Genomic DNA, 135,978 nt, shown 5'->3' with positions numbered 1-135,978 from the left:
ATTCCATGATTGGGGTCTAATTAACGAAGCTTTTGTAAAGAACAGTCATGATTTTCTGAATAGGAATTATTTGACCTTGTGGGTAAAGGAAGACCACTTTACATAATCTATTTAGATTTCCAGAAAGCCTTTTAACAAGATCACTGTTAGCAAGTTTATGAAGGAAGGGAGTTGTAATGAGATGTTTTATTCATAACAGAATAGATCAAAATCTGGACAGGAGATGTGGAGAAGAACAAAACAACAACAACAAAAAAAAACCCTGAGAAGAAAGACTTTGTCGCTTTTCATCTTTGCATCTCTGACAACAGTGTGCCTGTAACCTTTTCCTGATCATTAAACATCAGGAAATAGGGGAAGGAAAATAAAATGTGAAGTGGAGCTAAATTATTTAATTTAGTCAAATCTAGAGGGGATTTGTAAGGAGTATGAGATGAAAGCATGTTACAGGCAAGGCAATGAAAAAGAAGGGGGTTATATGGTGAGATAAGGTACAGTCCTCCTACTGTTTCCTGAAGCAGGGTGGGGTTGGGACCTGGATGTCACTGTCACAGGTCAGTAGTGATATTTGGGTGGGGATCTGGTGCATTTGGAACAACCAGGTGATGCCAACGTGCAAAAGCAAAGCAAGCAGAATAATGCCACGTGTACAAAGAGTTTGCCTTCGTTGAGAAGGCGTGCAGAGCTGGCTACGTGCTCTCATTAAAGCGACTGCAGAGGCAGGGAGGGATTCAGAAGTAGGTCATGAAAGTGAGCAGCCTGGCAGAACATGTAGGAGGAGGGACTGCAAATTTTAGACATTTTTTTCAGGAAGAAAAAAAGACACCTCGTGACAAAATATGTAGTACAGCAAGGGATCTAGGGAAAAGCAATGATGTTTTTCACTCTTTACAGCAGAAGAGCCTTAGCATATTCTGTGAAGTAGAAAATCTGTGGCAGATTCAAAACGGGTCACTGATAATGTATTCTCCTGTGCAGGAGCTGGATGCTGTAGGGAATCCTCAGGAACAGAAACATGAAATTCAGAGTGAAATCAGAAATGCCCATGGATGCTCCTATCTGTGATTTGCTGGTGTGAACACTGAGCTTGCCATAGTCTCCACTTTTGTGACCCTGCGTGTTGTTACACTCTGGTTTTTGTTTTCTGATCATTGACAGTGCAGGAGTTATAATCACCTGACTGCTTGGCTTCTGTTGTAAGATTTTGGTATAAGATCAAAGGAACAAAATAACTTTGTTATTTTATGCTTCAAAATTACCAGCAGTGGCAACAGAGGTTAATAGCAGGTTGGTGCTCACCTGGTTGAGGAGTTCAGTTTAGTGGCAGAGAGTTACAGGGCTGTGGTGCTTGGCAAGCGGTTTTGAACCTCAAATTAAAGCTCATCTCACTGGTGTTGAAAGTGTTTGCTGTGAGGAGGGTGCTCTTTCTCTTGCAAAGCCTTTGCTCACTGCTTGGAAATATTCGATGCTCCGTGTCCTTGGAGGCAGGAATTGTGGCCTTCTGACTGGATCTGTGCTTTGTTTGAATGAACTTCAGAGATCAAGGATGCGTCAGGGAAAACCTTTGCAGGTTAACAAAAGATGACTTTGAAGTCTCTCATTTAAATAACCAGAACTAATGAAAAGCATGACTAATTCAGGAAAGCGGTGTTCTGTGCCAGCTGAGAACTGAGTCTCACTGAATTTGCCACTTAAGTTTTCTGTAGGTCAAGACAAGAATGAGAACAGTAAATTTAAAGCTATTTACATAAGTAGGACAGAGCTGGAGAAATTTTCCGTGATGGAAATACTGTCGCTGCCTTATGTGAGGAGTTCAGATGGTTCTTCTGTATATGTGATACTTGCCACTCCGGGGAGGTGGGCTGGCAGACCCTCGCAAAGGTTGAGTTTGTTTTACTGTAATATTACTTGTACATGTGTTCTGTTGATGTCTGCTCAGCAAGTAGATATGAGACGATACAGCTGCAGGCTTGATTTGCACTCCAGCTACACTCAGTGCATGAGTGGTGGATCCGTTACAGTTACTTGCACAGTTTAACATGATGGAATTTAGTATTTTCATCTTTTATTTTTCCTTCTAGTCCCTGGAGGATAGTAGATGACTGCGGAGGTGCTTTCACAATGGGAGCAATAGGAGGTGGCATTTTCCAAGCTATCAAGGGGTTCAGAAATTCCCCAGTGGTAAGTAAAATCATCTGAGAGTGTGTTCAGAGTGCAGTCCTGCTTCCTCTGTCCATCAACAGTGCATCTGGCCAGCCGAGGGTAAAGGAGGAGTAGTCCCTGTGCAGTGTGTGGGACTGATTAATGGCCTGCATGTCATTAATCCAAACCAGGAGGGTACAATGTTTAGTGAATGGTTCAGGCTCCACAGGGGCCCTTCCTCTTTTCAGTAGGAGTGCTGCTTCCCCCTGTTTGATCAGATGGCAGCAGTGGGATGCTGGCAGCTGGCTGCCCTCCCTTGCTGAGGGACATTTCCCTCAGGATGGGGAAGTGGAGGGCGCAGCAGAATGTGTCCGTCTCAGCGGATCTGCCTTTGCTTTTGTCGGCATGTAAAGATGTGAAGCCTGGGCTGTTCTTCCTCTTCTGGTCTTCCCCTCTCCCTTTCTTTTAAGAAATGGAAAGACTCAAAGGAAGAATCTTTTTCTCCTTCAGATTTATATTAGAGGTTATTTGTTTCTTTAATTAATCTCTTACTTATTTATTAACAGGTTTTATTAACTGAATTTTCTTGATAGGTTTTGTTTAAATGCAGAAGTGTGCGTAAACATGAAAGTTGAAGTTTAGCTGATGCGAGTCGGTTTTCACTTTCAGGATTTCTGCTGCAAAATGTAGACTATAAACCTGTTGTAGAGACATTTGCAAAAATAAGATACAATTTCTACTTGAGTATTTGCTTTAAAACGTTTCTCTGGCTTCATATAAAAGGGGGTTTTATTGAGTAATATTTGATGTCACTATGTGACGCTTAATAAGCCATCAGTTTGAGGTAAGGTTTGTAAATAAATATCTGTTTCCAAACTAGTGAGGTCCTGGACAGTTGAGTTGGAGAGGATTATATGCTTAACTACATTCTTAATTTTGCTTAAGACTTATTAAATAAACCTGTCCACACTTCTGAGTGCTTGTATCAAAAATAAAACTTGGGTGTATATTCTTTAAATCTTCTTAAAGTGTGGGAAAATACGTAGCTGTGATCCTGTGGGGTCCTGGGTGGCAGGTTTAGTGTTAGACTCTGGAAGGCTCAGCACCACATTCAGAAGCTGAATTGCTTGCTTCTCTTAGCTACTGAGGCTGAGCTGATGGGACAAGGACTAAATACTCCACCTGACCAGCAGGAATGACTGAATTTGGGACAACTAGTGAGATTGGTGCTGCCAGCTCACTGCTCCTGGTCTGTGGGCATCTGCAGTAGGGGTGAGGTGGTTAGTAAACCAGATGAAGTACTGGTGGAAATGGGATAAGCATGCAGGGTTCCTCTAATGCAGCCCAGTGGCACTCTTCCTCTGGGTGGTTTTCCCTTTCTCCATGGACAGAGTCTCCTCCTTGTGGTTACCTGCACCTGCTGCTGCTCTTTGCTCCGCTGGTGTCCTGTGTGCAAACTGTGCCAAGGGCCTGGGCATCAGATAGGAACAAAGAAACGATACATGTGGAAAATAAATATGCTGATCTGGCTAGAAGAATTCCTTTAAATGACTCGTTCAATCCCCGCTAGGCCACTCAAACAAACTTTGAACTCAAATTAATGCCTGATGGCTGTAATTCGTTTCTGTAGTTGACAGATATAACGTAAGGGAGTGATTAATGTGTAAAATGCAATTTCTGCTGGTTGATCACAGCTGCTGAGAGTGCATAGAAATACATTGGGCCGGTGGCAAGTTATGCTATATACAGTCAGATTGGCTGCAAGACCTGACTCTGTTATTTTTAATGGTCATATCTCTTTTATTGTAGGGTGTAAACCACCGGCTGCGGGGAAGTTTGACAGCTATTAAAACAAGAGCTCCACAACTGGGAGGTAATTAATTTTGTGGTGGTGTTGCAGTCAGTTGGCTGTTGGTAGATAACTGAGTTTGGGAATATAACGAGGTACAGGTGCAGTGACACCCGAGCTGTGGGCCAGCTGTGTTACAGTGGTGTTTGTTAGTCCGAGCAATGAGTAAATATGGTCCTAATGCATCCAGAGTCAGCGTAGTGTGGAGGAAACATGCTTGCGTTCATGGAGTGATAAGCCAGGTTTAATAATTGTGTCATATTTTAACCAGCTCAGTGCAGAGCTGCCTGGGAGCCTGTGCATTGTCTGCAGGGTTTTAAAATAAACAAAATGGACTCATTAAAAGAAATGATCAACCTTGGAGAAAAAATGAAAAGGATGGGTGGGTCTGGGTAGGATTTCACATTGTTCCCCTGGGGTCAGCCAGGTGAATTTCAGTCATGTTTGTGAACTGAATTTTGCACATAAAAGTCTAAAAATCGCAACCCTGCAGTTTGATTCAAAGTGACGTTATGACCTCTTAAAGGTCATGCTGTGGTCGCGCATTGCTCTCTGCCTTTGTGCCATTCTGAGGGGCAGATTGAGTTAATACATGACGGAAGGAGAAAATGGGAGAGTGGTGTGGAGCACGGAAACATCAGCTGCAGCAGAACTGCTTAAAGAAATTGGGGCCATGGGCTGAAGAGGCTCTGTGGCTGCAGCCTGTGGGGACTGTGCGGAGAGAAGAATCCCACCTCCTGGTTTTTACTGGTTCTTAAACTGGTATAAGGCAGTAAGACACCTCAAATTAGGGAGGGGTGAACTTACTCTAAATACTTTTCCCCAAATGAGTCTGGAGATCAGTATTTCTTTTAATTTATAATACACCTTGTTGTTAAAAGACTTCAGTGTTTGCATTCTGCAAACTGTTGCATTCTCGTTGCATCTGCCGTACAGTACTGACTGGTGCTGGGAGCAGCACTAGGATAAGGTGTGAAATTACTCTGCATCATTCTTTGTGAGGAAATACGTTTAAAAAGTGAAAAATGTGAAAGTTCCCTGAGCTAATCTGGCTTTATTAGGGTAGAAGTTCTATTATAATCACTGTTTGATTTCTGTCATTAAATATAAATTAGTGAGTTTATATATAGAATGTGTGTATGTGTAATATATGTGTCATCTGGCAAGCTGGGAATTTTTCTTAATATTGATTTTAACTGATGTTTGGGAGTTTGCATATGCTTCCATGTCTGAAAGCAAGTGCACTAATACTACATCATCTCTGATTATATAGCTGCAGCGTTGCGGGCTTGTCTGCTTTCTGTAAGCTGTTTTTTGTTTATTTTTGAACAGGTAGCTTTGCTGTCTGGGGGGGTCTCTTCTCCATGATTGACTGCAGTATGGTCAGAATGAGAGGGAAGGAAGATCCATGGAATTCAATCACAAGCGGAGCCCTAACTGGAGCCATTTTAGCTGCAAGAAGTAAGAAACTGAGGATAACAGTTAAGAAACTTCTGTGCTCTAAATGTACAGTTCTCACCATGATAGTGAAGGAAGTCTGTGATACCCAAATTGGAATTTACTTTTTCAGAGAAACTGAAAGATAATCTGAAACTTTTGTCCTGTGCTTATGAAAGTAATAAGATGGAGGTCCTTCAGGCTGCTGTCTCAGTGGCAATAGTGGGTAGAAATCCTTGTGGCAGCAAAGACACGAGGGTTATTGATGTGTTAGGAGCCATGGAAAGGTTTCTGAGAGTGGTCACGTAGGAATTACAGCTTCTCCCCACAAAAAGGTGGCAGGATCAATAGCCCAGCTGAAGTCCCATTACCCCGTTCCCCACAGCACGGGCACCAGACTGGAGGAGCTGGAAGCCCTTGTGTAGCAGGAAAGCTCTGGCACAGTTGCTGTCACAGAAACGTGGTGGGATAACTCTGGAGTGCCGCAGTGGGTGGCTGTAAACTCTTCAGAAGGGATGGGCAGGGAAGGAGAGGCGGTGGTGTAGCTCTGTGTGTCGGGGAGTGTGTTGATTGTCTACAGCTTGACGATGGTGCTTGGGTTGAGTGTTCATGGGTAAGAGTCAGAAGGAAGGCCACCAAGGCAGATGTCATGGTGAGAGTCTGTTACAGACCACCCAGCCAGGGTGAAGAGGCAGATGATAATATTCTGGCAACAACTGGGAGAAGTCTCACAATTGCTAGCCCTTGTTCTCCTGGAGGACTTCAGCTTAGCAGGTGTCTGCTGGAAATACAGTACAGCAGAGAGGAAACAGTCCAGGAAGATCCTGGAGCGTGTGGAAGATAACTTTGGGCCCCTCTTCAAGAGGGATGTAGAGATGCTGGAGCATGTCCAGAGCCGGGCAGCGGGGCTGGGGCAGGGGCTGGGGCACAAGCGCTCTGAGGAGCGGCTGGGGGAACTGGGGGGGTTCAGCCTGGAGAGGAGGCGGCTCGGGGGGGCCCTCATGGCTCCCTACAGCTGCCGGCCGGGAGGCTGTAGCGAGGTGGGTATCCATCTCTTCTCCCAAGGAACAAGTGATAGGACGAGAGGAAACGGCCTCAAGTTGCACCAGGGGAGGTTTAGGTTGGATATTAGGAAAAATTTCTTCACTGAAAGGGTGGTCAAGCACAGCAACAGGCTGCTCAGGGAGGCGGTGGGGTTACCATCCCTGGAGGGATTTAAAAGACGAGCAGATACGGTGCTTAGGGACATGGTTTAGTGATGCGCTCGGCAGTGCTGGGTTGGTGGTTGGCCTGATGATCGTAAAGGTCTTTTCCAACCTGAATGATTCTATGATTCTGTGTTCTCAAACATTACCGGTGTGCCTTTGTTTCTCAGGGGGGCAGGGAGTTGCCCACTAATTATCTTTTTATTGATGATGCTGATGAGGCTTAATGGATGCAAAATCACTGCTGCTGAGCCTTCTTATGGGAGAGATTATGACTAAGGAGAGCTATATGCAAAGTCATGCACCAGAGAAGTAAAAAGTGTTTTGTGCTTTTTATTTTTAGATGGACCTGTTGCCATGGTCGGATCTGCTGCGATGGGAGGAATTCTCCTAGCTTTAATTGAAGGAGCTGGTATTCTGTTAACAAGATTTGCCTCCACACAGTTTCCAAACGGTAAAGGAACCATCAGGCTGTGGCATTGCAAGGCTTTTTTAATGTGGTCTTTACTAATGCACCTCTTCCAGTCAGCACCCCTACAACAGAGTAAATCCGCTCTGCCAGTTGCCAGCTTCTAAGGCTGAGAAAGTCAAGGAGGAGCCGCACGTTGCTGGTGACACAAGAGTATCATCAGCTCCTTCCCACTGGGTGACTGGAGGCTGCCTGGCTGCAAGCAGGGGTGTCCCTGCTGTCCATGTCTTCTGTCCCCTGAGGCGGCCACGCAACCGGTCAGGTGGTGGCAACAGTATTTTAGTCAGTGGTGGGTGACACAACAGGTCTGAGGGAATAGCAAGCAGCTAGCTGTGGGGCAGGAAGGATGGTTCTGGCGGGCTGGCTGTGGTCTGCCTGCAAGTGTGTGGGTAACCCTGGTTTAAATGAAGTGATAAAAGATCAGCAGGCTGATACAGATAAAAGATTTCCAAGAGTAATGTTTTGTTTTTTCTAAATGTTTTTTTTTTTTTCTAAACTGCTTCAAAAACTAAATCCCTTTTTTTTTTCCTAAGTGAAACACAAGTTGAGGTGTCAGTTAGCTGAGCTGGTAATCATCTGTGTAAATACTTGCCTGTGTAAAATACTTAATACCTCTGTCTCCCCACCCTGTTTTGGGAGGAATACAGATAAAACCACATTGTTGAAAGGATTAGTAGCAAGCCACAAATTCCTGAGAGGCTTCCTCTCTCAGGCTTGTTCACTGATGTTCTTTGTTGGGTCTAAATTATAACAATTTCTGTCCTTAATACAAAGACATTTTAAAATTAATCTGCTTTAGAGGAGGAGTATCATCTGTCCGTTACAATTTATCCTCTCTAAAATTGGCATGCAGGAAGCGTATTGCTTCCCTCCAGTAGAACGTCAGTAAGAGAAGCTGACTCCACAGTGATCCGTTCCGTTTCACTGCCTCGCTTTATTGTCAGGCAAGTTACCGCGGGTAAACCTTTACCGAGTGGCCAGGTTCAGCTGGAGGGCAGTAAGGCACAGGTCTCCGCTCCTTTAGGTGACTGAGAAGGTTTCCATCTCGCTGCTCTGATTCATTTCCCCCTTAGTAAAGGAGATAAAAATACGGTCCTTGTTGGGCTAAGGTTCTTGTCAATGCATAAAGCTCTTGAACTTTTTTCAATGAAAACAAATTAAATGTAAAGTCTTGTTAGTGGCTTCCTTAGTTTTAAAAGGGTTTTATATAAACAAAACAGCTGTGAATGTGTTTCGTGCTGTTAGTAGGAGGAATCTCTTGCCTTTTGGTATTTACTATTTGCCTGTTTTCTCTTGCCTTGTTTGCAGGCCCTCAGATATCAGAAGACCCCTCGCAGCTGCAGCCCTCTCCGTTTGGCGACTACAGGCAATACCAGTGATTATCCTCATTCTCCTAGTTCACACTGTACCTGAGCTGTAATTTAAAATGCTGGAGGACCAAGGTGCGGTATGTCTTTACACCAGTGGTAGTCTCTTACCCAAACCATGCCAAGAGGACCTTCAGCACTTTTCAGTGTAAAGCTGTGCAGGAGAACTTTTAGAAGATGACAAATCTATTTATTCATGATAGATTCCATTGCTGTAACGTTAATACATGTCTGATAGAATACACGGAGGTTTTAGACAAGGACTAAATGGAGTCTTGTCATCCTTTGGACATGGACTGAAGCGAAAGTCTGTGGAGTCTTCTCTGGGATGTGCCATTGACCATCCACAGTGAGCGCAGCTGGAGTTTAGCCTCTTACCCATCGGATTTAGGTTACTACTCTTATTTCAGCTTAAGGAAAAAAGAGTTCATCTACATGCAGTTTTACATTCCTAAAGTGAATGTTATTGGGAGAATGTGCAAACCAGTGAGAACTACTTCCAGCAATACGTATTTCCATGCCCTGCTTTGTTTTCTGTGCTACTGCCATGCAGCCTAAGTTCTTTGGTTAAAGCAGAATTGGCCTTTTGTGGATCCGGAGGCTGCAGCGTGCCTCTGCCTTCCCCTTAACCCGCAAGGCTTTGGGCCCCTTTTAGCAAGAGGTGGCAGCAAACGAATTCTTCACTTCTGCTGGCGCTTGCCGCGGCTTTTGCAGCGCCTCCAAAGGGGATACTGCAGGGAGTTTCCCCTTCTAGGACTGTGCAGGGAGACATGTAGGAGCCCCGAACAGAAAACATGTAGGGCTGTGGGGCTGGAGGGTGAAGCATTGCACCTGCATGCGTGCTGCCAGCACAGCCTGCTGCCTTGTCACCTCGGATCCAGTCCTAAGCGCGATTAAAACATCTGCTCCATGTTTTTGTTCTTAAACTCCAGTTGTGGAGGCTGTATTTGCTAGGTGTTAAAAAAAACATACCCAGTGAGGTTTTCTGTTGTTACTACTATTGCTTGCTGGCAATTCCTGATGGAATATCCATATTCAAAAAGACTTGAGTAACATTTAGTCATCTGAGCAGCTTCATGGCTTTCCCTCTGCCCGGGAAGGAGCTTGATCTCTGCACTCTGTCAGGAAACTCGGTCAGACCCATGTGGCAGGAGGAGGATGAGAATAACACAGAAGTGGTCCCAGTAGTGGTTGGCAGAGGCGTGAATTAGGGTTGTACAAAGCATGCATGCAAGTGCAAGATCCTGACCATCTCCTACGTCCTGTCATCCGGTTTTCACTCCCTGCCTGTCCTAGAACTGCTCCAGGACTGCTGGGGCTTGCGTCTCTGGTACCTTACTGTTTCATATAGTTGCTGCTGGTATGTAATTTTCAAAAACCTTAGGCACAAAAGCTGTGTGCGTGAAGGCTTGTCTTGCTTTGCCGCTTACTTGGTTCCTCGGGCGAATTTTAAAGATAATTTTCTTGATTTGTGTCACTCAGCTTGTGCTTTCGTCTGTTCTGAGTTGACACCCCAACTGCAGAGTAGATGAGTCTGGTCTTTGAGGGACAATTACACTTGGGGAACTGTGGAGCCTCCCCTGTGCATCCAAATCTGCGTGTTAAAGCACCAGATGTTTTCCTGTAGGATTAGAGCACTGGCATTGTTCAGAGGTGCGTGCAGCTCCAGGGTTTTGTTCTTCCACCACCGAACTGTCCTTAGGGGCTTGCTGTGGGGGGAGATGACTCAGCCGAGCCACTGGCCCATGTTCAAGCAGCAGCCTGGAACATGGGGTGACCTCTCCCGCCAGCGCTTCGCCTGGGAGCGGGGCACGGGGTGTGCAGGAGCTGCTGTAGGTTGATCTGCCACAGAAGAACCTGCTGCCCCCACCCTGGGGGCTCCATCCAGGCCCTGCCTTCGTGGTCCCCAGAGCTGGGCCACATCCAAGCAGCTCAGACAGACCACCACACGAGCCTTCCCGCAGCAGCAGCCGCTCCCCACCTGCCAGGCGTCACAGGGACATGTGCCCCTGGTGACAAGCTCTGGCACAGGGGCTGTGGTGGCCCTGCCAGGCGCTCCCCCCTCAGGGAGGTAACAGGCTTCAGCTGCCCGAGGGGGGGCTTTACTCAGCTCAGCTTCTGCCACCTAATCCCCCTTGCCTGTCTGTACTGGTCACTCTCACGTGCTTCTCCATGAGGAGAAGCCTCCGATTTAGGGCATCATGCCTCCCTCCCCGCACACCAGCCAGGCTGTAGTGTTTTTTGACCAGCGGTGTCGATCCCAGGAGGGAAGGCAGCAGGTCCCGCTGCCCCGCGGCGTATCGCCCAGCCAGGGAAGGGTTTCCTGCCCCGTCATCGCTGCAACACCCAAGAGTTTCCTGTGTTTTATTTCAGCTGTTGGGGCTGTCCAGGCTCGCTGCCTGGTCACACTGCCCTGCATGGGTGCTGCTGCTGCTGCTCAGCTTTGAGGGAACGCGCTCCTGGGGGGTGCTCAGAGCCCCCACCCTGAGCAGCTGTTTCTCTATGCCCACCCCAAAAAATGAGACAGACACCACCAGCACGACACTGAACTATTGACCTTTTTATTTCAATCAGCTACAGCAGCTCTACATTCCCCTAAAACACTGTCCTTCCTCACTACCACAGACAGCGAGGGAGCCGAGTACACTGCGGTGGCAGCAAGTCTTTTTAAAGCTTAGTATTAAATATTAAATATTCTCTCATTTATGTTTACATTACTTTGTCAAGGAAAACAACAAAACAAACAAAAAAAGACAATTAAAACTTAAGTTACGTGAATCTGTGCCTGTGCCCTGGGCAGCAGCACCGGGGGCTGCGGAGCTCCCCCCAGCAAGGCAGCTCTGTCCCAAGGGATACGCAAAATTCTCTGGCCCTGGGCCTGGTAGTGCGTGACTCTGCTTGCTCCGGTGAGCTCGGGAAGGGGGTGTGCTCAGCTGTGCCGGGAGCGGGGTACCCGCACCCATTGCTTTCGGCATGCCTGGGGAGGCTGGATGACCCCAGTGCGGCTAAAACACTGTCTGGAGGAGGCGGGAGCGTGGCAGGGCAGGCTGCCATGGCCCGAGCTGCCTCCCCTCAGCCCCAGCAAAGTGCGTGGGGAAGGGGGTGAGGATTTGGTCGGTAACTTTGCTAAAGAATTTTTCTGTTTTTTTTTTTTCTTTAAAAAAAAAAACAAACCAAAAACCAAACAACAAACCACAAAACCAACAACCCCAAACAGTTTTGAGTCTTCCTTTGATTTTAGCAAAGACAAGAGTTTAAAAAGCACTTAGGAAGCTTGTACTAAAATCAGGTGCTCTCAGAGGAGAGAGTCGTCTGTGCACCCCCCTTCGAGTCCGTAGCGAAACTCCTGCAGGTTTGACACCCCGTAGAAGTGGACAAAGGCCGCGGCCACCACGAGCACGTGGAAGATCTGATGCGACTGAAACTGCGGGGAAACAAAAACACCTTTTAGGCCAGACCAAACAACACCAGAAACGCCTCTGCCTCTCCTTGCTGCCTCTGCACCGCCCCAGGACTGTCCTCTGAGCTCTGCTGTTTTCCTTCTCCTTGCTCCCAGGCAGCGGTTTCCACCCCGTACTTTAGCCTGCCCCACCTGCCCGCAGCAGCTGCTCAAGGTCTGGCTGCCAGCACAGGCACTGAGGCACACCAGGACACCCCCAGCCACCTTCTCCTCATCTCAGAGCTCAGCACCCTCCATCCCCGCTCCCCAAACTCACAACTGCTCCCTCCCCCAAGCGTCCTGCTCACCGCCTCACCCCTGCACTCACCCAGATGTCAAACTTGCCCGGGAAGAAGCGCTCGGGGATGCGGGCAGCGTACAGCCCCGCGCCCGTGATGTACATCACGGCCATGAGGAAGAACCAGCCCATCTGGCCAACGGTGGTGGCTTTCACAAACCCTTCGGCGATGGTGAAGTGCATGGTGGGCACCACGCCGCTCAGCCCCAGCCCCAGAAAGACGCCTGCGGCAGAGAGGAGCAAATGGCAGCGCGGGGCGGCCGGGGCGCTGCTGCTCCCTGCCAGCTGCCCTCGCAGCCTCGTCCTGCCCAAAGGGAAGCTGGAGGCACCAGCAGCTTTTCCTCACTCAGTCCTGGATTATCCAATCCTCATGGCATTTATCCTTCTCAAAACGAGGGATCTAAGCTCATGTCCTAGTCAGAAGCAGCGCTAACCCCCAGCACGCACCGGGCTGAGCTCACCCAGCGTTCTCCATACAGCTCCCACTCCCAGCTACCGGAACAGCCCTTTCGGAAGGCGCCAGCCCTTCGAAGGTACCGAAGCCTCACACAGCACGAGGGACGCAGCTGCCTCAGCCAGGCCTTCGAGGAGGGGCTTCGCTGGTCATTTGTTCAGTGAAGCTGCTTAGAGCTCAAGAGGAAGGTGCTAATGAGCAGCGCTGAAATTTTCAGCTCTGGCATCTAATTAGTTTGGCAGGGAACAAACGGCACTGCAGGGAGACAGCAGCTCGGAGCAGCTACGGCTTGTACTCGCCGCAGGAGCTTGCCTCGCACCAGGGGCACAGCAGCCCTCCCCAGGAGGTGCCATCTCCACCAGCGCTGCCGTGGGGGAGCAGTGGGCTGGGAGTCCTGCCCTGTCCCCTGCCCGATTCTGAGGGGGGGCTCTCATGGGTCATGTGCCAGCAGCGCTGCCCGGCCTCCAGCTCAGCGTCACCCCTCCTCACGTAGCTGGGATGCTGCTGCCAGAGCTATTTTGCTGCAGGAGCCCCAGTGGAGGCGAGGGCGGGCAGAGGCATTTCTCTGTGCTCACCGAGGCTGATCGCGTCTGCAGAGGCTGCAGCGGGGGCAGGACGGGCTGCGAGTGCAGAGTGGCCGGAGGCAGCCTCACCCTGCAGCCTCCAGGAAGGCAGGGACGTGCCAGCACGTAACGGGCAGGGGACAGATGAGGGGATCTCTTCCTCCTCTGCCCAAGCTGCAGGTTCATGCTGCCAAACTGCTTCCCGGCGAAGGCAGCTTGCTTCACGTGGCACAGCCCCAGGCCACCCAGCCGCTGCTTACAGGGCTATTTTTAAATGTGTCTCTCGGCTCCAAACCTCAGGCTTGCCGAATGCCAGGCAGAGCTCGGGCCCTGCTCTGCAGGGAATCTAAAACCCCAGCACAGCAAGAGGAGGAAGGAGACCTCTCCCTGCCAGGAGCTGCTGCAAGGGCAGTGTGGTGCTCTGGGGGGATCAATTCTGCAGATGCTGAGAGCTCTTCCCGGAAGGAAAGCCATCCCACGATGGGATCTCCCCAAAGTGCCTCCCTGAAGCCCCCCCGAACTCCCTCCCGAGGTGAGGAGGGAGAACTCCTACCTGCTCTTGTCTGCCTGTGCTTGGGGGTGGCAAACCGGTCCCACTGAGCAACGATGATGGCAGAGATGCCCAAGACACAGACGATGGAGAGGTAGATGAGTCTTGGCTGTGGGGAGCAGTAGAACGAGTAGTAGAGCCACGGGACAAAGCTCCCCATGATCAGCAGTGCAATTCCTGAATAATCCAACCTGCAGCCAGGGTGCAATGACAGAGTCACACATGAGCCCCAAAACCCACCCTGCTCCTCGTGTCCTCTTGGTTATGTGCGAGTGACCTCCAGCCCACCTGCACCCGAACGGAGCCACCACGGCCAGGCAGGTGGCCACAGCCCCACGGGTGAAGCAGGGTGCCCAGAGAGGGGAGGAGGGGCGTGCTCAGGTCTCATTGATGTGATGTGGGACAGGAGAAAGGGCCCTGGCATGTACGCGGCTGCAGGGCATGCCAGAGCTCGGCAGGAGTGCAGAGGTGAACAGGAGCTGGCTCGATGTGAGAGGGGCCGCGCACTCAACCCACCATGACAGGATGTGGCGGGCGCGAGCCCTCGTGCGTATGGATTTAACTGTTCTCCTCCACCGCAAAGTACTTTCGATCTATCGATCCAGGAACCATTTCACCACCAAAATGCAGCAGCTTGCGCTACCCCCCACCGGCGCCGCGGCAAGCGCCTTCCCCGGTACACAAGGACATCTTTGTCGAGGGCATGGCAGTGCAGTTTGTTTGGGAGACACACGATCCTGCAGCATCTCTGGGGTGTGTGCAAAGCAGCTCGGCAGGATTTCTCAGCAAGCAGCACCCAAGTAAATGCCTTTGACTTGCAAGAGGAAGATCTTACTTAAAGCCTCACTGCTGCTCTGCCTGCGCCACGAAGGCTGATATGAGCTGAACTCTAAGAGCAGCCTGTGCACCAGCCCTGGGGAGAGGCACTGGCCACTGCCCAGCCTTTCCACTTTGCCGGGAATCCTGTTTTGGTTTTTTTTTCAATTTGGTTTCAGTCCAAATTGGATCCAAACCAGGTTTTTGAAAGCATTCAGTAAACTGGGAACTGCCAAACTGCCGTGTCCCACAGCTGCCCAGTGAGACAGAGACCCCCCTCCTCAGTTCACTGCTGCGAGGGCACAAAGGCTGCTCCCTTGGGAGCTGCAGGTTCCCAGGGCTGGTGCCTCGATCATCCACCTGAGCCGGCAGATTTAAGGTGCTCAGACACAGGGCAGAGCCCTCCAGGACCCAGGTGTGGTTCCCACTTAGCTCCACGCTGGACTCTGTGAACACTCCCCCCAAGGATAAAGCACGTGGGAACAAAGCGCTGTGAGAGCTCAAAACCTCCTGAGACCACACAACCGCGCTTGTGCTGACTCACTTTGAAAAAGTCCGTGAGACCTTCTCCGAGTGACAGTAGACCGTGTGGAAAAGCCAGGAGAAGCTGAGGCACAGCACCGCTCCCAGGAAGAACATCCCGAACACCACCTTCTCCTGGAGAGGAGCCATGAAATACATGTTGGGCCGCAGCATGGTCAGGATCCCCAAGCAGAGGAACAAAACAAAACCTGCAGGGAACACACCAAACAGGCAGTCAGGCAGGAGAGTGAAAGAATTCAGCAAAGAGCCAAGAGAAACACAGCCCTAGCTATGCTCTGCAAGCAGACCCTGGACGTATCCTGCTCACAGCGCACCTGGAGGTGCTGAGCTGCACCTGGGGCTGGCCTGGCAGTAGACTGTTAGCTGAGGCTCTTACTGCAGATGAGTGGTGCTGGAGCAAGGGCTGAAGAGCCACTGGGCTCCAGAGAAAAAAAAGCTCCGAGGCGTTCCTGTTTTGCCCAGGACTCATTCCTCACACCCCGCTCTTGCGGAGCATCGGCAAAGCCACAACCAGCGGCCGAGCCCGGCCCCAAGGCCCCGCCGCGAGGAAGCGCCCTGTCCTCCCCTCACCCAAGGAACTCCGGCAGCTCTCGGGCCCTCCAGCACCAAGCAAGTCCCAGCTGTGAAAAGCCCCCAAGCCCACCTTCAGCCCCAGGGTGGCCAACCCGCCCCCCCCCCCCCCATCACCTAGCAAGTGCGTCCAGATGTTGCCCGTCTCTGTGTGTATTCGGAAGATGCTCTTGAAGCAGGCTCGGAAGGACGGCATGGGAGGCCTGTGTCCGTGCAGGAGGTAATCGTTGTCCTTCAGCCAGTCAGGCAGCACGTCATAAGGGATCACGCGCCAGCGCCCTTCCCACACCTGCAACAGGCCAAGCTGTGCTGGTGGCCCCCAGAGCGTTGAGCCAGCCCAAAGGCTCACGTTTACTCACCCTGGGAGCCTGACGTCACACATGAAACAAGCTCAAGGGCTGAAAATGCCCTGGAACGCTCCTCGGGGAGAGGAAGTTCAGCTTTTACATCATCAGGCACCCAGACCCCTTAAACCACCCACATCCTGCTTAGCGCTCCCCACACATCTCCCCAGGGAGTCAGAGGTGATTTGTGCCCTCAGGCTTAACCCTTCCACACCTGAAGCAACTGCTCCCTGCAGTGGGGGACTCCCATTTTCGTCAGGCAAGAGGGAGCCCCAGCTGCAACAGAGTCAGGCCAGCCCTCAGTGGATGCCACCTCTTACCAAGTGTCCGTGAGCACAGGCACCAGGTGAAACCAGCAATGGTGCATACTGCTCCCGGCCCCCGTCCAAGGGCTGCAGAGAAACTGGGCCTGCTCCCCAGCTCACTGCTGGTCTGACACGGCCCGGTACAACCCTCACCCCCACGGGCACTTCCCAGCTGCCACCATCCCCTTCCTGCACTGCTCCTGGGAGCAGGCCCAGGCAAGCTGAGCAGACTGCTGGCAGAGCTGCACGGAACCTCGGGAGCTTCATCCAGACAGAGCAATGCATCCCAGCCCCTGCCCAGCACCTTCAGCCCTGGGTTTGGGGTGTCTGGGCCTTGTTAACACTCTAAAATTGGGACTGGGGGATTGCCATAGGCTCCTGTACCTTATACACAAACTCTTCCATCTTCTCCATGGCATGATGAGCCTGCAGAGGCAGAGTCAGCACACGGACCACCTCCTCCTCTTCCTCACGGGCCGCTGGGCATGGCGGGTCTTCAGCCTAGAGGGAGAAAGGCCGAGAGGAAATCATTCCTGCCCATGAGAAGAGGAACAGTGTGCAGGGAGCAACAATTCCCTTCCGAGAGCACCTGGGGCTTCATCCCTTCCTGAGGGGACAGGCAGGACCCACCGGTCACCGCCACTTATGCAACATGCTACTGTCTTAACCATCTCGGGCAGGCTAATCCCAGATTTATCCTTGCTGAAAGGTGGGATTACGATGGGGGATTTTCACCCCTACAGCCAAGGCTGGAACAGCCACCTGGCCCAGCCAGGAAAGCCGTCCCTCTGCCCCAGCCATGAGACCAAGGCCGAGCAGAGGCAGCAGCTCCCCAGCACCCCCCCGGGCTGGGCATGCTCTTCCAGCCCAGCTCTCTCCAGCCTCCCTTGCCATCAGTGGGTTTGGGAAGGTCATTTCCAGCTCCAGGGGCCTTGGAACAGCTGGGTGACCAGCAGCACCCCCGTCACTCCCAGCACAGCCTCTCGGTTGCCCTCACTGCACGAGGGGCTACCACGGAGCCGTGCCTACGCACCAGGCCCAGCTTTGGGGCCAGCTGCGAGCACAGAGCGTCCAGCCCCCACCGCTCGAGTATCGAGGCACCCCACAGCCTCTCGGCGGTGACATAAAGTGATGACTAGCCTCGGGGCTCTGCGAAACACAGCCGGCCAGCGGCATCCTTCAGGCTGTAACGGGATAACGGGCAAATTCCAGGGTTAATCCGCCGGGCCGGCGCGGAGAGCCTAAGCCGGGAAGAGCGGGCCCAGCCGCGGCCCCCCCACCCGCCCGCCCCCGGGGAAGGGGGCTTACGCTGGCTGGGCCGGCGGCGCCTTGGTCCCCCTTCTCCTCCAGCAGCGGCCCCAGCTCGGCCAGCTCCAGGTGGGCCCTCTCCCGGCCGGCAGCGGCCAGCCCGTTGCCCTGCCCGGCGGCGGAGGCCTTGCGGGACGCCATGGGGCGGCGCGGTCGGTGCCGGTGGCCGGGGCAGGTCCCTCCGCGTCCTTGTGCCGCCGCGCTGGGGAGGGAGGAGAAAGAACAGAGTCACCGGGACCCCACGGCCGTGCACCCCGCCCCAGGCCGTGCCCTCCCCGCCGGCCGGAACCGACGGGCCCGGGTCCCCTCCGGGGCACCGGCGGGGCTGGGCCGGGCGCTGTCTCCCCACCCACCAGCGGGGCTGAGCCAGGGGCCGGGCGCTGCCCCCCTCCCGCCGCCGGCGGCCACGGCCCCCCCCACCCGCACTCACCGGCCGCTACATCCCGCGCAGGGCGGCGGCGGCGGCGGCACCGGAAGCGACGCTAAGGGAACGAGCCGCTTCCGGTCGCCAGGTCCCGCCCCACGCGGCATCGTCGCCCCCGGAGCGGAACGGCGTGTCCCGCCTTCTAATTGGCGGAAGCAGCTGTCTGTCGGTGCCTCGCCCCGCCCATCTCCCGCTGCGAGTGGGCGAGCGCCAGCGGGAGGCGCTCTAGCCCGGCCGGGCGTCTCTCTGGCCGCGCCCTCGGCTGCCCCCTGGGGGCGGGGAGCGGCCTTGCGCCGGCAGTGCCAGCTCCGGGAGTCCCGTGATGGCGGCGGACGGGCCTGGGGGGGAACCGCAGGGGAGCGGGGGGGGGGGAACCGGGAGGGCTTCTGCGCCCCAGGGCCGTCCCAGGAGGCGGGTGCAGGCCCCGCGGGGCGAGAGGCCTGTGCCACCCTTAGGGTGACACCGCAGCCCTGCTGCCCCGCAGGGTGCCCAGGCTGGGGCGGGGGACGCAGGGCCTCGCCCGCCTCACCGGGCCCTCCGTCCCCAGCAGCCACCGGCCCCCCGGCACCGACCCCACGGGAGGCTGTCGAGGGCTTCCCCAGCCGCTGCCAGCCCGCAGAGCACGTGTCTGCAGCAATAATTGATGGCCGAGGTCACCCTCGGCCTGTCGGGTCCGGCTCCTCTTTCCGTCTCCGGAGGTTTAATTACCTCCGGTAACGGCAGCCGGGGCTGGAGGCTCCCGCCGCCGCCGCCGCCACCCGGCACAATGGTGGATCCAGTTCCCCATCAATCATTCATGGCCCCGCCGCTGGCAGGGGTCTCTGGGGGGCGGCGAGGCTGGGGGGAGGGCTGGCCTGCGCCTGGGGTTTTCCAGCCTTCCCGGTGTTAAATAGGCGCTGCCGGTGCCGGTCGTAGGCACCCGGTCACCCGTGGGGTGAGTTCAGAGGGGACACGGGGCTCTGGGCTTTTTGGGGTGAAGCAGGAGGTGACGGGGCAGCCCCGTGTCCCAGTGGAGCCATGGGGTGCGGGAAGGGTCGGGACTGGCTGCAGCCGGGGCTCTGGTATCCCCTCCGCAGGGACGATCGGTGTCCCCACCACGGTGTCCCCACCACGGTGTCCCCACCACGGTGTCCCCACCACGGTGTCCCCATGGGCGTCTTGAGCTGCGTGAAGTATCTGATGTTCATCTTCAACGTGCTGGTGTTTGTGAGTCTGCCCAGGGCTGTCCGGATGGAGGGGACCTGTCCCCAGGGGGGTGACAGTTCCAGCTCAGGGGGTGGGTGACAGCAGGGAGGGGACCCCAGCAGAGGTTAGAGCGTCCCCGGTCCCCATGGGGTGGCTGCGGATGGTCCCCGCACCCCATAACCGCAGCATGTCCCACAGGCTGGGGGGACATGTCTGGCGGGTGTGGGGCTCTGGGTGGCCGTGGACCCGGCTGGTTTCCAGGACATCGTGGCTGCCAAGGCGGTGCTGAGCGCTGGTGCTTACCTGCTGCTGGCCGTGGGCATCGCCCTCTCGCTGCTGGGCTTCCTGGGGTGCTGCGGGGCCCTGCGCCGGAGCCGCCCGCTGCTGCTGGTGGTGAGCGAGGGGAGGCGGGGGGAGGCAGTGGTGGGAGGCAGGGGGCCGGGTGGGCAGGGGGCTGCGGGGTGCAGGAGCTCGTGGGATGCAGGGAGCCTGGAGATGGAGGTTGGTGGGGGGTGCAGGGTGTCCCCAGAGGAGCCAGAAGCTGCATGTTCCCCATCCTGGCTCTGTCAGCTCTCAGTGCACCCCCCGATCCAGCCCCCCACCTTGTGAGTCTTTCAGTTTAGGGCCCAGAGGATTTTATAAAGCCACTGAGTGGAGTCACTTCTCTCTGAAGCCACCGGCTTGTCTTGTCCCATGTGGCATTTCCAAGCTTTTTCCCCCGATGGCGGCAGCTAGAAACCCCTTTCTGAACACCGACACCCCACTTCTTTGGCACCCCTTGACCCGGCAGCCGGTGCTCGTTTTTAACCCTCTGCCTTGCAGCCGCGGTGCTCAGAGTTGTGGCACCCGTCCCCAGGAGCTGTGTGCTCATCCCCTGTGTCCCCCCAGTCTCAGGGGCACAGGGCACAGGCAGGGCTGGCTGCAGAGGAGGGGAGGAACAGGCAGAATGAGCTGCCCATGGGGTCGGGCTGATCTCCAACTCCATCCTGTTGCCTTCCAGTTCTTCATCCTCGTGAGCCTTGTCTTCATCACGCAGCTTGTGGGGGCTGTTCTTTTCCTGGTGCACTGGAAACAGGTACCGTCCCCGCGCCCTGACGCTGTGCCAGCCCCTGTCCTCCCTCTGTCATGCCATGGGTCACAGCCCTGAGACCCCAGGGGACTGGGACTGGTGCAGGGCTGTCCTTTCTCACCCTCACCTTCATCACCAGCACCCTGATGCCAGCCCAGAATTGGGTGGGTGGGTCCCCACTTCCCCTTGAAGAGAACTGGCATCCTGGCCAGCGTGGTGCGGGGCAGGGGTGGGTTAGGGGGACTGCACGGCCCCCACGGCCCCGTCCCTGGTACCGGTTCCCCAGTGCTCATTGATGGCAACAATCTCACAGATCCGGCCGGAACTCTTCCTCTCTGAGCTGCAGAGAAACTACCGTGGGGATGAGAGTGCTGAGGTCTTCTCCACCGCCTGGAACACCCTCATGGTCACGGTGAGCAGCCAGAAGGCTCCTGGGGGGTGTGTGGAGGGTCTGGAGCACTCACAGGACCTGCTGAGGGTGCCCCCGAATGCAGGCAGGGGGCTCGTGGACCCCAGGCAGACACCGAGCTGCGTGCTGGGCTGGTGTTGGGCTGTTCCCCTCCCCCCGACACCTCCTCAAGCAATGCCCCCTCCAATTTGACAGCGTGTTGATGGTGTTTCCCTTCTGTTTTAGTTCTCGTGTTGTGGCGTTTTAGGACCCGAAGACTTTGGGAACGGCTCCCGCTTCCAGGAGCTGCACCCAGGGACGCCCTGGCCGCAGGCGTGCTGCACCCGGGATGGGGTCCTGCAGGCGGGCGAGCTGCTGGGCTGGGAGCAGTGCCAGGAGAGGAGCCCTGGCTACATCCATGAGCAGGTAGGACACGACCCTGCCACGTCCCTGCCCCGTCCCCAGCGCTTCCCAGGCCGCTGGGGCAGCAGCACCCTCTGCCCCAAGCACCGAGGGCAGGAGCCGGGGACACTGCCTGCCTGCGGTTCTGCAGCCCAGTGACTCTCCCAAGTCCCCAGCTCATCCTGCCCCGCCACAGTGCCCCCAACCTCGGCCACCCTCTGAGCTCCTTGCAGCCCTGGGGAGCGCGATGAGCCCCTCCAGCATCTCCCTCCCTCAGGGCTGCTTCGCCACCTTCGCCAGGACCTTGCAGAAGTACATCTCTGTCCCTGGGACTTGCAGCTTGGCTGTGCTGGGCATCGAGGTACGGTGCAGGGCCGAAGGGGACAGCGGGGGCTGCGGGCTCACCTCACGTGGGCTCCCTTTGTGGGTGAAGGGACCACAGACAGGCTCGGGCTGACCCTCCTGTGCCTCCAGCTGTCACTGTCACACCCAGAAAGCGGGTGCACACACTGTGGCTCTGTCTCAGGGTGTGAAGCCAAATCCCCCTGTGGGTGAGTGGGGTTACAGGATGGGGAGGATGTACCCCACTCCTGCGCGCCCTGGAGGGGCGTGCTGCCCAGCACGCGGACCCCAGCACGCTCAGAGGGGCCTCTCTCGCCATCCCGTTCCTGTGCAGCACCAGGACAGCTGGTGTGCAGCCCCTCAGTGGGGCACAGGATCAATGCCTGGCCAGCCCAGGAGCAGAGGACAACCATCCTTTGGGCTTCGGGCTCTGATTTCAGGAAGCAGCCGCAGCAAGGTGCAAGCGTGGCCCTGCAGCAGGGGCTAACCTGCTCCCCGCCTCCTGTCCTTGCAGATCTTCGCCATGTTCTTTGCTTTTTGCCTTTATTACAACTTCGACTGAGTGGGATGAAGCGTGTTGGAGACAAGCCAAGGGCTTTGGAAGCAGCAGCAGGCAAGGACGTTCCCTTTCCTGGCGCCCCTAGTTCAGCGTGCTGCCTTCCCCAGGCAGGCAGGAGCCCTGCTGCGTCCTGTCTCTGCTCCAGCCTGCGCCCAAGGGTGGGCCTAGCTGGTTTTTCTTGGAGCAGGGACGGGGCACAGGTCACATTCTTTGCAGGCAACCAGGCAGAGCAGGGGGCTGAGCCTCAGAGTTGCTCCTGCTGTGATCTGCCATCGGTCTTCACAAAAATCAAAGGGTTCCGGTGACAGTCCTGCCCCTGCACACCTCCCGAGCTGCTGCGGCACCGAAAATCCTCCCGCTCACTCCTCATCTCGGGCTTCTGGCCCCGCTCACCGCCGCCCTGACTCCTGCAGGCTCCCTTTGGGCTTTCCTCCACCCCTCTCGGCTGGCGCGTCTCTGGCCACCTCCTGGCGACGCGACAGAGTGGGGACACAGCCCGTGCCACCGCTGGAATCTAACAGCCCGCTCTAGGGGGCTGGAGCCTCGAGGTCTAACGCCTTAGCCTTTAGCAGCCTTGACCTTACACAGAAAACTAAGCCTTTACGAGAGGATTTCCACAGGCTGGTTGCGATGTGTCTGTTCCGAGGCTGGGGCAGTGAGATCAGAACCCAAAACACTCGGTGCTGTTCCTGCTTCTCCAAGAGAAAGCTGGAAATGGGAAGCTGAATCGGTACTTCTAATTTTCCTTTTCTTCAGAGTATTCCAAAGCTCCACACAACAAACCAGGAAAGTATATATATGAATTAAAGCTTTATATTTTATTTACATAATAGAACTTTTCACAAAAAAGCCCTAGGAAAGGGAAAACCAAAGCCTGCTGCAGCTACACCTGAACAAAAACTGCTCAGGAATCCAGGCAAGATTTCTTCTCCTTCTTGCTGATACTGCTCCCTTTTCTTTTCCGCACAGTGGCTTCATTGGCGAAACTTGTTTCGCTTTGATTCGCTTTCTCTTCCAAAGGCTTGGAGGCCTGTGATAACACAAGAAATAAAAGTAACAGGTGTGAATAATTTAGTTTTACAGCCATCGGCACTGCTGTGCATTGCCAGCTCTGCGTGGGCGCACCTCAGCTCCCAGCACCCCACAAAGATCAGAACTGACTCTGCCTCCAGCTTTTATGCAGCGACCCTTAATTACCCTGCTCCCACCGCTGGAAATTTTAGGAAGGGGGAATGACAGGAGAGCAGGATGACGACTGAGCCTGCAGGTACCACACACATGTACGAGGCAGGTTGCTCTGGGGCTAAGCGTGTTGCTGCAAAGGTCTCTTCACCCTGTGCCCTAACAACCCAGACAATTACCCTGCAAACATGTTCGGAGCTGGATTAGTGAGCACTGCTCGGGGGGCTTCCAGGGAGAAGATGCCCCCCTCTCGGCAAGTACGATGCCTAGATCAGGCGCAGGGAGGGAAAGTTCCCAGGTAAGGGAGAAGGCCCACACACAACTACTTTTTTGGGAACAGGATTTGATCTGCTTAAGTGTGGTTTATTTTTATGTGACTAATCTGTGAGGGAAGGCAGGGTGCAGAACGGTGGCAGGAGAGGCAGGGTGGTGGCAGGGAGGCTGTGCTGCACCAGGGATTAGGGACACCAGTCTGTGAGGGGACGAGCAGGTGGAGAACAGGCATAGCTGAGCATGAGGCGCAGCCACAGCCGAACATGGAGTCTGTAGGAACTGGGCTGAGGACCCTGGGGAAGGGCCTTATCAGGCTTTAGCCTTACTCATCCTTCCTTCCTCTTGGAAAGCACTGCTGTTATTTGTGAATGAGCACATTTATTTGGAAAGAGTGAATCTAATGATCTTGACGTACAACAAAATTAAATACACTTCCGAAACACAGAACAGAAGGGGAGGAAAGAAGGAACGCTGCCAAAGACAGCTGCACAAAGTAATTGCAAAAGGCAAACTGAGACAAGAAAGACGGAGCCACACTCAGCTGAGCAAGCAGAGTGTGTTTCTTACCCTTGTTTGCTGGCTTGCATATTTCTCGGTCCACTCTTTGGCATTTAGCAAGAACAGCTGCTTGTTGTACTTGTACTCCGAGGACTAAATGTAATGAGCAAGACAAAGACAGAGATTTGATTTAATACAAACATCACACCAAAAGGCCAGGACTAAGGTCTGGCTTTAGGACTCCTAGAACCAGACCAACACCACTACAAGCATGCGGCATGAAGCATAAAGTTCATTTTACTTGAATGCACACTGCCGTTTGCACTGGCAGGCTGGAGGACAAGACCTTTACCATCTCTTTTTCACTGCTGGCATAAACCCTGTGCCCCATGCCCCAGCTGCTTCAGCGGAATGCAGGCCAGGTCAAGCCATGCTGCTATGTGACATGCTAGCATGCGAATCCAGAGTGAGTGAAGTGGCAGCGCAGCCTAAATCTAATGCACTGTGCCTTCCTGGTCTGCACCCGTGGCCACAGGAGAGGAAGAGGAGCTCACGTACTATGTCTGCCATGAGAGGGTCATCGGGGTTGGGCTCTGCCATCAGCAGCTGTATGGAGGTCAGCAGTGTGGAGATGTTCAAGGAAGGTCTCCATGCACCCTTCAAGGAAACAAGGTGAAAGAAGCAGTTAAGCAGAAAGAAACCTGCCCACAGGCTGCCTAGAGAAACCTTGGGACTCAGCATTTAAACCCGACCTGCCCAAAAGCTGCTTCAGGGCTTGCAGCACTTAATCCTTCTCGGAAAACACCAGGCCCATTCTCAACACACAGGCTGTGGCCTCTCCAAGGAAGCCAGGCTGGCAGCCACAGGCTGTGTCCTGCACAGCTCTGCTGGGTCAGGTTTGGGGTAGCCCGTTTTCAGAGGGCCACCTAATGCCTTTGACTCCAATCCTTAAAACCTTGGAAACTTATATGGAACAAAGAAGGTCATGTTCTAGTCTCTAAACAAAGGAGATGCCGCTCAAAAACTTTACTCCTGTGCTCCTGTGTAAATAAGTCAGTAGCAAACAGACATTCAATAAGGCTTTTACAAGAAAAGGATAAGGAGTTCATTATCCTCTCCAGGCTCACTTACCCATGCCCAAGTAGCACTATCTTACCTTTGGTGGTAATTTAAGAACATCCAGACAAATCCTTCCAGCGGAGTCAATGTTAGGATGATAGATAGGGGTCAGAAAGCAAATCTTTGGGGGCTCAAATGGGTACCTTTAAGGGATAAGTGTTAAGAAACACAGTTATTTCTATATTTGCATGCCAGTTGCTTCATCACTCGAGCAACACCATCATTTCCTGCTCCTAGCCATTTACTAAGTGATATCCTCCTCCACAGATTTTTGGAGGAGGCATTGCTCTCCCTTTGATGCTTTCAGCTGTGTGCAACTAGCACTCTCCTGGGTAGCTTTTCCCAAAGAAGGAAAAGTGATAGGAAGCTTCCTACTCATGAATGAGCTCCTTTCCAGAAAGCTTTCACACAATGACAAGGTAGAGATATTGTCATGGTGCTTTTAGGTTGTTAATCACACACCTTAGTACATCCTAAGTGTATCAGCCAAAGGAAATAACAATTACATCCTTAAATGAAGGGTCTCGCCTAGCCAACCATGCTCTTTGTTGGGAGGCTAAAGCAAAGACCAAAGCGGTAGCAACTTGGAGCAAATATCTTACATCACTTAACTTGTATTTGAAAGAAGTACTACACCAGCTACTTCGCTAGATGTCGTTGCCCACTTACCTTTCAGGAACAATTATTTCCAGGTTGAATATTCCTTTCTCATATGGTGTGTCTGCAGCTCCTAAAATTTCTTTAAAAGCAAGATTAAAACATAAGCATTACACTCAAAATCACTTGAATTTGTCCAACAGTCTCCACATAACTACTGCAGTTACAGAACTCCTAACACTGCTCAGATCCAGGAATAAAAAACCCAATGTAATCTTATCTGAGACCAGTTCCACCCACAGCAATCAAAACTGTAGGCAGATTGACACACAGGCCAAACTATGCTTAAAGAAAAAAAAACCCTTAAGCGTTTTCATAAAATTCCACACTTCCAGCCAATCTATAAAGCACATGCCACCCAGTGAATCAGACCTAGCAGCAAACTCATCCCTTACTAATAGCAAAGTCCCACCAGAGAAGTACGTACGTGCTCGTAGGTTATCCAGCTGGTTTTCATTTTGCCAGCAGGTGATGCCCGGAGGAGGCTCTGTGGTCAAGAGAGAGAGCTCCCTCTTCAGTCGCGATGCTCTTTGCATTATGCTGAAACTCTAAGAGACTGGATTTTATTGCTGGCAAAAGTGGGTTTTGAAAAATAGCACTTAATACTGAGAATGTTTTTGGCTAAGGAGAATTAACCTGGGTTTCAGGTTGTTATCCTGATGTAATAACCTGAGTTGCAGAGCAGCTGAGCCTGTTCCTGGAGCTGCTCTCACGCCCAGCTGGAGGAGGAGAAGCAAATCCCACCCTTTGCAATCAGTCCCATCCCCTCAATCCCCAGCTGAGTTTAGTAAACCCTCCCAGTCCACCCCCAGGCTCCACATCCTTAACAGGACTGGAACACGCACCCCGAGACAACCCTTGTCCCTTTGGGGTGAAATACTGTCCCTTCACAGACAGGGACACCTGCTGCTCTGCTGGGCCAGGCACCCCCGGGTGCCTCAGACTGGGATACCCCCAGTGCCCTCTCCCTCCAGCAGGCTGGGACCCTTGTCCCACCCCAGCAGCATCCCACTCTCCCTTCCTGGGGAGGGGAAACCTCCGAAGCTGCCCCGGGGCAGGGGGGGGGATACTCCCTGCTACAGGGACACCCCCAAGGCTGGGACCAGCTTTCCTACCTCCTCCTCCTCTGCTGACAGGGACCCCCCTGGGCCTACCCCAAGGGGGACAGCGGGGACCTGGCTCATATACCCCTGCCAGCCCTGCCCACTCACCCCTAAGGGGGGGGAACACCCCCTGCCTTAACTCCCCACCCCCTCCCCCCGACTTAACTCCCCACCCCGACTTAACTACCCCCCACCCCCCCCGGGCACACTTACTACCACCACCACGGCCTGACCCCCCCAAGGGAGTACCTAACCCCTCCCCTCGCCTGACCCCCCCTTCCCAGATGGAGTCCCCCCTCCCAAGGACCCGGCCCGACCCCCCGGCCCGGCCTCTGGGCCCCCCAGGACCTGGCCCGGCCTACCCGCTCCCCCCGCCCCAAGGCGCAACGGCCTCCCAGAGCCCCGCCACGACCAGCCTCCCCCAGCCTCGCTGCTGCCCCCGCGCTAATTACGCCCCCTCAGCGCTAATTACCCGCCGCGGCGCTGCCGAGCCCGGGGCTGAGGCCGCCCCTCGCAGACACGGAGCGGGAGGGGGCGGGACTTCCCCCGGCGCCTAGCAACGGGAGGGGACGCCTCGCGGGCAGCCGGCGCTGATTGGGTGTCGCTCGGCCACGCCCCCTCAGCGCCACCGTTCGAATTCGCCGCGGAGGGGCGCCGCCATTGGCGGAGCCCCGCGGGCGGGAGCGCAAGCCCCACCCCTTCGCCTGAACAGCTGCCATGTGGGCGTGGCTTGTGCCCCCCCGCCCGCCCGCCCCGCCGGGCGGCCCTTGCGTAACCGCGGCGGCCCGGCCCGGCCCCCCGGCCCGGCTGGAGTTGTGTAACGGGGCCCGCGGGGCCGCGCCGCCGGGAGGAGCCGCGGGGGAACGAGGTAAAGGGGGGCCGGCCCGCGCCGCTCGCCCCTCGCGGAGCTGGTGCAGCGGTCGCCTCCGCCGCTCCTGCCCTCGCCCCTTGGCCGCCCGTCCGAGGGTCCCCACGGGCAGAGCCCCCCCCGGACCGACGCCCAGCTCCCCCGAGGCAGGGTCCTCCCGGGCCGTCGTACCCCTCCCCCCCCCCCCCCCCCCCAGACCCTCCCAGCGGGCCGGGTCCCCCTGGGCCGGTCCCCCCCAGCCCCCCCAGGCAGGATCCCCCCCCGGGCCGAGGCCCCCTGCCCCCCGAGGCACTGCAGGGGAGCACCCGGCCAGGCCCCTCAGGCGGGTGGGTTCTGGGGGGCTCCGTGCCTGCTGCAGGTGGCACTGGGGTGCTCTCAGCAGCCGCTGCAGCCTGGCTTGGTGTGCAGGCTGGGTTTATGTAACCAAATTTATGCGAAAAATAAAAATAGGCATCCTTAAATCCCAATTAAGGAATTGTTCTCTAGCCTGTCGAATCAGAACCCCTTCAAACAATGATGTCACGTCAACAGCCCCAACCGCGGTTCCAGAGGGCACCTGCCAGGCTGCCCCTTCCCGCTGGCCGCCGCCTGTTTAAAGCTTTATAATTGTGTTCCTGCCCCTTCAGAAGTGGCCGGGCTGGCGGCTGAGGAGAACGTTTGTGGTTTGATTTAACTGGATGATCCAGAGCTCCCACAGAGGGAATTAAACCGTTCAAGGTGCTCGTTCCCGGTGCTGGGCTGGCTCTGAGGGCTGTGAGCCGCTGCCGTCCTCCTCCTCGGGGTTTACACCACAGCCTGCAGTCGCTTGGCCGTCTTTGGCACGGGATCCACCTCGGTGCATATATTTTTGGTCTTTAGGAGTGTTTAAACCTGGCCACTCCTTTCTCAGTGCTTGCAGGAAGAGGAGCAGCACAGCTGGTTGAGGTGGTGACGCTCTGACTTCTCTCCTCTGGCAGATCCCCCCCTGCAGAGATGCTCGGCGGCGGGACAGTCGGGACCACCGGTTGTGTACCGTCCTCTTTTTGGGGGGACACGTTGTAAAGACCCCAAAGTGTCAGCCAAGCAACTCTTGAGGTAAGACCTGGTTGTCCAATTTGGGGTTTTCCCTGCTTTCTGTCCTGGTGTGCCTCTCCTGGAGCGCGGGGCTGTATCGGGTGCAAGGTGCCTTTTCTGCCTGCACTGGTTGAGTTTTGGGGAACGGGTGTAATCCAGGTGAGAGTTAGAACCATGGCAGTGGACAAACCCCAACCCCAGGTCAATCGACAGGCGATGCCCACCCTGCCTGCCCCCCAGCCCCCCAGGGCTCTCCCCATTCCCCCTGACAGGGCAGGGGTGCCGGAGGGTGCAGGCCCTTGGTGCTGAGCCACCACCGCCTTTCTGACACCACCCGCAGTGCACCAGTGACCCCCCGCTGTCCCTGGCCATCCAGCGTGGGGTCCCAGCTCCCTGCCCGGCCCTGACACCGCTTCGTCTCTGGGTTCACTCCCTCCCCAGTGCACCCCAGCCCCTTTTAGTGGATCCCCTGCTCCCCACCAACTCCAATTTGCCCAGTCCCCTGCACTGGGATCCCCAGAGCTGCCCCTAACCCAGGCCCTGCAGCCCACCCAGGCCCCTTCTAGCTGTGCCCCCCTGCCCTGTGCCCAGTCCCTGCCGTGGTGTGGTCCCACTCCCCACAGCCATGCCCCACTGGTCCCACAGGCGATGCCACCACTGTGAGGGATGGGACGGGCCCCTCCCCACCTCATTGGAGCCCCCCTGGGACACCCTGGGCTCAGGGCTGTTCCATGGGCTGGTGGGACCCCAAGTTTGGTGCTGCCCTGTAGGCTGTATGGGGCACTGGGCTCAGGGTGACCCCCACGGGTATGTGGAGGTGCAGGGCCACGGGCTTGGGCAGCCCCATGGGCTGTGTCCCGACACGGGGGTGTTCCTATAGGCTGCGTGGGGAGGCTCCACGGGCTGCCTGGGGCCAAGGGGCGCTGGGCTTGGGGTGATCCTGTGGGCTTTATGGGGCTTGGGGTGGCCCTGCAGACCATGTGGGGCCACGGGGCTTGGGGTGGGGGGCATTGGAGCCCCCGACTCGGGGCATCCCCTCGGTGAGGCCAGCTGGTGCAGGCTGGTCCCATGCTCAGGGTGCAGGGGACTCTTTGGCACCCTCTGCACGGTTTGCTCCCAGAAGTGCCAGCTGGGCCCTCCCCTGAGCAGTGGGAGAGTCACCTTGTTTTTCCTGTTCTCCTGGGATGCGCGGGCGGTGCCTGAGCTGGGGCGCAGCCCAGAGCACCCCACAAAGCCCAGAGCCCCGTGTTTGGTGCTCGTCAGCCCACAGGCTCGCAGGGCTGGCTTCCTGGGGGTTGAACAGGTTGTGCCACCACCTGGGAGCGCAGCAGGTTTGTCTGGGTGATGCTGCTGAGTGTCTTTGGGGACAGGGTAAGTCACGTTGTCTTCATGAGGCCGGTAAAGCCCTTGGTTGCGGGTTGAGCTGGGCTGAGGCACCTGCTGCAGCTGCCTGGGAGGGTGAGTGGAGCAGCTTGGCTGGAACGAGCTGGAGCTGCTTCGAGGTTGTTGTGTGGTTCTTTGCTGATCACTCATCTCTGTGTGGGAACGCCTGAAAGCAGAAGTCGGTGTGGACCCACCTGGGAGGTGGGCGCTGAGGTTCCCCCTTTCAGGTGGGAGGGAGCGAGCTGGGGAGGTGCTGCCGGCTTTGGCACAGGCACAGGCTGGTGGCTGGGGCTGGTGGTGCCGGGCTGGTGGTGCCTGCCGAGCCCCTCACCCAGCAGAGCAGCGGCGGTAGCGGGGCAGTTGCTCAGACTCTGCCCTGAGCTGCCCCAGGCTGAGCCCAGACACCCCTCCAGCCTGTCCCCGAAACTCAGCTGAAGCAGTTCCAAGGGGAATAAGCATGTGCTGATCCCTACATCAGCCCTCTTTTGGAAAAAGAGTGGTTTTGTGCCATTATCACCACCCAGCTCTGCTACGGAGAGAGGAGGGCTTTTCTCCTGGCACTTGGAAGCACCATGCGGGTGCTAGGAAAGATGGATAAGAGCTATGGCAGATGGGTGATCTGGGATATTACGCTCCTGTATCAGCATTGGTTGGGCTTTGCTTTCCCTTGCTTCACCTTGAAGCCTTAACAGTCTTGTTGGTGAGGAAACTTCTGGGTGTCTGCTCCTGAAATCCAGGAAGCCTTTTCGCTGCCAGAGCGAGTGTTGCATTGGGGCTCAGATGAGACGAGGGCTCCTGCGGAGCTGCTCTCCCTGCAGCCCGTTGTGTACGAATCTTGTCACTGTTGGCTTCCAGAGTGTTTGCTGATGGCCACATCTGTGGGCTTGTAAAATGTTTTTGCAGTAAACGGAGCTCCGGCAACTCTATCTGTTTTGATTCCTTCCTTCTGGTGAGTGCTGTTGGGGTGTAATGTCATTTAGGGATTTAATTTAAGGAATTGAATGACTCATTTAGAGAAAAAGCCATTTTCTCCGGAGCGAGGTTGTGATACTGCTGCTGAATGATGGAACCTGGCTGAGGAGGCAGAGGAGAGTGGTTTGGTCCTGCTTCTGCTTTTCTCTCTCATGAAAACTTATCAAAAAGCAGAAGATACTTGCGATAAAAAGAGCTGAGGGCTGTTTGGAGCTTCGTTCCTAATTGTTAATTGACTTTTTTCTTTATAGGGATCGTGTAACCCAAAAGCCAAGGGTTCCCTTCCTCTTTTACTGGGTCTGAGGAGGACAGCCAGGATGCTGCATCGCACTATTCACCTTTTCCGGAAAGGACTTCGGCTTCATGACAACCCGGCGCTGCTGGCTGCCCTCGAGTCCTCGGAGGCCATCTACCCCGTCTACATCCTGGACAGAAAGTTCATGACATCCGTGATGCACATAGGGGCCCTGCGGTGGCATTTTCTGCTGCAGTCCCTGGAGGATCTCCAGAAAAACTTGTCTCAGCTGGGCTCCTGCTTGCTGGTTATTCAAGGAGAATACGAGTCTGTTCTTAGAGATCACGTCCAGAAGTGGAATATCACGCAAGTGACTCTGGATGCGGAGATGGAACCGTTTTACAAGGAGATGGAGGCCAACATACGACGTCTCGGAGAAGAGCTGGGCTTTGAGGTCCTTTCCCTGGTGGGCCACAGTCTGTACGACACCAAACGGTACGTGGTTGCCCCAAAGAGGTGTCTCCAGGAAGGTTTGTTTTGAATTTAGGAAGTGTCAGGGAGAAAAGGCCAAATATCTTGGTCTTTTTGAATGCTAACACATGCCTCTTGAGCAAGTTGGACTGTCTGAGATGAACGTGGCACTGTTTGCTGGAGAATTTTTGTGTCTTGGTCTGCTGGAACGAAGAGATTTTGCACAGGTATTAGGATGCTGGGCAGTGATTTGTGCTTAGAGTTGGTTAATTTTTTCCTTTTGGGAGTATAATTCACTTATGAACTTATATTAGTTACTTTTAAACGGAGTGGAAGAAATTTGTTAACACATTTAATAGGACTTTTATATAAATCTTTTGTATCAGATTTTTTTTTATATCTTTCTAATCATCTTTTACTGCTGTCTGGATACACTTGGATCCAAGGTGTTATTCACAGGTGAATGACTGAGGATACTGAAATTAGTAATAACAGGAAGGTAATTGCTAATGGCTAAAACAGCCTTAGCACTCCAGTTCTGGATAGACCCTAATTTATGTACGAGTGGATGTATATGACTTGCCATCTGTCTGCACAGGTGGTTGCTCACACAGAGCCGTTATTTACTGCCCTGAACCTGGTTTTTGTGACCTGGCTGCCGGTGGCAGCCCCAGAAGTGCCCTGCACCTCACCCCCTGCCGTCCCAGCCTTGCCGGGCCGTACGGAGCTGCCCGGCTGGAGCTGCGGCTGGCATCCCGCTCCCATCCTGTTGTCTCGGGTCCTGAGTGCCTGCTGTCAGGATGGATGTACCTTCACCCAGGGAACCTTTACTTGTCAAATCTGTAATTTCCACGTTCAGTTGCACGAACTGGGGCTGTTCCAGTCTGTGCTTTTACTGCCCTATTCACTGGCAGCTCCAGCTCCCTTCTTGGTTTATATTATTTATGGTGAAAAGCGATCTTGTTTTATTTAGGATTTTGGACCTAAACGGCGGTTCTCCCCCATTAACATACAAGAGATTCCTTCACATTCTGTCTCTGCTCGGTGACCCCGAGGTGCCTGTCCGAAACATTACAGCTGAAGACTTCCAGTAAGTACCAGCCAGCCAGCTGGGAACTGCAGGTCCTTTTTCTCCGGCTGGAAGAGCCAGGGCCAGAGGAGAATGGGGTGGTTTAGATGTTGCATTGCGTTACTTCTGTGCACGGAGAGTTACTGATTTTTATGTCCAGGGGATGTGACTCTGCTGTTGGGAGGGGAGAGCAGATGAGACGTGGCACAGCTGAAAGACTTCAGCTTTTGCAAGGCACATTGAGAACAGCTTTTGAGACCTGTAAAAGTTTAACGAGGAATGCTTAAGGAATTACACGTCCCCTCCTCAAAGGCATGCTCTAGGTTCCTCTCAAGTCAAGATTTAGGGCAGGAATTGGATGAACCACTATAGCTTGTTTTATGCAGGAAGCTCGGTGGAAAAATCATACTGTTCCCTTCTGGCTTTAAATCTTCTCCCCTCTGCTGTATGGGAAGGAGGGACTGAGCTCATGTCTCCCAGGACTGGAGAAGAAGCTCAGAGTCAAAGATGTCTTATGTTTAGCTCTGCATGAGGGGAGGTCAGTGATCCAAAGGGAGGTAAGACCGGGGAAGGAGAGAGCTGGCCACTGGGGACGGGACTGCGTGTGCTTGGAACTTGTCAGGTGCCTCCTGCGTGGCCTCAGGCCGGTGTTGGTAACTCAGGCTTCCGTCTAGGGGCATCCTGTTAATTCCTGAATGTTGTCCTCAGGTAGTTCGATGACAAGACCCATGTAACTGTTGGGATATATCAGTTCTTGCATTTTTTTTTTCCCTTGTACTTTTTTTTTCCCCCCTTCTTTTTTCCCCGATTAGTTTACTTGTGCTTTTTTAAATTAATGATGATGAGAGATAAGTGGTTCACATGCTTCCCAGCAGGCCTGTGTTATGTCAGTGCTCTGAGAGCCCCACTGACCCCTTCCTCTGTAGGTGTCTGCAACAGAGCTGAGCTCGGTTTTCCCCAGGTAAGCAGAAAGCTCTCTATCGATATCCAAGTTCGTTTGTGGGGTTTGAGCAGTCTGCACACCGCTGCCGTGTCCTTGAACCTCCTCCCCTGTGTTTTACAGGGGGGAAAACCCATACTCTGATGCTCCTCCAGCCTCACGGGCAGAGCCTCGGCAGCTGAGGCTGCAGGGGAGATGGGGGGGTGATGCTCAGAGGTGCAGACACCCCCCCCCCCACACCCCTCCCCCCCCCAGTTAGGAGGTTGCAGCTGGGGAGGTGGCACAGGGAGCCGCTCTGCCTCCTTCCCTGTGGAACCTCTCTCGGAGCCACCGCTCCCCGGGAGCAGCGTTTGGAGGGTCTGGAATTGTGTTTAGAGTCTGAGGGGGCTCTTGGCTCCCTGGCAGGGATGGATGAGACAGCTGGGGGAGGCTGGAGAGAAGGTGCCTCTGAGCCTCCTTTGGCGGGTGGGAGGTGAGGGGGTGTCTGAGCTGTGGGGGCTGCAGCCGACTGCTCTGGGCGCTGGCATCTGGTGGGTCTGTTCCTCTTCCCCCAGCTCAGGCTAGAATTACCCGGAGCGAAGAGGATGAGCTCTCTTCCCCACGGAGAGAGTGCAGCCTGGGCTTTCTGGCTGCGATTTTGTTCCCCCGTGCTCCAGCTGTGCTGTGACAGGAGATCTGGGCTCCCGTTCCCTCTCTGAATGAGGCTTCTCTTTCACGTTAGGAGGTGTAGGGCCCCCGAGCTGTGCCTGGCTGAGTGTTACAGGGTGCCTCTCCCTGTGGATTTGAAGATCCCCCCGGAGAGCCTTTCCCCCTGGAAAGGAGGGGAGACCAAAGGGCTGCAGCGCCTGGAGCAACACTTGACTGACCAGGTCAGCCTCGATTTTACGTGGGTGGGGACAGCGGCCCTGGGTGGGCTGAGGTTGGTGCCCACCTTGCCCCTGTTGTGTGTGGTTGTGTCTGGACCTCTGGCAACTGCTCGGCTGTTCCTGCTTGAGCTGAGTTTTTGCCTGCTGGGGCTCAGCTCTGGGCAGCCAAGCCTGCTTTGGGTGCTGGCTGCGATGCTTTACCCACCCCCAGTTTCATAAAGTGCAAAGGACCTTCAGCATGGTTCTGCGACAGGGAGAGCTGCTCCCCATGTATCAAAATCACCTGGGGAGAGCAGAGCTCCGCAGCACCCAGGGGCCACCAGGCTCCACAACAACGCGAGAGTTGCTCAAAGACTAAATGAGTGGCTGCAACAATGACACACCACTTTATATTTTAACTCAAATAAACAACGTGGCCTTCGTGTTGGCCTTGGAGGAGGCTGATGTATGTGCAGATCTTGGAGGAGGGTGGCAGCCTGGTCTCATTGTCCTTGCTGGTGGCTTTTGTGGGAGGATGGGTGGTGGGAACATCTTCCAGGCGTGATGCTGAACAGGCTTCTGTGATGCAGAAGCCAATTGCCAAACGGTGTTTTTTTTTTCCCCCCTGTGTCATTATCTGGACGTGTCTCACCTTGTGCTGCCTCAACCTGGCTTTCTGTTTTCATTTTAGGGCTGGGTGGCAAGTTTTACTAAACCAAGAACAATCCCAAATTCGCTGCTTCCAAGCACCACGGGCCTGAGCCCGTATTTCAGTATGGGCTGTCTGTCAGTTCGCACCTTTTTTTATAGGTTGTCAAACATTTATGCTCAGGTAAGAAAATAATGGGTTGTAGTTAAGCAAATCCAGCACTCTCACAAATCTCAGTTTGGCATCTGAGGCTAGGATTTAACACTCGGGTCGTCTCGGTAGGCACCTGCTGTACCCAAAAAATACTACTTTGCTAATGTCTTTTCACAGCATCTGATGAAATCTGTGAAGTGGCTTTATGTGTTGTGTGAAACACCCGTGGATGCCTACAGCTTTTCCCAATTAAGTTTTAGAAATATGATAAATAGGGGGTAATGAGTGTGGCGAGGTGCTGGCACAGGCTGCCCAGAGCAGCTGTGGGTGCCCCATCCCTGGGAGGTCAAGGCCAGGCTGGACGGGGCTGGGAGCAGCCTGGGCTGGTGGCAGGTGTCCCCATCTCTGGTGGGGCGGTTGGGACTGGATGGTCTTCAAGGTCCCTTCCAACCCAAACCCTTCTGTGATTCAAGGAGACCTGGAAGCAGCAGGGAAGCCCAGGCAAACCCTCCCAAAATTCAAGGAGTTCAAGACACCTGCCTGGTGTTGAAGTGACGTTTTTGATCAGTTGAGCCTGTTCAAGCAGCTTAGTTTTTAAAATCATCTGTTTTCAGCTTAGACAAGTTTTAACTATAGCATAAGCCAAAACCAGCTTCTGAAAACTTCTTTGATTCTTAAGGAAAAGTGTAGTGGACACCAACACAAGAAAACTAAGGTCTTCCTGAACCTCTTTCTGAAGAGTATCTCTTGAGACATGGCTGAGCCACCTGGATTCAGATAGTCAAGCAGTTAATATGTTAATAAACACAGTTTTGGTTTAAGAAATCCCAGTGTGACACCATTTTGGAAGGTAGGTAGAGAATGTTTGTGGTAACACTGAGCTCTAACAGAATTCAGCTTTGGTGTTGAGCATATAGCATTGCTTCAGATCTTTAATTTCTTTGGCTTGCCTGGTAACGTGCCATGAAGCCGGCAGTGTAGTTAGATTAATCTTTATTTTACAGGCCTGACAGCCACAAAATGAGTGAGAGTGCAACGGTATATGTGAACAGAAGCTTTCACCTCATGTGCCTTTTGCAGGCCAAGCATCACTCTCTGCCCCCAGTGTCACTGCAAGGGCAGCTTTTGTGGAGGGAATTCTTCTATACGGTGGCATCAGCAACACCAAACTTCACCAAAATGGCTGGGAACCCCATCTGCCTTCAGATCAGTTGGGATGAGGACGCAGAGAGGCTCCACAAATGGAAAACGGTAATAAAGATGCATTGCCACAACTACTGCGCTTCAGTTTAGGGTTTTTCTGTCGCCCTGGGGCTGGTCCCAGCTGGCTGGTTGAGGTGGGGCTTCCAGCAGCGTGTGGGACAGGTGGAATGCCACTTTGTGCAGGAGGGCTGGTGTTCCTCTTCTGCTGCAGGCACAGACAGGGTTCCCGTGGATCGATGCGATTATGACCCAGCTGCACCAGGAAGGTTGGATCCATCACCTTGCTCGGCACGCTGTCGCCTGCTTCCTGACACGGGGGGACCTTTGGATCAGCTGGGAAGAGGGCATGAAGGTTTGCTTTGGTTCTTTGGTTTCTCTCTTCTGGCTGACCTTGAGAAACCCCTGCCAGATGTGAGCGTGGCAGCGGGAGGTGGTGCTGCGCTTCCTTACCGAGCCTTGCTAGGAGTCTCATGGTTTATGAAATCTTGTGGTCTGTCATTTGAGCCCTTGACAGGTTGTTCCCATCCCTGAGACCTGATGATTTTTGGGTGTTGAAGATAACTTTGGGCTTCAGGTTGCTCTGTCTTCCTTCTGGCAAACTGGAGAGCCTTCCCTTTGAGAAGGGCAGCCCAAACCAGCAGGGTGCTGTGCTTTTAGCAGTGAGCTTCACCTTCATCTCCCACCCATCAACCCCTCCAAAAAAACCCCAATTTTTTTTTTTTAATTATTTTTTGCAACTTAGCCATTCCAGGGATGCTTCTCTTTCTTTTCCCATCCCTGAACTGCAGGTGTTTGAAGAGCTGCTTCTAGATGCTGACTACAGCATCAACGCAGGGAACTGGATGTGGCTGTCGGCCAGCGCATTCTTCCACCAGTACACCCGGATCTTCTGCCCCGTCCACTTCGGGAGGCGCACGGACCCCGAGGGGCAATACGTCCGGTAGGGCGATGTCGAGCTTCCCCAGCTCCTCGTGCAGCACAAGCTGATGAACTCGTGTCCGTTTGAAACTGATACACTTGTGAAACAGGGGTCCTAGCAATGATTTTATTGAACACATCGGGAAACTGAGGCAGAGACATGCCCATGGTGGCAAGGAGGTGACTGAGCAGGGCACTGTGTTGATTTCTAGCACCTGTCGGCTCCGGGACTGTGTGTGCTCGCCAGGCTGACTCCTTTTTCTAAAGGACTTGAGTAAAACTTCCCCCTGCTCCAGTCTGTGGGGAACCAAGTGCTGTGCTGCTTGGTTTTATAGGTGGTCTGGTTAATTTTAGATACTTAAGTTTTATTTTCTACTCTCAATCCTTTTTGCTTCAGAGTCTCAGTTTCCTTATCTCTCAATAAGGTGCTGATGAGCTTTCTCATAAGTAGAGGGTGATTTTACAGCCGACTGGAGCAGGAGCAGACTGTTGATGTCCCCACATCTCCTCTTCCTCACATCCTATCTAGCTTTGGGTATCATCAAAGAGGAAGCCCATGCTGACATATCTGACAGAGTGGGACAGAAAATTACTTTCCCATTCTGTAAGACTTTAAGATATTTTTTTAAAATTAATTTGGTTTAGAGATTTGTTGAAATTTAGGATGAAATGTCAGTGAAAATGTTAAAAACCAAAATATTTTGGATGAAGTCAAAATGAAGTAGTGTTTAAATCAACCCATTTATTCTATGCTGTAAAGTTAACTTTTGGAAGATATCCCTCTGTGGAGGTTTCCGAACATAAACCCAGTTCTTTTGTGCAGAATTAATCAGAACTTCCCCATGGATTGTAGTATCCATATGATCACCAAGAATTAATATGGCATAGGTTGGTTTACACTTCTCTTAAATGTTTGAGTATTTGTCTGCAGGATTATAAAACCCCATATTATTCCTCTTTTGCAGCAAATACTTGCCTGTACTAAAGAACTTTCCCTCTAAGTACATCTATGAGCCCTGGATGGCATCTGAAGAGGAGCAGAAGCAAGCGGGATGTATCATAGGTAATTCATTCGGATACCTGGCTTAGGGTTTTGCTGCTATTAACTGTCCAAAATAATTACATGTGTGAGATGGAAATGTCACACTTCCAACACAAGTCATGCATTTATTTTCTGAAAATGGATTGATTCAGCCAGCAGTCTACCTTCTGCCAAATCTCCTTTAAGGTTTTTTATTGGAGTCTTAATTTCAGAGTACGTATTTTTGCCTCCAGTTCATGTCCTAAAATTATTGAATCGCTTTAAGTTGTTGCAGTTGCTTTTTTCTGGCTCAGATGCTTGGCTGTCTTTAAAGAGTCTCTGAACATCTTGTGTTTTGCTGCTGCTCTAATGCATCTTTGAAGTCTCTTATAAGCTTATGTCTAAATGGGAGCTCGTACTCTTTGATGGAGAGAAGCAGGCAGCTCTGGAGAGTGGGTCATGTGGTCTATCTGAGATGCCATTTATTTTAAGAAAAGCTGCAAGCATTTGCTGGGGTGCAAATCCAGTGAAATGTCCTTGATTAGTTCTGTAAAGGTCGCTGTCCCCATGTCCCCAGGTCGAGATTACCCCTTCCCGATGGTGAACCACAAAGAAGCCAGTGATCACAACCTACAGCTGATGAAACAGGTCCGCGAGGAGCAGTACGGAACAGCCCAGCTGACGAGAGGTACGAGATGCTGCAGTGCAGGGGCTGTCACCAGGAACAGGCTCTGGGGGTTGGTTTTGTGTTGATTTCCAGGATGCCTTTCCCCTTGGGTACCAGCCCCCTGCGCTGCTCTTCTAGTTACTGTTAAAATGAAGTCCCAAGAGGGAAAAGTAGAAGTTGAGCAGTGTTCTTCCCCTTCTGGCTGCCCTGGCAGCATGGCAGCTTGCTTCTGCCTGCTGGAGGAACGCCTTCCCCAAAGCAGACCTCCTCTGCCTCCCGTCTGCACCGACAGCCTCCGCGGCCTCAGGTTTTTCAGGTGTATCGCCAAGGTGCACAAATCCCTGCAGCTCTGCCCATGCCTCTTGCAAACCAGAGCGTTGTTGCTTGTCCTTTTTGCCATGGTCTACCCTGCCTCGTAGCAGGAATTATTTGAGGTTCCCACCGACCATGAGCAAAAAGCCCTTGAGAGCTGAGTTGCTCTAAGAAATGTACCTTTTGACCTTGTTTCCTAAATAGGTTAAGCATATGCATAACAAACCGGTAGTTACCAGTTAGGGCTGGAACACTCGAACTCTGGGGGACTCTGGATTAATTGGGTATTTCCAGTCACACGGATGTTTCACTTACAGCACCTGTGCTACTAAGATTGAAATCCTAGGGCCTGTGATGAGCTCTCAGCCTCCAGGGACTCCTCTGCAGGAATGTAACGGAAGCGATGGTTTTGTATTTAAGAGCATGCCACAGTAGCCTCTATCATCTATTACACAATCCCAACGTGCAGCAGCTGAGGGGAGACTTTAAGTATTCCTGCCTCATTTGCTGTGGTCAGAAGGAATTAATTGTTCCCAATCCTGCATGTACTGATGTATCCAGGAGGTTGCACATTGGTACCTTCCAGGTGTAAGCGATGTATGCTGACAGTTCTTCCGCAAACCCTGTGGTGTAGAGGAGTAAATGTTGTGATGGCTGTTGGAGATAGGGAAAGGCAAAATCTGAGAATCAGAGTCCCCTGCTCCCGGTGTTACTTTTGTTGCCTGTAAAGAGAAGCATTTTCTGGCGTGCTTTGTAACTTCACTGGCTGTTGTCATTGCTGGGCTATTGCACTGAAGTCAGAGAAAGACTTGCAACCTTTAATTCTTCTTCCCTTCTTCTGTAGATGATACAGATGACCCAATGGAAATGAAGGTAAAACGTGACCACTCTGAAGAAAAAGTTTCAAAAAGAAAAGTGGCCAGGATGACAGAATAAACCAAGTTCCCCTCAGGGATTATCTGTTGGGAACCAAAAAGCGGCAGAAGGGGAGAGCCAGAGGCCAGCTGAACTGGACAAACTGTACTCAGGACTTTGCCCTGCGGATGGTGACTCCTGCTTGTAAACTGGCCTCCAAAAAAAGTGGTGTATCTTCAGGTGTTAGCGCAGTTATCTTGAATGAAATTGTCTGTGAGTGGCTTACAAGCAGCTTGCTGCAGCTGTAGGGTAAATTCAAGAGGTGACTGGTTTTAACAGGACATGATGCTATAGTATTGTTCAAATCCACTTGACGTTCGTGTGTCTGTATAAATAATTGTAGTGATAAGTACTAGTCTTTCCAGCTTATTCCAGCAGATAAATGTTGGTTGAAGAATATATGCACATTAATGTGATCGTGCATTAGTGTTAAAAGCTTGATCTGCCTGTGTTGTAGAGACAGAGGCTTAGGGATTTTCAGATACAGTTTTTAAATTCACAGTGTGTGCTTGCAGTGCCCTGTTTGGGGAGATAAAGCAGAATGCAGCCCCTTGTGGGGTTGCGTGTCGTTCTTATGACCCAAATGGGACTTGTTCTGCATGCTAAGGGCAACATTGCAAAACATCTCACTGAATTAGGGCTGATGTATGACTTTGCCATAACTCACCTTCTTGGCTAATTCCTCTAGAACTGTGGGGTGAATATTATTTCTATCATGTAGCACATGTAAAAAGTTATCCTTTCGTTGAAATGTCTTGTGAAGTTTCACAAGGCTGGATTAGTCAATTATCTTTGTTGTGGTTGGGGTTTTGGTGGGGGGGGGAGTGGAGTGGGTTTTTAATCATTGTAGGTACTATTTTTAGTCTTAAAAGAAGTAAAAATTATTTCTGACGTGAAAAATGTAAGGTCACTAGAGCAATGCATTATCACAGTTGGTATCCATCTATCCTTTTTGGAAGCCTGGCTGCAAGGCAGCTCCGGGACTGTCAGACGGATGCGAGAGGCTGGCAGCGGGCTCATGGAGGTGCTGATGTTACTTGTCATCTCAGCTCTTCAGCAGAACTAGTAATCTGCAGGATGGCAAGGATGAGAGGCAGCTGTGGAACCCTTTGTGAGAGGGAGAAGGTCAGTGCAGTGCTGGTTACTCTGGGGAAGACGGCTGCTGCTCTGGAGCCTCCCGGCATCCATCCCCTTTTTAGTTGGGTTCCTTCCTGTGCTGAAAGGGAGTTGGGGCCTCCGTGCCTGCGGTGCTGTCAGCCGGTGCAGGCGGCCGGAGGAATGCAGAACTGGTTCTTGCCTCGTGTTTTAAGGCACAGTCATTGCCTTCAAGCCCAAAATGGGCTGGACTCTGGTTCCCTCAAACAGTTCTACCTTGGAGTGCTCTGTGTCACCGGAGTTCCGTTGTGAGTCCTGGGAGCCGCCTGGTAGAGCAGCAGACAGGACCGTCAGCAGCTGCCGAGTATCTTTTGCTGTTCAGCATCGCCGCTAATGTTGTGGCACAGGAGATGTGTGGTCTTTTGTTACCAGCTGGGGTTTAACCATGACAAATCCAAATCATCCTCTCAAAGAGAAGACCGGAGTAGCATTTAATGAATAAACAACTTGTCAGTTCTGCACACAAGTATCTGCTTTCATTAGACACGCAGTGAGCTCAAAGTCAAACCCAAATGGTGCTGGATGAACAGGCAGGAAAAGGAGACACAGTTGAGCTGGGCTTCCCCAAACTGCATCAAATTGATGTTTGTGTGAAGTCTGTGGGTCTGTGTTGCAATTTGGGGGAAGCTGAGTTATACCTCACTCAACATGTTTGAATTTAGCGCGAGGAAAAAACTATGAGTATGAAAAAAACTCCGAGAAATATTTAGTTTAGTTTCTTATACATGAAAAAGGCAAAGATGTACCTTTCTGTTAACAGAGGCTGGAGTACTTTGCCAGTTCACCGGGAGCTTGAAAGGCTTGACAAGAATTGCCTAAATCTGAACAAACCTGAGGTCCCCAGAAGCCCAGCTGGCCTCCTCTCGCAATAAAAACTGAATGGTAAATTCTTCTTGGGAACGGAGATCCCGCTGTGGGCAGGATCGTACCACAGAGAAAACAAGCTGCTCGGATCAGCAGCTCCCATCTAACTGAGCAAAGCATCTGCAGGGCACAAGGCTAAGGGATCGACTGGTGAACTTTAAATCACTTTTCAGAGACTAGCTTCCTTTGCTAGTTCGTGTCAGAAGACTAGAAGACTTTAGTTCAGGGCAACTAAAGAATATCAGAGCTAGCAGCAAGATGTAAGCACTGAGGAACAAGCAGAGTTGCTCCCAGAGCCGTAACTGGGAACAAGAGATCCACACACATCAGAGAGATTCCAGTGAGGGAAGAATGTGGGCGGCTGGGTGGGGATGACAGATGGAGCATGTGGGAAGGGAAGGGGAGGGAAGCTGGGGAAGGGGAGGGAAGCTGGGGAAGGGGAGGGAAGCCATGGGATCCGTCTCCTGTGCACAGTGCCACCCTCGGCACGATGCCTACGTGACACGGAGTCGGTGCTGCGTTGCAAGATTTGCTGCCACCGCTGTGTTTGGAGCAGCAATGAGCTGCAGGGGAAAGCCCACCTGGATGCTATCCTGGGGACGGCCACTTTGTGACCTTCCTGTGCCAAAGGAATTGAGGGGAAAATACCCTGGAGCCTGGGCAGCTTAGTTCTGCCTCCACATGACTGTTCACTCCACTCCTGCTCAGGTTTTGGGTAACAGGGCTGATGCTAAGGCTTGACGTATGCTGGGAGCAGCGCTGTTAGGTCAAGGCCAGGGTCCAGGGTGCCATACGGGCAGGCAGGGTGGCCGGGGAGACCTACAGGGCAATTACGCAGTTGCCCTGGTTTAATCCCGGTTGGCTAAGTACCTTAAGTACTAAGTACTTAAATTCTTATTTAACTAAGTACCACTCAGCTGCTTGCTCACCTCCCCCACCGCCTAGGCAGGATGGGGAGAATTGTGAAAAAGGTAAAACTCATGGGTTGAGATAAGAACAAATTAGTAATTGATATAAAATAAACTATAGTAACAATGATAATAACAACTGTAATGAAAAAGGAACAGAAACAGAGAGGAATAAAACCCGAGGGTAAAAAAGCCCAAGTGATGCACGATGCAGTTGGTCACCCACACCGAGCGATGCCCAGCCAGTCCCCCAGCGGCCATTGGTGGCCCCCAGCCAACTCCCCCCAGTTTATATACTGGGTGTGATTCCCACGGTGTGGAATATCCCTTTGGCGAGTTTGGGGCAGGTGTCCCGGCTCTGCTCCCTCCTGGCTCCTTGTGCCCCGCTCGCTGGCAGAGCAGGGGGAGCTGGAAAGTCCTGGATTTAGGGTAAAGTCGTGGTTTAACTGTGGCCGGCAACCGAGCCCCACGCAGCCACTCGCTTGCTCCCACCCAGTGGGATGGCGGAGAGAATCAGAAAGATAAAAGTGAGGAAACTCATGGGTTGAGATAAAGACATTTTAACAGGTAAAGCAAAAGCCACGTGCTCAAGCAAAGCAAAACAAAGAATTCATTCACCACTTCCCACGGCAGGCAGGTGCTCAGCCATCCCCAGGACAGCCGGGCTCCATCACACCCAGTGGGGACTTGGGAAGACAAAACGCTGTAACTCTGAGCATTCCCCTTTCCTCCTTCCCCAGCCTTATATACTGAGCATGACGGTCTATGGTATGGAATATCCTTTGGCCAGTCGGGGTCAGCTGTCCCGGCTGTGTCGCCTCCCAGCTTCTGGTGCCCCCCTAGCCTGCTCACTGGTGGGGTGAGAGGCAGAAAAGGCCTTGGCTCTGTGTAAACATCGCTGTATTGTCATCAGGGTGACTAGCACAAACCCAAAACACAGCCCCATACTAGCTACTATGAAGACAATTAACTGTATCCCAGCCAAAACCAGCACAGCTGCCACTGCCACCTGCAGATCACTGTCTCCTGCCACCATCACCTTTTGTCTGGCAATTTTGCCAGAATCTGCTCGCTCATGGAAACAGCATATCCCAAAGCTCCACGCTGGAAGGTAGAGCAGCACCTTACCCAAAAGGTTTGGAAGCGGAGCCACCACTAGCTGCGTTATCCCAGCTCCAGGTTCTTCACCCGGTGAGCAAGAGTGGCTCTGGGCAGAGCCGAGGTGTTTGCCTCTTGGGTGTCTGTGCAGAGGGGGGTGCTGGGTGGCAACCCACAGAGCTAGCCCACAGCAAAAATTTTATACACTTTGAACAATTGTTTACAATTACATTTAGCCACAGTTAATTCTCACTGGTTCTTACATGCCTCATCTCCATTCAAAGATACGGTGTTTGGGTTTTTTCAACCAAATCTCCTGGTTGAAACTGATGTACTGTTGAATCCGAAGGCAATGGAGCTTTTGATTTACATATTTCTGTAAGGACAATAAGGTTTGTGACACAGATTAAGTATCTCCTTAACATTTCTTCACCTTTAATATGCATTTGGTCCTTTTCTGTGGTTAGGCTATTAACTGGCAATGGTTTCCCATATAAAATTTCAAATGGCTTTACTCTTTACTCCTTCCTTTGTTCTAGGGGCAATCCTAATTCTCATCAGGGCCACAGGTTATACCTCAATCCATTTAATCCGAGTTTCCTGGCACAATTTTGTTTTTTGAGCCTTAATTGTTTGATTGATCCTTTCTATTTTCCCACTGGACTGTGGGCTCCAAGGGGTGCGCAAATCCCATTTAAACTGGAGGAATTTGGACGCTCCTTGGACTATCTCTGTGACAAAATGGGGCCCGTTATTAGAGGAAAATCCTTCTGGAATCTCACATCTAGGAATTATTTCTTTTAATATTACCTTAATGACTTCTCTCACCACACTGGTATAGCAAGGGAAGGCTTCTGGCCATCCTGAGAAGGTATCCACTGGGGCAAGCAAATACTTATACTGATTGGACCTGATATGGGGAAATAGTGTGAAATGGGGACAATGGACATCGATTGTGATTGTATATGTCTGCTCAGGAATGTGGGTATGGTGACTGGTGCGGTGTCTGGTCACATAGCCACACAGCTTTGAGGAGACGCCTACCCTTCTTCCTCTAACAAAGGGGCTATTTAAAAAAGAATGAGAAAAGGATGAGAGATATTCCAACGTTATCTAGAGGGAGGGAGTGCTAAGTCTTCTTGCTGGAGAAGATCAGATGGTCACAAGGACATGAATCACCTACAAACCTGCAAGACCACCACATTCCAGGCAAAGGACTGATAAGCTAATTAACATACGAAGCGAGAGTAAGCCGGTTTAGGTAACGAATATGTATAGGTGTTAATTGAATATTCATTTGTTTTATTGTATAAATGTGAGATGGTTCGTCACTTCGGGCATGCACGCTTGTGGAGGAGCGATCCCCCGTGCATCTGCGCGCAATAAACATACCTACTTTATAACTTTTGAGTTAGAGAGTCTAATTCCGTACGTCAGACCTTGTCAACTCAAAAGATCTAGTTTCCAGTGTTCCCCAGGAGCAGTTCCTCTTTTCACAACTCTGCCAGTGGTTTCTTTTGGATTTTAGGATTACTTGTACAGCATGTCTGGCACTTCTTTACAGTGATGTTCGCAAGGGTCAGCATTTTTGGCCATACTGCATATCTTTTGACACTATCTACTAAGGCTTCTGTTCCCCAGTGGGTTTCATTATGCATTTTCTGCATGAGTTTTTCCATCATTCTCATAGATATTAGTACTTCATGATCACGTCACCCACCATCCTTCAGAATTTTTTTAACATTTTGGTATTTTGGCCAATTTATCTTCCTTTTCTGTATATTCTTGTAACTCCAAACTCATTTTTATTTCAGGTATCAATGCTCCTAGTATTGACCCTTTTATTGCTGTCTTCTGTTGCGGATGGAGTGACGCACTTCACTTGTAAGAGAGCAGTGGCAACACGTTTATTGGTGTAAAACAGATTTAACAAAATTTGATAGTAAATGTGACAACGGCATAACAAGATTCGATGGTAAGGTACACTGATTGTTTACTGCACAGAGGACAAGGTTAGACAAAACTTCCAGGGAGACCCTCCTGTTGAGTCATGAGGTTCAGAAAGGACCCCCTTGCATTCTAAACAACTTCTCAGAGGGGATTTTAGATGTAGCTGAATCCAGACTAATCTCAGAATTGGTCAACGGTTTAGATCTAAAGGATTATATATGCGCAATCAATCCTTTATACCAATAACAAAGACTTGAGTAATTTAGTTAGAACAGAGAAGAAGCCCCCCTTCTTTTGCTGATGTCTCAAGCTCGGGGAAACAAAGAACAGATGGTGAAAAGAACGCTGTTATCTGTGTTATGCAAAGGAAGCTTTCAAGTAAAGAACACTGTTATCTATGGTATGCAAAAGAAGCCTTCAGGTGAGAAAGTTCTGGCCACAAGAGGAGACAAACTGATAAAGTGTTGCAATCCTGTGTGTGAATGACAATTGATTCAAAGAATCTATCACCAATATTCGAGTGAGCGGAGGTTATCTTTATTCGGCAGTGCTGGGTGCATGGGGGATGCTCCACCAAAGTCATGCACCCCAAGGGAACCTTTCAGCCCTCTCTTTAAACAAGTTACTCATGTATATTCATTAACTTTCCGGGAACTCATTAACATATCTTGCACTTGAACAATTAGCACATTCCCATTCAAGGACCTAGTATATCTTCAAGTTAACAACACTAACATATCTTGTGCCTGGACAATTAGCACACTCCCTATGTCACCCATTCAAGGATTTAGTGCATCCTCAAGTCAACAATAAGGGTCTCCTCAGATAAACAAGAGCACACCGTTCTTTAAATAAATCATATCTGGTCCATTATTCACAATGAGTATGCAATGCATATGAATATGCAAATAATCTATTTTATATAATTTATAACCTTGAGTAGCTTGGTGCGCACATTGGGAGGAAAAACCCACCATGCACCCAGCACTGCAATAAACCAATGTCGGCTCTCTAAACTATCATTTGGTTTAGAGAGTTTTCTTGGTTATGATTTTGGCTAACAATACCACTTAGCTAAGATTTCAAAGTTTAGCATGCTATTAATCACTTATCCATTGCAGCAAGGAATCTCTCAACCTCGAGGAGTAACGTAGAGAGGCATCCCTACTCGAGGGAAGATTCTGGCATGCTGCCGTGCAGGGGGGCTTAGTGGGTTCCGAGCTGCCCACTAATTATGAAATAACTGACTCATCATCATATTGCATACTGACTACAGGAGTGAGTTTCATTGACACTTGGCTGGAGTTAGCTTGGCCAGCACTGCTAAGCAGGCAGGTTGTTCACAACAGCCGGTGGTTATTGTGTCCTTATCTGTCCCCCACCAATTCACTCCAGCTGCAGGCAGCAATCGTGACCACCACCGCAGATGGTTATGGCTTGAGCATTGTCAGGGGCACAAAGGGTGGGAGGGGTGGGGGGAGGGGAGCACACCTTCACATCTTTTTTTCCACACCCTCACATCTTTTTTGCTGTTCCATCTGCTTGTCCATTTCCAAAGATCACGTCTCCTTGCCCCTTTTGATGAGCTTTGCAATGCATTACCGCTAACTCCTTGCGTTCTAAGACTGCTTGGAATAGCAGTGGTTTACATCCTTCTAGTCCTCTGACTGCCTTTCCCTGCCAGGTAGGACACTCGCTCTTTCCAACGAAACCTTGTGACTCAAGTGGTGAATAAGTGAATTCACATGATAGAGTAGTCTGGGCAAGGGGGAATGAGCCCTGTTTGTCATGTTTGTGTGTTGTATTTCTTCATGAGCTCATGAAATAAAGTTTAAATCACAGAGTACATTGTCCTGTAAATTTGAGAGATCCAAACAGACTGTGGCTCTTCAGAAAATGTGTTGGCACCCAGCTCAGTATGGATGGTGGGACAGTAATGGCATTTGTGCCTACAGTGTGACAGCTTGCGTTCAGTCCTTTTCGGCATCTTCATTAATGATCTGGATGATGAGGCAGCGTACCTCAGCAAGTGTGCAGATGACAGAAAAGTGGGAGGGGTGGCTGATACACCAGGGGGTCGTGCTGCGACCCAGAGGGATCTTGACAGGCTGGAGAAATAGGTCGTGAAGTTCAACAAAGAGAAGTGCCAAGTCCTGCACCTGGGGAAGAAACCCTGTCCTGCACCAGCATATTCTTGGGGGTCACCCAGCTGGACAGCAGCCTGGCAAAAAAGGACCTGAGGGTCCTAGTGGCACCAGGCTGAACATGAGCCAGCAATGTGCTCTTGCTGCACAGAAGGTGAGTGGTATCCTGGGCTGCACTGGGTAAAATACAGACAGTGGGTCACAGGAGGCCATCTGTCCCCTCAGCTCAGCGCTCGTGAGGCCACACCTGTGATAAGGGAGGAATTTTCCCAGTGTTCTTAACTGTAAATCTTGCAACTTTTTATCCATGACATGGCCGAACTGTACAACACTGTGTTATGTAGTTTAGCGGGCTAGTAGAACGCTGCATTTTACAGTTTAGCTACTAAGTAGGTAAGAACGGGTCCACAACCAAGACATGAGCCAAGAGTGCTGAAACAGGGCCAGAGGAAGAGAAGGTCATGAAAAGGATGAGAAGAAGAGGAGGGAGATGATGAAAAAGAGGATGAAGAAAGGATGAAGATGTTCCAAATGACCACCAGGGGACCCGCAACCCATTAGGCCACACATGTGTAGTAAGAGTGTTGATACAGTTCATGGAACAGTAATGAATATGCTAATAGTTTCTCAGAAAGGTCATGAATATGTATAGACCAGCAATATAAAGATAAGCAGTGAACCAACATCAGCATGCATGTTGGGCGGAACTTAAACCCCATGCATCCAGTGCCGAAAATAAAGAATGCCTGCTTTCTAACACTCCAACCCAGGTATTAGAGAGTTTTGTCTCTGACTTTTCGATATCACCTGGAGTGCTGGGTCCAGTTCTAGACTCCCCAGTACAAGAGTGACACACTGGAAAGTTGAACAAAGACACATGAAGATGATGAAGGGATTGGAGCATCTCTCATATGAGGAAAGACTGAGTGAGCTGGGACTGTTTAGTCTGGAGAAGAGAAAGCTCATGGGAATCTTATTAATGTATGTAAATACCTAGAGAGGGTGAAAAAAGGGCAGTGCCAGGACAAGAGGCAACAGGCACAAACTGAAACACAGGAGGTTCGTTCTGAACATCAGGAAACACTTTTTCACTGTGAGGTTGACGGAACACTGGCACAGGTTGCCCAGGGAGCTTGTGGAGTCTCCATCCTTAGAGGTATTACAGGAACCACCTGGACACAGTCCTGAGAAACTGGCTCTGGGTGGCCCTGCTTGGGCAGGGGTTAGACCAGCGACCTCCAGAGGTCCCTTCCCACCTCAGCCGTTCCCCGATTCTGTGATTGTGTGACTTGGCAGCAGACAACGGCAATGGTCTCACTCGCTGGTTTGGGTTAGAAGAGTCACACAGCAGGGCAGCAGCAATCTGGACAGCACATACATGCAGCACGGGGCTCCGAGGAAGGTGCCACAGGTTGAGGATGAGTCCTGTGAGGTGACGTCCAGTGCTGGCTGCCAGGGCTGAGAGGCGCCTTGGCCATGCGCATGAGGATGGCTGTATGGCTGTGGCAGCTGCGGACTCTGGGGACGTGGCCAGGGCCTTTGTGGGGGCCCCAGTGCTGGGGCTGCTCCTGGCCTGGCCGCTCCGCCCCGCCGGGCGCCAGCGCCCGCAGGGTGACGGCGAGGGGGGGCCGGGCCGGGGGCCGGGCCTGGGGCCGCCCCCTCCCCTGATGGGGGCCATCGCTGGCGCCCAAACCGGCCATTTCCAGCCTCAAAACCGGCCAGGCAGGAAGCAGTCCCGCACCGCCTCCAACTACTTCCGTTATCAGCCGGAAGCGCCGCCGAAAGCCGCTACGCCATTTGCAGCCGCCCGGCGGCGCCGCGCTCCACTTCCGCTCTCTCCCGGAAGTGGCCTGGAGGAAGCGGCCGCCGATTGGCGCGGGCGGCAGGGCGGCGCGCGGGAGCGGCGGGAGCGGCGGGGGCGGGGGGGCGGGGCGGGCGGAAGTGACGTGCTGCCCGCGCCCCAGCCCGCCCCCTTCCGCCACGGCCGTTGTCCGCAGCCGGTGCCGCACTCGTGCCCCCCGCGGCGGGGGCAGCCAGGCCCGGCCCGCTGCCGCGGCGCCATGTACCGCCGCCCGCCGGGGGCCCCGCGGAGCCGAGAGGAGCGGCCGGGCAGCGCCACGCAGTTGTGAGTACCGGGCCCTGGGCGGCGCGGGGCGGCCCCGCCGCTCGCCCCCTCCCGGCGGCGGGCAGAGGTAGGCGGGCAGCGCCGCGCGGACGGGCCGCCGCGGTACCGCCTTTCCCTCGGGCGGCGCCCGACACGGCCGAGACCCGCCAGGTACGGCCCCACCGCCTCCTCCCGCCCCGGCGGGGCCCGGTGGGCTGCGGGGTGGCAGCGGGGAGGGGCCCGGCGGGGCGGGGCGGCCTCCCCGTTCGCGGGTGGAGCCCCCAGCCTCCTCCCGGCCTCGTGCCTGGCACGTGGCGCTGGCCCGGCTCGATGCTGCCGGGCCCCACGGGGCCCGTGGCTCATGCGGAGGGTGAGTGCGGGGGTTTCACCGCCTCCGGCAGCGCATTGGTTTGACGCCAACGTGTGAGTTCAACCGTGGCGTAAACCACGGCCGAAGCCTGGCACCGGCCCGAGGACACCAGCTCCAGCCGTGCCAAGGGAGGCGCCACGGCTACCTGCTGCTCCGTGTGCGCGTTCCCGCTGGCGGCAGAAGGGCTTGGCCGGGCCGGCCGCCGGAGCTGTGGTTCGGTCTGCAGAGCTCTGGGGTTGCCGCGGCTGCAGGTGCAGAGCTGGGGGTTGGCTGCACGGGCTGGCTGTGGCCGCGGGCTGGAGTTTTTGCGCTGCTGACGTTCTCCGCGATTCTGCCGAAGGTTTTACAGCTGGAGGAGGCCCTGGTCGCTGGTTGGTAGAGCTGTGGTTTGTGACAAAGAACAGGGACCGTTTCCTGGCAGTTAGCGCGTCCTAGAATAACTGTCCATACTCCGAGGAATGTTCCACAACGGGTGAAGCTGTTCCCATACAAAATTATTGTCGGGCAGAAAATGTTTCTTCTGCCGTTGTTGAAAGCTTCTGGATTACAGTAAAACCTGAAGCCATTACGAATGGCTTGGACCTGAATTCTGGACATAATTCTGCAGCTTCATTTGCAAACTCAACGTAGATTTCCAGATTTCCTTCAGGTAATAATAACAAAAAATACCTTGTTACCATACTCAGCTAATACGTGGATGGGATACGGCTATATAAAGAAATATGGATTACAGTCAACTAATTTTTGCTCTATTCCTAGTTGTGTGCTTCCAGTTTATAGTAAAAGTTAACTTATTAAAGTTAACTTATTAACTCATTAAAATAAATTAAGTTGGTTCTCTGAACTTTGTAGTTCCTTGTAGTCCCCGTTTGATTTATTCTTATTTATAGAAGATGAAAGTTGTCTCTAAAGTAGTAGCTGGGAGTAAAAGCAGACTAAAAAGTAGCTTGCTTGCGCTGAAAGGGAAATGTTTCTTCTGACAATTTTGAAGTATAATTACAGGTTGAGCAAGTCTTTCTGCCTTTTTTCTTCTCCACCAATTTACTTTTTAGATGGTGCAATCGTGATTTCTGTTGCAGTGATGGGTTGGGATGCCCTTGTGGTTGCAATGGATTTGGCAAATGGTTTTATTTACTGAAAATATTCCGAAGATATTTCTGTTAATGCAAAAATTATGGACAGAAGATTAATTTTTAAATACTCGATATTTCATTATTTGAGCCTGCTGCTTAGTAAAAGTAATGAACGGTATGGAATGAGAATTTTAAATGATGAAGTCATGTAAGTGAAGAAGACAGGAATTCTGTTTCAACTGAGTGAAATGTAGGCTGTTCTTGTACTTTTCTCGCTTAGTATAAATAAGTCTTCCTGTTTCTTCCTGTTATTTCTGCTTGCACAGCTTTCTTAACGCTGTTTCCGTTGTTGACTAGGAAGCTTTCAGTATGGCCATACAGACTATTTACCTAAAGAAATAATGACCCTTTTTGGTCAAGAAAAGTGTTATCTAGTTGATAGTTCCCTCTGTGAATGTGACAGAACTATGTATTTTTTTTTTTTTTTTAAAGAAAGCCGACTACCTGAATTTGATTGTTTCTATGGTGATGTTAGATAAGGTTTCTACCAGCCCACCACTTCTTTTTTCCTTTATTTTTTTTCTTCTATGAACTTAATTCCCTCAAGTTCTGTTTATGAATTTGCCTTGCTAAAGTGTCCTAATGCTTGGAGATACTTCTGTTGTTCATATATGAGATTTAAGGAGGTTTGTATTTGTGGAGTAGGGAAGTGAAGGAGTATGAAGAGAAGAAAGAAAACTACTTTGATAATTGTGGGAAAGGTCCCCATGTACAACTTGGCATGAGTTATGGAATTCCTGTTATTACTTTTTTTAGGAAAAGAAATTAACCTGTTCTTAAATTAAATTAATCTGACACTCTTAAAGAGCGATGCTGATGGAAAGATATTTTCACTCTGCTTAAGGAATCCTTAAAACATATGCTTCAAAGAAACAGTGGCCTGCAGAGTGAATTAATTACTTTCTAGACCCCCTCTTCATCACTCGGGAGCCTATGTGAAAACCAAAAATCCTTTATTTTATTTTGGTAATATGAAACGTCAGCCCTGGTTATTTCTTTGTGTCACCTGGAAGAGTTTTTAGTGATGTGAGTTATGTAGGGTGAAGCTTTTTCAACTTATCTGAAATAGCAAAAGTGTCTAAAAACTTTGGCAATGACATCTTCCCTTCCTCCTCCTTAGATGTTTGAGTAAATACGTGTGAATACAACTTCTCAGTATCTCATCTGAACGTTTCCTTTCCTTCTTTTGTGTCTATCATTTAGATTTTTGTAATTCCACAATCTTGTGAGTACCAGCTATTAGTTTCAAGTAAAAGAATGCTATTTTCCAGAAGAATGTTATTTTGGGGGTTCTTGCTGTTCTTGCATAGAGTGTGACAAGCTACGGTTGTCTTCTGTGATCATGAAAAGCAGAATCATCGGGAGTTCAGGCAAACTGGATTTTTTAAAGAAGGTTTATTCCCCAGCCTACTTAAAAGATCCTATTTGTAGCACAAGGTCAAAACCAGCATTTTTTTGAGTCCATTGAAAGGGAGGTGAACAGTGACTCAAGGTAGAAATGAGAAGAGCGAGGTGAGGACAGGAAACTGGCATTGCAGCTGAAGAAGATATTAGTGGAAATGCATCCTCTGTCTCACCTCTCTTTCTCTGCTTTTCTTGCTTCCTCTCTCTCTGATCTGCTCCCCCTCCTCTTGCCCAACAGTTAGAGGTTTGCCCTTGCTTTGGCAGGTGGAGGAGCGTGCCTCTTTGGAGGTTTCTTCTGCCCTTTGATGCTTATTTGCAGTGCCAATTAGTTTGAGTGGATGTAAGTGCCTGTTGGCTCTGAAGAAGCTGTAGTGTGGAGCTTGCTGAAAATTTCCTTCTGAATTTGCCTTCAGAATATTAATCTGTAAATACAGAAGAAAAACCGAGTTTGTAGATCATGGTGTTATTAAAGAAGCATTGAGAGATTCAGAGCATATGATAGATACAGACGTGAAAAGCTGTCCAGGAGTTCAGTGTTGGTCCTCCTAATTCTGCATTGTCGGTAGTGCTAGGCGGTTTAAAGTGGCTCCAAAAGTGAGTCTTTTTCTTCTTTAATTAAGTCTAAACATATCAATATTTCTAGTTGCTCTTTGTTTAAGCAAAAGTATTTATTTAAGATCTTTACCCTTCAGTGTTAGTCCTTCTCAGCTATCATTTCTGATTCCAAAATATCCAACTTCATTTTACTACTAACACCTCTGATGGCAGCTTCCACTAGGAACCATGTGGTATGTTGCCTGTGTTTTCATTTTTGGTACGTTATTTTAAAAACAAAAGTATTGTGGAATTTCCTGCCTACTGCTGCCACAACTGATAAATCACGTAAACACCTGCATTTTCACGCAGCTTGCATAGAAATGAGGCATTGTGCGAAAATATTGGACGTGGGAGTTAATTCTAAGGTTACAGTGAGGAAAGCTCTGCATGTCTAAAGCATTTATGTTTTAGACAGACAATAGCATGGTTATTTTTGTTGACCATCAAGATGGTAGCAGGAACTGTGCAACTCTGGGAGTGAAGAGCATCCTTGTGACTTCTCACTTGATGGGAAAAGGCAATGTCTTGACTGACTGCTTGAGCAGATACAACGGTGGGATGCATATCTCCTAATCACTTTATTCTGAGCTGAGCTGGAAGCCCAAACTGTAACGCTTCACTGCCAGAAAAAATGCCAGTGTTTCAAAACTACTTGACAGTGAACAGAACACAGTACTGATGTCATCTGGACTGGGAAATAATCTCATGTCTGTGTTCTCGATGCATTTAATTGATGTAGGAAATGAATGGGACAGAGCTAGAATGCTCTTGGTGACTGAAAGTGGAGTTGGTAGCTTCTTTAATCATTGCGGATCTGATGTCAAGACTGTGAAACCTGCTTCCAGTTCATTTGGTCTCTTCTTTACTAGTGAGGGAAACTCTTTTGATCATGTCTGTCTCAATGTGCCCTGTTGCTTCTGCAGTGCTTTGGGCATTAGGTTGTTCTGAGAGTCCAGGAGTTCTTTGGGCAAGGTGCCTACATTTGGGCAAACTCACCTGAAGAGGGAAAGATTCTCTGTCTTGCAAGGGACTTGAAAAATCTTGGCATTTGAAGCAGTCACAGCTTTTGGGTTGACAAGGTCCTAGTTCTCTGCTGTTTTGAGGTCCTACCTTCGCCTGCAAAAATCTGTATTTACTCTTCACATTTCACTGGTGCTGTTTCCATGTGTTCCTCCTCATTTTTGAAGGCTTTTCCTTCCTGGACTTAGACTTCTGTTCTCATAAATGTATATACCTTGATAGCATTTTTTTTTTTTAATCTCTTTGAAGATTAAGACTATACATCTTTGTAGTCTATATCTGCCTAAAGAATGAGTGAGCAGGTGAGATGTAGGTATATGAGCTGGTCACCCTACATCCTATTCCACAAAGTAAATGTATTCTGCATCTTAATTTCTTTTTTGTATATATGTGTCTGAGTAATTTCTGCTTCCATCTTGCCGTGCAACTACTCTGCCTGTATTTTCTTGAAGCCTTCCTGGAATTCGCATTTCATAGCACTAAGTAGGGACATTAATAGTAACAGGGAGATGGGAAAGCAAAAAATATGGCTTCTCTATGAAATCTGGAGATAATGTTTTCCTTTTTCAAAAAGACTCTGTAAGCAGAAGAGGAGAATAATGTAAAGGTGTTCTCTTGGGTCTTTTAGCTTATTTTTATCTGAAAAGGATGCCATTTCTTGCTACCCTGTGATGTAAAAGTTGGATGTTATTTTCAGCTAGTCTGTGGTATTCTGAAATGCTAACCCAAAATGTGTACTTAGTAGATGCCAGCGAGGTTCCCTGAAGGTCAGATTGGCATTTTTCAGTAGGTAACCTGCCTCTAAGGTATAGCAGTGCTGGGTATACGATTCACTGATGCACATTAATTAAAATATCTATGGTGTGTTCACTTATGCTATCTTTCGTTTTTCTTTTTCATTTCTCTTTTCTTTGTTTTGTTAAGCATTGCAGGCTGTATGTACCGAGTAGTTCAGACGACGGGACCCGATGGAAAAAACCTTCTGAAATTACTTCCAATTTCTAAATCTTCTGGGAGCTTTGTGCCAGTAGTTCAGTCTTCAGCCATGCCAAATAATTCTAAAGCGAGTATTTGTAGTCCGGTCCATCTTACTTTTAAGACACAGCTTGCCAATACTACTGCACCTTCATCTGTTAAGATACCTGTTTTTCAGTCTCCTAATTCTGGAAACATTTTTCTTACAAGAAAATCAGACAAAACCAAAAGCGTTAGGGCAGGTTCTGAAAAAGAAAGCTCAGTTCCAAAATCAGCTGCTAACATCCAGAGCAGCTGTGTTTCAGCTGATAGACTGTCTTTGCAGAACATTGCTGTAACAAGTTCATCTAACCAGAGTAACACTGCATACATGTTGGTAAACACAAAAACTCTTCCAGTTTCTATGAAATCTCCAATACTGCCCTCTGGCCACCACCTCCAGATACCAGCTGATGCAGAAGTGAAATATGTCCCAGCTTCTTTTTTGCCACCTGCAATACAGCAAAAAATACTTGCAGCTGCAGCAACGAATGTGTCTGGAGGAGCTGACAGTAAAAAAATGCCGACTGTTATTTACGTGTCACCAGTGAACACAGTGAAAACAGTGTTTCCCAAGTGTTTGCAAGCCATTTGCTCAAAACCTGCCACAGAAGTTTCAAAAACATTAATAATGACTGCTACACAAACGGGAAATAGCTGTTCTCCTGAGACAGTAACATCTGATGGTCAGCAGTGCCAGCAAACTCCAATGAAATGGATTGTGCAAGAAACTCCACAGTCATCAACGCCTTGCCTTATTCCTGTAAAGTCATCGAATAATATGGCTTCTAAGATCTTGAAAACTTTGTCAGACATGAAGAATGTAGAAGCTAACTCTGCAAATATTTTACCACTCTCTTCTAGTGGTCCTGGTGGAAGCCAAACCAAAATCACACCTTTTAAAGATAATGCTCTGGTCATGTACAATGGGAAGGTGTATTTGTTGACCAAAAGAGGCTCTGATGATCTGTCAGCCCAAGCTGACAAACAAGCATGTTCCTCTTCTGATGATTCACTTAAGGAGACATCCAAGCTAATTGATTCTACTGCAGTTAATAAAATAACCAATAAAGTAGTGAAGCTGGTTTTGTCAAAAAGCAAAGGAATGGTGCTGCCTCAGAAAGATCCAAAAACATGTGCAAACTCAAAAAATTCTTCACCATCTGGCTTAAGAAATGATTTAAATTCTGCACCTGCAGCTCTGGTGGCACCAAGTACTAATGAGCAGAATTCCACTGTTAACCAGAGAAAGAGTTTGCCCTTCACCAAGAGCATTTCAAGTGGAGTGACCCCTATTACAGCAGTAGGGACACAAGAAAATGTATGCCAAAATGGCAAAGAAAAGAGTCACTCCCCCAAAGCAGCAAGTGCTGTTTTACCTCAGTCTAAGCAAGAGTGTGCTTTCAGTGAAGACTGGCAAAAGGTAACTGTCTCCAAACGTGCCCATCTTAGTCTTTGCTAAGTTGTTACGTGGTCCTGGTTCTATTTGAATAAAATGGCTATTAATAAATTCACAGATTTTTGTAACCAGGTATCCTGTCATTAGAATTGCTCATCTAAAGTGTGATTCTAGTCAGTAAATGATCTTTTACGGTAAGATTGCATCATGCAAGTGAGAAAATGCATAAAGAAAAGAAAGGGGCAGGGAAAATATGACTTTTTATCTCCTCACAAGGTAAATTGTTGGTAATAACTGAAACTGTAGGAAGGTTATTCATTGTTTGAGCTCTGGGAGCTGCTTGCTTTCTGAGGTTGATGCCAGATTCTCACAGCACAGCCGCTGACTGTGTTGTAGGTGTGATGTAAGTAGAGAAGTTGGCAAGAGGAAAACCAGGTGGAAGAGCAGTGTTTGTCATCCAGAGGTGAACTCTGGTCTTACACTGAGTGAGCTCTAGGCTCCGTTAGCTCAGACAGCCAAAGGCAGGAGCTGCGCTTCCTTCCTTTCATGCCATGAAGGGGAGGGATCCACCTCCTTTGACTCATGGTTTCATGTCAGGCAGGCAGAAGAAACTCTTGAGATCTTTCATGGCTCTCCCCCTTCAAGCTGGACCTATGTATTCTTGAGATCATAACATCAAAAATATGTAGAAAGTCCTTGGCCTTAAATCCCACAAACTGTACCCATGAAGGATTGTAGATCAAGTTTTCAGTTGCTCAACAGGCCAGAATGAATTTGCTTCCAGATAGAAAAGTATGCTTGCTTGTGTTGACCAGGCAGAAGATGGATGTCAGCTAAACATATTTGTGCAAATTTTAGATATTTAATCATTGCAGTAGACTGTAGGTTCTCTTTTTTTGATAGCTTCTCACATGTAAAATGGTTAAAATGGGCTTTTTTTTCCTTAGTGCTGTGTGATGCCGAGTGTTAGCATTCTCATTTGCTTTAAACTCTGTGAAAAATAGCATATCAAAAGGTTGCTGCTTTCACTTTGTAAATTTGCAAGCCCATGGATTGCCCGACAGGCTGGTGTGAGATGGAACTTGAAAGGCAGGAACAGCTCAAGTCATGGTGAGGTTAGGTACAAGAGGTGCTTGGTAGCGCTGGGTTGGTATTGTCAGTGACAGTGCATATATGAAATGCATTCAGCAGCCTGAAAGTGGCACTGCAAAGATGCCATCTGATCTTCCATCACCTTCCTTTCGTTTTTTGAAGTTTTAGAATAGGTGATTCCTTTCTTGCTTCGTTTACTTCTGTGGTTTACTAGTTGGACTGTGCATTTTCTGGATGTTCCACAAGGTACTCAGGGTTTTAACTAACTAACGAGAGTGTTAGACCTATGATACTATGTATATAATTTCTCAAAATTGGCTTACCTGTGTTAAATGTAACTCTTGGAGAATGGCAGACAAAAACAAAGTTTCACCAGCCTTTCTAGTAACTAGTTTTTAGTTTATAGACATGGGGAGAGAGAGTGTTTGATGGTGCTTTCACTGTTTCTGTATTTCAGGTCCAGTGTGAAAAGATGGATTCACTGAGAAAGGTTATTCAAATCAAATACCAAGAGAAGCCACATTGGAAACAGTACTTGGAATTAAGGAAAAAATTTGGTCTGTCTAAGGAGGAGAGAGTATACCTTAGGAGAATACCATTAAGGACCTCCTGTGAGACACCAGAAGAAAGAGTTTGTTCCAGTAACAGCTTGAAAAGGGAAAATGATTCTTGCAGTTCATCATCATTAGATGTGGAAGTAATAAGTCAACATCGGGAATGTGTTAAAGAGGAAAAGGTATCTTGGAAATTTTTCGGTGCTAACATGTATAATGCAACGTATTCAGAAAGCAGCATATATATGGTTAGTACAGAGCTGCGTGTTTATTTGGACCCTCCTACCTCAGGATTCATCAGGGCAATTCAGTAATTGTAGTGGTTCCTGTGAGAATTGCTCCTAGCACTTCTTCGTGTACTGCAACAGACTTGTGTGATTTCAGTACAGCTTGAGTACCACGTAGGAATTTTTATTCTTTTTTTCTGGGTTCCACTGAGGGAAATTGGAGGAACAAATGCTTTGAAGAAGACCCTCTGTAGTGGTGGTTTGAATAGTCAAAGAGGAAGTCTTTATTGGAACAGAAACCATACCTCTGCATCCTGATTTATATTTAGCCTTCTGCAAACAGTTAGGTTTATCCAGTAGTGCAGTGGATATAAGCAGAATAACAGAAGAATAATCTCTTGTGTGGCTTTAGCCTTGAGTTTGAAAAATCAGTCAAGTGCCATTATGTCAAGGCACTTCAGTCACTCACATGACTGAGTGTGGCTGACTTCCGAAGAACGGTATCCACTTAGTCATGTGTGATTTTATTAAAAGAAATTTAGCTGTGTACCTGTCTAATTTTTAGGGTTACAAAAGTCTTTATATTAAAATGATTGTATCCATCCAGAGTAGTTCTGTTCAGCCATAGTGTTCTAAATTTCCATTTGTATGAATCTACCCAGTCAAAGGTTTTCTCAGGTTTTAATAGTTCTGTGTTAAGAGCCCTGGTTTGAGCAGATCTACGGGCTGCTTTTAATGAGCTACATTAACATTTAGATAACAAAACAGCTGTGAGGGTTGCAGTCTCGTTTACTGCTAATGTTTAAGCTTTTTGGAAATGTAAGCATGAAAAATTCTTCTACATTTTTAATTTTCCCGTCAAGTTAGATAGAATTTTTTGTCTTACGCTACAGTTAAAGAACTGAAGCAGCAGCGGGAGATCATAGGTATGCACAGGAAAGGCAGAAGTGTGCTGTTGACTAAGGAAGGAATTCAGTGTTCTGGAATTTTTAACTGGGAATCTTTGCTAGAAAAATACAGAACACAGAAGTATGTTTGCTCAATTTGCTAAAAGAAGCGTCTTCCATATTTGTTGCAAGCCTCTTAGAATTACTATAACTTGTAATTGGTGCTTAGTGAACTGTGATGTTATAATGTAGAATGATGATCGGTTTAACAGAAGTGTATTTTGTATGTTTCTTGACTGTACAGGTGATTGTGGATCTGGAAGAGGAGTTGACTAAGAAACGAAAAATAAAACCTTCACCACTGTCAGACAGCAGAAAGAGAAGGAAGACTTCAGTCAAATCAACCGCAAGTCCAAGTTCAGAAAATATCAGCTCAGGTGCTGGTGTACTCAACAAAAGTGTTTCACCTCCACCAGTCTCATCACAGCACAGTGTTTCCACAGACTTTGTCACATCATCCCCAGGGAAGGACTCTGAGCCAGACCCATACGGTCAATATAGTGATCTTGCAGACTTAAATATTCCAGTTTTAGTGTCTGGTGAGGTTTATGCTTCAGTTCCTGAAGGTTCTTTTAGAAATGATGCTTTCCCTTTGACTCCACCAGATTTGGATGAAACAATACGGGATGAAAAAATAAAACGACTTAAACAGCTTCTAAGAGAACGAGAAGCAGCACTTGAAGAAGTACGTAAAAAAAATGCAGCAGAGTTGAAATACTGAAGCTGGTGATCTGGACCATACTCATCTTCATTTCAGTGACTTCAGGAAGAAATTCCTTGTTTAAACAAACCTGATTTTTTCTGGTGGATGGAAGATCTTAATGAAATTTATAGTGTGTATGTATTTAGAAACGTACAAGTATCTTGTTACGTACTAGAAATGAAAGACTTGGACCATCACATTCTGCTTCTGGGACATTACATGTATGAAAGAATGCAGAAGATAGGAATTTTTGTTAATGTATTCTCTATATTTTGAATTGAGGAGTTTCTGTATTAGCCCTAGCAAATAAACTTTCCCACTTTGGAATTCCATGGCCTGTCTCTTAGAAACTGAATGTACAATGCAAACCTCAACTGTAGATTTTTTTTTTTGTTAGTTTTCCTAATGTGTGTGGCAACTTTTATGAGCTCCTGAGAACTATCAATTGTTATTAAAGGCCAATGATTAGTGTTTAATACATGCTGTTTAAGTGACCTGGGAATTAGACTTTAGGCAGTAAGATGCAGATATTTATACAAAACTTCTTACAGATGTGAAGATGGAAGCAGTAGAAACCCCTGCTGACAGTTTAGATACATGTTGTTTACTGTTACAAGCCTTTGTAAGGCCTTTGCCAGCTGTGCACTGCTGAAGTTTGGTTGTTGGGATTATTTGTGTGTGTGGGATGTGTGTATATTTTTTAAACAGAATTATGTTGAATAATAACTTATTGATGCAAAAAAGGCATCTTTCTTTATTCAGGAGAGGTATCTTTAATAACTTTTGATGAGCATCTTTTCCATTTATTTGTTCAGTTGCCATTTGAACATGTCTCTTGCTGCCTTCATTTGGTGCTACCTTAGTTTTGCATTGTGGGAGAGAATATTTGCTCAAAATGTCTTTGCCATTATGATTTCTATAGATCTTTGTACTGTATTTCCCCAGCATATTCTGTCCTGTGTTTGTACAATGTCTTTCACGATCCTCTGTTGTCCATGTCACTGAATCCTGGAAAGACCCTTCAGCAGCTCTTCAGTCTTTATTGTTACAGCCATCAATAACTTTTGCCAACAGAATTTGTCATTGTGTTTGTTCTTGTCTGTTTATGGTTACTTTCAACATCACCCATCCCTGTAGAACTCCATGGGTGATTTCTGTTGACAGGAGACTGTTTGCTACTATTCTTATTTTCTGTATTTTAATGAAATTTACATCTGCAAGGTTTATCTCTATTATTACATGGATGCCTAGTGTATCTATGGGGTTGTGCGGAAGGATGTTTCTTTGGAGGTGTCTTCGGAGAGCCCCATAGACTGTATCAGCCCCGTGTTCCTTGTTAATATGTGTCCTGACAGTGTGAAAAACTCAGGTGGATTAGAGAGCCTGGACAGCCTTTTACGAGAGAAGAAAAAGATGGTCTGTGCTATGAAGAGCTTGAGATAGACCAGGTGTGGGAGAAGATGATACACCAAACACGCAAAGGTGGGTGAAGAAGGAAGGTATATAATGGAACTAAACTCTTAAATGATTGAGATTACTGAAGAAGAGGCAAGTGCCTGTGGTCGAGCAAGCAAGTACAGGTGATATTACGGGCATCTGTGGGTTCACTGTGTGGAGTGAGTGTTTTGGACTGAAATCCCGTGGGTTAGCATAGGGTGACAGACACCTAATGAAGGGCTGATGCACAGCAGGGAGAGCGATGTGGCTGAATTGGGCCTGATGACCCACGTTACCATGCAGCCCAAGGATCATGGAGCAAGGGGCATGTGCGAGATGGCTGAGCACAAGGAGAGGACTCTGTTGGTTGGACCAGTGACCTGCAGCCTGACAGGCCGAGCCGCTGACAGAGTGGGTGTGCACAGCTGTTGTGTGTTCTGTATTAGTAGATGTGCAAAGCAAAGAGGCTGATTTATGGGAGGTGATGATTTTTTTTGAGCAGCCGTTAAAACCAGTGAGGAAGATGTCTGTTGGTAGTCTCGTCTGTGCTTGTCCCAGGAAGTGAAAAAGTCTAAGTTTGGCCATATTTGGTAATATTTGCCTTGCCCGTTGAGTAAGGTTGGTAGGGAGGAGGTAATAGTTTTGTGTGAAAAATTGGAATATTCCCCACTTTGGGTGTGATGGGTTGATCCTGGCCAACTCCCAAGCACCTACCCAGCTGCTCGCTCGCTCCCTTCTCCTGCAGGATGGGGAGAAGATAGAAGATGGGCAAGTCTTGTGGATTGAGATAAAGACAGTTTAACAGGTTAATCAAGAGGTGTATGAGGCAAAGCAAAATAAGGAATTTAATCACTGTGTGCTGTCAGCACCAGGTGTTCAGCCATCTCCTGGGTCTCAGCATCCATGTTTACCAGGAGAAGACAGATAATGGAACAATAAATGTCTCTGCATCCTCTTCCTTTCGTTAAGCTTTTATTTGCTGAGTGTGACATCATATGGCACGGAATATCCCTGCCCTGGCTGCATCCATTCGCAGCTTGTCCATCCCCAGCCTCCTTGCCGGGAGGGGTGCAGAGTGAGGAAAAAGAGAAATCCTTGGTGCCGTGCAAGCACCATTCCACAACAGCCGAGGCACTGGTGTGTCCACCAAGGCTGTCTGCCTGTCTTCCGTCAAATCTAAAACACAGCAGCACGTGGGCTGCTATGAAGAAAATTCACTCCACCCCAGCCAGACACGGTGATGGGGCAGCAGTAGAAAGGGGACAGTGGCAGCCTTGTGTCTTGTGTCTGGTGCTGCAGTCACCTGTTGCGATACTTCTCCAGCAGACGTCACTCACCTGTCGTGACTGTCTTCTGACAGAAGACTTTCATCTGTTTTCCAGAAGACTTCTATTTTCCAGTGATCTTCAAAGAAACTAATGAAGCCGAGTTCACTGATCCTCTCCTTTTGCTGGGAGGATCCCAGACTGGGCATTCTGTGACACACCATCTTCTTTCTTCCAGAACCTCTTTTACGCTAGCAAAGTAGTCCGTTAGCCTGTCTTCTCTAGAGACAGTGACAAGATACTGAAAATTTGGAGGAGAGTCCTCATGGCAAGGTTTTGCAGAAATATGATCGGTAGGATTTGGTGGAAAAAAGTGAATGGGCTATTTCCTTGAGGTCTAGTGGAAGACACTTGGCGCAACTCAGAAAGACAAAGTCGAGCTAAGAAGATAAAAGAGAAAGATGGAAGAGAAAGAGGAGTCATTCTTGGAACAACATCAGTGTGCAGTTGGGAGGATCATTGAGAGCCAAGGGAAGCCCCTTGGTGCGCTGGTGTGGGACCATTGTGCCAATGGCAGGAGCAAAGGGACTTCTAACAGCCAAGAACCTTGTGGGTTGTTGGAACAGCTCATCCAGACATGTCATCTGTAGCACGGATTCTGTTTTTCTGCATTATTTCTGCAAATGTTCATCCTTCAGCTGCTGTGATCCGTTATGAGTTTGTGACGAAGAAGCAGAGTCCTGGGAGCGCTGGCTGGATGCCGGGGTGCCGGCTGTTGGCAGCCGTACCTATGTGCAGCCGTGGCTGGCAGAAGGCACTGCAGTTACATGCTTTGCTTGTTGTGTGAAGCACGTAGTGATATGAAAACCAGAGATTTAGGCTACAAATTAAATTTTTCAAGCAAATACTGGGGAAGAATCAGTAGAAGACCTTTTAGGAATTTCTGGGTCCAAAGAGCAAAGGTGGCAGCAAATGCTGGACAAAATGGTTTGGCAAGCAAAGATGATCGTTGCCAACATCAGCCTCACCTTGTGACCTGGAGTATCTGGCCAGAACTATCCATGGGGAAGCTGTTACTGTTCAGCTAGAGGACAACCCAACACAGCACCAGCATTTCTGTATGAGGACTCAAATCTTCACAGAGGTCTGTCCCAGCCATTTACAGAATCAGAGAATCATGTAGGCTGGAAAAGACCCTTAAGATCATCGAGCCTAACCATAAACCTAACACTGCCAAGACCACCACTAAACCATGTCCCTAACTGCCACATCTACATGTCTTTCAGATACCTCCAGGGATGGTGACTCAACCTTATTTAGTGTGAGAAGCCACCAGGAAGCTGGGCACCCTGGACTCCGCCAGGTCCAGTTTTTTCCTTGCAAGCCAGCACTTGGCTGCAGGGGGTGGGGTTGCAGGAGTCCTAGAGAACCAGTGATGCTGCGGGTGCGCCTCATCAGGGATGTGCAGGCTCAGCTTTCAAACTGTCTTGGACAGTGGAGCTGACTTCAGAGTTCCTGCAGTTGTGTGATTGGAGTGGACACGTTGTGACCAATGTCCGATGGCACGGTTGGCAGCGCGAGCACATACCAGGGCTGGATCTGGCAGAGCCTTGCCTGTCCTGTGGTGGATCGGGGAGGTGCGGAGCAGTTACAGTGCGGTCTGAAGACAGCTTCTGGCAGATGGGAAGAGAGATGAGGCTGCTTTCAAAAGCAAGACAGAAAATTTTAAGTCCACAGTGCTGAAGTGGTCTGAAGATCCATCCAACCCATCACTGCCTTTCCCTCAGAGACCAGCACGGGGAAGGAAATCGGAATGGAGGGCAGCAGGGGATACCTGAAAGAGTACAGAGACATAATGATCACAAAAATGACCACAAAAATGATCAGAGAGATGGAACACCTCTATGAAGACAGGCTGAGAGGGTTGGGGTTGTTCAGCCTGGAGAAGAGAAGGCTCCAGGGGGACCTTATAGTGGCCTCCCAGTACTTAAAGGGGGTTATATGAAAGACGGGCACAGACTTTTTAGTAGGACCTGTAGGGATAGGACAAGGGCTCATGGTTTTAAACTAAAAGAGTGTAGATTCAGGCTAGATTTAAGGAAGTTTTTTACGATGGAGGGTCATGAAACCCTTGGAACAGGTTTCCCAGAGAGGCTGTGGATGCCCCATCCCTGGAAACATTCCAGGTGACACACATGGCAAGTGTTAACGCAATCTGACAAACCTGAGGTCCGGGTGGTAGGGCAGGGTGAGGACTCACCAAGAATTTGAGTGGCTGGTGGCATTCCAACAGGCTTTTCTCATTTTTAGTAGCTGTCTTATGTTAGCTTTCCTGTCAGTCTTAGCAAGAAGGCTGAGCCTCCTTGGCATGCTTCACCTCCAGGGTTCAGCAGCTGCAGGTGCCGCCACCCCTGGTGCCCTTGCAGCAGGGTGTGGGGCTCCGTTCAGGAGTGGTACCATAGAGCCACCTTGCAGGTGACAAAGCCAGCCCTGTCTTCCATTAGGGTCTCACAGGAAGACACCGGTGTCATTTAGGTGGCTGTTTCTTTAGCCCAAGCCTGTAAGTTTACTGCTCAGGGGCAGAGGAGGAGCAAGTTCACAGGACCTGGCATGGACAAGAGGTGTGAATGCAGCCACTCTTTGACATGGAGATGCTGATGAACTTGCTCCTTCTCTGCCCCTGGTTGAGTCAACGGGGATTGACTGAAACATCTCACCCTGTTGGGGAGCAGCAGGAGTGGGGCTGCCCCCCAGGGAAGGATGAGCTGGGGGTCACCTGGGCACGGGCAGTGCCCTTGCCAACAGGGAGCTGGGCCAGGTAGGCAGAGCAGGCTGGTGGTAACGGGGTCCATGGACAGCCCCAGGCAAAGTGACATGAATGAAGTTCTGGGTCTGTCCAAGATGTTCAGCCAGGAGCAGTAGAGATGGGACTGGGGACAGGACTGGCTGCACAGCTGAGGTCCAAGGGGAAGATGAGGTTGGAGGACAGTTGCCTGCAGTCTAGGTCTGAGGCCTGTGCACAAAATAAAGCCGGGGTAGAGCTGAAGGCACATCTGCTCACAGCATAGATCAGAGCAGGACTGGGTGTTTCAGCCTGAGCTTACATGGTGCTCCTGGGCCATGGGCAGAGTATATGAGGGGGTCCCAGGTGAGGCTGGTCAGGGCAATTGAGGGGTGTGAGTGCCCTCAGGGGCCTATAAATCCTGTAGCAGCGAGGGAAATGGATCCTTGGGTCAACTGCTTGAGCTTTCAGGCTTTTCTCAGCTGGCATAGTCTGATTGTGCCCAACATTCTGCAGAGGCATTGACCATCCAAAAAATCCTCAGTAGGAGAGGTAGGACCTGGTGCAGCCCTCAGAATTGCGCTTCTGCATTGGTGGGACTGCAGGGGCTGTGGGGGAAGAGGGGTGGATTCAATGGGGGCCTGTAACTCTGGAGTGGTCAGTCAGGAGTGTGGAGTGTTCCTGGGTGCTGCTCATCCCTGTCCTTTTGGTGAGGGGTGGGAGAGGAGGAGGGGAGTTTCCTCAGCATTGAGGAGGTTGTTAAACAGAGAAGACTTTGGTGCTCTGTTGTCGAGCTTCTGTGGATCTACAGATGAGCAAGAAACCTAGCAAGCGGTGCTGAGCTGGTGGGGGAGCATGGGGTGGTTGGGAGGGGTGCTGGGTTATTAGCTGCAAACTCAGGAATGTGCTATTTTGGGTAGGACTCGGATTCCTGCTGGAGCTCAGGCTGCTGGTTACCCACGTGTTGGTTGGGTTTGGCTGGCTCATGGCGGTGGTGTTAGTGCAGAGATACCTGGGGGTTCTGGGGTAGGGGACAGCCTGCCTGGTGCTTGTCAGGAGCAACCTCTGCGCTTGATAGCGGTTCACAGGGGAGAGGGAGGAAGGTGATGCCAGGTGCCAAGGAGAAAGAGAGGGGGGAAAAAAAGCCCTGTGAAGCTGCTTGAATGGATAAATGGGGGTTTTGCTTCCCCCTGTTTTGTACCAGTAAAAGGGCTTCCTCCCTCCTTCCCGGCAGAGCCCTGGCCCTGCAATGCACGGCACTTCGTCACTGTCCTGACAATCTCCTGGGTAAACAATTTGCCTAATGAGACTGAAAGAAGGCAAAGGTTTCTGCTAGATGAAATGTTACATGTTCTGCGTTGTAGCAGTTAACCAGAAACTGGGGTTTACATGTTGCCTTGTTAGAAAGCACTTGGCCAAGTGTGGAACCTGCAGGGAGGCCCCGATCCCTAGGGATCCATCAGCAGCTGAAGTGTGATGCTTGGGGAAATCCTCCCCAAGCTGTAGAGCCCCTGGGGTCTCTGCTTCCATGGTAAGAGTATCTACTTCTCCTCCTGCTCCGCTGGCTTCAGTAGTTTGGCAGGTTTCTTGCTCCAAAACTTGTTTTCACAACGCGAATTGTCTGCGCCCTGGGCTGAACCAGGCTGCAAGCGCGAGTAAAGCACTGATGGAGACATCCAGCTTTAAATCTGGGAGAAAGAAGTTTCCCAGGGCAGCTGCTGGCATTTCCAGGAGGCCTCTGGCTTAAATTCCTCTCCTGGTCCTTTACCTGCCCCTCCAGGGAGGGGAAGAAGTCAGCACAAGCTGTGTTGGTGCGGGAGTGCGTGCTGGAGCTTATGTAGCTGTAGACTTGAGCAATAACGTAGGACGGGAGCTGAGCTGTTCCTGCTAAGCAGGGCTCGAAGGCAGCTGTTCCTCATGGATTCTCTAGGTCTGTGTGTAATCAAATGTCCCTTTTCTTTGCTGTGCTTTGGCAGAACTGGAGCAAATGTGCATTTTTAAGGCTTCTGGCTTGGTCTGGACACAACTGTTGTGCGTGGGAGGCTGTTGCTATGAAAACGCTCGGTATGAGCACCCTGGCACGCATCTGGGTGTCAAACCCCGAGAGCCTTGTGAAGCTCAACCTCTGGAGCCCGCTGACCCACGGTGGGGTCAGGCTGGGGTGCTGCCAGCGCCGTCCGACAGCTTGGGGAAGCAGCAGGAGGGACGAGCAGCTGGCTGTGGGCTGGAGGCTCTCAGGGAGCACTGGGGACATCAAGGCTATGAGGACAGGCTGTTCTATGCGCTTCTGGAAGTGTGAACAGGACACGGGCTGCGGAGTCTGACGCTTCCTAGACTTGTGCAATGGGGCTGCTGTGAGCGGACCCTTGGGTGAGCTTGTCCCACCGCCCAAACCGGAGGGAGGGATTCAGAGTGGGGCGGTTGGACCCTGGAGCAGCTTGTGCAGGTTTCTGCCGCTGCTGCACCATTCCTCCTCCATGGGGGCCCCGCCGGCAAGAGGGGAGCTGGTCCGGCTGCCTCCTGTCCTCTGCAGGAGGTGGTGGTGTGATGAGCCCTTTCCTCCTGGGCTGCTCGAAGGATGAGGCAGCTCTGGGGACCTTCCCCTCCAGCAGCGCGCAGGCCATGGCTCGGCCCCGAAGGCTGGGGCTGGAGCCCGGCTCTGGGCTGGGGGCTCCCTCCGTGTGTCCAGAAGGACTTGGCCTGGGGAATGCTGGAGCTCGCAGGGTGAGGGGCTGCGGGGGGTAAAACTGGGTGTGGTGGAAGTGATGAGGAGACACAACTCTTCAATAACCTTCATTTAATTCTTTCATGACATTGGCATGTGTGGAAATGTTACAGGCTTGTTTACAATACTGATAACATTTGCATTGCTGTGTGGATTAATAGCAAAGCCCTTTGTGTCAAGTACTATACAATCGCTTCATACATTTTTTTTTATATAAAATAAATGCTTAGAAATATCAACCATTATTGCTACTAAATTCCTGAGTTATGCTGAGAACATGTTCTCTTCACCTTCATTAGATGCTCCCTGCTATCAGTAGTGTTTGCTCGTCAGTCACAAAGCTCTGCGGTGTGTTATACAGGGTTTGTCCATGCAAGCTGACGACTGCACGCAGGGAAATTTTCTATACAGGAACAAGGAAAGAAAATTCAAGTTAGCAGGCTTGCCCACGCTGAGACAGCAACAACTTCAGAAGTCAGATGGCACACCAAAATGTTGGTCGGCTCCAGAACTATAAGCCTGACTTCCAAGCTGTTCTCCTGGACAGACTCCACCGTTTGCTCTGCCATCCCAGAGCAAACGTCCCCTGTGACTGCGGCAGATCCCGCAAGCGAAGCTGGTTAAAGCTGGTCTGATGCCGGAGCCTGCGTATCAACGCAGCAGGGGCAAAGCCTGCCGAGGGGGAGAGGACCGTGTGGTGCTGCGGCTGCTGAGGTCTGGCAGCCTTGATGGCCGATAATACAGGGCAGCCCATCGTGCAGCGTGTCGGGCTATTCAGAGCGTGGAGAAGCAAAGCACTTAACGTTAACTGCATTTTACCTGAAAGTCACGGATATAGGTGAGGAAAAAGCTGAGGAAGGAGAATGCTAACGACCACTCTGAGACGGTACTGATGATGTGAGCTGTGTAGCCCTGTGTAATAGTGAGGGGGGGGGAAAAATAATCAGTGTGAAAAGCTCCTCTTGAACCTGTGACAGCACAAAGACAGCTTGCATGTGTGACATCCCATATGCACAACTATTTCCTTTTGGAGAGTAAAAATTTTTTGGCATATGGGCACTCTCTCTGAATGAAGTGCTGAACTCTGCAGAAGAGTGAGAATGACCAGGAAGACACCTGCTCCACACAACTGGGATGACCCCCACTGGGAATTTAATAGCCACCTGCAAAACCTGAAGGCTCAGTCAAGAGTTTGGCATGACTAACAGCAAAACTCTTCACGAAAGTAAGGTTCAAGGCCCTCCTTTGGATGTCAGCAGACTTCCTGGGGGCTCCTTTATGCTTTAAATACAGGGAGGGGTGGGAAAAGCCCTCAAAACCAGCCTGTGTAATCTCTCCTCCAGGAAGTGTCGCACCTCGGAGGTGGGCAGAGCTGTGACTACCAGCATGCCCTTTCTGTCCCACTCGGGATCCCTCGCTGCCCAACACTTGGCCCTTCGATGGCAGCTCTGCCACTTGTATCCTTTGGCCTTTTTTCTCCTCCTGGCTCCACCAGACACCCACCTGGCAGCAGCCAGGAACGCTGCTTTGCTGCAACCCACCGGCATATGAGATTATTTACAGTTATTGTTTAACAGTGACCGGGAATCGCTGACCAGACAGGCTGGTAGTCTGACAGCTCGTTCAGACAGTTAAACTGCTGCCCCTGAGCAAGATTAATTTAAAATAACCCTTAAAGCTGCAACTTTTGCTGAAAGCAACGCTTCAGCAAGTAGCTGCATGCTGGCTCAGCTGGAAAGCTCACTGTCCCCTGCCATCCCAAGCAGGAGCATGGAACTGCAGTCAGTTCCCAGGTGCATATGTCACTGAAATAACGTAGCTGGGTTTTGTTCTCTGTTTATCTTTTCCACTCAAACACTTACTCTTTCCTGTGGGTCCCAGTGCAACTTCTGCACTAGATTCGTCCCATACAGGCCGCTGTATAAGATGACTGAGGAAACAAACACTTTAAGAAATATGTTAAGGAAGATTCAAGAGCAAGAATGAGCAACTTGGAAATTTTAGACTCTGCTTGGATTGTGTCAGGCTGAGGCTGTAAGGACATCTCTGTGTTTCCACAAAGTCTCATCAGCATAATGAACACTAATAACGGAATCATACAATGGTTTGGGTTGGAAGGGACCTAAAAATCCAGTTCCAACCACGTGCCATGGGCAGGGACACCTGTCACTGGACCAGGTTGCTCCAAGCCCCGTCCAGCCTGGCCTTGAACTTCCAGGGATGGGGCATCCACAGCTGCTCTGGGCACCCTGTACAGGCACCTTGCCACCCTCACAGTACAGAATTTCTTCTTAATATCTAATCTAAATCTACCCTCTTTCAGCTTAAAGCCATTACCCTTTGCCCTGTCACTACAGGCCCTTGTAAAAGGGCATGCAATGTGACATGGACTGATTCACGTCATCCCCTTCAACTTGTAGGTTGTCCCAACTGCCTGGTTACTGTCATATGATAAAGTTAATTCTAATCTAAATCAATTATTTCTGTTCTCTGTATGCTGTATCTTGTTATACCTCCTTGATCAAACACAGCATCCTTATGAAATAATTTCAGCTATGATAACATGTGAATACTGATTTAGCATTTTGTGTTTGTTTTTAGTGGTATTTTCTAGGCTAACAGTGTCTAGACCACCTTCCCTGATGGCATTTCAACTTCTCAACCACCTTGAATTCTTGACATGTGGGTGATGGGTTGGCACACTACAGCACTTGCAGCAGAGAGGGTTATTAGCTTTTCTGTTTCCCTCTGTTCACTCCAGGTTTGAGAACTGCTTCGGTACAGCAGCCCAGGGAAAACCCCACATGACAATGATTTGATCAGAGGCCTGGGATTTTTCTGGAGCAATTGAGATGTCATCTCTTTTCTCAACATCTTGCACAGGGAAGGTAAGCTACATCAGTGCTACTGCCTTTATAAATTGAACTTGGAGCATTAAGTTACAGAAGATGTGATTTTCATGGGATTAAGATATCGGCTTCAACCGTTAATGAGATTAAACATCAAGAGCCTCCTGATGTGAAAGATCAATTCTGGTGGTGAAAAGGCTGAACTTACTGGCACAAACATGTATTTGAAAAGCCAGACTTCCAAAGCTTATTAAGAAATTGATCTGAGTGGTCCAGGGAGCTCTGGTTACTGATCTGAATGCCAGATATCCAATTCTCTGCTAATTAAAATGTACAGCTTTAGTAGCTGTTAGTTACCTGCCTGACTTACTACTGCAATGGAAATAATTTAATCATTGTGATACAAAAATAACTGGCTGTCATCCTTCCCCCATTACAGAGTGGGTAATTAACTGCTTTGCTCTTTCTGTGTTGGCAATTCTGCTGTTTCGCTCCAGCAGAGGATTAGGAGTATTTTTATAGAAACATTTAGGTTGAAAAAGATCTTTAAGATCACCGCCCTAGTCCTGCTGGCTACTGTTTCTGATATAAAAGGTATGTTTCCTTCTGCTGCCCAGTACCAGTTGCAACTGTTCCACCTTTGGCCACAGACATCTCCCTTGTACCATCCTTCCCTTATTACATTATGAGATGTTGGTTTAGAAAATAAGTCTGACAATTTCTCTTTTCTTCTCCTTCCACGCACATGTATGTATATATCATTATTTCTACAGCTTTCTAAAGCTTTACTTCCCTCTAATTTTGGTTAGACTGCACTGGTTCAAAAACCTCTACGGCTACGGGGTTTGTGGTTTTTTGGCACTTGTAGCAGATCACGCTGTTCCATTTTTAGTCTTCCCAACTGTATTTGGCTCCTAACTGTTCAAAGCTCGAAATCCCATTCTCCACCAGCACCAAAACCTTCTGCTAGGGATGGCGACTCACAGATGACCCCCTCGCCCTGCGCCAAGCCTCCTCAGCAAGTAAGGGTCCTTCTCGCCACTTTCCAGATAACCAGCCTGTGCCCTGACTATCATTTCTCACCAGATGGGTGCAGACTGTATAATCTTGTAGCAGCAGCAACAGGAGCCGGGCAAGATGGTCTGTCACTGGGAAATGGGGCATATGGTTTAGTATTGGTTTTGGCTGCCAGCCTGGAAATAAGTAGAATTGGTGGGGATTAAATTGGTGGCCTTGATTCAGCTGCAGAAGGGACAACACTTAAGCAATGATTTTTGCACCCATGTAAATTTGATAACTTTAGTGTTGTAGTCCTGTTGGATGTAAACCTGAGTCATAATTTTTAAATACAATGTTTAGGTCCATTGGGTTGAGCAGAGGAACAGCTGTGGTTTGGTTTCCCGATTGTTAAATGGACAGGAAGAAGCCCTCTCTTTTCTGGATGGGCTTGCCCATGGTTCTGTAAAACCCACAGATGCTTCCAGCACTCAGAATTCAAAGGTAAGGGAGAAGATGGATTCCAGAATGGAGGGAATGCTGTAGGGAATGCCAGCCAGAAATGTCCTGCCTTTTGGAGTGTAGGATGGGCAGGGAAGGAGATCAGAGGTCAATTGTCTCTTTAGATTCAACCCTGGCAATCAGAATTGTGTCTCTGACAAATGCCAGTGCTTTAAACCTGTTCTGGGAGCCAGCTGGCTGCACACGGCTCTGTTAGTAGTATTTTCTCTTATGCTATGTTCTGTACTTCTCTTTTAGTTGTATCCAACTGTAACATTTGCTGCAGCATTCCTGTTGCCAGGGAGCAGACGCTTATTGCTTACCTGGCTCCCCCCCCACCCCCATTAAACAACCCATCTCTCACACACACTGCCCCTTCTCCCCATCGTTCATAACCTACGGCCTGACCTCTTTGTGATAAACTTTTTATTTTGCCGTTTTTAGTCTCTGGTGTGCAGAAGGAGAGCAGAAAGGGTGGTAACCATCCCTCTTACGTTTTTTTATTATCCAGTGATTCACTTTTGAGCTTCACCTGATGGTCCCCTTTCCCCTAAAGCTCCCAGGTTACGATACAGAATACACACAGACAGCACGATAGGAGCCGCACGTAAAGGCGACAGGCCTTCTGTGGCACAGCCTTTCACATCGGTAGGTTAAATTAACATAGATGCAAATACTGTCATTGGTGAAGGCTGCTCGGTCTTACAGTGACACGGCACAGCAAAAAGGATACTGCTCACAATGCTGGAACAACACCAGAGCAACACGGTCAGACGGATCCAAAAGATGTCTTTGCTGTGAACTTCTGGCTGCATCAGGTAGGACAGGACGGTCTGAACCAGCATATAAATGGCTCCTACTCCGAATGTCAGGCAGGCTCCAACCACGTGTATGTAGTACAGAATACATTTCTAGGGAAAGAAAGCACTGCTTGTACAGAACCTGCTTTCATTTTTAAATTTAATTTTTACACTCTAGGAACAATTTTCTTCTGTAAACCTTTGGCACTCCACCCTCTCTATTACCTTCTCACATCCCAAGCTAAGCAGTCCTGGAACGTGCTAGTGCACAGGAGATTTTTCTTGGAAAGCCCATACAGAGCTGGCTGGAAGCCAGCCCCTGCCAGCTCCCTGTATTGCTGCTTTTGTTAAGTCCTTGTGGCTAAGTTACAGGTCACAGCTATAGCTTAACTACAGGAATTTAAGAGCTGTTATCGTTCATGATACGGGACAGTAACACAGAAAGTGGATAAGGAATCCTGGCAGCTGGGCAAGGAATGAGTGACAACAGGCTGTCCGCTGAGCTTTTCTATCCCAGGAATCTGCACATCTATGAAAGACAATGCAATATGTGATAAACACGACACAGCTCTAGTACCCACAACAGGATTAAAAATAATGAGGTTTAGCGCTTCTCTGAATTACTCTAGTTTGAATAAGCCTTGTTTGACAAATTAGTATCTTTGAATACTTGGAGGGAACAGGGCTGAATCAAGCAGTAATGCTTCTTAACTTAAAAACCACTACAGGAGAATGAGCTGTCAAATAGTAATCATTAAAACTAGAAGTTATTCCAAGAAAAAAACACCCAACTTAAAATTCATGCCCTGAAAAATCACATTGTGTTCTGTCCTTCCTCTCATCCCTGGCTAAGCACGGCACCTGAAGGCAGAAACTAGAAAGTGTGACCTTGCCAACTGCACGATGCAGGGCAGCCTCCCTACTCGCCAGTCCTGCAGGTGATCATTTATGCCCAAAGCAAGGGACTGTCTGTGTATTTTACTGAGTAACTATTAAGATCAGGAATTGGAGTCACTCTTTCCTCATAATCTCCATGTGCACCTTATGCGCACAACTGAATCTGAGGCGCTGCATCCACAGTGTAAGAGGTGGGAATTTAAATAGTGAATAATGAAGCTGCAAAGGTGTGTGCTCCAAAATCCTGCGCTGTTCAGCAAAGAGGTATCATCAGAGAGAAATCTTTGCCCTACAGGAGAGAAGATCACTAGCCACAGCTAGAATAAAGCAATTGTACTGGCTGAACAGCATGAGTTAAATCTCCTGTGAGGGTGAGCCCTGTGCTACTGCTTTGACGCGCAGCAGTGAGCGCTATCTGGAGCTCTGTGTGGGATGGCTGTTCCCGTATCTCCTTTGTTTGTCTTCATGTATTTTCACACATGTTGTCTTCAGTAACTAGTAGATTCCAGGGGGCTTTAAGCTCCTTTTGTCTCTGGTGTGGCCCTCAACCAGTCCTCAGTATCACTTGGATATGCAGGTACATCACTTCCAACTTTTGTCTTGTTCAAGATTAAATGTTACACAAAACAGTTAACAAATTAACATGCACTGTCTATGTTTTGATTATCTTGAAATCTATGGAAAGTAGATGTATCCTCTCCTGACCAGTGGTGGAGGGAAATCATGGAGCTGAACACAGCCAGGAGGCTTTTGCATGGTGGGTGCAGTGGGGAGGCTGTGCCCACCAGGAACAGCTAGGGTTCCAGAGAAAAGTAAACGGAATTAAGCCTCCAAAAGAAAACCCACCCCAACAGGAGTGTGCTGCGGTTTCTAAGGCCAGGGCTGCTGAATCACTGGGAGAGCTGTGCTGGGGAAAAGGAGAAGGGAAAATTTTCCCAGAATTTTTCCTCTTTGCTTTTCCCTGGCCCTAATCCAGCAGGAGACCAAGGTGACACTGCAGCCTCTCAACACCAAAGGCACCACTATACATCCCCAAAAACCCAGCAGGTAATTAACACAGTGAGGCTGGGAATTGTACAACTGTCTTGCATGTAGCAGCCAACAACATAGAATGTGGCCCTGCTGATGGCGTGATAGGTGAGAATACCAGATTATTTTTTTTTTGGAGAGGATGGGAAATACTGGGGAGGAATAAAAATAGACACCAGGATGGAGAAATTAAAAAGCTGGTAACTGTTGCAGTGTTTCCAACAATTGCACAGGTTTGAAGGAAAATATACCTAAGAGGACAGACTTTTCAGAGCTGTACTTCTTGTGCGGTTGGGTGGTTTTGTTGGCATTACTTCTATTTGTACATGTTTTTTTTACTATTTGATACCTGATTCCCTGGAGTAAAAGACCACAACTATACTGTATTTTGAATCTGGATTACTAGGGCTTTTAAATCTCCTATAAGGAGATCCAAAATGAGTTTGCTTTCTGCAAAACTTGTGGGGGGTTTTAATGTTTCAAAATGTCACGAATGGCTGCTCACAAGTCGCAGTGGATAAAGCAAATAAGAAATAAGTAAGAAATTATAAACAAAACCTTACATTTTTTAAGTTTTCTGTAGGGAAGCTGACAAAAAACCAGGTTTGCCCCAGAAGGTTTTGCTTTCAGTAAAATCCCCATTTTATCAGATATCTCAGTAAACAAACCCCCACACAACTTGACAGCTTCAGAACATTGCAAGCAAAGCACAAACCTGGAAATTTGCAATAATGCAAAGTCCGAAACAGCTCATCAATCCTAGTGTAAGGCCAATCTTATTGAGCTTGATGATCTTGGATTTTTCTGGATTCAAAGCATAAATTTGTTTATAACGGACGTACATGGTAGCCATACCTGTTAATGAAGAACCCAACTGCAGTAAGATTTTCAGCTGACAAGTAGACAGTCCTTTTTTAACTGGGAAGATGCTGAGTGACAGAGGCAACTATTTAAAATACAAAAACTGTCTTATGGTGCGCTTAAATAGGAAAGCTTAATGATCTGGAAGTCAAAACTAAAATAATACAATGGTAAACAGGTAAATTTACTAGATTTTTCTTGTTTCTTTCATTTGAAAGACATACTAGGTTGTTTTTCCCCCTCTCTATAATCGCAGCACAAGTAAGGTGACTGGCTTGATTTTGAATTTCTATTTCTTTTACTAGTCTGTTTTTTTAAAAATGCATTTCTGGCTTTCTGGAATCTGCAGCTGTCATGCTGGCTTTGAGGAGAACATCCCTGATATACGCTTTCCTCTGAATTGTTTAAGAGAATTAAGATTGATTACTTAGAATTTAGGATTTGACTGAGAATTATGGGCCATATAATGATCTGAATAAGGAAATTAGATTGTTTAAAGCTCTGTGCATTCCAGAACTGCCTGCAGTTCTCCAAGGACAGACAGCTTTCTATACTCACCCAAGAAAGCCGAAATATTTAACATGATCCCAAATAAGCATCTTTCAGGTGGTATTGTCCCTGTATCACTGGAAGAGATAAATGAAGTGATATGTATCTATCTATACTAAAAATACTTACAACACAACTTTACTTATTTCAATCTACAAAGGAACCATAAGAAACAGGTTTGTGAAAAAACCCTCCTAGACATTTTTCCCTGAATTTTTCATTAGTCAAACTATACTGTTCTAGTTTCTAGAGCTGTAGAAATAAGCAAGGTAAAGACATGCTATCCTTAGAACAAGGAATGAACACACTTGGTATAACTATTGCTTTTATATCAATCTTGATTCCATAAAAGGTGAATATAGTATTAAGACTGGGAAAATGAAGCTGGAAAACTGAAAGACCAAAACTAAGGTCATATGTACAGCAATGATGCAATGCAGTTGGGAATATAGATTATAGTATGTATTTACTGGTGCAACCAAACCTGGTGACAGCAAGAGGCTTCACTACAAACAGAAGGTGGGAGATGCACCCCCAATTTTCTTGTTCATCATCATTTTAAGGATACGTTCACAGAGCTACCGCTTAAAGGTTAGACTTTTGCAGAGAAATAGACAGCTTTAAATAGTGTTACACACAAATAACTACAAACAGCTAGTAGTTTTGGGACTGGAGCTGTTGGGTAAGAACTGCTGTTTGGAGCTGGGGAAGAATTCACAGCGTGGGAGAGGCCAGTTCAATACTATGATACGGTACGAATGTTACTGACCTGATGTAGGGCACCAAAGGGTCGACGTGGTGTAGGACGATTGCAGTAATGTATGAAAACACAAAAGATGCAGCTGACCAAACAACCAAAGCCGCAGGCAAGAAAGAGAGGCCTTGCTGAAACCACCACATTTCGGTGCAGACTTCTAACTCCGAACACTGCGAAGAATCAAATACAAAGGTTTGCTAAGATTTCTCAAAACTTTTCCTTTTCTCGAGACAAGCTGCTTCAAGTACAGCAATTCTGTATTGCTCTCAGTGTTGTCCTGCAAACCCAAAGTGAACATTTGACTTCACGGCACAGAAGCCATCATAAATAGAAACATCTGGAAAAGTTAATTCTGAAAGCCTTAGAAGATCAGAGGAAAAGAAACCAGTAGTGTCACTTTACTACGTCTCAGCATTTGTTGCTGTCAGAAAAAGGTTGGGTGGGTCACTGTGAGTTACTGACTCTATTTGCTTCTTGCCCTTGTGTCATAACACCATGTTAGAGTTAGTGAAGCTGACAAAAAATGCACCCAAGTAGTGGCAGTTTAACTGATAGTGGCTGTTGTGGAGCCTCTAACTTCCATTAATAATCGACTGGGCAGATGTGGAGGAAATTACCTAAAATTACTTTAATATCTGCACTCATTTACTACCTGTCATGCTGTGTGACTCAACATCTGTTATAAGCATCACTTAAATAAGCTCACAGATATCTAGGAGCAAAAGCTGACTGCTACCAGCTACAGCCTTCAAACTCAAGGGCTACTTATTCCTGGTGGCAGTGTAGCAGCTAGTATGTTTTTACAGGTGGGAGGAAAAGGCCCATTTACAGTGGAGTGAAATGGCTAACACTGTCCTCACACCATCCAGTTCTGAGAGTCCCAGCCTGACAGCAAATCTTTGTTTCTCCCTCCAGTTCTCTAAGAACAATAATGTGCAGCTGGGTCACCCTGGTGAGCTCATGCAGAAAGAACTGTGACTCTTCTTTACTTGCTGCTAGAAGGAAGTAATTTTCTATCAGCTTCAAACACAAAGTTAAACAGAGCTGCTTTCAAATCCCAGAATGGCTGAGGTGGGCAGGGACCTCTGGAGGTCATCTTGTCCAACACCTGCTCATGCCAGGCCACTCAGTGCCAGTCGTGCAGGATGGCTTTTGAATATCTCCTAAGAATGGAGATGCTACAACCTCTCTGGGCACCCTGTGCCAATGCCCTGTCAGCCTCACAGTGAAAAAGTGCTTCCTGATGTTCAGACAAACTCCTGTGTTTCAGTTTACACCCATCACTCCTGGTCCTGTCACTGGGCACCACAGAGAAGAACCTGGCTCCGTCCTCTTTGCAGCCTCCTTTGGGTAAGGATATGAGATCCCACCTGAGCCTTCTCTTCCTTAAGCCCCTGCATTTTATGCTGTTTTCCTGACGGCATTCCCTTACGTTTACACTCATGAGAAGAGTACGGAAAGTGTTTAACCATAGTTGAAACTGGAGACTGTAAATGGAATATGAAATAAGACAAGGGTGAAAAGCAAATCATAAAGAAAATGGATCCAAGGATGTCCAGGCAAAGATCAGACAGTACGTGAGAAAAGCAGAATAATGTTGTGACAAAATAGGAAGGAGTGTGGCACTGAGAAGTTTTAGGAGGTGGGCATTGCCTAGAGTGTGACAGACTGAAAGGAAGGAGAAAAGGAAGAAAAGAGACAGGAAGCACCAAGACTAGAAAGTCTCACAGGAGGAAAAAAGAAGTTGAAACTAAAGTCCACGAATCTTGCAAACAGATCAGAGCTGATCAAGTCCTTTGCATCTTACTTAGGAGACCTCAGCACTCACGTGACGCGGACGTACTGTGCACAGCAGGCACTTGGTCACAGGCAGGCCTTGGGCATATCTTTCTGCTGACCTTTGCCAGCATGCATGTCTAGGAGAGCTTGTGGAAAGCCAGGCTGATAGATTTATCACGTAACACATAACAATGCATAATGAGAATTGCTCATTTACTAGAACTTGGCCACTATTAGTGCTTCAAACAAGAACAACGAGCTCTGACATGCTCCTGAGAGGTAACAAAAGGCAACTTTAATTGATAACCCTTGAAAAGAATGTACAATTACCTACTCGGAAAACTGAAGGTTCACCTGCTTGTAAGGAAGATGTTAGGTAGCAGATAAAGGTGTCTAACAGGAGAAGTAGTGAATAAGAAAAGAGTGGTAGAATTGAAGTTGCTTGCTTTCTTACCCTTAAGCTTTCATTTTTACGCTAAGTATAACATTTGCTCTCTGACGTTGACTTTCATTTTACTGTAATGCAGTAAAAACAGTAATGAAAATATCTTTGCAATCCCATCCCTTGTATAAGTACATTGGGAATTTGAAAGAGAAATTAATATTTTGCGTGGCATTCTGTTACAGATCTTAACATGTGATGCAAAACTTCAAGCAATCAGTCCGATGCTCAGATTTTACATTTCCTTTAGCATTTAAATGTCCGTAAGTACCTTAACTTTATTTTTGAGCTAACAGATTTTTGCCTGAAAACAAACAAACGATATGCCACATACCTGAGCACGAGAGCAACAAATGAAGTCACCTCAAGAGGAATCCAAAGTCATCTTTCTGGTGAAGTTCCACGTTCGCTTCATTTTTTTCCCCTAAATCTTTGCAATATAAAGGAAAATCATCAGGGTGTGAGGTACTTCTATACCTCTTGCTGTATAGCATTTTTCTCCTAATTCTTAGCATCTTCTGTTAGTCATTGCTGCTGACTGGACATTGGATTAGATGGGCTGTTGGCCTGACACAGTATGCTTTTCCTATGTTCCAGGTGGTTTAAGGAGTGAAGCTTGTGTACGGTGGGATGGTAGAAATGCAGAAAAACAGGTGTTTAAGACTTTTTGATATATAGGACTCGTTGGCACAAAGATTTAACTTGAAGTGAGAGGCTTTCAGGAAATAAAAAAAATATGACCCCAACTGTTCTAATGCAATTAAAACCAGCACACTGCTTTCACATAAGGAAGAGGACAGAACATGGAGTCTTCCCATTTCACTGTGGATGGGCATCCCAGTGCGATGCTGGTGCTACACTAAATATGTGGCAGGACAGGTGCTGAAGCAACCTGAATGTAATTATAGAATCATAGAACAGTTTGGGTTGGAAGGGACCTAAAAATCATCTAGTTCCAACCACGTGCTGTGGGCAGGGATACCTTGCACTGGACCAGGTTGCTCCAAGCCCCGTCCAGCCCGGCCTTGAACTTCCAGGGATGGGGCACCCACAGCTGCTCTGGGCACCCTGTGCCAGTGCCTCGTGATCCTCACAGTAAAGAATTTCCTCCTAATATCTAATCTAAATCTACCCTCTTTCAGCTTAAACCCATTACTCTGTCCCATTACTACAGGCCCTTGTAAGAACTTCCCTCTCCAGCTTTCCTGTCAGCCCCTGTAGGTACTGGGAGCTGCTCTAAGGTCTCTCTGGAGCCTTCTCTTCTCCAGGCTGAACAGCCCCAACTCTCTCAGCCTGTCTTCATAGGAGACACAGACATCCCACAGCTCCCATCTTCTCTTCACATGGGCAGCTGCCGTTTTCACACACTGCAGAAGTCATCACAGGGGAGGCTCTGTGCTGCCTTCCTGTTACCTGGTGATATTCATAAGCTTGCACAGGTGTCTGCAACGTTTGGGTGCTGGTCAGGTGCAGCTTCGGGATGCAGTGTGACTGAAGTTGTGTGGGTAAGGCTCACACACAGATTTTCCACCTGTGGAGACTATTTGCATGCCTACACAGATTGATTTACGTGGACTAAGGTGAGCTTAGTAAAGCAGAACAGCTATTCCCAATTTCCCCCCTGGATATTGCTCTTATTACACAATAAATGTGGCCACACAGGCAGCTCATCAGCAGTGTCTGCTCCAGAGCAAGCCCCACTGCAGAGAAGCCCTCAGTCTGTTAAGGCTGGGCATTTCCACAGCTTGTGCTGTCACTTCGCCCAAAGCCATGGCCTGGACACAAATTATGGTCGTTTTCATGTGGTCAGGCCTAAAGAGCAGTGTGGTAGCTTCAGCTGCAACCTGAGAGCTCCAGTGAAGCACTTCTTACTGCGCATATAGCTGTGGGCTGGTACATCCCAATGGCTCCAGGATTAGAGCTGGTTTGGGCTCTGTCAGAAAACTGCAGCTCTGGTCCTCTTACCTGCACAGACATAAACCCCTGACAAACCCTCCTTACATGTAAAACTTCTGTAAATTTTTTCCCCCATAAATTATCTTTCTTAGCTCTGTCAAGATCTTCCTTGAATTCTTACCATCTTCCTTCCTGTTTAAATTTTTTCAGTGAAATCAAGTCTTTTTTCACACTGTTACGTGGGCAGACTGTGTATAGCAAACACAGGCTTTGTTCCGTGCAAAGCGCTGTGTGCATTTATGGCACCGTCTGCTCGAGGCCATCCGAACTTCACAGTGCTGCAGATATACCCTGTCACTGCCAACTCAGGGCTCCGAACGAGCGTCTGGGCAAGCACAGGCACATAACAAGGCTTCTCCAATCGCTGGGAGGCAGGATGGAATTGCCTTGCCATTTGCCAGCTGGAAGGTCCTGAAATAAATTAACACCTCATCCTGTCCTATTGTTTTCAAGGGGGAGAAAGAAAACACTCAGCCTCCTTGTTTTTTCACAAGGTCCTTTGCCAACTGATTATATCATGACAACGGCTAGCCTCTCTTTTCAATGTAACTATGATTTTCTTACGTATTTCCTCTGATCTGTACGCACTTCTGTGTCCTAAGTTAGGTTTTTTTTAAGCCCCATATTAAGTATCAGATGTTTTCTGCAACAGGCATTATCAAATCATCCAGAGCAAGTCAAGGAAGTGTTTCAAAAGCAAAGGAGATTTTAACCATCTCTGAGGTTTTCCTTTAAATTCAGGAAGTGTGCAGCAGCATTCTGCACATGGTTGAGCGTGCAGAATAGAAACTACAAATGATAAAGAAAGGTAGGCAAAACCATTAATGGCAGAAAGTTAATGTTACCTATAATGATAATGCTGAAAAGATAGTCCAAGTATGTGGGGGAAAGGGAAATTACCTGCCTCTTCACTGCGCTCTCAGCAAGACAGAGATAAAGCTGTACTCGGGGATACTCCTTTTTCTCTCCAGCAAAATGCTCCAACAGACACTGTGTTGAAGGAAGAAAGACAAAGCAGTTTGCCCTGTGCGTTCCTAAGTAAATACAAAGGTCGGATAGGGATGAGTCAGAAAGGGATTGAACCTGTTCATTTGCGCAATTTATTGTCAGGGTCAAACTGATAACAACAGTTAAAGGTTGCTAATCCTCAAAACAACTAGAAGGAAGAAAGTAGGAAATGTGTCGCCTTTGTTGTTCACACTGCAGGCTAATGACAGATGACTCATTTTGAGTATTTTCATGGTAGTGACACCAAAAAAGTTGCTATTAAATCTTTTCGATATGGGGGTCAGTTTCCAGAGAGTTGAGGCAAGGATCGTTATGCCCTGGCTAAGCCCCTGTTACCTCGCTGGGGAAGCAGCAGAAGGGCAGGGTGCCAAACCAAACAAAGCCAGGCACAAGATACCATGACATAAGGATGTACCAATGCCTGTTTTAGAAACCTGGCATACCAGGATACCAGCCCGGCGCTACAGCTGACCGAGGAGCTCAGCGTCCAGGATGAACGCACGCTACCCGTCAGTCCAACCTGCCTAACCAGAGAAAAGCATCTAAAAATACGTGAGTACTGGCAGAAAAGCACGGGAGACAGTTTCCCACATCAGAGCTGGGGAAATGAAGTTACTGTAAGGTCACAGAGAGGGACTGGGGGGGGAAGCTCGGGCGGGGTGAGGGAGAGGGAAAAGGGACCAGGATGGAGGGAATGTTTAGGAGAGCCGCTGGGCAGGAAGGATGGGGAGATGGAGGGGGGGAAAGGGGAGGCCTGAGCGCAGAGGGGGGAAAGGACAGAGGCTCAATGGTGTCCCTGGGGCAGAGGGGTCACTAGAAGCAAAGGGGGACCATGGGGGATAGTGGCTGGGGGGCAGAGGGGTCACTGGAAGTGATGTGGGGCCATGGGGGACAGCGGTCGGGGGGCAGAGTCGTCACTGGAAGTGATGGGGGGCCATGGGGGATGGTGGTCAGAGGTCCCTGGGGCAGGAGGGAGAGTGACGGGGGTCCCTTGGGGGGGTGACTGGGGGTCTTCTGGGGGGGAGGGCGGTCACCTGAGGCAACCGGGGGTCTCCGGGGGCGCGCGGAGCCCCCAGGCCGGCCGGCGGGCCGTTAGGTGCGGCAGGGGGCAGCGGGGAGGGCGGCCTGGGGGCACGAAGGACCGGGGCGGGGGCCAGGGGCCAGCGGGGGGTCGCTGAGGGGGTGACGGGGAGGCGGAGAGGGGCGGAGGGCGGCTGAGGGGCGAACCGGGGAGGCTGTGCGCGGTGGGTCCCCCCGCCCCCCGTTACCTCAGCCGCTCCCGCGCCGTCCCCGCGGCCTCGCCCCGCCCCGCCGCCGCCCACCTCCTTTCCGGCCGTCGCAAAAGAGGCGTAAAAGCGCCGCCTGGTGCGGGGAGATTGAGGTAAATGCCGGGTTCTGCTCGGTGGCGGGTGCGGTGTGAGGGGCTGGGGTCCGGCCTCTCGGTTCTGCCCGCTCCTCCCGGGTGGGACGGGGTCCCTGGGGGAGAGGGGCGCCCTGTGGGCCGGGGGGAGATCCCTGAGGGCGGGCTGGGGCCTGTGCTGCGGGTTGGGCCGGGGTCCCCCCGCCCGGCCTGGGTGCGGTGGGTCCTGGCCGAAGCGGGGGCAGCCCGCGCGAGTGGGGGGCGAGGCGGCTGGCCGGGCCCAGGGGGCCCTTGCCCTCCCTCCCCTTCCCTGGGCCTTTGCCGCTGGGCGGCCGGGCCCGGGTGAAAGTCCTGCGGAAGCCGGCGGTGCAGGGTTGTTTGTTTTGGAGGACGAGACGGTCTCTGGCTGTTTTCTCTCCTGGCTCAGGCGGAGTTCACCTCTGGGGGAGCAGCCCCTCGGGAAGAGAGGATAAGCACACTGCTCTGCCTCGGGACTCATTTTTCTGGTCATCCAGGACAGTGCCCACAGGGACCTCCTAGGTGGCTAAGCCTGAGTTCCTGATAAGTGAATAGGTGCAAGTCTGTCTGCTCCCAAACTTACCGAGTTCCTGCATAAGCAAGGCCCTGCTTGCTGGCTTGCTCCTCTCCTCCCACTGACAGAGCTTCTGAGGCTGGCGCTTCACTGTCGGAAGTTGCCTTAATTAAGCTGTGGAGAGTGGAAGTGAGAGTACTTGTTCTTGTGCCAGTATCGGCCTTTGATTTACAGAGCTTATTTTCCCTACCTGATAGGTGCGTTGCTGATGGCTTGACAGGCAGCTGCCATCTTCCCCTCTCTAGCTCTATTCCGCTGGACTTTGCAACTAGTTGTTTTGGGTTTTTTTTGTGGCTGGATCCTGTAGATAAATGGCAAACTTTTCTTTTTTAGTCTTCTTTACTGCTACTCCTCTAGTTTGTGTGGAGAGTTATGTGTTTCTGGTCACCTGCCTTCAAGAGAGATGGAACATAGCGAGGATCCTTTTTTGTTCTCAAAATGCTGTTCCTGACCCTGCGTCTTCTTTTCACAGCTGCCTTGTGCTGGTGGCTGTAGGCTGTCTTTGACCAGCTAAAGCTCTGTAGCTCTTGCTTATCTTGAAAGGTGAATAGATGATGAACTTTCACCTGAATGGGGTTAAATTCAGAGAAGTAAAAAGCCACAGCAAAACTGAAATAAAGAGCAGTGATCTGAAAAAAAAAATAATGCTTTTAACTGTCTTTAGGTGGTTGTTAAGCTTCGCCAAAGAGGCAAAGCTGCTCCAAACCAATTTAACTTAAGACTTCTCTGTATTTGTGCTCTTTTTAGTGCCATCAATTGATAATCCAAGTGTTACAGGTTTGTTGGGTATTGCTAGCTGTCCTGTGAGAGAGTGAGGGGACTGACTCTGCCTCAGTCTGTAACGTAAGTCAGCGGTGTGGTGTTGGTTTCTACTGCCGATAAAATTTAGGCTGGTGACTGCAGGATATTTGCTTCAGTAGGCAGCAAGGAAAGTGAACAAGTACAACATACCATTTTATAACTGCATTGACAGCACTTGTTTTCTGTTTTTCCCTCAGTGGTGCCCCAAATATCTATCTTTTCTGAGAGAGATATTTTCTAAAATCTTTTTGCTTTGCTGATGGCAAATGAAATGCTCCGTAGAGCAGCAGCTAGGAGCTTTTGATATCTTAAAATCTTATGTGTGCTCTTCACCTTCAGTATGTCTCAACTCTTTATGTTGCAGGATCTTATGATTCTCCGTAACAGCTGCTACCTGACAAATAAAAATTCTGAGGCCACCCAATCCATGAGTGGGCATCGAAACATAAAGAGGCGATGTGGGGAGTCGCACCTGGAATCCCCTGCGGGCTGTGGTCACGGTCCTGCCGCTGGATGCGTGTTAAGCAAACTAGTTCAGTTGCCTACACCTCCCTTGTCAAAGCACCAGCTGAAACGGTTAGAAGAACACAAATATCAGAGTGCTGGACGATCCCTGCTTGAACCCCTAATGCAAGGTTACTGGGAATGGTTAGTTGGAAGAGTTCCAGCCTGGATTGCCCCGAATCTGATCACCATCATTGGACTGTTAATAAATATATTTACAACTCTGCTATTAGTATATTACTGCCCAACAGCTACAGAACAGGTAAGTTACGGACCTCTGACAATTTTTGTTCATAGTTGCTGTCATCTAGTAGCACCATTTTCTGGTGGGTTCTCATCTTTGTGGAGAACTGTTTCTCCTTGACCAGCCTGCAGTTCTCATACGTTGAAGCTCTTCTCTGTAGGTGTCTAATGTGCGTGCCTCTGTGCGAGTGCCTGCGTGCTGAAAGAACACATACGTATTTTGGGGTTAGCTCGCTGCTTGCTCAGTGAAACGGCACTACCTCTGGCCAACATGCACCATGTGAAACAGGATCCAGTACCAAAATAGCTGTTCTGGTTGCAGCTATGAAGGACCCGCTTCACAAAAGCTGCAGCCCCACAAGGCTTGAGTGCCTGTGCAGACAATTAAGAAATGGATTTGCAGCCATCTTGCATGGCATGAGGTTTTGCCTGTTTACTTTCTCTGCTTGTGACTAGGTTAGTCACCTCCAGCTTTCTGATCTAGAGTTACCACACAATGAGGAGTGCAAGGTGACTCGATTGGCAGCGAGCTGCGTCTGCCTGCAAGCCCAGCTAGAGTTGCAACACAGCGAGGAACTTGAGCTCAGTCAAGGGACTGAGCTCCAAAGTGGTGCAGCTTGAGAGATCAAGGCGGGCTGCTTCCTCTGTGGCTGTGTGACTAAACCCAGCTTACTAAAACAAAGGAACACCTTTCTTCATCCCGTGTGGGCCTGGTAATGTGAACTGCCAGGGCAGCTTGGATCAGAACCTTAGGTACAGTGTGTTACAAACTGTGGGAATACAAAGTTGTCTTCTTGAGCAGCATGTTGCCCGAGTAGTCTGTGAGAAGGCTTTACTCTTTGTTCCGAATGCACTAAAAGCTCCTGACCTGTCCTCAGGAGAACTGTCTTAACTTCCTGTAATTCCTGGTTTCAGGGATACAAGTGTCTTTACGAGGCATTTCAGCTTACTAGTTTATAAGACTTTTCTCTTTTCAGTAGTTACCCCTTAAGGCACTCGACAAACATCCAGTTTTATGCGCTGGAAAAGTTTTGCCACTTGAATGTGGAATCTTTAAAGCTGCTCATATCTTATGTGCTGAAAAAGGGAATTATTTGGAACAGAAAATGTATTACACTAAAATAGCTGGAGAATGTCTCATGAGTTCTAGCTTTTAAAATACCTGAACTCCTTTGTAACCAAGTCTCCCAGCTGAGGTGGTGAAAACGCTTCACAGTCAAGTGGCATACAGTTAGTTTCCAACCAGACTCTAAAAAAACCCGTGTAGATTGGCACATTCAGCACTGCGTCCCTGTTCTGCATATGACATAGCAAAAGGATATTTGCTTCTTCTAGAAATCTGTTGAAATAGATAGTTTCACAATAACTTGTGGAATTTGGCAGGTGTAAGATAAAAAGTGAATGTTAAGCTGGAGCAGTGAATGCTCAGAGCAGCTCCTTTCTCCTTTGGCCCATGGCACTGCTGTATGGCTTGGTTTTAACTTGCTGCTTATTTCCATAGCACTGTTCCGTGGGGCTGAGGCTCTGAAATCCAGTTTGATAGAGAGATTTCAATCTGTCTCTATTTCATCAGCTTAGCAGATAGTATAGGCCACTGAACCAGAGCATAATTTAAAATTTAGAGTACAGTTGTATTTTGGTTGGTAATTAAACTTCTGAAGTACACACTAAAGTATGCTCAGAGCATCAAAAAGTCAGTGTTAGCTGTAGTCTGTTGTATTAAAACTGGTTTGTATTTTAACCAGTTTGAGAGTTACTTTGTGTGAAGCGAGTGAGATTGTATTCTTGCTTTAGATGAAAAATAACTTTGCTGAGCTAGCTTTCAGCCTGATCTGGTTTGCCATATGGCACTGCAGCCCTGTGTGCTGGCACGACAGGGAGGGTGCCATCTCGATGGTGGAGCTGGGAGCTTGTGCTTTTAAAGTGTCAAGTAGCTGTCTGGGAAAGAAAATCGGGCTTTGAAATTCCAGAAACAGATGATTTTTTTTTTTTTTTTTTCAAAAAGCACTGTTGCTTTCAGATGTAAATTGTCTTTTCCTTTTAACTCAGTCTTAGTTCTGTGTTTTTCAAAAGCAACTTGTCTCTTCCTGTTGATGAGAAGTGTAGCCAAGAGAGCGTAGCTATGACTTACAGTTTCAGTGGTAGCAAAAAAGAAAATAAAAATAGTTCTACTGCCTGCTTAGTTGAGGGGACCCCAGCTAGCAATGTGCTGACAATGGAATGGTAGCTGATTATTATTTTTTTTCCTATAAAAAAAGAAAAGGAAAAAAAGATTTGGATAGGAGGGAACTGTGAAATCTTATGCAGATACAAATAACATCTGTGGAAACACCTATGCTGCTGATGAAAGTAGCATTTAAGAAAGAAGAGCCAGTGGTCTGATTTATTTTTTTTTTTAGGTTTATAGAAGAAAATTGCATGACCCTGAAGGTAACCTAAACATTGTAAATAAAATCTGTACACAAGAAACAGAAATGGTATCATGGGATGGAATTCTGTGGCATCAAAACCTTGTCTAAACGTGATCCTCTGCTTTTGGGTGACACGTTTCCCCCTTACTTCTCTCCTTGTGCTGGTTTGTATAGATACACTGCTGAAAGCAGAGCGTGGTGCCAGCTTTTGAGGCAGAATGAACTGTTTTAGTAAAATCCTGTAGCAGGAACAATGCAAGTTGTAGAAAGAAATACAATTTAAGTTGATGTGCTGCAAATGAGTCATGGTTGTGTAGGCCAAAACAAGCTGGGCTCCAGAGCTTTATGAGAGGCAAGTCAGCTTGATTAAGCTACTTAGCTGTATTAATACTTCATTGGCATGGTCTATAAAATACAGCTGCTCATAAATGATCACTTCTATAAGTTGTGTCAAATGTGAAGATTGCTAAATATCCAGTAATATCTGTTTTATGGATGTGTAAACTGAGACAATCTAATGGCAAACCTCTCTGGCTTTTATAGTCATAATGGTTTATGCCTCAGATACTGAAAAAAACTTGAATTGTAGTCTCTGGTCTATCAGGAATTCGGTATTGTTCCTATTTCTGTAGAAATAAAGACTACAATACAGGATATGAATACTAAGGGTTATTAACACGATTTGGCAGAGCTGCTGTTACCCAGTAATGGAAAAAACGGTGGTGGAGGAGGTGCGGTGCTGCAGAGCACTGAAACTTTACAGATCTCAGAGTCTGATGGCTAAGCTTGAACTCTAAAACTTTGAGCGCTTTGCAATGACGTGGTTCTCAAATGCTGCTGCAGCCTGGTAATACCCTGTACTTGGCAGTGTTTTAGTATGTGACACCTCCCTGAGGTCTTGTGAAGATGAGCTCAGTGTTTGTGCCACGGTTGCACAGGGGCTAAGAAGTTTTTGAGTTTCTAGATCACTTGGACATACCCCCACTGGAAACAAAAGCAAGACAAGAACTTAACTGTGCACCACTTTGCAAATGTAGTGATAGAATTTTTTTCAGATGTACAGTGCAGCTTCCTGCTTTGTAAGATGTTCTTTACCTATTAATCAAAGCTAGTAGTTCTTGTCACTGTTTTATTTACATTTCTCATGTCATAATCCTGCCTGCCTGTCCTTGCAAGGACCAGCTAACGAAAAGTCCATGCATGATGAGGAAGTGTGTGCAAATGAAAAACTGCTATATGAGAGTGTAAGATGGGTCAGCTTGAGGCTTTGCTTTTTTTTTCTTTTAAGGTTTAAAAAAGATCTTTTACTCTCATTGACTTTCTTTCTTAGGCACCTCCCTGGGCATACATTGCTTGTGCATGTGGCCTTTTCATCTACCAGTCTCTGGATGCTATAGATGGAAAACAAGCAAGAAGGACAAATAGCAGTACTCCATTAGGAGAACTTTTTGATCATGGCTGTGACTCACTTTCCACAGGTATTGTCATTTTTAATTGAAGTATGAGGATTAAATGACTCTGTTTCAGGGATCAAATCTGCAATACAGAAAAATGCTTCTTTTCTGAAGAAGAGGACAACTGATATTGATGAATGTGTAGCTTTTCAGTCAGCCTTCTTTCCATAACGGTACTCTTGATCAACTGAACGTCATCTTGTATTACACTGGGGAAAAAAATTTAAAATTTAAGCATGTGACTGGTTCAATTTGAGCCAGCAGTCTTCTGTGCATGCTTTATCAGAGTCTTGGTTCTAAAAAATCTTCCACACAAAGCTGTCAAAGTGCTCTCCTGTAGTATTTCAGATTGAATCTGTGTGGAGTGATTGCAAGGCAGCCCCAAGAATGGGACAATTCTTGAGTGGCCAATGGGACAGTACAAGTCTGAGTTTTAAGATTAGAATCAGCAAGATCAGTTCATAGCTGGGTCGAGTTCACTGAGCCAGCCTGAAGTTTAACCCCATTGTAAAAGAATGATCAAGTGCTTTTGGGTACTTGAATTTAAAACTCTTACACTTTAAATTTTTATGGATACTTTATCAAAGTTGTGTATTTGAAGGGTAGAGGGGAAAGATACCTTATGAATCTTGAATGACAGACCTTGGATTTTCTTAATGGCATAATAAAAATTCAGGAAATGGGGGAAAAACATGTCCAGCAAATCTTAGATACACGAGAACCACAAAACTCCGGCAGCAGGCTGCAATTGCATAAATTGCTTGAGTCCCTTGATGTCTAATCCCATTAAGCTCAATAAAAATGTAGGCGACTAAGAAACCCTCAATATTGAGGACTTCTGATAACTAATAAGAATTTAAATATACATTTTACAGTCTGTACTTTTAAAAATGGAAGTGCTGATCTCTTATGTCTGTGAAATAAAACACATCAGGATACCTTCGTGCTGTCTCTCCTCTGGGTCCCTTTGTTAGATTTGTTTCTGGTCAGGATCTTTACACACATACACGCTTTACCTTTTTACTATGTGACTGATTTTCTTCTGCAGTCTTTGTGGTTTTGGGAACTTGTATTGCTGTGCAGCTGGGAACGAACCCTGACTGGATGTTCTTTTGTTGTTTTGCTGGAACGTTCATGTTTTACTGCGCACATTGGCAGACGTACGTCTCTGGAACGCTGCGCTTTGGCATGTAAGTACCTTGGCTGAAAATAAAACTGAAAGTTAGGCGGCTTTCCTGTCTGGTTGCACTTGATGTGATTGTGCTTCAGATCCTTAGAGCAGTAGTGAATTGTTTATATTCAAATACACACACTTAGAGCTTGTGGCAGCTATTACCTCTTTGATCTGCAATTAATACTGAATGTTACTTAACTTGTTTTAGGAGTGGTGAAGTAGCCTTTTGTCATATTTGTTAATTAAGAACTTCTGATGTGATTTCAGCTTAAATAAGGGAATCTACCTGGGTTTTCATCCCCAAGAATGGAATGCTGTTGTCAGATGGTGGCAGTCTGGCTTTAGTATTCAGTTAACTGCCTTTCTCTTGGTAGTGCTTGACTTGTGATGATGTTTAATGATGATTAATGTTTACTATTATACACTATATTTTAAGAGTTATGGCTTAATTGACACTGCTCCTGCAACTTGAAGTTCTGAATCCCTTCTAGTTAGTTTAGACCGTGGTTCTGCCAGTAACGAGACCAAAATTGCAATGCCAAGAAAGTCAACAGCTGAAATCCCATTTACTGCTGGGTGAGGATATGTGGGGAAACAGAACACAAGGACTCGGTGAGCTGTGGGATTCACTAGCCTTCATGTGGAAATGTACATTCATTCTAAGTTTGCTTTTATAGGTCTAACAAATATATTTCAAATGAATACACCGTAGAATTATTTTTGCATCTGGAACCCTCTGAAATTTGCCTTTAGTTTGTCTGGGATTTTGAAACAATGCTACAACAAGCAGCATTTATTTACAGTCTATTGATCTGTAGACACCCGCATACTGCTAAAACAGTACAAGTGTGGGCCTCTTGTCTATAAGAGTTTTTATTGGCAGGGTACTAATGCAGATTCTTTTGAGAAACCTCTGTTTCTGGTCAAAGATTTAAGGTGTTGGAGTAGTTTTCAATGTCTACTGGAGGAAGAAAAGAAAAAAATCTATACCTCTGTTCTAATCCTGACTATACCAGCGCAGATTGACTGAAACTATTCTGATACTTCAGTCTTGAAAGCAAGACATCTGGCTCAAATCTTTTACTGTTTTAGGCTTCTCACATTTGTGCTATATCAAAGGTCTCAATACTGAATGCTTTTAGCTCCCTTTGAACTTTACAGGGCCCTGATCATTAAAGTGTTCCTGTTATCGATCAAAGAACACAAAAACCCCAACCTTGGCATGTGCTTGACTTCATGGATGCAAGTACCAAAATCATGCGATTTGCTTTTGTGCTCTAGACAAGTGTGTATGTTGGTCCTGGTATTCACTGTAACCTTGCTTTTTGCTTTTGTGAAGAGTCTTCATATTTTGGAGACAACATTATTTAGCAGATACTTTTGGTCTGCGTGGCCTTATATTATGAGAATTTGGTGATCCATCATTATGTAGCTAATTTAGAGAAGGCAATAAGCACACAAATATGTATTATTATTTTAGATGACAGACAGCACTGTCTAGTAAACACATTTGTTTCTTCATTTGCTCCGTGTCAGAAGGTTAATAGACTGCCGTAAGCTGACGTTCATTTCTGTGGCAAAAACTCTGAGACTATTTGTCCAATTAAATGATTCTTACTGTTTCATACTAGGTTTTTCTGAAGCTTTCATTCCACCAGTCATAAAACTGAAAAAAAATAAGTCTGTATTTTATCTGCCCTTTCAGATTCACTGGAGCACACAGGCTTAGGTATTCTTACTCCTGAATAAGTGGAATCAGAGACAGCTGTTGAAAGGAGCTGAAAAGTTCTTAGTGCACAGTAGCATTTTCCTGTCTGTTTATCCTATGCCAAAAATACAGAGGGGGCTGTGAACTGTAGTGATGTTTTAGGCAATGTGACAGCACTTCTAAATTGCTTCCCATTCCAGAGAAGCGAGAAAGAGCACGTAGTTATAGTCTCATCACAGAAATACAATAAGCAATGTCTGAGAAGTTGTATTTCATTACAGAGATCTGCTCAATAAGCAAATTGGAAATAGCTCAGAGAAGAGCAGCAGACCGCTAAAGGGAAATATTAGTATTTTACTCCATACACACAGCTCGAACTTGAACAGTTAAATGTATAATCAACTTGGCTTGCTGAAAAAATCCATTGTCTTTAAAAAAAAAAAAAAAGACAAATTAGTGTCAGATTAAGTGTATGCTTGCAGAACAGAATGTCCAATTCATACATGCTGTCACTGTACCAGCCTTGACAATTCAGTGAAGCTGTACAGAGTGCACTTTGTGTCAAACTTTATCTGCAGAGCAGAAGTGTTCACCCTGAGGGAGGAAGAAATGGGATTGCTTCTGCTAAATTCCTATGGAGCGTTGCAGGTAGAGTAGGAAACCTATTATTTAATTGTGCCCAATTACTGAATAAATTGACTGTGCTAGTTCTTTTTCTTCCTACTGACAACTGTGGGGAGCTGCCCTGCACAACCCTGGGACTGTAGAATAATCAGTTGAAACGGTAAGATCCTGTAATCTTTCTCCATCTTTAAATGATCACGTAACTTTATTAGATCTTGGCAGCTGATGCAGACTTCAGAAAGCAAGTCTGTGTTGAGTTGGTTAAATAGCTCAAAAAAATAGCTAGAGGTCAGTGTTGACTAGAAGTTCCCTGTGAGGAAGTTGAGAAGTGTCTCAAAGAAAGTTGGGCTGGCTGCAGTAAAAGTCACTATGGTAACATCAGCAGCACAAAGGCAGCGAGGAGCAGCATGGATGGACTTGTATGCAGCAGTTTTGTTTAAAACCAAACACCTGATCTGGGAATGGGCTCATGAATGAGCCGGAATATACTGCGCGTTTGAAGAAACAAAAAGGTGATTCTGAATTGTAGGAAAACATTCAATGTCGAAGCAGTCCAAATAATGACTTTGTTCTCATGTCCTGTTTTTAAGATCAGTAACTGGTTTATCTGGATTGCGGACTTGCTGTGCTTCAATACAGAATGAGCTTTGTTTCAGGCTTAGTCTTGTAGGTGTTCTGTAGCTGGGGCTTCTCTGGTTTGGAAAAAGTGAATTTTCTTCTGCATTTCACAAAAATCAAAGTGGCAAGCCCCGGTGGGCTTCCACATGTCCAAGCAGATGCAAATCTGGTATTTCAGGAACACGCTGCAGAAACCAGAGCGTTAGGGAATGTGGTGCACAAACCCCGAGAGGGATTTGCCTGCTGTTAGCTGGAGCCCAGGAGTGATTACTAGCTCTGGTTCTTGCAGATCCAAACTTAATCCACTTGGATTCGGTACTGTACGTGCTCACTGTTCTGGCTTCCAGAAGTATATTAGGAGATGTCTGCTACGCAGGTTCGGTGCTGTATCCAGCCTTACAAGGTCAGTGCACAGACAGCCTGACTGCTAAATTCCAGATGTCTCCAATCCAGGGTGGCTGGAGGTGAAGCTACAGCTATCATTATTATTATATAGTCTGTCGGATCTGAGCTGGGTTCTGCATTGCAACTTGAGTGTTGTCTTAAAACAGGTTGCTTTTCAAAAAGCACTGGTAATGCACAGGTCATGACCTTGTGTGCTTGGCCATGCTGGACTGGGGGAAGTGCCAAACCATTTTAAAACCCCAGTGGACACTCAGCAAGGGTCTACCTAGAGACATGAGTGTGTTGCTGCACCATGGTCTCCAGCGTTTCTCCTGTGAGTTACTGCATTATCTGGTTTAGTCCAACATTTCTTAATTGGAAAAAAGGAAAGTTGGTGGTGGTAGAAGTTATAGGGGGTGTGTGTATAATTATACACACACAATGAGATAGAAATTAGTTTCTAAGGATGCTTCATAAAGGCACATCAGTAAACGCTGAAAGGAAGGATCAGTTCTTACCAGCTTTTCTATAACTGAACAGTTAAAGGTTGGTCTTCACTCTTTGAAGAATAGTCCCCAGAGAAAGCAAAAGAATTCAGGCTTGTCTAACAAAACAACCATTATTGAGGAATGTTGGAGAATTTGGGGGAACATTCTTGTTCAGTGACACTGTAGCAGTGGTACATGCAGAAGAGCCCACTTGGTAATGGGTTGGTTTAGGAAGGGGAGAAGGTTAATTTGGTTAACCTGCTGAGCCCTTTTGCCAGTACTGCCACTGAGGTATAAAGGCGAGATAGTAAATGAGGCTGTATTTCAGAAAGCAGGTAAAATGATGCCTCTTTAGCAGTTAGCAGAAAGAGTGAGTTTGTTGTCTTGGATAGACAATTCACACCAAATACCAAAATACAGAGATGGAAGCCTTCCAAGTCAGAGTTAGCACATTGAGTTCTTGCTCCTGGGAACAGCTTTAGGATCTCAGGGCTACGCTAGGAGATAAGGCAGTAATCCCCGTGATTATAGATAGGGCTTAAAACTTTCCATTTTAGGAGTTTTTCCAACACTTTTTGAAGAACTTTAGCACCTTGATTTCTGAGCTTCAAACTTCCCTCTGCAAATAAGAGTCCCTCTTAATGTCACAGGGGAATTGGTTTCTCTACGCTTGCAAGAAGGATGTGTTGAAGTAGGGTTGTGGTAGGTGTTAAGTTTGCTGCTTGCAACCTGCCTTCTGTGCACTTCAGTCACTCATTGCCACCTGCCAGCTTCTCTGTAGTGCTTGGTGTGCATCGCATAAATATGTATAAGTGCCTTGCTACAGCACTCATACATACAGCTGAAATTGCCGAGGGCTGATGTAAATGGTGTGGGAGGTTTTCCACGTGATCATCCTCTTCCTTTTCCCTCTCACAAGTCCCTTACCAGTGTTTTAAGCCAGAAACCCGGTGGTCATGTGCAGAGATGCTGCTGCTGATGATTGTTTTGCCTTTATCATTGAAAGATGTTCTTACTGCCCTGTGAAATAGTGAACTTCAATGTAATGAGGTGAAGCATGTGGCTGTTGTCTGACCTGTACAACTTTTCACGTACATGAGTGAGCAGCAAAAGGAAAAATTTACATATTGATATAAGTGTATTAGAACAAGGAAAGGACAGGCTCATTTTTAATATTATTTTTACTTCAACATGAATTTCCTGTAGCTGGAAATATTTTTAATTCATTCATTCCTCTGTACAGTTTGCTTTATTCATGTTATTTGTATTTCATTATGTCCTGTCCAAGTGAAAATGCTGGGTTAGAATGAGTTAAGATTAAACTCTGTAATAATTTAAAACTAAGCATTTGGACTTCTAGCATGTGACTTCTAACCTTTTTTTCTCTTGTGTTGTGATGATGAACATTCTTCTCTTGTTGCAGTGGTTCCCTTAAGAAAACAATCCTTTGTCTCATGCTCAGATTCATAGTTCATTGCCCAGCCTGAGTAATCCCACTTGCATGCTTAGTAGATACAGATAAAACAGATGGAAGAATCATCATTTCTCAGACCAGAGTGCTGCTACACAGAGTATTAAATAGTAGACATACCCCCTTGAATTTTCCAGCCTCGTAACTTCTATTTTCTGATGAGGCAAGAGTGTTTTTCTTTTCTACTATGTTTTGCTATATGGGACTCCTACAAGGAATTCTGTATGTGGGGAAGGGGGGAGGATGGGACAGAAAGGCCCCCCTTAGTTGCACAGAATATTAACAAGAAGCTGTATTTCTAGTGATTGACTTGATTTCAGAGCCATCTTCAGTGTAAGTACCTGTTTCCTGTTGTTCTTGGTTCACTTGCTCAGGAAATCTCCCAACTCCGAACTGAATCCTTTCGGCTCACGATGCTGGGCAAGGAGCGAATTGACTGCAGCTGTCTCTAAACTCTGCAACTTGATTCAGTGGTGGCCTTTGTAAGGTCTAATGGCTAGTTTAATCAAACAGGATCTCTTAAGAATTGCCAGTGGAAAATGCTTAATAAATTAGCACTGACAAGAGTATATTCTGGATGCATGACTAATCAATTGTGTGTTAATTGGCTCAAGGCTCTCACCAGCTTGACAAGGGAACTTGCAGAGCAGGCAGCGTACAAAATAAGACTTGTCACTGCCAACATCTAAATAGAGTTAAGCACATGCTGAGGTCAACGGCCCCTTCTTAAGCTTTCCCAGATAATGTTTAAAAAATGAATCCATGTCTGGATTACAAATATCACTGAGTGACGTAGGAAAAAAAGGAAGAGAAACTGCAGCTGTTCAAAAGTACCAGAGTTAGCTGTGGTGTTTGTATATGTGACTTTCGCTTCCTTTATTCCCTAAAATACCAAATCTTACCTTTTCTAACTGTATACCGTATTATGTGCTGTGATAATTCAACTGACAATGCTTATCAGGCTGAAATTCAGTGTAACCTCTCATCAAGCACAGGACTGCCTGTCATAACTGCACTTCTTAATCTCTGTCAGTGTGATCACAATGAACTCTTGTTTCCTTGATGTACCTTTTTAATCAATTGGCATGTTACTAGATGGTTTAATGTAGTTTAATTTGATCACACTTTAAAATATTTTATAGTTACGGTAAAGTGCAGATTTATACCACTTCTATAAGGACTATGTGTGGTAGTTGTATCTCTGTTGGCTACAGCATGTTTTTTCATCCCTTTCTGTTGGGTGAAAAATAAATACATACAGGACGGAGTTCAGTTACTGCTGAGTAGGGGTCCAGAGCTCACATGACTCTTTTCAGCATTATTTGCCAAGAAGCCAAGGAGTCGTGTGAGCAGAGGGAGGTGGTGAACTGAAGACGCAGTCTGCTCTACAAAAAATACGCAGTAGCATCTCTAGATGACAAATTAATATATTCAGTGTTATCTGGAGATCTGAACATAGGGTAGGGAGGATGAGAGGTCCTGGATTATGTTTGGTCATGAATTTTATTTGCTGTGACTTGGAGCAAGGAAGTTCATTTTGTTTCCTCATGCACACACCAATGATTGTTTGCCCATGTGTTGCAGTGGTACTGTAAATTGCAGAAGCTCTGAATGGGATTTTAAATGCATTAAAAAAAAGTATGTGGGTTACAATATTTTTAACTCATTAATACTCTCATTTTTATCGTGGTCATTAATCCCCTTCCTCTGACTTACCCTTTAAATTGTCTCAGTGCTGCACCCTTAGTTTTCTGGACTTTATTCTTTGTGCTGTGACTGAAGATCCGTTCTAATGGCTCCATATAACTGAAGTGCTCAGGAAAATGTTTTGAAATGTTTCTTTCCCTCGTACGTAGATTTGATGTTACGGAGTCTATGCTCTGTACAATAGCAATCCAGCTTCTCACAGGATCTCTGGGACCCTGGTTCTGGAACTACACGGTAAAGTGAACGCTAACGCTACCTGGCAAACCATGGCATGGACTAAGCAGACACAGCGCCTTTGTCATGCACGTAGTAACTGGTATATGAAAAGCATCTGTCTAAGGGTATTTCACAAGTGCTTTAATACCAGGGGGAAAATGTTTGGGAAATGTGAATGAGCAGTAAAAATCCAATCTGGCTGGAAATAATCTTTCTTGAAAGCATTGTGTTTGACTTGAAAACAAAGCAAATACTGCCAGTTAAAAAGAGTTTGCTTTAAACACTTATTTTTATTTTGTCACGGTTCTGGCTTCACCTAAAAGCTAACCAGGGTTGTGGAAGCAGCTCTGTAAGTGTGGGTGTAGAATAATTTTGTCGGAACAGCTGTTTAAAGCTGTAGAAACTTTTTTGTTATTGCTGTTTAAATACTTTTCCACCAGAAAAAAAGAATTTCTTGGCTAGTTCAGGGAACTGTATGCCGTGCAATAGCATTTAAACAATAATTTAATAGCAATAGCAATATGCAATAGCATAAAAGTCACCAGTTACTGGTTAAAAACACCAGGTTTGAACTATGCCACTTCATCTGTGTAGTCCAGTCACTTAACTGTGCTTGTAGCTTCATTGTTAAGGAGCTTTATTTCCTGGTTGTCTTCATTATCAAAATGCTTTTCCTTATGTCTGTGCTAAATATATCCTTCTCTGCTCTGGTTTACTGCCTTTAGAAAGGACTTTCTCTTCCTTATTTCGGCTTTTTTTAATACAGTGTATAGTGGTGGTGGGGGTTGCCCCACCACTGCCAATAAAATGGTGACATTGAAAGTAAGCAAGTTGAGTTCCTTGAAATTTCACAGTTGCCTGGCGTATTAGCCATGACTTTCCTTTGAAATATTTGAGGATAGAAGAATAGCTTTTTGATAGCCTTCTTAAAATTGCATCAGATTTGAAATAAACCAGATTTTTTTTTGTTGTTTGTTTACATACCCTTTGTTAAACTTGCATTGATGTAAATTGCACTGATTTGTTTTTTTCATGTAGTGGTTCAGCCCAATCTCTGCTTTCACAAGGCTGTTAGTCCTTAATTAGCAGCTCTACTTTAGATCAAACAATATCAGCAGTCTGCTAAATCATGCTGTATGTGTATCCAGTGGCTGCATCTGACAGTTTAAGCCAAGTGCCAGTTAGGCATGCTCTGAAGGTAGTCAGATGACATGATTTTTAAATACTTTGTTGACAGTCTATGAAAGGCTGGAAATACTTAATCTCAGGAAATGGTAATGTAGCAAGCAATAACTTGAGGGAAGGAAGAGCTTAATCAAGATTTTAGCTTGTTGTGATAACAGCATTATGACTCTGCCCAAGGAGTCACTTAGGGCGAAAAGAAATCCCTTAGTACCAAACACTGAGAGACTTCTGAAATCACCCCTTGGTATGATAGTTCTGCAAGAGGAAGCAACTTTAATTCTGTAAGGACAGCGAGTTGTTTAAAATGGATGAGGACAGATGGCTGGCTGTTGGAGGAGAGGGAGGTCTGATTCTCTGCACAGGTGACCTGGAGCTGATGGAGATGTGGCAATGGACTCTCTCCCAGCCAAAACCAGCACAAGGTGTCAGTCTGTACAGACTCTACCTGTGGTCTCCACCCTTGGAAAGGATGCCTTTGCCATTCAAGAAGGAGTTTGTTTCGCAAATAAATGCAGTGCTTGGTAGGAGTGGTGTGTGTAGTGGACGAGCCAGGCAGGCCATTTTGTGACTTTTGCTCCAGTAACAGCATGCCAAGTGCTTGCTTGTGACAAGTCCACTCATATACACTAGTTTTAATCAGTTTTTAGGCATACTGAATTACAGCGTAGACTTAATCAACTTCTAAAATTCTCACGTACGTAGTTTCAGATGCCATCTGGCATCTGTTTTAGTCTCTAATAAGTGAAGATACTGCTGCTTCTAAGCCATTTACTGAGAACACACAAAGCATCACACTTATTTTACACAGTTTGAGGTCAGATGGTAGAGATTTTTGTTTCAGTATTGCACCATCTGAGATGGATAAGCTACAGGAAGTGTGTATTCATGCTGTTCTTTTTCATCTGAAAGCTGTTAGATGTGATAAACATTTGTAATGAGAAGGTATAATAATGTAGCCCTCTCAAATACTACATGATCTGGCAAAATACAGAAGTGAAATAGCTTACAGTGCTTGCAACACGGGTAAACCTTGTACTTGTGTGTGCTGGGCAGTAAGGCTTTTTATTCATCAAGGAGGAGAAAAAATGTCTTAAACTGTTAATGAAGTTTGCTTATGCCTTTAGCCTATGGAGAAATTATTTAGAAGAACCTGCTGGCTTTAAACAATGGAAAACAACAGGATTTGGGGAATCAAGTTAAAACAGGTTTACTCTAACTTGCAGTGTAAATGTGCAGAATTCTGAAGAGCTTCAGCCCTGCCTCCCTGCAGCTCTGCAGTGTCACCCTTCGGTACTCGTACTGCTGGAAGGTGACTTTTGTTGTAATGTTTTACCTCACACTTTGGTGCTTTTTTTAGAGACCAGAATTGGGCAGTTTTAATACAGTTTAGCACAACCATATCAAGGAATTGTGAATAAAGGTCTTTAAGATGAATCTGGGCAATACTCAGGCTTTTATAGGAAAGGAAATGTTAAAATAATAGTCTTCCTGGTAATCTATTATGTCAGAAAACTGTACAGTAGTTTGAAAACTAGCAAGTAATCTGCGTTGAAGTTTGTCACGACAAGGAAAGGCAGAGTAAAATGTGTTGAAGCCTGCACAGTAAAATCCATGTCGGTCTTCCTGCAAGAACTTCAGAATGTCCTTTGAAGCCTCGTAGGCATTCTGCTGTCTTGTGAATTTAGGTAGGCAGGGAGCGAGGGATTATATGTGCATTTAAAACCGCACAACTTTTATGCTTCCATGACTTTATTTGAATTAACACCCCTAGATATTCTTGTTTACAGCCTTTAGTTCACACAGGTGGCTGGTGCAGTGTTGACATTGGTTGACCTAGTCCCTGCTTGCTATCTTCAGTTCTGCAGAGCTGCTGTTTATTGTTCTTTCCTAACATCAGTTTGCTGCAGAATCCTTATTTTTTCAGGGTCATTTTCAATGTTTTTCTCAGCTTTGCAATTAGATGTTCTGTCTCCGCATGTTTAGTTTGTTAAAATATTGAGACAACAAAAGTTCTTTGTTGCTTTGTCTTCAGTGTCTGATCTTTGTTCGTTGGTTCTTTGCCTGAGTGTTCCTGGTGATCTTAAAAACTTGAATCAGGGTCTTCTGTTTATTTTCTAGAAGATGAAAAAGTTTATTTGAAGAAGTGATCTTTGGAACTGGACTGCTTTGTGTCTGTTGAGGAACTGTTACAATAGCTTTATGTCCATCTGTTGAAGTGTGGGCATGTCCTGGGGGAAATGGTTTGTTTCATTTTCTTCATTTCATAGCTATCGGGGATCCGCTACATATTGTGCACTGTGGCTCTGCATCATTCTGGCAACATAAACTGTTTGGGCAATGCTGACATGACTCAATTTGTCAGGAAACATCGGGCAAAAAACCTATGGGGTTAGGGGAAGTGTGGCTCAAGTGATTGCTGAAAATATCTCAGTTAAGAGTCTTTAAGAAACCCCCTTGCTTGAGCTGCAGAAGTCATGCTGTTAGAAGAAACAAATGGAAAGAGCTTAGGATGTCCACTGTAGCATTTAAAAGAGTAAATAAATACAAACACAAGGAGAAAATAGAATCAGACTCTGAACTTGCCAATTCCCTTCTTGCTTTGAAATGTCTTTGCTTTCCTACAGGTTTGCTTATGGCACCAGAACTGGTTGTGTGCAGTAACTGAATGGGGGTTGGGGGGGATCTGCAGTACCACAGGCCTTTTCCCATTTTTCGTTTCCCAGTGCTGTGGGTTTTTTTCCTTGTAGGGCCTATCTTTTTCATTGAAGTTAAAATATTTTGTTACTACTAGCTGGCAGATGATCCACTACTCCAGTTTGCATTTTCTGTAGTCCTTATCATGGGAAGAGGCACTTCAATGTGCAATGGAACTTTATGTGGAAAAAATACAGTACTGTTTACGCAGTATTCAGGCAGGAGCGTTATCACCCTGCTTTGCAAATAATATCCTTAACCACTGAAGCAAGCTATATGTGTTTTCCCTCAGAAGAGCAGTGTGGGGAGTACAGACTAAAGTTGATCTACATCCAAACTGAGCAAGCCACTTTCCCTACAGCCCTGCTTTTGCCTGGTCATTTTATTAGGCACCTTCCCAGTTCTACCAGAGTTTAAAAACAATATGGTGACTGAGGCAATTTATGGATCTTTTTATTACTAGCACGTTTTGCCTTGAAGCAATTAATAGAATACGAGTTAATGATTAAAGTGTAGGAATGAATGCCCTCTAGACTGCGTGATTAATGCTTTCCAGGTGGTGCCATGCATTACCTTTGCTCAGTATCTTGTCAAAAGCACTGCTGCTTTGTTTTCTAATTGCACTCTTTCAGCTATGTTATTGTTAACATTTTAAGGGCTGGTTAGGACTTTTATGAACACTGGTAGCAGTCCGCTGCCTTAACTCATTCCCATTTATTCCTCCTGTTCCTCCCTCATCCCCCAGGTCTGTAGCTGCCCAGTCGCAGTGTCTCAGCAGATTTTGTTCAGCTGCCAGACGAGGCAGCCCGGCCGTGCCGCTGCCCTCTGCGTCGTGCTGCCATCATCTGTGAGGCCACATCGAATGGATAAGGAAAGCTGATGCGCTAGGAACTGGAACGGGAACCTTTTTTTTGGTTGGGTTATTTTAGCTAAGGCAGTTTTCCGACCCAGGTGATGGCTTGAGACTGTAGTGCTGCCACAGGGGAGAAAGTGGGACCGAGCAGGTGGGTTTTGGGGGGAGAAAGTGGTAGGTCTTCATAGAAGCTGGGATGACTGCTCCTTTTAGCAGCAACATGGATTTAGTCCAGTTTATGCTGTAGTTGCACAGTCTTTTTAAATTCAAGATAAATGAAGAGAGGAACAGTGTGCTGCTTTTCCCTTTCACCCAGCTTCTGTTTCCAAATGTTGTTTCCTTTGGTCAGGCTTTGAGGAGCTGCCTGTCTGGATTCCTGTATTCTTAAATTAAGTAGTGGCCATTTGACATACTGCAAAAAAATATTACTGGATAGTGCCAGAATCAGGCATGTACTCTACTGGTGTCAAGCGTGTCTAAGTCATCTAACAGTGGTTTTAATGAGTGTAGGAAGTTCACAGTCCTTTTTCATCCTTGGTATTAAAGAACTTGCGCTTTAATTAGGTGACAGTCTAGGTGTTTAGTTTTTCCTCGGTTGGTTTTGTGCCTTTGTCTTCTGTCTTAAGGAGCCCTTTGATGTTAACAATCTTCTCTATGTAGCGTTGAAGTTAAGACTGCTATTTGTTCTGCAATATGAGATTCTTATAATAAGTCAGGGAGGAGTTTTTAACCAAATATACTTGCAGTTCATTGCTGAGCCTTTCCAGCTGCCTGATGCCATTTTTATTTGAGTTGGGGAGAGCAGAGCTACAGGCAATGGAGCAAAGGTTGTACCATGCCTGTGTAAAGAAGATAATGCTGTTCTCCCTGACCTGGATCCCTGCACTGGTTCCATGGATTTGGTTTAGTGCTTGGTTTTGTGTAAGACACTGTCTTTCAGAATATCTTGTCTTTTATGATCTGAATTTTTTTTTTTAAGTATATGACCTTACTTTATTTTGCTTCAAGATTACTGGTGCCAAAAGAAACCTGGTTTACTGTCCAAGGAAAGCTCTAAATTTGGGTTACTTACGTTAGTTATTAGTCACTGTTTCTGTGAGCTTTCTCAGTTGCTTTATGTTCTTTTAGGTCATTTGACAGTGGTAGTGAAACAGGCTAAAACGCGTTCCTGTTTAACCTGTGTGGGTTCAGAGTGCTGCTTCAGCCCTTCCTCATTTGGACACGTTGAAAACACGTTTCCATGCTGACTCCAAAAGCTAGGAGGAAGCAATTTGCATTTAATCAGATGCTATTTCTCTTTTTGCATGGCTGAATGTTTTATTTTCTTTTGCAAGGTAGCTCAATGGCTTAATTTGTTTGTATGGGGACTGAAAATGTGAATTTTTATAGAACATTCTTTCCTCTTTTTGGAAATTAATTTTTTCTCCAAGCCAGTTCCGATTGCCCAGGCAGGATTGTTATTGAACAAATGAGAGTACAGGAGGACACCTGAGGCTATTTCCTGTGTATCTTGTGTCTCCACATTTGGTGTAGTGAAAAGAAAATCTGCAAAGCCAAGGCATGTAAAGGAAACTGTCGTCTGCTCTAGATTTCTTCTGACAACCTTGGCTAAACTTCCCCATTATACGCTGAGAGTTTGGCCAGTTTGTGGGTATTGCTGCTCTCCATCTTTATCCTTTATGCTCCCTTCTGCTGCTCCGCTGCTCGCTTACTTTGTAAGGGGGGAGCAGTGGTGCTTTGCAATAGTCGGGGGCTGGGTGCCTCGTATCCTGTTTGCCTGCGGTCGACAGCAGAATCGACAGCAGAATTGGCACGTGCCCTGTGCTTCGGGGGTTGTTCAGAAAGTCGCCTGGCTGATGGGAAGGTGAGGTTGCACAGTGGGAGGTGGCTGCAGCGTTGTTGCAGCCTGCTGCAAGCAGCAGCCGCCATGCAGAGAATCTGTAGTAAAATAAGAGATTGCACTGAATGCCATGTACCGTGGCCCTTCTGCTTTCCTGTGCTTTGGGCGATGTTCTACGAGGAAATTAGATGCAGCCTCATAACTATACCTTGTAAGTATTGATCTGCTGCTGAAACAAAATTATGGTTTTGGCCAGACTGGAGGCTCTCAATTGAGAGGATCCATTCCAAAACTGGAGAAAAGGCTGTAGAGAACTTGAGGTAGCACACTGATCTGATATTAAACTCTAATTATATGGTCTTGTAGCGCATTTAAAGCAGACAGACAAAAAACCCACCCCTGAACCGTTATTCCACGGCGCCAATGCAGTTGGTATCAAGAGTGTCTTTGTAACAGCACAGCATGTATTCCCAAGAAGCTGTTTTGAGTCTTTCTAGATAGAACTGTATAATCAGTGTTAAGCAATATGCCATAAATACTTCACACTGACTCGAAGGATTCTTTTTGGCACAATACTTCAGTATGAGTTAGTGTTACATGGCTTCACGGAATACACCAGCAAGTCCATCCTCTTTTGTTTCACTTGTATTTTTCTTTACTTCTATTTCTGGAACTGGTTTGTATAGCCATTCTTCCTTCTTGCTAGCTCCAAGACTTTTGCATGCCCTTTAAAACCAAGTCTTAAATTCAGTCTTTTTCTACAAGCCTTTCCTTCTTACCCTTCTACAAACTACACTAGCTACGCTAGAACCAGGAATGGTTTTTCTTCTTGCTGCATGCTGGGGACAGAGTTGTGTAACCTTCAGCAGTGCAGCTGACTACTGTATACATTTGCATAAACTCTTCAGGGATTTGTTTTGCTGTTTAAAGTTTGATGCTATTCAGAGAGACTATTCATATTAAAAAAATAGGGATTAAAAATATTTCCCCTGAATTTTGTTGTCTGAAATAAATTCTTTTTTTTTGGTGGGCCAGGTTAAAACTGAATGTTTATTTCTGCAGCTGGCAGTGGGCAGTTCAGAGTTCCAACTGTTCCTCTTGACAAAATGGATTTTTATTGCACTGTGAAATAAACCAAAACATATAGCACGGCACAGGCCTTAATTTTAATAATAAAACTAAAATATATTTTTGCTTTCTAAAGTATCTATAAATTTTGTCTCTTCTTTTCCTCAGTGTTTTGGAGTTTCTATACTGTGCATGATAGAGGAGAGCTGCTGAGCTTGCAAATAACTGACTTGAAATTGCTTTCAATAATTTTGCTTTTTTTGGCTTTTTGTACCTAATCAGAATTGATGTGACTGAAGTACAAATCTTCATAATAATCATGCATTTACTGGCAGTGATTGGAGGACCACCTTTTTGGCAATCTCTGGTAATTTTGTTCATGTTCTTATTTTATCCTTTTTATAGACTGATAGACCCCTGGAAGAACTGCCTGTATATAGTAGCACAGGTTAATTTGTGAGGGGAAGTCTCCCTTTTCCTCATAAATGGCAATACATGTTTTGGCGTATAAGTCACATGGCAATAACTGTGCATTCTGATTTTATCAGTGTTACTGAAACAAGCTGTTATTCTGTATCTTGTGTTTGCAGGTAGAGAGCTATCAAAGGTTGCACAAAGTTAAATGTACCTTCAGAGCAGCCCAGCTTCCTTTGAGAGAGCCGGCCAAAACTTGGCTGAGCCTCATGCAGTAAGCTAGATCAGCAACGGAGGAGTACTAAATTGGATTGAGGATATGGGGGAAGCTTTTGGAGAGCAGTTGGTAACCATCAGTAGATAATTTGGCCTGGATATGGCTGACAACTCCTATCTGTATGGGGAGGGGGGAAAAAGTCACTTTTTTTTGAGCAAAGATCATCCTAATTAAGCAAGCTGGCTGTATGTAGATCCTGCAGGTGTTACATAGGTTTATGAGGCCATGTCAGCTGGCAGTTTAAGGGCTGTCATGAGTTGACTTTATATTTGCATTACCAAAACCACATTGGGCTATCAAAATGGCATTAGCCAGAGAAAAGCATATATGTGCATATATTAATAATAAAAAAGATCACCACATTTCTGGAAGAAACATCTAAAGCATTGATTTCCTGGAAGGTTTTCCTTCCAGACTATTGATCTTTTTTTGTGTACTTGATAAATTCTTAAGGTGGATAAAGAAATACTGATTTGCAATAAAACCAAGAGATGGCCAAAAAATCACTAAAACATGTCACCCTAAATTGAATAATAATAAATTAATTTCTAATCAGCTTCGTGTAACTGGAGAAATGAACCCTCTAACACTGTAGAGAGTCTCTAGGAAAAGGAGCTAACTTTGGCTACCCCAATTTTGCTACATGTGCTTTCAGGCTTACAACCACCCCCCAATTAATGATGTAAACTGCAAAGTAAATGCTGTCTTAAGACAATGAGTGTGGATAGAATTAATTCTAAAAAAAATGAGGCTACAAGTCAGCTTATTGGTACCAAACTTTTCCAGAGAGAGCAGCGTGGCCAACATCCCCATGCAGCTGCTATTCTGCATTACAAATGGGGATTTCCCAATTCATGCTCTGTTAGCTTTTCCCTTTTTTTTTTTTTTTTTTTTTTTTTTAAAAAAGGGGCAAAAAATGCTGCCACAGCAACCTCTGGTACAATTAAGTGCAAGGTGGTGTTTACAGGCACTTAGAAATTACTCTTTTTCCTGTTATTTAATAACTTAAATCAATAACTCTTTTAAATAACCTATTAAATAACCCTTTTCAGCAAAATCGTGAAACCTGTTAGAAGTTCTGGGTTGCAGCAGCATTTGGTCCAGTTGCTTCCAAAAGATTAAGCTATTTTGTTGGATTAATGGAGGCATTTCTACAAACTTGATCAGGTTTCCTATAATAATGAGAGATTTTTCATTCAGTGTGTGAGATTTTGTGTTTAGAGATAAATGTTATTTGCTACTTGCAGAGCAAAATATATCACACAGCCCTTCCTTACCCTACCCCCTTCCCCAATCCTTTAATGTTTTGTGACATCAAAATTGGTGGTTTGTTATTTTTTGGTTTGTTTCTATCTGGGGGGAAAAATAATGGAATAAAATGTGGTTGTGAACTCAAACATTCCACTTTCTTATGCTAACACGCAAAAAGCGTAACAATCTGAACAGGCTAAATGCAGAATGATGTATTTTGTCAATTGTTGCTTCCATTAGCTTTTTTCTGCCCCCCCCCCCCCCCCCCCCCCCGAAATGGTGTGTACCTGTATTGGCTTCCTTCTTTCTGTCAGTGTAGATTCTCTTTAAAGTGTGTTAAAATGCTCTTCTGCAAGGCTTCTGGAGCTTGGTAATTTCTGGTGGATGGTGAGTACAACTGCAGCTGTGATCCTCGTTTGGAAAATGTGAGTAAAGTGAGAAAGCTTAGGTGCAAGTTGTTGGATGCTTTGATTATATAGAGGGTTTTTTTCTGTTTGAAGTGAGAAAAACGCTCCATTTGCTTGAGTTTTATTTCACGATGTCATCTTTAAAAGCATAAATGCTTCACGAGTACAAAGCAAGCTTGGTTTTGGCCAGCTATGAGTTGTTACTCTTCTTGCAGTGTGACTGAAGTGCATATAGACACAGCTTTCAACTGCAGCTGGGATCCAGTTTGTGCGGAGACTCCTGGACTCAGCTGCCCAGCTGGCGGTGGTATTTGTGATGGAGCTAGCCAAGGAGCTTCTTGAGGAAGTGTCTTAGTCCACTTAGAGATGCATTGTCTCTTACATGCTGCTTGCATGAGCCCTTAGCTGTTTCCCAGTTATATATGTATTTTTTCAAAATCCCAATTAATGCTGCACAAAACTCTGGTGGCATCTAGTCCAGAGACCTGACATTATTGTTCTGGCAAGTGACTCCGGACTGACTTTAATCCAGGCTCTGGCACTGTTAATCCCTTCTTTGCCTGCTGCCACTTGTTTTTATTAACACACACGTGTTGTTTTTCCCCAAAGCTGGAATGCTCCCTCTACCAGGATGTGCCTGTATTCAGAAGCTTGCTGTGCCAAGCAGCCTCTCTTGTAGTCAGTGACAAGGGGTTTAACAGAGAACGTAATTTGCTTGCAAAACGTTTGGCTTGTGATACTTTTCTGCATTATTGACAGTGTCTTCTGAAGTTCTGCACACACCTGACTTCTGTGAAACCTGTGCAATTACCGGTCAGAATAATTGCATGGACTGCAGTGATCTATGGAATACCAGACAAGGAGGTCTTGTGGCTTGCCCTGTAGTGTCCTTTTATTTGAGAAGTCTGGGGCTGCAGTGCCATTTTGTAGGAAGATTTTCCTCTCTCCCTCTACTCAGGGCATTCCCTCACCCCTGTGATATTTGCTTGCCTTTGCTGCTTCCAACTTTTGGCCTTGCTGCTTCCATTTTGTATGCAAAACAATTTAGCAGGCGCTGGCCTTTTTATATGTCTCCTTTGGCTTTCCTCTGCTGAATTTCTGTATGTAGCTTTGTTTCCTGTTAATTGTTTCTGCCAGGTAAGTGCACTGTGATACCTATCACTGATGCAGCTATTCGTGGAAGCAAAAAAGAGAGTGTTAATGAAGCGTAACTGGCCAAACTGGGTGTTGTAACAGTATGATCTCATCCTTCTGCCTCTCCAAAGCAGCATTCGCAGATGTGTTAGTAGTAGTCGGGAGTTCACGCGGTGTTCTTTCCAGCAGATTCCCCTTGCCTTTGGGAAATGTCGAACTTAATGTCTTTTGACTCCTGTAAGAAGCTTGCCATTGTTTTCTTCCTGTGGCAGAGCAAATTCACCCCACTCCTTAAATGCCAAAGCACCCTGAGGCAGAGGGCAGCGCGGGTACCTGCCTTCATTAAGGCTGAGGAGAGACCTTCAGGAGTCCCGTGCCCAGTAACATTAATGGTTGATTACAGTTAGAACTCCAGTCTGGGCAATGTATGCCTCTTGTTTACTTGTCATTACTCTTTCTTTACTGTCTTTATCTTTTTTTGATTTAACAGCACAGTCTGAGCAAGGGAGAAATATGCTCACAGGGCCGTGATTTGGAGAGGTGGTCTGGGAGTTCATCTGTAGGCTGCCTGAGAGCAAGGCATGAAGAGTTAAAGCTGGCTCTGCCTCTTAATTAATCCCTGAAAAGGTTGAGAGATTAATTTGAGTGCAATGGAGAACTGATGATCTTTACCTGCTGAAAGCTACACTGAGAGTGTAACTGAAGGAAAATAGAAACAACTTGACTTCATTTGGGCTTCTGTATGTAGTTGGACGCCTGGTTGTTGGGGGGCCAAGTGTGTTTATTCAGTTGAGTGCTATGACTTCAGTTCCTAAATCAAGAGTTCGTGAAGATTTTTAGTAGTTGTTTAGAGGGAACTACCCAAAACTTCCCAACTTTATCTATACATTTGCTTCCATATTTCTTGTGGGTATTTTTAAAACTTTCTTCTCATCTAGTTTCTCCTGTTTTGCTTGAAAACATTAAAAAAATGAAGAATACTGCTTTTCTTTCAAAGCTGCTTGTGCTCATTTTTCACTTCTTTAGCAGCCTCGTTGCTTGCCATCCTAGGCTGACGGGCTCTGAGATGTCTTGTCTGATCTCTGTTTGCTGCCCTTCTCTTGCCTGTAAGATAGGATCCAGTTTCTCAAGGGACTTGGTTTAATCATCTCCAATGGCTCTTGCTTTGCCCAGTTTGATCTTGGGCTGCAGCTGTGAGTTTTACAACCAGCTTCAGAAAAGATGCCTGATGCCTTTCTGTCCCATGTAATAGCTGAGTGATTTAGCTAGCAAGTTTGTGGTTTCTGCCCGCTTGTCTGCTTTTGATGACTTTTTTTTCAGGTAAATGAGGATAAGTCTGGCTTTATAGGAAGCTTGGTGGGAGGATTACTGGAAAAATGCACATTTCTCTGTGCCTTGTAGAAATTGAAATCTCTGTATAGCAGAGAAAGAACAGCAAATAATGTGGTGTTGGAAAGTGGAGTGTTTGAGTGCACCAGAAGTATTAAGCCCAATTTTAGTTTGCTTTTGCATATTCTAACTTCTTGTCTCTCTTCTGTTAAGATCCCAATACTGAATATTCAAGTGAAAATATTCCCAGCTCTCTGTACTGTCGCAGGAACAATATTCTCCTGTACAAACTACTTTGGTGTGATCTTCACAGGTGGAGTTGGCAAAAATGGATCCACTATAGCAGTAAGTACTTTGTTCTGCTAGTTACTCTTCAGCACTCTATGGCTTTTCAGCCATGCCTTTGTTTTTATGTAACATAATACCTCCTACATGTGAAACATTTTCCTTTCAGTTCCTTGCTGACTTGGGGAAAACCAGTTAAGATGGTCTCTGTGAGAATAGTAGCTTTAGGAGTCAAGAGTTTTAAAATTTGAGTGATTAAATGTACTCATGCTACTTTGATATTTGCTTCCGAGTTATTCATATAAAACAGGTTACACAGATACCACCCACCACCCCCAAGAGTTCATAGAAAAATCCCATGCAAAAAAATTCATTCAGAAGGGAATTTATCAGGAAGATTGATTATGGTTTTGATCCTTCAAGATCTGTACTACTCATATTACCAGTGAAGAAGTACAGGTAGAGGTATCTGCACAGGTACCTTGTGTCTGTGAAGGTGATGATTGATTCCAGAGCGCCAGGAGTTTTCCAAAAAGCAGTTCTATACCGCTGTAATAATTATTTGCTACCTAGAAGCCTGGTTTGGTTGCTTTCTGGCTGGCACAGAGGAAGCGATGGCAGTAGTGTCTCCTGTTACTTGCTAAAAGCATTAGCCACTGCCTGTGTGGCAGGTGTCAAAACTGCACTACTTGCTGCCTAAAACCTTGTTTTCTTCCCCAGCACAACAAAAGTTCAACCACATGCTCAGCTCATGCTCACTCGAGTTTCACCACACTTTGTTCCTGTTAATACCAGTGCTCAAAGACATGTTTTTTAATGTGATTTTAATTAGAAACCACCCACGTGACTGGCTTAGTGAGGTTTCTTTGCAACATGCATGTTTTGTTAACCTAATGCTTTAACTTTAATCTCACCGTAGGGAACAAGTGTCCTTTCACCTTTTCTTCATATTGGGTCAGTGATCGCGTTAGCTGCAATGATCTACAAGAAATCTGCAGTGCAGCTCTTTGAAAGGCATCCCTGCTTATATATACTTACTTTTGGTTTTGTATCTGCTAAGATAACAAATAAACTAGTGGTAAGTGTGCCAGAACCTTTGAATTTCTTCTTATTGCAGTAAAACGTTTTGTAGATTTAAGTCCTCTGGTTATTCCATTGATTGACTTGCATCTGTTTGGGTACTCAAGTGATACTTGTGCTTTACTTATTTTCAGTAGCTTGAAGGTGCAGCAGATCCTTTCCTCTGTTTGAAAGCGGAGTAGTAAACTTTAAGCTAATGCCATGGTTATAGTGCCGGAACAGCTTACAGCTGCCTGAGTTTTCTCCCCCTTTCCCAGCTGTTTAATCACTCTTTTACAGTGTATTTACACGTGTGTCTGATGAGCTGGGCTGGAACAGAGATGGCTGAAACCCCCCTCATATGCAGGTACAGAGGGGAGGAAAGTTTGGAAGAAAGAGAGAAGGTTGACAGAGCTGCTGAGGTTTGGAACAGCTGCTCAGGGTTTAACTTAACTGCTATTTCTCTCCAATTTTTTTAAATTATTCACGGGTTCATAACAGATGGCAATGTTATCAGGAGAGGAGCCCCAGCTGAACAGAGGGAATGAGGGATTAAACAACTGCAGCCCTGCACCATCTCGGTTGTGCAGGCACGTGCTGTGTTGCCACGTGAACTGGATCAGTGTTGGACATAAACTTTTCTTCCACCACGAGTTTTCTTACAGGGACCAGTTTACTACACAGTCACATCAACAGCTGGGCTGGTGAAAGTGAGGATGTGGTGTAGGACAGCCTCTGTGCGTGTGTGGGAGGGTGGGGAGGTTGCACTTGGACACAAAAAGATGTGATCATCAAACTGTAACCAGAGAGAGGTGGTGGATCCTTACGGGATGGGAACGTGTGGTGGAGTGAGGGGAACACCAAGTGTCTCTGATTTTTGAAGATCTAGCAGATGTGAGTTTTTGTTTCCAGGCCTTTCCTAAACCTTAAAGTTTACCAGTCTACTTCCATTTCACCGTTTTGTTTCTGGCAGGAAGAAGAGTTTGTGGGCTGGAAAATGTGTTAGGTTTTTCCCTGTAGCTACATTCTTTGTTCTAGTAAAAGATACTTCTCTGCAAACCTTGCATCTCATGTAGCTGTAGACTTTCATGGTTAAAATAGTATTGCTGCTTCGACTGAAGTACTTGATATCTTACAGTGACGTGGCCTGAACTGTAGCGCTTTTGACTTTGTATTCTGAAATCATTCTACCTTGGCTCTGCTGTACGTTTTTTTCTTAAACTTCCCTTTTCTTTAATGTAGGTTGCACACATGACCAAAAGCGAAATGCACCTGCACGACACAGCGTTCATAGGCCCAGCGCTATTGTTTCTGGACCAGTATTTTAACAGCTTTATTGATGAGTATATTGTACTCTGGATTGCCCTGGTGAGTATGGGCTCACTTCGCTTGTCCGTAACCGCTGCAGGCGTTTGCGTGCTCTTTCACAAATCGTGATGTGCTGCCGAGCCTAGCTGACTTGCCTAGTCAGTGATGGGACTGGGAACCTACTTGACTGAGTTGATTTTAAACAGACCCCATGCAAAGAGGTAAACATGGTTTGCTTGTGTAGTTTAAACAAGTTCTAAAGCAGTGTAGCAAATATTCAAAGCTTAGAATAGAATATTTTGAAGGTTTGTGTTGGGTTTTTGTTAGCAAGGCAATATATTATGTGCAGTGCAAGCCTAGTATGGCTGTGCCCTTCAGTTCTTGAAAGCATGTCTGTCTGTCAGTACTAGCAGCACCGGTTAGGAAAAAATACCTGAAGTTAAACTCATATGTGCTTATCTCAAGTGTTATCTACCAAAATGCAGTGTTAACCTTTTATTAAAATTGATGTTTTATGTATGGTTATCACCATTCAGAGTTAATGGGGTATTTCACAGTATCTGTATAGGTACTGTAACCGTTTTCCCTTCTCTGACTCTAGAACTAAGAGTCTGTATTCTTACAAAGCTGGAAGAAAGCCCAGCACACCTAGCAACTCCTTTGTCACTGAGTGATCGTTCCTACAGAGCTGAAGATTTAGTTTGTTGAAAGAAGACCCTAGTGGTTTTATTCTGATGTATGTGGGTGGTGTTACACTCTGAAAACATAGATCTAAATGTGTGTAACATGTTTTGTGGGGTTTTTTTTCCCTTGGCAGATCTTTTCTCTCTTTGATTTGCTGCGATACTGTGTCAGTGTGTGCAATCAGATTGCTGCCCACCTGCACATCCACGTATTCCGAATCAAGTCTGCCTCCATGCATTCGAATCACCATTAGCGAATGGGGAGTCACCATAAGGAGAAATAAGGAGTTGGTTTTCCACATGAACAGATGTGAAGATATGTAGGAGACTAAGGCAAAAAGCAGATAAGAACAAAGTAATTTATAATAATCAGTGTTGTATAACTTTTATTCTTTGTTATCAGTAACACTCCTTAACTAGTCTCCTGCCTGAGAGAGTGAATTCCAAGTACACCCTAGTCAATTCTACATGTAGTCAACTCTGTTGGTTCAAAGCCCAGGAAAGCATGCAGGGAGTAATGCTCTGTCTTTGTAATTACCTTGATTACAAAATAATCTATATATGGTGAATGGATCCCCAACAACTGAAGTTTCTAATGTAGTATGATTACAGCTGCAATACAACTTGCTTTTAATTTTAATATTTCATCATCTCTTAGTGAAATACTTGTTTAGTGTCCACTTGAAATTTATTTACTAAAGACCTGAGCTGGTAAAACCAGAGATATCGCACTAGCTTGTGTAGCTGAAGCAGCTGTCAAGGTTTGAGTCCAGACTGATGTGGGTTTTTTGCTTATGCATTGCTGATAAAGCGGTTTCTTAATAAAGAATGACACACTGAACAGGGTTCTGCAAGCAGAAGGGATGAGCGGCATGCAAAATAGTGTGGTATCTTTGTCAATTAATTTTATTTTTTTAAATAAACATTATCTAAAAAGACAACTTATTTCTCAATTTTCTTCAGTGGAAAGACTATAAAAATAAAATTTTACTCTTTACTTTTTTATGTACAAAACTTAAGCAAAACTTCCTTTCTGCTCTTAATAAATAAGAATTGTGAGAGCAACAGTTGTCTTCAGATGTGTGTGTTGCTCTGTCCTACTTAGACTTCTGAAGTACAATTCTGCCTGCGATTTAGAAAGCAGTTTTCTAGTGTTTTTATGGGCATAGTGGTGTCATTCCAGGATCTCCAAGAGTTGGTTGGTTGTGTTTTTTTTTTTTCCTGCTAAATAGTGCAGTAAGTTTGGGGTGGTTTGTTTTTTTTTGTTGTTGTTATTTTAATACCATTTTAAATGTGGTGAACTGCATTAGGGAGGCTAAATTAGATTTGATGGAGGGTTTAATTGCGCAGTGCAATGTGTGCCATGGGCCCTGGCACTGAGGGGAGCTTCCGACCCTGAACAGAATGCCTGGCCATGCTGTACAGAGCAAAGTGTGTCTCCAGAGCAGGATCTGCTGTGGCTGTCGAGGAGCTGTTTGAGAGATGGTGGGGAACACTAGGAACCTGGTGGCTGAAATCCGTGAAAACCATGGAGCTTCTCACTCCAGATGGTAAGAAAACGGCTCTGTCTACTGAGAACCCAGAGCACAGCAGTACCTGAAGACAACTGCTTGTGTTGTCTTTGAAGGGATTAAGCACATCTTGCTAAAAAGCAAACAAAAAACCCCAACACCAATAAATCAAACTCCCAGTTGGCCACAGGAACTGGTGACATGTATTTCCTGTGATACCAGAGCGATTAGCAAATGTGCTCGGGAAGTGGAGTGAGAATTCAGCTCCTGGAGATCTTTTAAACCCCTTCTTCCAGCTCCCTAAGGTCAGGCTATCATGGACAGAGGTCAGTCTTCCGAAGCTGTGTCCTTGTCCTTGCAAAGACACAGGGCTGCTGGGGCTCAGCGGGGAGCGCAGGAGGAGCACGGCTCCAGGGCCCTTGTCTCTGCAAGGGAAGAACTGGGGCTGGCCCCTGTCTGGGGTGTTGGAAGTGGAACAGAGAGGCTGTCCTCAGCTGAGCGTTTAGCGTGTGGACGTACTCTCTCTTGTGTTTTCTTTAGGTGGAAGAGTCTTGGTTCCTTCGCACGGGGTGATACTGTTTTAACGAGTGAGTCTGAGGGTGTCGGGATTGGGGCACTGGGGAGAGGAGAAACGGCCGCAGGGTGAGGAGGAAGCTAAAGAAGGCTTCCCGCTTTGCCCTTGAGCTCCCAGGCATTTGCATGCTTGTGAGCAGGTATTTTATGGCAAGCTCTGGGTGACCTGGCCCTGGGGGCTTGCAGAGGGTCCCTGCCAGGCTGAAGCCTGAAGGAGAGTTTTCTTCCTGCATCCTGCCTGCATCCTTGGGACACGGCTCTTGAGTGTCCTGGAAACATTGGGGTCCAAGTGCCTTGGGACTGGGAGCATCTCCGGTGTGTCAGGTGGCAGCTGTCTCTATAGTATCACCTAAATTCCAGCTGTATCTTACAACTGTAACTAGTTTGTTTAGGTTTAACTGTATTCAGCTGGGTGAAGGTTTGATCTAGACCCTCCAGCCCCTGCTGCTGGTGAATGAGCAAGGCAAAGTCTGCAAGGCAAAAACCGAAGTGTTTTCATGATGCTGGGGGCCTCTCTCCCCTTCCACAAACCATCTCTCTTTTCGTCAGCATGAAGTGGGTGCAAAACTCAGTTGCGTGGAGGGTCCCTCCCTGGGGTGTAAGTGGTTTTCTAGGAATGCAGACAAAGAGAATCATGCTCTCAGTTGTCAGGGGTTTAAGATTAACTCGCTCCAAATAATTTGTCACTGATAACTTGAGACTGGTGGAAGAACTGAAGTCTTTAAAGGGCTGTCTAGACCAAACTTTCCTTTACAAAACATATCTAAGCTAAAGCTTTCTGATGTTCAGGAAATGCAGTAGGGCACCTTTTCCTGAGCTTTTTGCCACCTGAAAGGTTGAATGCCCTCCGTGTTCAGCCAGCCAGGAAAAAAATTTCCATTTCTATCCTGGTGGAGCTTCAGTGTTACCGGGGAATAGTTACTGCTGGTAACGTAAGCCATATAAAGTGTTGCTGTGGATATAGGTATTGTATAAATGCCTGTAATAAATAATAGAGTAAATTAACTTTACCCCTGGCACCTGCACATTGCAGAGCTGTCTTGTTTGTGGTCGTAGGTTATCTTAGATATGTTTGCAGGGCTGAGGCTGCTCAAGGAGTTGAGAAGGGGAACGGTTTTCTTGTAGGCTCAGCCTGATCTGATGACACACTTTTTCACTTTGTGGCGTTCAGAAGGAAGATCTTTTGCAACAGCAGCCTGTTGAGCTTCCTGGAACACCTGTGTCCGAGTGTACTCCCTTCGAAACAAATACAACCTGTTCTCTGCTAAGCAAGTCTTCCCCTAAAACTAAAGGCAAGCTGAAAATTTCCACTTGGTGTTGGACTGTTGCCTCTTTAGGAACTGGTAAAAGAAATTCCCAGGAACTGGTAGAAGGAATTCCCTTGCTTTGGCAAGGAGTTTAACAGAAAAGAAACCACAGGGCCTGTTTCTGTCTCATCTAAGTGTTGGTTTTGCTTCCTACTGGTATTTTTCTCTTCTTCCCTTCCTACCCTGCATGCACAAGGTACCTCCAGTGCTGCTGTGCCCATCTTTGAGTTTGGAACGGAGTTGCAGAGAAATTTAATTATTTCCAGAGAGCAGGAGGTGAAGCCTGCAGCAGTTTTCAGGGGTTATAGCCGGGTGGGAAGCGATCTGAGGTGGGAGCTGTGTGTGTTACCGCACGGGAGCAGGCTGAGGGCACTTAGCAATGACGACTGCGTTGACTCTGGGAGGTTAAATATGCCCAGGACTATTTGCTGGCACTGAGGCCAGGTGGCAGAGGGTGACACATGCCATAACGTGAAACTTATCTTCCAAGCAGGGCAGCTGCGTAGCAGGAACTGAACCACAAATTGGGAGCGATTCCTGAGCTGACTCCCCAACAGTGCCTGGGAGTTGTTTGCACGAGCGTGAGCTGACTAATACTATGCTGGGAACTATGTTAACAATTTAGCAGAATAAATGAGCACTTTCCAGTTCAGGGAAACATTTCTTGGCACTGTTTTATTTACTGTTGTAGACTTAGATCACGTGTGAGACAAATCTTGAACAGGAAGAAGAATTTAAGAATACGTTGCAAGTTTTGCTGATACGCTTCAATGTGACCTGAGCCCAGCTGGATGCGTCCCTGCTCCTCGCCAACACCAGCTCAGTTTTTAGCCCAGTGTCTCTAGCAGCAAATGCAGTGCCTCACCGACAAGCAGGTAGTTTAAGAGAGGCAGATGGAGTTCAAAGAAATAAATAGGGTATTTTATTCAGCATCTGCTTTTCCAGGACGGTGTCTTCTTTCTTCACCATGTGATGTGCATGCTTCCCTAGGCAGTCTGGCCACCCTCTGGGCATTAAAGGGAGGGCACCAGAGCTCCTGCCAGATTGCACCAGTCAGGTGAGTAAGCAGGCATGATAATACCAAGCTGCATTTCAATGTTCAGGCCAACCCAACTCAAGAAACCCTTTAAACTTGCTGATCAGGATCAACATTAGTCACACAGGCTTAGGAAAGGAGGACAGAGCTGTCAGGAAGAGCAACAGCGTAATTAAAGGGAAAGATGGGAGAGGAGCGTGGGGGGGGATTTGGAGGCCCTGGGCTAGGTCATGCCCCTGGGCTTGTTTTCTTTCTCTCCAGCATCTTCGGCCACCACCTGTAGCTCTGAAGCTGCTGCTGGATGGTGGGGAGTGAAGTTAGTGCCAGGGAAGTGCCCAGTTGCTCCTGTTGCTCTGAACCTGCTCCTTTTGTCTCCCTGTAGCCAACTGAGAAACTGAGTGAAGAGCCAATGTGCTTCCCAAGGGATTCTTCCCTGGGCTGGTCACAGGGAGTGGATCTAGGTCCCTTTTTCCATAACAATACTGAAAGGAAAAGTGCTTTAAGTAATTTAATATCCTATTTCAACCTGTTCTTTGACCAGTGGTCACTCACAGTAGCACCAACCCTTCTAACTCACTGTAGTTAACCCTTGCTGACACCTGTAGCACTGGCTACATTTGAACATTTATTTTAAAAAAAAAGTTAAGGGCTGTTTTTTTGTGTATGTTTTCAGCAGCTAAAGAATACTTCCTGCCAGAGAAAAATGTAATAGAAAGTGAAGCAACCCCACAACCCAGTCCCTTACATGATTTCTAATTCTTTTCTAAAAAGCTACTACCACAGCCAGGACCACTTCCAGTTTTCTCAGACCGTTTTAACGCTTTGGAACAAAAAAGGTCAGCACCTTCTCAAAACGATAGTGAACAAGCAGGAGAAGGCAGAGGCAAGCAGTCTTTTGAAAAGGATCAATTCTTGGTACGTGCCCTTGATTTTGCATACAAAATTTTCTGCTGGCAGGTGAGCTTTTTCAAATACCCCCCCCCCCCCCCCAAAATACCAAACAAAACTCAAAAAACCAAATAAAAACCAAAAAACCAAACACGAAAACAAAAAAACAACACAGAAAAAGACCACTAACCTTGAAGTTCCTGTAGTTAAACCACTAACCCTCTCTCTGCCAATGAGGGGGAACTTGTGGAGCCAGAGAAAATACCCACAGTGCCAAAAATAGCCTTCCCCCCCCCCCCAATAAATAATTATTGTTCCCCCCTACAAAGACACGGGGAGGGCTGGACAGAAATCAACCCTTTTCTTTCGGCAGGGCTAGAGCGTTCTGCTGCTGTCCAGTTTGCACCCTCGGTTTGTGTTGCGTTTGTGCATGACTGCACCGATAGTTACTTCTAAAATAAATGCCCTTTACAGCTGTCTTGTTTTCGTTAGATGTTCAACAGCTCTGAAAGCCGAAGCTGCCTGGCAGACATCCTGATGCTTTTTTAGTGTTTATGTAAAATCTCTCACCGCGGCGTTTGGTACCACTGCGAAAGTTGTGTTAACCTGTATTTTTGATAACAATTGCACGTGTCTGGTGGGTACCGAGTGATGTGGCAGCTTGGCTGTAACATCCCGGGGAGGAGGATGAAGCTCTCGCCTTTGCCTCTAGCCCTTGCTGAGAGAAGTGTCTGGCCCCAGTTAGTGTGGGAAGGAACCGGGCAGTGCTGCAGCCAGCACCAGCCTCCCCTGCTGAAATATTTATTCCCTGGATGAGTGCATTAGGAATGGGGGAGGACCATTATTTAGCTTTATATTTGCGGCAAGCATCACATTTCAGACAGTGCTTCAATGAACTGCAGGGTTTTGAAAGAAGTTGGCGTCAAAACCAGAAATGAGGAGGATGTCGACATGTTTTACTACTGGATTTAACAAATACTTCCTCCCTGCCCAAAGCTGTCATTCAGCTGTTTCCCTCTCCTACCCGACACAGCCCTGTGGCCTTCACAGTTTGCTTACAGCACAAATAAATAACCTGTTGGAAAAGAATTTTTTTGTTTCTTTAAAGAGCTAAACTGGGCTCCAAGTGGTACCAGTGAAGCAGACAGCTGCTGTAGAGGAAACTGCTAAAATCCACCGCAACCGTTCCTGCTGGTATTTAACAATGAACATCTCTTGATAGAAAATAAAGTGAAACAGTTAATAATAGAAACCTCGGAAGCTTGTTCAATAGGATGTTACTTATTTGCAAAACCTAGGTTTGTTTTAATTAAAAACAGCACTATTTCCTACCTTTTTTTTTTTTTTTTCTTTCTTTCTTTCTCTCTAACCATTACTCTACGACCTTTGATGGGACCGCCGGTGGCGGTTCATCCCTGTTGCTAGCAGGATTGGAAAAGAAATCACAGCCTACTTGCTAGCTCTGTGCAAAAGAGTTTTCCAGTGCAGCGATGCCCTGAGGAAAAAAGAAAGGGTAGAAATTGGTGTTTGGAGCTGCCCACGCATCTCATGAGTCACGGATGGGCAAGAACGGGTGGACAGACCCAGCGGAGTCCGGCGTGCTGTGGAGCCTGCGCAGCACAGTGCTGCTGGCGGGGACCTGCACGGTCCCAGCCCTGCTCCCGTGTTCCCAGGCTGGACTTCAGGAGTCCCGTCGGTGCTTCTTCTGTTCGTGGTACTCTGCTATTTTCTGCTGGAAATACGCTGTGGATGAGAGAAGGCTGCTGGTGAAGCGCTGGGGCTGGGGATGCTGCGTCCTGGGGAGCGCGCGTGCCCCCCGGGAGCCAGGCGGCTGGGCTGTGGGTGACTGCACCCAGGGGGTGGTTGCGATCGCTCCCACCCCTCTCACCCACCCAAAAAGAGCTTTATTATGCTGGGTTAGTGTAAGGATTTAACCCTTGTGCTCACTCCAGTTTTTGTGGTTCCTCTCCAAGCACCAAGGGAGAGCAAGAGCAGGAGACCCTGGGGATGTGGGTAGCCGAGAAGGTGACAGAGGCTGGGAATGCGATGGGAGGGCTGGGGTTGTGCCATCCCTCTCCCCCAACCCCGGCAGACCCAGGTCCGTGTCTGCCTGATCAAACCTGACCTAAAAGGGCAGAGTGAGCGGCGACCAAAGTCGTGCTGGGCTTCGAGCCCCCTGGACGGGCTGCAGGGGGGCTGGAGACCTTGGCCACCTTGGGGGTGGCAAGTGCCGGGCCAGGATGTCCCTGGCCACTGGTGGAAGGTTTGGGTGGCTTCCTCAACCCCCGTCACCCCGTCTGTCCTTGTCCTGGGCTGGGAGGAGGCTCAGCTCTGCCCAGTGCCCTGTACATCCCCGGGAAGGGGAAGGACCAGCCCAGCGGCCGCAGGTCTGTGCCCGAGCTGGTGGCAGGGATGAGGCAGGGCTTGCAGGCAGGAGCCAGCTCCCAGCTGCTGCCTGCATCCAAGCCAAATATTTGCGCTGCTACTGGCATGTTTGCCGAAATGCTGAGCTCTCAGCAAGCCTGCCCTGTTCCTGGTCAAGCAACAAGATCTAAAATGAGCCCAGGGATTTTTTTTTTTGATCGCTTGACAGGGACAGAGAAATGCAGCTCGTGAGAGCACATGGGTTCTACTCGCTGCCCTGAGCATCCTCAGCCTCGAGCTGCATCCCTCTCCGGGCACAGGGCATCTTTCCCTTCCCCTAATAGCCCAGGACTTGCAGAGCTCACCCAGCCAAAGCGGGAAGGGGAGAGGGGGCTGTTTACCTTCCTGTGGGATCCTGCTCTTTTCTGCTTCCTCAATAAATAGGGCAAACATGTTCGTCTTCACAAATTTCTTCACAAACTTGCGGCTGGTTTTGGAGGTGATGGCTTTGCAGAAGGCTCGCTCCTGGAAGGTGCCCGAGCCATTTTTACTCCACTTGATGTGCGAGGGGTAGTGGCCAACCATTCGGACGAAGAATTGCACGAAGGCTTCAGAGACAAGCGTGTTCACCTGCTCGGATGCTGGAAGAGGACACGGAGCACAAGAGGTGGGGTGGGACCTCTGAACCAGAAAGGACAGGCTTATTTTAACCTGGCTGGTCCACAGTCTGTGCTTCCATCCCATGAAATGGCTTAAAACTTCCCTCTGCCAGTAAACAAAGATCAGACTGATCTTGCTGAGGGAGCACTGGCTGTGTTTGCTTTCCAAGGTGGTGGCACCTTTGTGGGCCAAATATCAGCAAAACCTGATTTTTTTCAGCAGAATTAGTTGTTCCTGCTCTCGTGTTTCACAGGACAGGGGAAAGGCCAAAGGGTTTCCCTCCTGTGGTGGCATTTTGTTGCAAATGGGGGCAGAAACATCCCAGGCCAGGTCCTATTAGGAAAATCATTTTGCTGAGGGCCCCAGTCATCTGTGGAGGGCAGCTTGTGTGTGTTTTACACATATATAAAGGGATGTCCTTACTGTGTATGTTGTTGTTGTTGTTGTGCCTGTTCAGAGATGTCAGCATCTCATTCTGCAGCTTGATGGGCAAGATCTCCTCCTCATCGCCGACCTGGAAGGCAACGGGGCCATGAAGGACCCGGCACCGGTGGGAACCCAGCTCAGGTGGCCGTGACCAGCAGCTGGTGCAGCCCATCAGTGGGGCTTTCTGCAGAACTCATTAATTAATTATCATTGCAGGCTGCTGCAGCGATGCAGGGAGTGGGATGACCAGCACAGGGACCCTGCTGCTCTGGCTCACGACAAGGCAGCTGCAGTGGTCGGAGACATCCCTTCATGGGACATTCCCCCTGGATGGGTGACACTGAGGTGTGTCTGCCCCCCAAATGTGGTAGCTGGCACCGAGGGGAAAGGGGCCCTTCCCAGGACCACCCAGGCCAGCGAGCCCACCCGCAGCCCCGCGCCCTGCGCAGGGGGACCCACCGCCTGGAGGATCTTTCCTTCGCAGAGGTCAACTATCAGAGCCTGGAAGAGAGCAGAGAGCGATGTGTTTAGCCCTACCAAGGCATCTGGGCTCCATCCCACCCGTTTTGCCATCAGACCAGTGTGTCCGCAGCCCGCGAGGGTGGCAGGAGAGGGATCAGCCCCTCTGTGCTAGAGGGACGTGGGCAGGGGGTACCAGGGCATCCCCCAGAGACCGTGTTTGCTGCAGGCTTGGTGGCTTATCCCCACTTCTGCAAGGCTGGGATGATGCCAACAGGCAGCCTGGCCAACAGCAGCTCCCCAAGCCCCCCAGGGCAGGGCTGTGGGTCCTGGGGTGGCTGGCAGCACCCAGGGGGATGCAGAGGTGTTGCCCCAGGTGCCAGCAGGAAAGGAGATGTGAGAAGCCCCAATCTCCAGCCTTCCTGGATGGGGAAAGGGCACAACCAGAGCCTCCAGCCTCGGAGCCAACCCAAACCCAGCGTCACAGGCTAACCGCTGGCTCCATCCAGATGCTTTCCCCCACCCGGTTGAAATACCTCCTCCATCGGCTGGTCCAGGACCCGCTCCAGGTGCCGCATCTGGATGCCAACCATGAAGGGTGTGGGGCAGCAGACAGTGTCGAGCAGGCACTCGGGGACCACGGGGATGTAGGTGTGAGCCCAGGTGAAGGGGTAGAGGAGAGCAGCCACTGCGTGGATGCACTGCGACAGGACGCTGCAGGACAAGGAGCCACCATGGGGGCATTGCATGAGGAAAGGTGATTTCACCCCTCGAGGGAATATCCCACCCCAACCTGAGCTGCATCCTGCGCTCCTTCAAGGGGTTTTATTGTTTGTTTGGTTGTTTTTTTTAAATAAACAGATCAGGACTCACCTCAGCTCCTCTGCCAGGAAAATAAGCCGTCGCTCCAGCACAGCGGAGGCGAAGATGTGCAGGATGAGGTGGGGGCTGAGCCGCTGGAGCAGAGCCTGAAACTCCACGTGCTCCAGGTGGGCATCCACGGGCCGCGTGAGCTCGATGAGCTGCCGAGGGAGAGCCACCAAAACCCAGCTTAGGAGGTACAACACCCCCCCCGCGCCCCCCTGGCCCCCCACGAGGGTGATGTGGGAGTAATTAATGACCCAGAGTTTGTCCCTCTGGAAGGGACAAACCTCATCTTGTCCTGCTTGGAGGTTTGGGCTGTGCAGCGCTGAGGATGCAGGGGAAGCCAGCAGTGATGTGCGCCGTGGGCTTTACTGGTTTGGGCTCTGCATTTTTAACCAAAATGCCTCTTTTCTTCAGCGCTCACAAGTCCCTGGTAGGAGATGGAGAGGGACGTACCCCCGCCTTGGTGTCTGCCAGCTCATCTGTGAGCAGCAGCTTCCAGGAAAGGCAGGAGGGATGAGGGCATGACTTTTGCTATGAAAACCACAAAAGCTTCCTCAAAAGCCTCCCTGGCAGGGCCAGCTCGCCTGTTCCTAGCCAGGATGGCCCAAAAGTGAGTTACCTGCCGGGTATTTGCAGGTGGCCTGTCTGTCCTGCTGACAAGAGTCTCCCAAACCTGGTCGAAACATCTGCTGTGCTGCAGGCAGCCCTGGGACGGTGACCGCTGAAGGGTTAATAGGACTGTGCAGCTCATGAGAAGGCTTGGCCCCTCTCCTCAGCTGTAGGGGGGGGAAATCCCCCCCCTCCACGTGCCAGGCCACCTTGCCAGCAATGCAGCATCTTCCCAGCCAACAGCATAAGGCTTGGCTGGGCTCCGCAGCCCCATTCCAGCACAAATCCTGCACAATCCCCAGCTCCCAGCCCATACAGTACCCAGGATTTATTTTCACCCCTTTTCCCTGTTTTCTCACTGATCTCCTTGACTTGCTTTCACCCCCACCCAGAGCCCCAAAGTGCAGCTCTTTCGAAGAACGCCCTGGTGCAGCCTCCTTCCCCATCACCCCCAGCCGCCATCCACGCGGCCTGGCCCACAGCCAGGGCATTGAGCAACCTGCAAACCCTTGCACAAGCCTTCCTGGATGAAGAAATCTCTTGCAATTCGACAGCTGGCTGCTAAATTGTACTAAGGAAGAGGGGTCTTGCTCTCAGACCCACCCTGGCAGGATGCAACCCTGGGGTGCTCAGCACTGAGGTTATTTTGTCCAGTGCCGGGGCAGACCCTACCCATTTTTCTACCCCAGCTTTGCCACAAGAGGAAGAAAAAGCCAAGTAAAAGGCTCTGCCCGTGCGAGCCTGGGCCGTGCGTGGGCGAGAGGAGCCCCGCGGGCGCTGTGCCCGTGTCAGATCTCCTCTCCACAGGTGAGGGCTGGGCTCGCTGCATGCCTGTGCCGCTGCGGCTGCTCGCTCATCATGCTGAACTGGGGTGAGTGTCGAGGCTGAGAACTGAGCACCACGGTGCCGAGGGGAGGCTGCAGCCCATGACACCCCCACGACAGCCCCGGCACCCCCACGCACCCCAGCAGCCCTGCCTGCTGCACCCCGAGGTGTGAACGCGGGGTCCAGCGGGGTGCAGCCAGCTCCGCTCCAGCCCCGGCGTGCTGCCCTGCTCGGACAAGCACCGGCACGTTCGGAAACAGCGTCCGGGAAGTTTTGTGCTGGCGGCTCCAGCCCGAGGCTGAGGGAGCTGCGAAGATGGGGCAGCATCACCTGTGGGTGGGCTCCATCCTCATCCTCACTGCTTGCTGCTCTCCTCCTGGACCAGGAGGGAGGTGGCACCCATGTTCCCAGGGCAGGAGGCCCCCAGCAGCCTGACCCACCACCCACTGCTCCAGTGAGCACCTATGGGTGCTGCAGATGGGGAGGATGATCCCAGAGATAGCCCAGGCTCCTCACATCAGAGCAGCCCGGGAGGGGCCGCTGAGCCCCCGAGACCCCTACCAACCTCTGTGCCTGACTCAGGGATGAAGCTTTTAATGGTGACACTTTTCCCTGGAGCTGGGAAGGGTGATTCCCGAAGGCCCTGCATGAAGGGGTAAATCACAGCCATGGAGATCTGGCGCCTCTTCTCCACCTCATCCAGGATCTGGGGGAGAAAAAAAAATGAGCTGGGAAACCCCAGCAGGCAACAGAGTGGCAGCCTGGGCCAGCGCCGTGCCAGGTGGTGCCACCACATCCCTACCTTAGAGAAGAGCCCGAAGCAGCCCAGGCAGCTGATGATGCAGAAGACCTCAGGGAGGCGGACGCCACGGCCGGATGGCTGGAAGAGGATGGGAAAAGTGTTGGAGCATCGTCCACCCTCACTCTCTCCCCAGAGATCCCCCCCAGCCCCACTCTCTCCTGCTAAAATACCCGATCACCCGCTGGGGATTTTCAGAGCTGGAGCTCAGGCCAAGGATGCAGTTGATGCTGTAAAAGCAGAGGGTGTCCGGAGAAGGCAATGGCATATTCCCAAACTTTCCTCCCCCTGACACACGTCCTTTGAGATGTCCTGCCCCACCATCCTTGGGGCTAATCCTGCCTCCTGCTGGAACGGGGACCATCGAGATGAGTGCCCAGGCTTTTTTTCCCTTTCCAACTGGACCATCCTGGGTCCATTTGCAGCGCTCCAGACGTGCAGTCCAAACAGCCAGAGCTCAGCCCTGGCTCCAGAAGTGGGCAAGTTCCCCAGGGAGTGCAAGGGTGGTGGGGTCCAGCAAATCACCAAGCTGTGGCGTATGGCCCTGCGGCTTTATGGCCCTATTTAAGCAGGCTGTGCATAAATCAGCAGCCAAGGAAGACCTCCATCACACCTCGCAGCCCCCCGAGCTGGCCAAATGCATGAGCTGAGAAAGGCAGCCCCCGTTCAGAAGCAGGTTCTGGGGATGGGGCTGAGGGCACCAGGCTCTTGGCACCTGGATGGGCACGCACACATCCCCATCCCAATCCTGAGTGGGGTTTGCAGCCACCCTGAGCACTGCGGCCAGGGAAAAGGAGCCAGGGAAGCTGCAGGAGATTGGTGGGGTGGCAGCGACCACTGGTACAGGGAACGGCACCTCCCAACTGCTGCATCTCCTGGCTGCATTTCAGACCAGCCCTGGGCTACAGCCAGCACTGCTTTCCTCCATCCAGCACCCAGATGATGCCTCAGCAGAAGAAAGCTCCAAAAAAATCCTTTGGGAACCCCCTTGTCATCATCTTCGTCAAGGTGAGTGGCTTTCTAAGGCACATGCCCAAGAGCTGTACTCTGGGCATGGCAGAAGGCATCATGTCCCACCACGGGGATGGGGTGGCATGGCCAGCACCGACCCAGCGATGGGCGGTGGGGCGGTGGGATGCTCTCACCAGCAGCCGCCTGCAGTAGCCGATCTTCCTGCTGCCATCCACATTGGTCAGGACGAAAGAAAAGGTTTCGCTGCAAGGAGAGACAATGTGTGGGGTCGGGACGGCCCTTGCAGCCCTCAGGGGTGGGCAACCACTGCCGAGACCCCGCAACGGGGTAGGTACCTGGTGAACTCGGTGACGGGGGCCCAGTTGTTGCCGTCAGGGAAGCAGAAGAGGGGGATGGCTTGCAAGAGGCGTTCCTCCTCCTCCTTCTGGCCCTTCAGCAAGTTCTCACGCTGGAATGAAATGATGCCAAGAGTCAGGGTGCTGGAGGGTGCCTATAGTCCCAGGGGATGGGGTGGGATGGGGTGTGTTCCAAAGCAGCCCCCAGCTCAGACCAAAGCAGAAGGTGCCTGCACATCCCTGGACAAGCATCTCCCAAAAAATCCAATTTTTGACTCTTTTACCCCATGGATAATGGGGCAAAGCAGAGGCACCCAGGGCCCCCTCTGCGAACCTGGGGTCTCCTCCTGTGCCACCTCCCCAGGGTGTGATTTCACTGCTGTGGTCTCCCCTTTTGGGATAGGGGGACAGTGAGCACCCCTCAGATTTTTCTCCTGGTCTTTGTGGCCCTGGGCTCAGACCACAGGGAAGGACCGGCAGGTCCCAGCAACCCCAACCCATGGCAGGCAAAGCCCTGGGGTCTGGGTCTGCATCTGCAGGGCACAGGGTATTCTTCTGTCTCCTCCCCTGGCTCTAGTGATGGGGAAGCAGCAACAATCCCTTTTTCTCTCAATTTGGAAAACTCATCTTCCTGTAAAGATGGGAGTAAATACCTTTGGGAACTGGTAGGTTATCTTGGGTTCGTAATGTCCGTCTGATGTCTTCTTCAGTGACACCACCACCAGGTACTCGAAGAAAAACTGCCCAGCAGAATAGACAGAGCTCCGTTCTCCTGGCCTCTGCGGCACCCGTGCGGGGTTGCTTTCTGCAGCAGAGGCGTCCACTTTTGCTTCTGTAGCCAAAAACCAACCAAACAGAAAAACAGAGCAGAGTGAATGAAAGGTGGGAGCTGTCCCGAGGGCAGGAGAGGAGTCACAGAGCGACGCAGGAGCAGGGCAAAGTGGCTGGAAGGAATTGGCACCTGGTGCACAGGGTGTTTCGGTCCCTGGCAGTGAACAGCTGGGGACACAGAAAGGCAAAACGGCTTTTATGAGTCTTCTGGGGAAAATCAAATTGCCATCAGACACTCCCAGCCCCGCTTTGCCCCATTCCATCAGGGGCAGAAGGACGGATGCCCAGAGCGAAGCCAGCATGTGTGACAGTGGAAAGCAGACAGTCTCTGCAGAAAGCATCTGCGGGAAGGTGTGGGAATGCTTTTATAGCAGCTAATCTTATTCCCTTAGGGGGAAAAACAAGCAAACAAACAGCACAGATCTTGTCTGAGCACCTCCAAAGGCTCCAGTAAGATGAATCCCAACCTCTCCCTGCCAGATGTCCTCAGTCCTGGGAACTGCTGATTGCAAATGAGATGCTCGAGGGTATTCCCTAAACCACAGCTCCCAAAGTATAGCAGTTCCCTGAGATTACATCCCATTTCTTGTTTGGGCAGGTGGGGAGGATGGCTGGCGAGCGTAAGCCATCATAACTTGAAAAACTAGAAAGAAGAGTGAAAGGCGCCCAAGCCGGCATCGCCAAGGGTGCTGGGATGGTCATGGTGGGGCAGTGAGCCCCGGGGGCTGGGAAGGAGAGGAGCTGAACGCCGACGGGAGGCTGGAGCCAGGCTGTGCCGCAGCTCTGCCCTCTCCCAGCAGCTGCTTATGACTCTAAACCCCCGGTCCCGGGCCCTGAGACTGTCCTGGGCTTGGTCTTGTCTCTGATTATGGTGGGAACAGAAATGCTTGAGCTGCTCCTAGGAATAACAGGCAGGAAAACAATTGTGTGGCTGGATGAAATAACCAACTCCTGCAATTTGTCTCCACATCCTGGAGTTTGGCTCTGGGCTCTTTTACTTGTGCTGCAGTTTGGCAGGGCAAGGCATTGGCCATGGCCGGCTGCTCCCATCGTCCTTCTTCCCCGGTGCATGACATCCTCCTCCAAAAGCAGTGCTGGTGGACAACCCATCCCCGTATCCCTCTGGCTCCGTAGCCACCTCTTTTAGTCTGGAAACAACTTTCCAGCCTTTGCTCTAGGTCATCATGGGCCAACAGGAGCAGAAAGCTCATCCGAGGAGGTGACACTCACAGTCCCATCATGGGATGTCCATTCCCAGGGACCAGAAACGCCTTTTCCAGGTCGGGGTGGGGAGATGCACGAAGCCTCACCCGTGTGCACCCTGAGGCTGCTCCACCTCCACATGCAAAGTCCTTCCTCTTGGCAAGGTGCAAGTCATCCCAAAGAGGTCCCTTTGCAGCAGGGGGAAGCCCAGGAGCATCCTGAGGATGAGACCCAGCTGCAGACACCTCTGGTTTGTCCTCAGCAGGGATCACCTGGATGGCAGCTCAGCAAGGAGCCCCAGGCCAGGGAAAAAAGGTTGACAAGATGCTCTTTGCTTCTCCTGCCGCTCCCTGGGATGCTCCAGTAATGGCTTCAGTCCAGTCTCACCTACGGGGCCAGGACCTCTTGGAACCAGGCTGTGCAGCAAGGAGGGCTGCCGGCATCCCCCATCCTCGCTGGGCACCCGTGTCTGTTGTTTTCCCATCGCAGCTTGCCAGGGTAGGGTGAAAGGCCAGCTGAATCCTGCCTATCCAGTCCCGTCCTGCATTTCAGAGAACAGAAGATGCACTCTCAAGCAAGGGCTGGATTTGCATCTTGTCCATGGGGTTTTCAAACAGCCAAGTACAACCCGCTGCTCCAGGGAGGCCAGTCGTGCCAGGCTGCGGCTCTGCCCCTTGCAGCTGGACCCGCGGGCCTGCCTGCAGCGAGCCGGTGTGGCGAGCCCTGCCAAAAGCGTGGTGTCACCCAACAGCGCTCCCCTGCACCAGGTCTGGCCACAAAGCCCTCATTGGCAGAGCCTAAATCCCCCTGAGACCGTAACACCCCACCCCTGGGCTGGAAAACGAGCTCTGGGGATGTACAGGACCATGCACCGTCACGCAGTGTCAGATGGGTTTAATGTGGCATCAGGGGTTCCAGCACTCCCCAAAACCGGCAGGATTCCCAGTTCCACATGTGTCCCGGCAGCATGAGCCACTGTCACAAGAGCTTTGTCCAACTTTCGCATAGCCCAAGTGGGAAGACTTGGGGACCACCCCACAGTCCCCCCAGCAGCAGGAGCAAGGAGGAGAATGATCCAGGTGGCCAGGGGGGCCCACGCAGCTCTGGGATGGAAGGGGGCTGCTGGTGCTGAGGATTTTCACCCGCCCCTGTGCCGGGCACGGAGAGGGCAAAGGCTGCCGCGGTGCACCCCAGCCCACGCAGACATGGCACCGCAGCTGCCAGTGGTAAAACAAAAACACATTTTCCTGCACGAACAGCCTCCCTGACCAGAGCCGGGTTTCCTTATCAGCCGAGGGCTGAGCCCCACGCTACGATGCGGCACAACCTGTTTCTTTCCTCCTGGAAAAGTCCCGGGCTGCTGCGGTGTGCCGGAATCTCCTGGCCTGGCACGAAGGTTTGTGGCGCTGATCCGGTGCGCAGCCGCCCACCTGCCCGGTCGAGAGGAAACGGCTTCGGTGTTCTCACACCTCTCCTGCTGAGCTCCAAACCACATTCATCGCACCCAGGGCCAGAGCCAGCCAGCACAAAACAGACGGGGGGTAGGGTGGTGTTGCAGTGACCCCCCCAAAGCCACAGGTTGCCCCAAGGCTTGAGATGCGGTGGGCCAGGGAACGCCGAGAATCCATCCCGTAGCTCGGAAAAACTCACAAATCCCCAAGGACCCATTGCCCGCAGCACTGGCCTGCCTGGGGGGCACCGTGCCCTCGCTCGGAGCCCCGCAATGCCGCCCGTGGTGGGCAAAGGGCTGGGAAAGCTTAGGGGGCTGTGGTGGGAGGGGCTGCCCCGGGGAGGGGGTGAACCCCTGGGGAGGGGGCACACTCCTCCGGGACGGGGTGGGCTCCCGGGGTGGGGTGCAGCTCCCGGGGAGGGGGTGCACGGCTGGGGGCTGGGGCGAGCCCCGGGAGATGCGGTGACCGCCGGGGGCTGGCGGCCCAGGCTGGGCTCCGCAGCGCCTACGGGCAGGGCTGGGGGCCAGCGCGCCGCTGCCGCTGCCGGTGCCGCTGCCGCTGCCGGTGCCGCTGCCGCTGCCGGTGTCGCTCCCCGGAGCCCCGGTCGGTCCCACCCGGCGCGGCCGCGCTGCGCCGCCGGGCAAAGTCCCCGCTCCGACGGCAGCCGTCGGCTCCCGCAGCCGCCGTCCTGGGGCTGGCACCGACACCGGCACCGACACCGACACCGGCACCGGCACCGACACCGGCACCGGCACCGACACCGGCACCGGCCCTCCCGGAGCCCGGCGCAGGGCGGTGCTCCCCGGCGGCCCCTCCCGACCCTCACCTCTGCGGCCGGAGCGCCGCAGGCTCCGTCGGAAGAAGCTGCCGATGGAAGCCATGGTGGCCCCGGTGCGGAGCGGCGCCGGTGCGGAGGCGGAGCGGCCCCGTGCGGAGCGGCCCGGCGGGGAGCGCTCGGCTTCCGCCCGCCGCGCTTTCGCTTTCCCGGGGGAGGGCCGGGCCGGGCCGGGGCGGGGAGCGGAGGAGGAGCGGGGAGCACCTGGCACCGGCCGGGGCATCGCGAACCCGCCCCGGGAGCGGGGGCGCGTGGGCACGGGGAGGCCCCGGGGGGCCCGGGCAACCGGGAGAACCGGCCATGGGGGCTTGCCCCGGGAGCAGCGGGCACGGGGGCACCGGGAATGGGTGAGCAGGGAGCACCCCGGGGTCCGGGGATGCCAGGAGGAACCGGGCACGGGGGAGCCGGGAGAACCGGGCACAGAGATACCGGGAGCACCGGGCACGGGGGAGCTGAGCACCCCTGGAAATGGAGCTGGGCATCCCGGTGGGGAGCCCGGCACAGCCCGCGCAGGGCACGGCAGGGTGGGAAACGAAGCAGGGACCCTGGGGATAAGGGGTGGCTTTGCCCTGCCCCAAACCTGCACACCCCCCCTCCCCACCCCCCGTCTGAGCCCTGCGCCCCCCCCCAAGCCCTTGGCCCCCGGACCCCGCTGGTGCCAGGGATGTGCCCAGTGCAGTGCTGCAGGGCTGGGGGGACACTGACCGTCCCCCCCTGTGCAGTGGGATGGGGCCCGCTGAGCCGCCCTGATGGTGCCACCGTGCTCTCATCCCCAAGGCCATGGCTTGTCCCAACTCCGCTTGGGAACACTGGCCGGGTTTGGGAACACTGGTCAGGTTTGGGAGCACTGGTCGGGTTTGGGAGCACTGGCCGGGTTTGGGAGCACTGGTCGGGTTTGGGAGCACTGGTTGGGTTTGGGAGCACTGGCCGGGTTTGGGAGCACTGGCCGGGTTTGGGAGCACTGGCCGGGTTTGGGAGCACTGGTCAGGTTTGGGAGCACTGGCCGGGTTTGGGAGCACTGGTCAGGTTTGGGAGCACTAGTCGGGTTTGGGAGCACTGGTTGGGTTTGGGAGCACTGGCCGGGTTTGGGAGCACTGGTTGGGTTTGGGAGCACTGGCTGGGTTTGGGAGCACTGGTCGGGTTTGGGAGCACTGGCCGGGTTTGGGAGCACTGGCCGGGTTTGGGAGCACTGGCCGGGTTTGGGAGCACTGGTCGGGTTTGGGAGCACTGGCCGGGTTTGGGAGCACTGGCCGGGTTTGGGAGCACTGGCCGGGTTTGGGAGCACTGGCCGGGTTTGGGAGCACTGGTCGGGTTTGGGAGCACTGGTCGGGTTTGGGAGCACTGGCCGGGTTTGGGAGCACTGGCTGGGTTTGGGAGCACTGGTCGGGTTTGGGAGCACTGGTCGGGTTTGGGAGCACTGGCTGGGTTTGGGAGCACTGGTCGGGTTTGGGAGCACTGGCTGGGTTTGGGAGCTGGTCAGGTTTGGGAGCACTGGCTGGGTTTGGGAGCACTGGTCGGGTTTGGGAGCACTGGCCGGGTTTGGGAGCACTGGTCGGGTTTGGGAGCACTGGTTGGGTTTGGGAGCACTGGTCGGGTTTGGGAGCACTGGCCGGGCTGTGCCTTCCCTCGGGCTGGCGTTTCTCCACCGGGCAGATTTATTCCCCCTCTCCGGGTGACTCAGAGGTGCCTTGGCCCAGGCTGGCCGGGGGCCGGTTGCCCACCCTCTTCCTCACAGGAAGGGAGGCAGTTTGTTCCTGCTGCGATACGGTGGTCGCCCTGTCCCGGGCACGCAGCCGGGATCCCTCCGGAGCCGCTTGGCTTTGCTGGGTGGTTTCACTGCTCCAGACCCATGAACAAGGGAAGTCTCCTTAAAACCAGTGGTATCTTCAAAAAAATTTCCTTCTTCCCATCCTTAGCCTGCCCACACCCCTAACGTTTCGCCTGCCGGTTTTGGGCAGCGCTTACACAGAAATCCAACGCCCAGGAGAGGCCCTCCTGGGTGCCGCTGCGGCTGGGGGCTCTCGGTGTGATGAGCTGTGCACCGTTCTCAGCCTCAGTGCCAGCATGCGGCTGGTTGCATTTGTAGACCAGACTTCCTACACCAAACACCCTCCTCTCTTATTGTACACCACCTCCCATCCCCTTCCCCTCGCCAGGTGGGTTTGCAGCCGGGAGAAATGGCCTTCGCCAGCCGGCAGAGGTGGCCGGAGCTTCCCAAACATGTTCCCATCGGCACATGCCCCTGCCCCAGCCCGGACTCTGCTGCCGTCCTGGGTTATCAGAAAACTGCTGGTCCAGGGAACATTTTCCGGCTGATCCTGAGTGGGTGGAAGAGTATTTGTGCTTCCCGGAGAACAGGGCAATGTGTTTGTGCACAGAGCTTGTTCCCAGATGAAGGGAAATTAAAAAGTTCGGGGTTTTCCCTCTGGATTCTGGAGGAAAATCCCTGATTTCCTGGAAACCAGAGTCACCTTGGGAAAACAGCCGCTGCCTTCAGCCAAAAGAAATCCCCAAATTCTTTGATTTTTTTCCCATATACACAAATCTTTTCTGCTTTCTCCCTTTAAGGCAAGTCTCCGACTGTGATCCTGCCTCGATAATGCCTTGACTCTGCTCAGAGCCGTGTTCCCAGCCA

At 48.7% G+C, this 135,978-nt stretch overlaps 9 protein-coding genes across 23 annotated transcripts in view; 5 read left to right on the top strand and 4 right to left on the bottom strand.

Annotated features, from left to right (window-relative positions):
• TIMM17A (translocase of inner mitochondrial membrane 17A) overlaps positions 1-9,937 on the top strand; it is a 12,568-nt gene extending 2,631 nt beyond the window's left edge. Inside the window, exons 2-6 of the mRNA XM_037410303.1 lie at positions 2,082-2,181; positions 3,952-4,015; positions 5,324-5,452; positions 6,977-7,087; positions 8,411-9,937. Coding sequence (XP_037266200.1) covers positions 2,082-2,181; positions 3,952-4,015; positions 5,324-5,452; positions 6,977-7,087; positions 8,411-8,481 — 475 coding nt within the window. The 3' untranslated portion in view covers positions 8,482-9,937. The remainder of the gene's footprint in view (positions 1-2,081; positions 2,182-3,951; positions 4,016-5,323; positions 5,453-6,976; positions 7,088-8,410) is intronic.
• Positions 9,938-11,014: 1,077 nt separating this feature from the next.
• Positions 11,015-18,183, bottom strand: ADIPOR1 (adiponectin receptor 1). The gene is made up of 8 exons (XM_037410302.1): positions 18,090-18,183; positions 17,660-17,861; positions 16,736-16,852; positions 15,820-15,991; positions 15,134-15,320; positions 13,777-13,964; positions 12,237-12,430; positions 11,015-11,893 (listed from the first exon to the last, which is right to left on the bottom strand). Exons 2-8 carry the CDS (start codon positions 17,798-17,800, stop codon positions 11,765-11,767), a joined length of 1,128 nt encoding a protein of 375 aa, XP_037266199.1. The 5' UTR covers positions 17,801-17,861; positions 18,090-18,183; the 3' UTR covers positions 11,015-11,764.
• A 323-nt stretch (positions 18,184-18,506) lies between these two features.
• Positions 18,507-22,731, top strand: LOC119158632 (tetraspanin-18-like). Its single transcript, XM_037410819.1, has 7 exons — positions 18,507-19,289; positions 19,467-19,661; positions 20,269-20,343; positions 20,651-20,749; positions 20,972-21,151; positions 21,405-21,488; positions 21,984-22,731. The coding sequence occupies exons 1-7, from the start codon at positions 19,101-19,103 to the stop codon at positions 22,029-22,031; spliced, it is 870 nt and encodes a 289-aa protein (XP_037266716.1). The 5' UTR covers positions 18,507-19,100; the 3' UTR covers positions 22,032-22,731.
• Positions 22,732-22,825: 94 nt separating this feature from the next.
• UBE2T (ubiquitin conjugating enzyme E2 T) lies at positions 22,826-27,401 on the bottom strand. 3 transcript variants are annotated; one of them, XM_037410823.1, is made up of 8 exons: positions 27,333-27,379; positions 26,394-26,476; positions 26,185-26,313; positions 25,770-25,839; positions 25,138-25,243; positions 24,540-24,638; positions 24,051-24,134; positions 22,826-23,058 (listed from the first exon to the last, which is right to left on the bottom strand). In XM_037410823.1, the coding sequence occupies exons 3-8, from the start codon at positions 26,291-26,293 to the stop codon at positions 22,933-22,935; spliced, it is 594 nt and encodes a 197-aa protein (XP_037266720.1). In that variant the 5' UTR covers positions 26,294-26,313; positions 26,394-26,476; positions 27,333-27,379; the 3' UTR covers positions 22,826-22,932. The 3 variants fall into 3 exon arrangements, with proteins under 3 accessions (XP_037266720.1, XP_037266717.1, XP_037266718.1); XM_037410820.1 differs by lacking the exon at positions 26,394-26,476 and having other exon boundaries at positions 26,185-26,326; positions 27,333-27,401; XM_037410821.1 differs by lacking the exon at positions 26,394-26,476 and having other exon boundaries at positions 26,185-26,305; positions 27,333-27,387.
• A 231-nt stretch (positions 27,402-27,632) lies between these two features.
• LOC119158543 (cryptochrome-1-like) lies at positions 27,633-42,738 on the top strand. 4 transcript variants are annotated; one of them, XR_005107900.1, is made up of 14 exons: positions 27,633-27,728; positions 28,685-28,802; positions 31,388-31,866; positions 32,816-32,932; positions 34,573-34,720; positions 35,388-35,528; positions 36,579-36,749; positions 36,913-37,053; positions 37,490-37,641; positions 38,585-38,682; positions 39,218-39,328; positions 40,464-40,492; positions 41,494-42,041; positions 42,452-42,738. XR_005107900.1 is itself a non-coding variant. In XM_037410639.1 (13 exons), the coding sequence occupies exons 3-13, from the start codon at positions 31,454-31,456 to the stop codon at positions 41,563-41,565; spliced, it is 1,593 nt and encodes a 530-aa protein (XP_037266536.1). In that variant the 5' UTR covers positions 27,633-27,728; positions 28,685-28,802; positions 31,388-31,453; the 3' UTR covers positions 41,566-42,738. The 4 variants fall into 4 exon arrangements, 3 of the variants coding, with proteins under 3 accessions (XP_037266536.1, XP_037266538.1, XP_037266537.1); XM_037410639.1 differs by having other exon boundaries at positions 41,494-42,738; XM_037410640.1 differs by having other exon boundaries at positions 27,637-27,728; positions 28,618-28,802; positions 41,494-42,738.
• Positions 42,739-50,149: 7,411 nt separating this feature from the next.
• Positions 50,150-62,293, top strand: LRIF1 (ligand dependent nuclear receptor interacting factor 1). Its single transcript, XM_037410735.1, has 4 exons — positions 50,150-50,594; positions 50,651-50,778; positions 59,244-59,522; positions 60,759-62,293. Exons 1-4 carry the CDS (start codon positions 50,150-50,152, stop codon positions 61,233-61,235), a joined length of 1,329 nt encoding a protein of 442 aa, XP_037266632.1. The 3' UTR covers positions 61,236-62,293.
• Positions 62,294-69,481: 7,188 nt separating this feature from the next.
• DRAM2 (DNA damage regulated autophagy modulator 2) lies at positions 69,482-85,894 on the bottom strand. Of its 4 annotated transcripts, none has more exons than XM_037410760.1 (10): positions 85,812-85,894; positions 83,743-83,876; positions 81,221-81,316; positions 78,678-78,835; positions 77,918-77,985; positions 77,214-77,353; positions 74,506-74,683; positions 71,289-71,371; positions 70,246-70,338; positions 69,482-69,829 (listed from the first exon to the last, which is right to left on the bottom strand). In XM_037410760.1, exons 4-10 carry the CDS (start codon positions 78,806-78,808, stop codon positions 69,722-69,724), a joined length of 801 nt encoding a protein of 266 aa, XP_037266657.1. In that variant the 5' UTR covers positions 78,809-78,835; positions 81,221-81,316; positions 83,743-83,876; positions 85,812-85,894; the 3' UTR covers positions 69,482-69,721. The 4 variants fall into 4 exon arrangements, with proteins under 4 accessions (XP_037266657.1, XP_037266658.1, XP_037266656.1 ...); XM_037410761.1 differs by lacking the exon at positions 85,812-85,894 and adding an exon at positions 85,119-85,173 and having other exon boundaries at positions 83,743-83,832; XM_037410759.1 differs by lacking the exon at positions 85,812-85,894 and adding an exon at positions 85,119-85,163.
• On the top strand, positions 84,262-116,355 carry CEPT1 (choline/ethanolamine phosphotransferase 1). 7 transcript variants are annotated; one of them, XM_037410755.1, is made up of 10 exons: positions 85,216-85,231; positions 85,638-85,750; positions 86,968-87,369; positions 91,092-91,239; positions 92,264-92,405; positions 107,528-107,612; positions 112,271-112,402; positions 113,262-113,420; positions 114,644-114,769; positions 115,527-116,355. In XM_037410755.1, exons 3-10 carry the CDS (start codon positions 86,974-86,976, stop codon positions 115,644-115,646), a joined length of 1,308 nt encoding a protein of 435 aa, XP_037266652.1. In that variant the 5' UTR covers positions 85,216-85,231; positions 85,638-85,750; positions 86,968-86,973; the 3' UTR covers positions 115,647-116,355. The 7 variants fall into 7 exon arrangements, with proteins under 7 accessions (XP_037266655.1, XP_037266651.1, XP_037266648.1 ...); XM_037410758.1 differs by lacking the exons at positions 85,216-85,231; positions 85,638-85,750; positions 107,528-107,612 and adding exons at positions 84,262-84,402; positions 99,539-99,623; XM_037410754.1 differs by lacking the exons at positions 85,216-85,231; positions 85,638-85,750 and adding an exon at positions 84,268-84,398.
• Positions 116,356-120,490: 4,135 nt separating this feature from the next.
• DENND2D (DENN domain containing 2D) lies at positions 120,491-133,566 on the bottom strand. Its single transcript, XM_037410734.1, has 12 exons — positions 133,335-133,566; positions 129,677-129,855; positions 129,024-129,136; positions 128,862-128,931; positions 127,720-127,797; positions 127,483-127,623; positions 125,490-125,638; positions 125,153-125,330; positions 124,617-124,658; positions 124,155-124,245; positions 123,473-123,712; positions 120,491-122,450 (listed from the first exon to the last, which is right to left on the bottom strand). The coding sequence occupies exons 1-12, from the start codon at positions 133,564-133,566 to the stop codon at positions 122,389-122,391; spliced, it is 1,575 nt and encodes a 524-aa protein (XP_037266631.1). The 3' UTR covers positions 120,491-122,388.
• Between the last annotated feature and the right edge of the window lie 2,412 nt (positions 133,567-135,978).

The sequence above is a fragment of the Falco rusticolus genome, chromosome 17 (assembly GCF_015220075.1).
Source record: "Falco rusticolus isolate bFalRus1 chromosome 17, bFalRus1.pri, whole genome shotgun sequence".
In the NCBI taxonomy this organism is placed as follows: domain Eukaryota; kingdom Metazoa; phylum Chordata; class Aves; order Falconiformes; family Falconidae; genus Falco; species Falco rusticolus.
This window is presented reverse-complemented; position numbering and strand designations above follow the sequence as displayed.

Bases quoted from the DNA above. Each gene is read 5' to 3' on its own strand.
- DENND2D (XM_037410734.1), bottom strand. From the start codon at position 133,566: ATGCCCCGGCCGGTGCCAGGTGCTCCCCGCTCCTCCTCCGCTCCCCGC. The intron at 127,798-128,861 runs GTGAGAGCATCC...ATCCTCTTCCAG, and splicing joins GCTACTGCAGGCGGCTGCTG to CCATCCGGCCGTGGCGTCCG. The intron at 125,639-127,482 runs GTTGGTAGGGGT...CTCCCTCGGCAG, and splicing joins TCCCTGAGTCAGGCACAGAG to CTCATCGAGCTCACGCGGCC.
- LOC119158632 (XM_037410819.1), top strand. From the start codon at position 19,101: ATGGGGTGCGGGAAGGGTCGGGACTGGCTGCAGCCGGGGCTCTGGTAT. The intron at 20,344-20,650 runs GTACCGTCCCCG...ACAATCTCACAG, and splicing joins TCCTGGTGCACTGGAAACAG to ATCCGGCCGGAACTCTTCCT. The intron at 21,152-21,404 runs GTAGGACACGAC...TCCCTCCCTCAG, and splicing joins CTGGCTACATCCATGAGCAG to GGCTGCTTCGCCACCTTCGC.
- CEPT1 (XM_037410758.1), top strand. From the start codon at position 86,974: ATGATTCTCCGTAACAGCTGCTACCTGACAAATAAAAATTCTGAGGCC. The intron at 92,406-99,538 runs GTAAGTACCTTG...CCTCGTACGTAG, and splicing joins GGAACGCTGCGCTTTGGCAT to ATTTGATGTTACGGAGTCTA. The intron at 112,403-113,261 runs GTAAGTACTTTG...ATCTCACCGTAG, and splicing joins AAAATGGATCCACTATAGCA to GGAACAAGTGTCCTTTCACC.
- UBE2T (XM_037410820.1), bottom strand. From the start codon at position 26,293: ATGCAAAGAGCATCGCGACTGAAGAGGGAGCTCTCTCTCTTGACCACA. The intron at 25,840-26,184 runs GTACGTACTTCT...TTGCTTTTAAAG, and splicing joins GCTGGATAACCTACGAGCAC to AAATTTTAGGAGCTGCAGAC. The intron at 24,639-25,137 runs GTAAGATAGTGC...GTTTCCTTGAAG, and splicing joins TTCTTAAATTACCACCAAAG to GGTGCATGGAGACCTTCCTT.
- LRIF1 (XM_037410735.1), top strand. From the start codon at position 50,150: ATGGCTGTGGCAGCTGCGGACTCTGGGGACGTGGCCAGGGCCTTTGTG. The intron at 50,595-50,650 runs GTGACGTGCTGC...CGTTGTCCGCAG, and splicing joins GGGGGGCGGGGCGGGCGGAA to CCGGTGCCGCACTCGTGCCC. The intron at 50,779-59,243 runs GTGAGTACCGGG...TCTGTATTTCAG, and splicing joins CCGGGCAGCGCCACGCAGTT to GTCCAGTGTGAAAAGATGGA.
- LOC119158543 (XM_037410639.1), top strand. From the start codon at position 31,454: ATGCTGCATCGCACTATTCACCTTTTCCGGAAAGGACTTCGGCTTCAT. The intron at 31,867-32,815 runs GTACGTGGTTGC...TGTTTTATTTAG, and splicing joins AGTCTGTACGACACCAAACG to GATTTTGGACCTAAACGGCG. The intron at 34,721-35,387 runs GTCAGCCTCGAT...TTTTCATTTTAG, and splicing joins AGCAACACTTGACTGACCAG to GGCTGGGTGGCAAGTTTTAC.
- DRAM2 (XM_037410760.1), bottom strand. From the start codon at position 78,808: ATGTGGTGGTTTCAGCAAGGCCTCTCTTTCTTGCCTGCGGCTTTGGTT. The intron at 74,684-77,213 runs GTTTGTGCTTTG...TTCTTTCCCTAG, and splicing joins GCATTATTGCAAATTTCCAG to AAATGTATTCTGTACTACAT. The intron at 71,372-74,505 runs GTATCCTTTTTG...TATTTCTTAAAG, and splicing joins TTGTTCCAGCATTGTGAGCA to TGTTTGTTTCCTCAGTCATC.
- ADIPOR1 (XM_037410302.1), bottom strand. From the start codon at position 17,800: ATGGCGTCCCGCAAGGCCTCCGCCGCCGGGCAGGGCAACGGGCTGGCC. The intron at 16,853-17,659 runs GTAAGCCCCCTT...TTCTCCCTCTAG, and splicing joins GCGCCGCCGGCCCAGCCAGC to GCTGAAGACCCGCCATGCCC. The intron at 13,965-15,133 runs GTGAGTCAGCAC...CCCTGGCTGCAG, and splicing joins GTCTCACGGACTTTTTCAAA to GTTGGATTATTCAGGAATTG.